General features: G+C 44.3%; 3 protein-coding genes and 1 long non-coding RNA gene across 4 annotated transcripts; 3 read left to right on the forward strand and 1 right to left on the reverse strand.

Annotated features, from left to right (window-relative positions):
* The first annotated feature begins 64,280 nt into the window (after nt 1–64,280).
* On the forward strand, nt 64,281–67,992 carry BTNL10 (butyrophilin like 10). Its single transcript, XM_015540225.2, has 4 exons — nt 64,281–64,488; nt 66,004–66,132; nt 66,418–66,771; nt 67,281–67,992. The coding sequence occupies exons 2-4, from the start codon at nt 66,039–66,041 to the stop codon at nt 67,637–67,639; spliced, it is 807 nt and encodes a 268-aa protein (XP_015395711.2). The 5' UTR covers nt 64,281–64,488; nt 66,004–66,038; the 3' UTR covers nt 67,640–67,992.
* Nucleotides 67,993–68,695: 703 nt separating this feature from the next.
* Nucleotides 68,696–106,939, forward strand: LOC102972889 (butyrophilin-like protein 10). The gene is made up of 10 exons (XM_042981173.1): nt 68,696–68,841; nt 69,554–69,577; nt 70,398–70,560; nt 93,952–94,145; nt 95,863–95,961; nt 96,260–96,613; nt 97,208–97,486; nt 98,578–98,757; nt 99,490–99,513; nt 105,656–106,939. Exons 5-10 carry the CDS (start codon nt 95,868–95,870, stop codon nt 106,252–106,254), a joined length of 1,530 nt encoding a protein of 509 aa, XP_042837107.1. The 5' UTR covers nt 68,696–68,841; nt 69,554–69,577; nt 70,398–70,560; nt 93,952–94,145; nt 95,863–95,867; the 3' UTR covers nt 106,255–106,939.
* Nucleotides 106,940–119,499: 12,560 nt separating this feature from the next.
* Nucleotides 119,500–121,686, forward strand: LOC102968799. Its single transcript, XR_446428.3, has 2 exons — nt 119,500–119,943; nt 121,002–121,686. It is a non-coding gene; the product is annotated as an uncharacterized LOC102968799 (long non-coding RNA).
* Nucleotides 121,687–125,164: 3,478 nt separating this feature from the next.
* On the reverse strand, nt 125,165–135,483 carry RNF187 (ring finger protein 187). Its single transcript, XM_042999234.1, has 8 exons — nt 135,307–135,483; nt 134,460–134,620; nt 128,879–129,057; nt 127,586–128,391; nt 126,699–126,905; nt 126,054–126,146; nt 125,631–125,852; nt 125,165–125,489 (listed from the first exon to the last, which is right to left on the reverse strand). The coding sequence occupies exons 1-8, from the start codon at nt 135,481–135,483 to the stop codon at nt 125,487–125,489; spliced, it is 1,848 nt and encodes a 615-aa protein (XP_042855168.1). The 3' UTR covers nt 125,165–125,486.
* Nucleotides 135,484–144,179: the final 8,696 nt, after the last annotated feature.

Below are 144,179 nucleotides of genomic sequence, written 5' to 3' on the forward strand. Positions count from 1 at the left end.
TGTCCTTCTTATTGCCCATCACCCACTTGGCCCACACCCTCACCCACCTCCCAATCCAGAAATTCTCAGGTTGTTCTCTGTCTTTAAAGGTCTCTTATGGATTGCATCCCTCTATTTCATCTTATATTCCCATCTCTTCTTATCTGTTCATCTGTTGTATTTCTTAAATTCTGCATATGAGTGAAATATATGATACTTGTTTCTCTCTGACTTATTTTGCTTCACATAATACACTCTAGTTCTATCCACATAGTTGTAAATGGCAAGATTTTATTTATTGTTTGATTGATCTCTGAGTAGTTTTCCATCTTCTTTACCTCATCTTCTTTATCAATTCATCAGTCAATGGACATTTGGCTCTTTCCATAATTTGGCTATTGTTGATAGTGCTGCTATAAACATTGGGGTGCATATGCCCCTGTGAATAAGCATTTCTTGTCCTTTGGATAAATACCCAGTAGTGCAATTGTTGGGTCATAGGGTAGTTCTATTTTAATTTTTTGAAGGACCTCCATATTGTTTTTCAGAGTGACTACACCTCTTTGCATTCCTCCCAACAGTGCAAACAGATTCTGCTTTCTCTGCTTCCTCTCAAACATCTGTTGTTGCCTGAGTTGTTAATTTTAGCCATTCTTACAGGTGTGAGGTGGTATCTCATTGTGGTTTTGATTTGTATTTCCTTCATGGTGAATGATGTTTGAACATCTTTTCACATCTCTGTTCACCATCTGGATGTCTTCTTTGGAAAAGTGTCTATTCATGTCTTCTGTCCATTTTTTTCACTGGGTTATTTATTTTTTGGCTGTTGAGTTTGGTAAGTTCTTTATAAATTTTGATACTAACCCTTTATCTGATATGTCATTTGGAAATATCTTCTCCCACTCTGTTGGGTGTCCTTTAGTTTTGTTGGTTGTTTCCATTGCTGTGCAGAAAATTTTATCTTGATGGGGTCCCACGAGTTCGTTTTTGCTTTTATTTCCATTGCCTTCAGAGACATGTCTAGTAAGAAGTTGCTGAGGCCGAGGTCAAAGAGTTTGTTGCCTGTGTTCTGCTCTTGAATTTTGATAGTATCCTGTCTCACATTAAATTTTTCACCCATTTTGAATTTATTTTTGTGTATGGTATAAGAAAGTGATCCAGTTTTATTTTGCTTGTTGCTCTCCAGTTTTCCTAGCACCACTTGCTTAAGAGACTGTCTGTTTTCCATTGGATATTCTTTCCTGTTTTGTTGAAGATTGCTTGGCCATACATTTGTGGGTCCATTTTTGGGTTCTTTATTCTGTTCCATTGAACTATGTGTCTGTTTTATGCCAGGACCATACTGCCTTGATGGTTGGAGCTTTGTAATACAGCTTGAAGTTTAATACAGCCTGAAGTCCAGAATTGTGATGGCTTCAGCTTTGGTTTTCTTTTTCAATATTGCTTTAGGTATTTGAGGACTTTTATGGTTCCATACAAATTTTAGAATCACTTGTTCTAACTCTGTGAGGAATGCTGGTGTTATTTTGAATAGGGACATTGAATATGTAGATTGCTTTGGATAGTACCAACATTTGAACAACATTTCTTCTTCTAATCCATGAGCATGGGATGTTTTTCCATTTCTTTGTGTCTTCTTCAATTTCTTTCACAAGCTTTCTACAGTTTTCAGTGTATAGATCTTTTATCACTTTGGTTAGGTTTATTCCTAGGTATTTTACGGTTTTCGGTGCCATTGTAAATGGAATCAATTCCCTAATTTCTCTTTCTGCTGCTTTGTTATTGGTGTATGGAAATGCAGCCAATTTCTGTACATTGATTTTACATCCTATGACTTTGCCAAATTCGTGTATCAGTTCTAGCAATTTTTTTTGGTGGAGTCTTTTGAGTTTTCCTCATAGAGAATCATGTCGTCTGCAAAGAATAAAAGTTTGATTCTTCCTTGCCGATTTGTATGCGTTTTTTCCTTTTTGTTGTATGATTGCTGAAGCTTGGATTTCCAGTATGATGTTGAACAACAGAGGTGAGAATGGACACCCTTGTCATGTTCCTGACCTTAGGGGGAAACCTCTCATTTTTCCTCCATTGAGGTTTATATTAGCTGTGGGCCTTTTGTATATGGCCTTTATGATGTTGAGGTATGTTCCTTCTATTCCCATTTTCTTGAGGGTTGGTATCAAGAAAGGATGCTTTGTTTTGTCAAATGATTTTCCTATATCTGTTGACAGGATCATGTGACTCTTAACATTTCTTCTATTAATGTGGTGTATCACACAGATTGATTTGTGGATATTGAAGCAGACTTGTTCCCAGAAATATATCCCACTTACTCATAGTAAATAATTCTTTTAATGTGCTGTTTGATTAGATATGCTACTATCTTGTTGAGAGATTTTGCTTCCATGTTCTTTAGGGTAATTGGTCTGTAATTATCCTTTTTATTGGGGTCTTTGTCTGGTTTTGGAATCAAGGTTATTCTGACTTCATAGAATGAGTTTGGAAGTTCCCTTTCATTTTTTGGAACAGCACCAAAGAATAGGTATCTACTCTTCTTTAAGTATTTGATAGAACTCCCCTGGTGAGCCATCAAACCCTGGACTCTCGTTGTTGGGAGATTTTGATTACTGATTCAATTACTTTTTTGATCATAGGTCTGTTCAAATTTTCTCTATCTTCCTGTTTCAGTTTTGGTAGTTTATATGTTTCTAGAAATGTATCCATTTCTTCCAGATCATCCAATTTTTTGGCGTATAATAGTTCATAATATTTTCTTATTATTGTTTGTATTTCTGTGGCATTGGTTGTGATATCTCCTCTTTCATTTGTGATTTTATTCCTTTGTTTTTTTCCTTTTTATTTTTGATAAATCTGGATAAGAGTTTAATGATTTTGTTAATTCTTTCAAAGAACCAGCTCCTAGTTTTGTTGATCTATTCTACTGGGTTTTTTTTTTTAATTTCAATATAATCGATTCCCCTCTAATCTCTTTATTTCGTTTATTCTGCTGGTTTGGGGCTTTATTTGGTATTCTTTTTCCAGCTCCTTTAAGTGTAAGGAGAGGTTGTGTATTTGAGACATTTCTTCTTTCTTCTTCTTCTTCCTCTTTCTATTATTAGTTTATTTATTTATATTCAGATTGAGAGAGTAGGAATGAGGGAGGGACAGAGAGGGAGTGAAAGGATCCCAAGCAAGCTCCACCCTATCAGCATGGAGCCTGATGCAGGCCTCAAACTCGTGAACTGTAAAATAATAACTTGAGTGGAAAACAAGAGTTGGATGCTTAACTGACTGAGCCACTCAGGCACCCCAAGATTACATCTTGTTTGTAGCATTTTTAATTTTGGCCTGACTAGATTTTAGTTATTTTCTCTCTGCAGAAAGGTATTCTCTTTGTCTTCTATGTTTTTTTTTCAACCCCAGCTGGTATTTTTATAATCATGGTTTTAAATTCTTGTTCAGACATCTTACTTATATCTGTGTTGATTAAATCCCTGACTGTCATTTATTCCTGTTCTTGCTTTTTGAGTTAATTCCCCCATTTTGTCATTTTGGAGGTAGAAAAAATTAATAAAATAAAATAGTTAATAAAATGAAACAAATCAAATAAAAGAAGGTAGATCCTAGGTATGTTTTGGTCTGCCTGTTGAGAGAAGCTTGATAGAAGCTAGCAAAAAAGAGAAAGGAAATATATAGTTAATTTTTTGTAATAAAAAAAAATAAAATTATGCAAAATAAAATAAAATAAAATAGAACAAAAATTTGCTATTTCTGTATGCAAGAAAGAAAAAGATAAGAAACAAAGAAGAAAGAAAACAAGAGTAAAGCAGAAACAAGAGTAAAGAAAACAAAGGAACAAGCAAATGGAATGAAACCTGAATGAAGCTAGATTCAGTCTCACTTTTGCAGCACCCTATGGTCTATAGAGTAAGTAAGTGGAAGGGACTTGTGCTGGTCTTCTTGGGGATGTGCTTGGAGGGTGCAGGTGGGTGGGGTTTGATGTAATGGCTCCATCTCCACTTGGTGGCACTCATTAGCTCACTGAGGTCATTCTGTGTGTCTGTGTGTGTGTGTGTGTGTGTGTGTGTGTGTGTGCTAGAGGTGAATATAGCTTCACTCTGCTCTCTAGTCTCTGGTGTGGGAATATCGTGCACTTGCAGACACACGATCAATCAGCCTTTCTTTGCTTCAGGCTTCTGTCTGCTCCCCACATTTACCTTGTCTGTGTTCAAGCTGTATACCTGCCAGGTGGCGCCTCCTTCCAGAGTTTTATCTCATATGGGGCTCTGTTTCAAAACTCACACTTCATAGACCCCTGAAGCTTGGAGTCACACTGATTCTCTGGGGAAGGGCCTCAGCAAACAATGGCTGGGTATCAACTTTTCCCAGAAAATGTTTGTGCACTTGCATGGTGGCAGAGGCTCAGAGATTATGGTAAATCACAACATACAACTGGCATCAGGTTTTGTTGCACTCTGGCAACTTGATTCCAATATCAGTAAACATAGCAACTCTCTGGGTTCTCCTGGGACTTGTGCCTGCAGGGAGGCTGTATGGCCACTACCAAATGCACTCCAAGCAGAGGAACCACTTCCCCCCTTGTGCCACACAGATCCCTCAGACTGCATATCCTGCTCCTGGGGATTCACTATAGTTCCTCACCAGAACACCGGTAGGCACTGTGCTCTGAAATTTCAGACTCTGTGCTCCAATGTATAGAAAAATGGTAATACTGAAACCCTCTCTTTTCTCCTTGTTAATGGCTTTGGGGAACATAATTCTTGTCCACTTCCCTGCGAGTTTGTTCATTCTTTCTCTCTCTCTTTCTCTCCAGCTACTTTCAGGGGGAGTGCATTTCTTATTTGATTCCGATGCACTCTCTCTCCCTTTCACTTTCTCCATTTTCTTTCCACAAAAATGGCTCCCTATCTTCTGTGGCACAGAAGTTTTTTCTCTCCCCCAATTCACCTCTCTGCATTGTGTAGCTGCCAAGTTCTCTTGCTCAAGTTATACAGAGTGTTGCATTAATCCTCAGACAAGTTTCCTAGGTGTTCAGAATGGTGCTGATCTGGCTGTGTTTCAGGAACAAGACAAGCTCAGGGTCCTCTTACTACTCTGCCATCTTAACTCCTTTCCTAGCTGTATGTCTTTCTTATGTTGCTTTTATGATGTTGAGGTATATTCCATCTATTTCTATTTTGTGAGGTTTCTTATCAGGAATTGTATTTTGTCAAATGCTTTTTCTGCATCTATTGAGAAGATCATATGTTTTCTTTCATTAACATGGTGGATCACACTGATTGATTTGCAGATATTGAGTCATTGCTGCAGCCCAATAATAAATCCCACTTGATCGTGGTGAAGAAATCTTTTAATGTACTGTTTATTTCAATTTGTCAGTATCTTGAAAATATTTGCATCGATGTTCATCAGGGATATTGTCCTGTAATTTCCTTTTTAATGATGTCTTTGATTGGTTTTGGAATCAAGGTAATGCTGGTCTTGAGGAATGAGTTTGGAAGTTTTCCTTTCCTTTCCTTTCCTTTCCTTTCCTTCTATTTTTTTTTTGAACAGCTTGAAAAGAATAGGTATTATCTCTTTTTTTTCTTAAAAATATTTATTTAAATTCAACTTGGTTAAAATAAAGAGTACTTATGGTTTTAAGGGTAGAGCCCAAAGTGCCCTCCTTAATGCCCATCACTCATTTTGCCCCTTCCTTAGCCACCTCCCTTTCAACAACCCTTAGTTTGCTGTCTGTATCTAAGAGTCTCTTATGGTTTGGGGTGCCTGGGTGGCTCAATTGGTTAGGTGACCAACTTCAGCTCAGGTCATGATCTCACAGTTCATGGGTTTGAGCCCCGCATTGGGCTCTGTACTAAACACGTGCTTGGAGCCTGGAGCCTGGAGCCTGCTGCAGATTCTGTGTCTTCTTCTCTGCCCCTCCCTCATTTGTGCTGTGTCTCACTCTGTCTCTCAAAAATAAATAAATGTAAAAAAAAAATTTTTAAAGAGTCTCTTATGGTTTGCCTTCCTCTGTTTTTATCTTATTTCTCCTTCCCTTCCCCTATGTTTATCTGTTCTGTTTTTTAAATTCCACATCTGAGTGAAATAATGAAATCATATGATACTTGTCTTTCTCTAACTTATTTTGCTTAACATAATACAGTCTTGTTCCATCCACATTGTTGCAAATGGCAAGATTTCATTCTTTTTGATTGCGTAGTAATATTCCATTGCATGCGTGCGTGCGTGTGTGTGAGCACGTGCACGTGTGTGTGTGTGTGTGTGTGCACACATACCACATCTTCTTTATCCATCTATCACTTGATGGAAATTTGGCCTCTTTCCATACTTTGGCTATTGTGTATGGTACTGCTATAAACATTGAGGTGCATGTGCCCCTTTGAACCAGCATATTTGTATCCTTTGGATAAATACCCAGTTGTGCAGTTGCTGGCTTGTAGTGTAGATCTATTTTTTAAATTTTTCGAAGAACTTCCATACTGTTTTCCAGACTGGCTGCACCAGTTTGCATTCCCTCCAACAGTGTAAAAGTGTTCCATTTTCTAGGCATGCTCATCAACATCTGTTTTTTCCTGAGTTGTTCGTTTCAGACATTCTGACAGGTGTGAGGTGTTATCTCATCATGGTTTTGATTTGTATTTCTCAGAGGATGAGTGATATAGAACATCTTTTCATGTGTCTGTTAGCCATCATCTTCTTTGGAAAAGTGTCTATTCACGTCTTCTGTCCATTTCTTTTTCACTGGGTTATTTGCTTTTTAGGTGTTGAGTTTGGTAAGTTCTTTATAGATTTTGGATACCAACCCTCTGATATATCATTTGCAAATATCTTCTTCCATTCTGTTTGGTGCCTTTTAATTTTGTCTATTGTTTCCTTTTTTGTGCAGAAGCTTTTTATCTTGATGAAGTACCAAGAGGTAGTTGTTACTTCTCTCCCATTTATTTGAGTGATACCAGTTATAAATAAAGTGATACCATTTATTTGAGTCCATCTCTTTTTTTCTTGTTAAGTCTGGGTAGGGTTTTTTCAGTCTCCTTATTTTTTTTTAAAAGAACCAGCTGCTGGTTTTGTTCATCTGTTCTACTGTTTTTTGTTTGTTTGTTTGTTTGTTTCTATACCATTTATTTCTTTTCCAGTCTTTATTATTTCCATTCTTCTGCTGGCTTTAGGCTTTATTTGCTGTTCCTTTTCTATCTCCTTTATGTATAAGGATGGATTGTGTGTTTGGGACCTTTATTGCTTATTGAGATAAGCCTTAATTGCAATGTAATTTCCTCTCAAGACTTTCTTTGCTGTATCCCAAAGATTTTAGGCTGTAATGTTGTTGTTTTTTTCATTTACTTCCATGTGTGTTTTAAAAATTCTTCTTTAGCTTACTGGTTATCCCATTCATCCTTTTATAGGGTGTTCTTTAACCTCCATGTTTTGAGGACTTTCCATATATTTTCTTGTGGTTGATTTTGAGTTTCATAGCATTGTGATATGAAAATATGCATGGTATCCATCTTCTATACTTCTTGAGGCCAGTTTGTAACCCAGTGTGTCATCTATTCTGGAGAATGGTCCATGTGCACTCAGGAATAACATGTATTCTGTTGCTGTAGGATGAAATGTTCTGAATATATCTGTTAAGGCCATCCAGCCTAGTATGTCATTCAAAGCTATTGTTTCCTTGTTGATTTTCTGGTTAGATGATCTGTCCATTGCTGTAAATGGGATGTTAAAGTTCCCTACTGTTATTGTATTTTTATGAATGAGTTTCTATATGTTCGTGATTAATTGATTTATATATTTGGGTGCTTTCAAGTTGGGGACATATATATTCACAATTGTTAGATCCTCATGATGGATACACCTCTTAATTATGATATAATGCCCTTCTTCATCTCTTGTTATAATTTTGTATTTGAAAATCTAGTTTGTCTCCAGGACGCCTAGGTGGCTCATTCAGTTAAGCACCTGACTGTTGATTTTGGCTCAGGTCATAATCTCACGGTTCACGAGATAAAGCTCTGCACTGACAGCATGAATCCTGCTTGGGATTCTCTCTCTACCTTTCTTTCTGCCTCTCCTCCAATATCTTTCTCTCTCAAAATAAATAAATCAACATAAAAAAAATAAAATCTAGTTTGTCTGATATAAGTATGGGTAGTCTGGCTTTCTTTCATCTTCCACTAGCATTATTGATAGTTCCCCATCTCCTTAATTTCAGTCTGCAGGTGTTTTTAGATCTTAAGTGAATCTCTTGTAGGCAGTGTATAGATAGATTTTGTTTCTTTATCCATATTTACACCCTATGTATTTTGATTGGAGCATTTAGTCCATTTACATTCAGAGTGATTCTTGAAAGATACAGACTTAGTGCCATTTTGTTGCCTGTAGAGTTGGTGTTTCTGGTGATGTTCTCTGGTCCTTTTTAGTCTTTGCTACTTTGGTCCTTTTTTTTCTCCACTCAGAGAGTCCCTCTTAAAATCTCCTGTAGAACTGGTTCAGTGGTCATGAACTCCTTTAGTTTTTGTTTGTCTGGGAAAGTCTTTATTTCTCCTTGTATTTTGAATGACAGTCTTGGTGGGTAAAGAAATCTTGGCTCCATATTTTCTCCATTCAGCATGTTGAATATTTCCTGCCACTACCTTCTAGCCTGCCAAGTTTCAGGGACAGTTTTGCTGCCAACCTTATGTGTCTACCCTCATGGATTATGAACCTTTTGTCCTGGTCTGCTTTCATAATTCTCTCTTTATTTTTGTATTTTGCAAGTTTCACTATGATATGTTGTGGTATTGGCTTGTTTTGTTGATTTTGAAGGAAATTCTCTTGGACTTGGATGCCTGTTTCAGAGTTAGAGTTTGGTGAAATAAACCTTCTGCCCCTTTTTTTCCCTGCTCTTCTTCTGGAATTCCTATGATACGGATAGTGTTTTGCTTGATTGAATTGCTGTGTTCCTTAAGTCTTCTTTTGTGATGTAATTGTTTTCTTTCCCTCCTTTTTTCAACTTTATTATTTTCCATTATTTTATCTTCTATATCACTTATTCTCTTCTCTGCTTCTTCAATCCTTGTTGTGAATATATCCAGTTTTGCATCTCATTTATAGCATTTTTTTACATTCCAGCCTGACTAGTTTTTAGATCTTTTATATCTACAGCAAGGGTTTCTCTGGTGTCTACTATGCCTTTTTTTTTTTTCAAACCCACTAGTAGTCTTATGACTGTTATTCTAAATTCTTGTTCAAAAATATTACTTATATTTGTTTTGAGCAAGTTCCTGTCTGATTTCTTCTCGACTTTTTTTTTTTTTTTTTGAGGCGAATTCCTCCATCTTCTCACTTTGGCGAAGTTTCTGTCTTTTGCATGTTTTGAAAGCTAGTAATTTTTTCTTCACATGAGAGAAATGCTATATTAAAAAGAGGTCATACACTGTCCAGGGCCTGACACTTCAAGAAGTGTTTTTGCTGTATGCCATGTGCATTATGCTTTTGAGTTTTGGTTGTTCTTTCCCACTGGTTAGTCCTCTGCACAGGTCTTCCTTGCTTGCAGTGGGAATGTTTGGACCTTTAACTAGGTGTGCTTTGATTTGTTTGTTAAAATAAGTCTGGAAAAAAAATAAAGAGAAAAAAGACTGATCCCCCAAAAAGAGAGAAATGGCACAAAAAAAAAAGAAATGAAACAAAAACGACAATCAAAAAAATAAGCCTGTTTCCAAATAAAAGATCTAAAAAAGAAAAAAAGTTAGAAAAAGAAAAGAAAAGGGGCACCTGGGTGGTTCAGTCGGTTAAACGTCCAACTTCGGCTCAGGTCATGATCTCACAGTTCTTGGGTTGGAGCCCCGCATTGGGCTCTGTGCTAACAGCTCAGAGCCTGGAGCCTGCTTTGGATTCTGTGTCTCCCTCTCTCTCTGTTCCTCCCCCGCTCATGCTTTCTCTCTCTTTCTCCTTCAAAAATAAATAAAAACATTAAAAAAAATTTTTTTTAAGAAAAATAAAAGAAAAAAAGTAACCTGATGCATAAAAAAAGAGAAAAGGGAATAAAAAAAAAAATGCCCTAACAAACAAACCAAAAACTATGAGCCTAATTCCAAAAGAAGAAAAGAAGAATAAATTTTTTAAAAAGTCAACCTGGTCCTATTTCCACCAGAACTGCTGGTGGTGCTTTGAAGCACTCTATTTTCAGTGCACTTGGTCTATGTGGGGTGCTGCCTGTGCTTGTCTTCTGGAAGAGGGGCCCATTTCATTCAGTCAGAGTCAGTCTTGCCATAGTAAACAAACAGTCCCAGGCACAAGAGGGTGGGGTTTTGTGTAAGGAGATTCTACTTCCACTGGGGGCCGCTGTATTGCTCTAAGTCTCACTGGTTTGGTATTCAGGGGAAAACTGTGCCACCCCAATCTCTGGTCCCCAGATATGGTATCCTCCACCCCAACTGTTCAGGAAGACTCACAGAACAGGGAGAGCAGTCAGCACGCCCTGGGCCACAGATCTCCTGCAGTTTTTCTTTGTTGCGTGTTTGGGATTCAAAACTCTAAATCTTAAAGGACTTGGCACTAAGTGGACCCACTGCCTCCTCTGGAGTAGAGACTCTCCATGCTGTGTCTGATGTCCTTTGTCCATGAAACACTGTTCCATACCTACATGGTGTGCAGAATCTATGGTGTAGTACCCCTAAGAGCAGCAACAAGGTTATATTCTTTCCATGCCCACCTCTGTCTCCTGTTGATAAAAGGCCTTTTTCTGGCTCCTGCAGGGTCTCTTGTCCTTGGAGAAGCAATATACCTTGTTCCCAAAGTACTCCAGGAAGGGGAATGTTCTTTCCCAGTGTGCCTCAGAGATCTCTAAACCATGATATGCATTCTGGGGCTAGCTCCCTCTTCCCCAGGAGTGCACGCCATAGCTATGCTCCAGAGAAAGCCACACACACTTCCAAAACCGCAGAGTTTGATTTCCACATGATATTTGCAATAAAACCTGTGGCAGTAAGTACTTCTTGCTCCCCAATCCATGGTCCAGAGTGGCTTTCCTTTTACGCAAACCTGATGCTGCACTCTGTCTCAAGCTCTCTCACTTTCTCTTCCTTTGGTCTCTCCTTGGAAAAAGTTTCCTCCCTCCATGGCTGTGTCATTTTTCTTTCTCCAATTTACATCTACACACCTTGAACCTGCCATGCTGTCTCTCTCCAGCTGTGGAGATCCTCCTGCCAGTCCAAAGATAAATTTCCTGAGTGTTCTAAGTGATCTGACCTCAATACAGCTGTATTTGAGGGATGAAGAAAGTCCAGGGTGCCCCTACTTTTTTGCCATCTTAGCTCCTCCCAACCATGTTAGTCTTTATTGTAAACATGGTGCATGTATATATGGCCATGATACTTAATAGTTTATAATAAAGAATGTATAGATTCATAATAAATAACAAATCAGCAAATTTTCAATAACATAAGGTGACATTAAAATCATGAAAATCAGCTGATTGAGTGTACAATAAAAAAACATAAATAAGGTTAAGTAACTTTATTCAAATATTGGTTAATCGAGAAAAATGCATATTTTTTACAAATTAAAAAAAAGCACATTATTTTCAAATATCATATATAAATATTTTAAATGGAAATGCTTTAGGCCTAAATAAAACATTGAATTAATGACAGAAGAAATCCAATAGGTCATATCTTCTGGGCACCGTGAAATGAATAGAAACTATCAATTTACAGTAGAAACTATCAATTTAAGTATAATTATAAAATACTTAGCCCCATGCAAATTTCAATTAAGACTCTTTGTTTATTTTAGATTAAACATAAAATATAAAGATAAAGAAGTGCTAATGAAGACATTCAAAGATTGAAGAAAAATACATGAATTCAAGTAAATAAATTTCTATTAGTTTAATCTTACAAAAACGCAGTAATTCTGACCACACATAGTTACTATTAACTTCACTGGAATATAATCATTTCAGAAATTTTTGCAAAGCATAGATTAATTTTCTACCATTAAGAAATTACATTCTAGATCTTATGATGATATAGTATATTCAGTGATGTTTTTCAAATGAAGAAGTTTAGGATTACTTATGAGACGTTGTAGTTCACAAACAATATATGTGAAACATTTACTTATGTGTACACTGTTGATATTTGTGTTGGGGGAAATATACAATCTAAAAAAAATTTTAATGTTATTAGCCAAAATCCTCAGGATATGAAAGAATATTTAAAATGGTCAATAAGAAAATATCAGAACACTCCAGGAACAAAATCAAATTCAATGAATGATCTTGAGAAGTAATGAAACTAAGAAGTAAATTCTCCATTCAGAGGCTAGCTGATTTAAAGGTTTTTAAGTCCACATAGTTTATCCAACAAACCACAGGGAAAATGCAATAAGCAAAGAAACTGTGACTGTAGACATCCAAAATGTGGTATCTTCCAAACCTGAGAACCAAATTAAAAATAATAAACAAAAGAAAAAAATCGTGAATAAAGATTCAGGAGAAATTACCTGTCATATAAACTTCAAATATTGGAAGTACATTTAATGTTTAAGTTAACATACGGGGAAAATAGGAAACCAAAATAAGGTGAAAAGAACAAGAAACTATAGCCTGACAAGCCATATTTGAAACAGTCAAATAGAAATTTAAAAATTGAGAATATTTAATATACAGTATATGGGTAAACATTATATTAGACTGAGCTGATGGGATCAATAGTGAACAGAAATATTGAGCAAAATTAATTTAGCAAAATACATTAAATTGAAGCAAATTAATAGAAAATACAAATATACTTATATATACATAGGCCTACAAGAATAAAAGTAAAGTATTAATTATCTCATTCACATATACAAAAGAGAAAGGTAATGTTAAAAGAATTGGCTAGTTAATATTTCTAAAATTGAAACCATATGTGAATCTTTGAATTCAAAGTTGAAATGTTAAAAAGTTACAAATAATTAGAAGAAATAACAATCTGCATAACACCTAAGACGAGGAAAACACTTAAAACTGGTGCAAGAGCTTGGTATAGAGCCTGAAAACAGAGATACAAATATGAATATTTCTGAAGGATTACTACTTAAGGTAGGATTGGATGCTTAGCTAAAATATCTTTAATGACAGGAAAAGAAGTGAAAAGGGTTGAGGTACAAACTTTCAGTTATAAAATAAACAAGTCACAGGAATGTAATGTACAGTGTAGGGAACATAGTCACTAACATTGTAATAATTCTGTATAGTGACAGGTGATATCTAGCCTTATTAAGGTGATTATTTTGTAATGTATAAAAATATTGAATCACTAGGTTGCATACCTGAAAGTAATGCAATATTGTGTGTCAATTATAAATCATTTAAAAATTTTAAAAATTAGAAAATAACAGGGTAAATTAAAATATTTAGGAAATTAAAAACACTGAGATATTTGATTCTCAGTAGTAGTTTCTTAAGAGTATACTTGAAGAAGAAAGAAATGTTTTCCTGTATGAAGGTAAAATAAAAATGAGAGAAAGAGGCTTCTTATGAGAATATCAAATCAATAGTGGACATTGAACAAAGGAATCACATAACCTTTGGCAATATCAACTTCAAAAAATATTTAGATAAAATACACGTGTAATTTCATATATTTTATTCCAATAAGGTTTAAAGATTTTGCAGTATTTAAACAATTTAACTGATGGTGGAAAAATCTTACAGAAAACTTTTCTAATAGAAACTTGTTAAAAATTGATCACACTTTTGTTGCAAATTTAGCAGAATATTGATTATCTTTTTATCAGAGCAGATTTGTACCAAAGGACTGACAGTTGCATTAGCATTGAGCACAAACCTCTGGACACTCAGCAGGACTGGGTCAGATGTCCATACCAGAGTTGAGGAAGATGAGATGACGTCCAACCATGTACTGACATGACCACAAAAAAGCTCACCAGCAGCAAGATGACCTTAGTGGCCCTTTTTTCTGGGGAGACTCTTGAGGCGAGGTTGGTGCTGTGAAATTGTTTGGACCGTTTTTTATGCCTAAACAAGAGAATCACCATGTATGCACTTGAACAAAGCATAATTCCTACAAAGAAGACATCCCTGGAAAATGTCAGGGTGAAAAATATTCCTCAAATGATAGAGTTCATGGAGGAAATTTAGCAGTATTTACTGACATTTAGTAGATTGGTCTGGATCCCATTGGAAGAAGCTTCAGTGTCAAAGATAATGCTTCTACTGAAAAATAAATTGAGGGACCATAGAAAGAAGCAAATATGCATAATGTAATTAGTAAGTTTATGTTTAAATCTGGCCTACCAGAAGTTGTTGGGGCTCATGGTGATGGTCTGAAACACACTCAGGAGGCAGGTGGTGCAGAGGGAAAGACCTCTAAGCACTCTGTTCATGTAAAAAAACGCCTTACATTTAAAGTTATTCCAAAAATTTAGTGAGCCAAACAAATCTGGAGAATACCCCGGTACAGGGAGGAGCAACAGAATGTGGATAAATGCTAAGTGACAGGTGATCTGGCCAGCAGGCGTCGACTTGTGGTCCAGAATAGTGTGAAGATGCAGAAGAAAAAGAGAAAGGTGTTGGCAAAGAGACCAATACCAGCTTGCAAACAAAACACATTTTTAAATAGTGACACAAATTAAAAATGATCTTTTTAATGGCATAGATAAAACATATTTTGTTTTCCTGAAAAAAAAGAACATAGACCCCTCAACATCAAAATTATTTCTTTAGTAGTCAAAATTATCAACACCATTATGACTTTTATTTTGCTAACTATTCTTCATTAACCCTGAGTATCTCATATAAATTTTTGGCAGCAGGTTCTGCATTATATTCTATATCAAATAATTTATGATAAATTTATAATAAAACACTGTTATCATAATTACAATTCTTCCTTAAATGGTATATATCATCTATACACCTCTTGCACCTGGGCCTCTTGGCTTTGGAATGCATAACTTTAATGGTTCTTTTTCTCTCATTTTATATTTAGCACCTGAAACATCCATAGGCATATTAAATTTCTCAGAACTATATTTATTAAACTATATTTAACAAAATTTTATGATAATGGGGGAAACATTACAAAATATGCAACTGAAAAAATACCTAGTTGAGTTATCCTGACATCTCATAATTTTGACATTTTTCTATTTTTTATCATTCTTATATGTTTATGGAGTCTTGGGATTGTAATGAACCAAACCTAATAATTCAAGATAAGTGTTTTATTTTAAACCAGCAGTTTAGCAAACCTAATCCCATATGAAAAATTTGCCATGAAAATAAATGGAATCCCAGTATATGAAGAATGAGACATTAACATCATTTGGAGGGGATGTTCTTGTGCCCACAAACCCCATTAATTTTACCATATAAAACTGTCTCTGGCTATAATACATCTTCTATTTTTGTCAATTGAACTAAGTGCAGTGCATAACCAGAAGCACAATGTTTAGGGACAAGGATATTTATTATAGTAAGTCATTTACTTTTCTGAATCCTTGGAGGAAGTATAAGCAAGAAAATTATCACTGCAAAAGTAGGATACAGGAAAAAACATTTGTGGGTCTTGATCACAGATCCTTTTCCATTAATTTTGGGAACACTAGAAATCCTGTGTGATAGTGTTTTCTTTTCTGATTACCACAGCAAAGAAGATGTCACCAAAATACATTTTTTTTTCTAAAGGTGTTAAAAGTCTTTTACTTTTATTACCTTTTGTACAACAGTAATCATAAGATGAGAGTCATACCAACTATGTTAAATTTTGAATTTGGAGGCATATTTGTAAATTGGAACTTGAGGGATTCTGTCTTCTGTTCTCCACTTATGCTGATTAGCATCAGTTGTTCCCTCCACTCTGACTTTGTCTTCCTTAAATGTATGAAATGCAGACTTTTAACATAAGTGACTTAATTTTTCTAGTGATCATAGCATAGATATTCTCTACTGTTAAATTTTCTTGAGGGATTGATGCCTTCATGCATCAAACAAACAATTATGATTATGTTTTCTTTTTTTTCCCCCTTTCTGTTTTCAACCTGTCCTAACTCCATTGGTTCTGTCTTCCAATTTAAGAGACACAGGGACTAGAAGGAACTATTCTTTTTTTTTTTAATGTATTTATTGTTTAATTTACATCCAAGTTAGTTAGAATAGGGTGCAACAATGATTTCAGGAGTAGATTCCTTAATGTCCCTTACCCATTTATACCATCCCCCCTCCCACAACTCCTCCAGCAACCCTCTGTTCTCTATACTTAAGAGCCTTTTATGTTTTGTCCCCCTCCCTGTTTTTATATTATTTTTGCTTCCCTTTCTTATGTTCATATGTTTTATATCTTAAATTCCTCATATGAGTGAAGTCATGATATTTGTTTTTGACTGACTAATTTCACTTAGCAGTTCCATCCATGTAGTTGCAAATGGCAAGATTTAATTCTTTTTGATTACCGAGTAATACTCCATTGTATATATATACCACATCTTCTTTATCCATTCATCTGTTGATGGATATTTGGGCTCTTTTCATAATTTGGCTATTGTCAATAGTGCTGCTATAAACATTGCGGTGCATGTGCCCCTTCAAAATAGCACACCTATATTAGAAGGAATTATTCTTAATGAAACCACATTGTAGCTTCTAAGTTATGACAACAAAATTGAACTATATTTGTCACATTTGTGAATGTATGTTTTAATTTGAAAATTACAAGTGAAACTTTCACAAAAAAAATAGGGATGCAAAATTTACTGAATTTTTTTCTACAATAAGAAAGTGGTATTGTGGGGGATAAGATTAGAAATCCCTCGGGTTTACACCAATGGGTTAACAAGGCATAAAGAAACACAGAGTCATAAAATGCTCACACCTGAGTTCGGGAAAAACAGATGATCACTCCAAGAATAGGGAGGTGCAAAGGCACCCCAAAATAGGGAGAGGGTGCTGAGCCCCCCAAAATAGGGAGAGGCAAAGGTCTGAAATAGAATCAGTGCAAAAAAGGTGCCCAGTACATAGGAATAACAAGAGTAGATATTCAGGGTGGAAGCACCCCAAATTTAGTACTATAGCAGAAAGCTGATTTCATAGGAGAATAGGGCCAGGTTAGGTAAATTGGTGAATTGGACTTTGGATTGCTGCACTGCAGGTGAAGCAGCCCAGAGCGGAGATGGTTAACAAAAGAAAATGTGCCTTGTCAACCCTGAGGTTATTCCCCCTGTCTCATCCCCTAGGCTGACAAAGATAAACAGGTAGGGCACCTCCTGTCTGCTGTTAACAACCATCTACTCATCTGCCAGGCGCCAGGATTTTGTTTTATATTGACCCAAACCCCAAACACTATATATCTTCAAAACCCCCTTTTCCCCCTCATGTCCTCAAGTTAATGTTCATAGTTTCTTTGTCTCTTTGTACACGCACACATGTCTCTTTGTACACGCACATCATGTTCTGATCTGAATAAATATGGGGCAAGGACCCTTATTTGGGGCTCTTGTCTTTTTCTGGAATTAACCATCTCTCATTTTAATACTGCATCTGCTCTTTTGCTAGACAAAAGAGAACTTTAGACTTAGAGTCTACAACATGGTATATTCTCAAATTTTTGCAAATTATTATTTTCGTATTGCTAAGCACTATTACCCAAATATGATAATATCTACTAAATTTTAGCTGATAAAATATAAAATACTGAAATTGAATTTATATTAAAGAAGTATTTGAAATCATGATGAGTATTACAAGCTTCCATTGTTGTAATGTAATCATTTTTTTTTAAGTATGTGAAAGTCAGAATTTATTGTAATTTTACTTTTTTGGCTTTAGAGAAAGACAAATTATATTTAAAATATATTTCTTAGCTCGTTTTCAAATGAGAATATTTTATACATTTGACATTGGCTCATAATACGATGACAATCTTAAATATTTTAAAATATTAGTTCATTGAATGTCTTCGCAGGTTTCTAATATGATTAGTCATGTTAAAAAAAATAATAAAACCAGGCCACTACCAAAATGTACAAATGAATTTTGAACAACAAACACCACTATCAAATTTTTGTAAGAATGTAATGAGAAAATATTGTGAAGCAGCTTTAGAAGATCAAAATATAATGTTGACTTTTAAAATGCCAATGGTTAAGATGAAATAATGTAGTCATTTATATGAAGATTTGATAAATGGTGAAGGTTATATTTTGTGACAGTTGTGTGATAATCAGAAAAGAAGTACTGTATTAACAATTACTGTAACAGAATCAAAAAGTGATTTTTATTATATCCTGCTAAAAAGTAATTAATTTTAATGTTGAAAAAGTCATATTTCATGATATCATAATTTTAAATGGATTTCAGATATTACAATATATTAAATTTCACCAAATTTATAACAAAGTAGTGCGAGTAAACCCTTCTGAATTAGTTTATAAACCTTGGGTTTTAAATGATGAAATTTCATTTAAATATATACAGTAAGTTAAAAATGAGAAAATTTCTTTAAAATTTTTTTAATGTTTATTTTCGAGAGGGAGAGAGAGACAGAATGTGAGCAGGGGAGGGGCAGAGAGAGGGAGACACAGAATCCAAAGCAGGCTCCAGGCTCTGAGCTATCAGCACAGAGCCCAATGTGGGGCTTGAACACATGAACCACAAGATCATGCCATGAGCCAAAGTTGGACGCTTAACCGATTGAGCTACCTAGGCACCCCAAAAATGAGAAAATTTCTAAACTGAATAATTATTATATGCAATTGCAATTCAAATACAATATCACAAAATGGCAAAAGTCCAGTCAAAAATCTATAAATGTATGGCCTTATAAGATTCATTAACTTGACTTTTTCATTTGGAATACCAACTGTATTTAATTACGATTATGGTTTCTAAGATTGAAGTTAAAGAGACTTCACCTAACCTTCCACTGAGAAAATCTTGCCTCTTTTCACCACCCACCCAGAGTCCTCAGTTCTCACTGTTAGCAAATAGACACTCACCCAGATGTGTCTTTAAAGTGAGTTGTACATGTAGGTGAGATCTGTAAGACATATTTATAAGAAATTAATGCTGTCATCTCATCTCCCTTCAGACCCATAATTGTCATGTCAACTGAAGAAGACAAACCCTGACTTTGTGATTGTTGCAGAAAGAAACCTCTGGAGGGAAATCTGAACTTTCCTCATTCCTGGAAAACAGCAGGCTTGGAGCAACTGAGTTTCAAACTTTTTCACGTAAGAGATCATTTTCCTAGGTTACCTGGGCCTGGAGTGTTTTTATGGTTTCATATATATATATATATCTCCAGGTCTCTCAATTACCCTGACTTCAAAATGAGTAGAATGCCATTTCAGATTTCCCAATATATCCCTGATGATTCAGTGATTCCTGGTAGCCTTCACACATATTCCTAAGTAGACTCTGGCTTTTGTGGCCACAATTGGACTATAATCACCTTTGTGGGAATTAGCAATGCCCCTTCTCTCGGTCCTACTTAGGTGAAGCACTAGGCACGGGGAGCAGAATGAAGACCAATTTTCACTTACTCTCCTACAAATTGTCCAAGTGTTTTTTTGGAAAGAAAGGGCATCTCCATTCAAGATAAGATAAAAGTTAGCATATGAACTGGGGCGCCTGGGTGGCTCAGTCGGTTGAGTGCCCAACTTCAGTTCAGGTCATGATCTCATGGTTTGTGAATTTGAGCCCTGAGTCGGGCTCTGTGCTGAGAGCTCAGAGGCTGGAGCCTGCTTTGGATTCTGTGTCTTCCTCTCTCTCTGTCCCTACCCTGATCTCTCTCTCTCTCTCTCTCAAAGATAAATAAACATTTAAAATAAATTTTTAAAAAAATTTAAAAAGTTAGGGTATGAACTGCTCTCTTCTAGACATCTTACTTTGATGTGAAATATTAAGTTCTATATTACTGTGTCCTGCACCACATTCCTCAGTCACCTTTGCTGTTTCACTAGAAATGTTGTGTTTCACACACTCTGAATTACATTATGCCTACCTCAGAAACTTCCAGTTTTTTGGTCCTGGAAAGACCCTTCAAACATATCTCCGTTATAACTAACTCTAATCTTAACACTAATTATGACTGCATATTTGTGATCCTTTTTCTTTAAAAAATGTTTTTTTAAGTAGGCTCCATGACCAATGCAGGGCTTGAACTCATGACCTGAGACCAAGAGTTGCACACTCTACTGGATGAATCATCCAGGTGCCTCTGTGATCCTTTTTCTTAGCCACAAACAATCTTATATTATAGTGATATGGAATTTAGCACGAGGAAGCAACTAAACCTGTTTGGGCTTGACATTGTGTGCTGTTACTGTCTTCTTCAATCCTCTAAAAAACAAAAACAAACAAGCAAAAAAAAAATCACAAGTTCTCCATTCAGCCTCAGGCAGGACCACTTGCTCCATAGACTTTTTCACATTTTTATTTATTTGTTTTCAAAAATTCTTGTATAAAACTTACAGTGCTGTAGTTTCAGGTGTACAACATACTGATTGAACAATTCTATACATTACTCAATGCTCAAGACAGTAATTGTGTTCTTCTTAATCCCCTTCACCTACTTCACCCATCCCCCCACCAACCTCCTCTTTGGCAATCACCAGTGTGTGCTCTATGCTTAAAAGTCTGTTTTTCTATTTGTCTCTTTTTTCCCCATGTTCATTCATTTTGTCACATATAAGTTAAATCCTATGGTATTTGTCTTTCTCTTACCGACTTATCTCACTTAGTATTATAATACCCTCTAGATACATCCATTTGTTGCAAATGGCAGGATTTCATCCTTTATTCCATTAGATAGATGATAGATAGATAGATAGATAGATAGATAGATAGATGATAGAGAGATAGATGATAGGTGGGTGATAGTTGATAGAGATATACATGATGGATAGATAGATAGATAGATAGATAGATACCACATCTTTATCCATTCACCTATGGATGGACTATTGCATTCCTTCCATATCTCAGCTAAGGTAAATAATGTGCAATAAACATAGTAGTGCATATATCTTTTTGAATTAGTGTTTTTGTTTTCTTTGGGTAAATACCCACTAGTAGAATTACTGAATGATATAGTAATTCTATTTTTAATTTTTTGAGGCACACCCATACTACTTTAACAGGGTCACACCACCCAAGACCAGTGCACAAGGGTTCCTTTATTTCCACATCCTTAACAACATTTACTGTTTCTTGTGAGTTTTTAAATTCATATTCACTTATTTTTAATTCACATGTAATTAACATGGTGTTATATTAGTTTCACATGTACAATAAATGATTCAACAATTCTGTATTTTTCTCAGTGATCATCATGATACATGTGCTTTTAATCTCCTTCACCTATTTCACTCATCACTCCACACATCTCTCCTTTGGGGACCACCAGTTTGTACTCTATAAGTCTGCTGTTTTGTTTGTCTTTTTTAAAATTCATTTTCCCTTTCTTAAATATTTTTTTAATTAATTTATGATCAAGTTAATTAACATAGAGTGTAGTTTTGGCTTCAGGAGTAGAACCCAATGATTCATTTCTTACATATGATACCCAGTATTCATCCCAACAAGTGCCCTCCTTAATGCCCATTACCCGTTTAACCCATCCCCCAACCCACCTACTCTGCAGCAATCCTCAGTTTATTCTCTCTCATTAAGAGTCTCTTATGGTTTGCTTCCCTCTCAGTTTTTATCTAATTTTTCCTTCCCTTCCCCTATGATCCTCTGCTGAGTTTCTCAAATTCCGCATATGAGGAAAATCATACACTTTCTCTGACTGACTTATTTTGCTTAGCATAATACCCTCCAGTTCCAAATACATTGTCATAAATGCAAAATTTCATTCTTTTTCACTTTCAAGTAGTATTCCATTGTGTGTGTATATATATATATATATATATATATATATATACCACATCTTCTTTATCCATTTGTCAGTTGATGGACATTTGGGCTGTTTCCATAATTTGATGGCTATTGTTGAAAGCCCTGCTACAAACATTGGGGTACATGTGCCCCTTCTAATGAGCATTTTTGTATCCTTTGGATGAGTTACTAGTAGTTCAAATGCTGGGTGTAGGGTAGTTGTATTTCTAATTTTTTGAGGAGCTTCCATATTGTTTTCCAGGGGGCTGCACCAGTTTGTATCCGTTTGTCCACATCCTCACCAATATCCGTTTCCTGAGTTGTTAATTTTAGCCATTCTGACAAGTGTGAAGTGGTATCTCATTGTAATTTTGATTTGTATTTCCCCCATGATGAGCGATGTTGAGAATCTTTTCAGGTGTCAGCCGTCTGGATGTCTTCTTTGGAAAAGTGTCTATTCATGTTTTCTGCCCATTTCTTCACTGGATTATTTGTCTTTTGGGTATTGAGTCTGGTAAGTTATTTATAGATTTTGGATACTAGCCTTTGTCCAATATGTCATTTGCAAATATTTTCTTTTATTCCATGTGGACCCTTCTAGTTTTGCTGATTGTCTCCTTCGCTGTGCAGAAAACTTTTATCTTGATGAGGTCCCAATAGTTCATTTTTGGTTTTATTTCCCTTGCATCTGGAAACATATCAACTATGAAGTTGCTGTTGTCTAGGTCAAAGAAGATGCTGCCTGTTTTCTCCTGTAGGATTTTGATGGTTTCCTTTCTCACATTTAGGTATTTTATCCATTTTGAATTTATCTTTGTGTATAATGTAAGAAAATGGTCTAGTTTCATTCTTCTACATGTCATTGTTCAGTTCTCCCAGAACCACTTGCTAAAGAAACTGTCTTTTTCCACTGGATTCTCTTTCCTGCTTGGTCAAAGATTAGTTGGCCATATATTTGTGGGTTCATTTCTGAGTTCTTTATTCTGTTCCATTGATCTATGTGTGTGTTTTTGTACCAATACCATCCTGTCTTGATGATTACAGCTTTGTAATACAGTTTAAAGAACAGAATTGTGATACTTCCAGCTTTTTTTTTCAACATTACTTTAGTTATTCTGGGTCTTTTGTGGCTCCATACAAATTTTAAAATTGTTCTGGCTCTGTGAAGAATGCTGGTGTTATTTTGATAGGGATTCTATTGAATATGTAGATTGCTTGGGTAGTATTGACATTTTAATAATGTTTGTTCTTTCAATCCATGAACATAAATGTTTTTCCATTTCTTTGTGTCTTCTTCAATTTCTTTCATAAGCTTTCTATGTTTTTTTAATGTTTATTTATTTTTGAAAGAGAGAGAGAAACAGAGAGTGAGCAGGAGAGGGGGCAGGGAGAGAAGGAGACACCAAGAGAGAGGGAGACACCAAATCTGAATCAGGCTCCAGGCTCTGAGCTGTCCACGCAGAGCCCGACACGGGCTCAAACTCACAAACTGTGAGATCATGACCTGAAATTGAAGTCGGACACTTAACTGACTGAGCCACCCAGGCACCCCATCTATGGTTTTGGGTGTACAGGATTTTACCTGTTGGTTAGGTTTATCTCTAAGTATTTTATTGGTTTTGGTGCAATTGTAAATGTGATCAATCCCTTGATTTCTCTTTCTGCTGCTTCATTTTTGGTGATTAGAAATGCAACCGATTTCTGTACATTAAGTTTATATCTTGTGAATTTGCTGAATTCATGTATCAGTTTTAATAGTTTTTTTGTGGAGTCTTTTGAGTTTTCCACGTAGATTATCATGTCATCTGTGAAGAGTGAAAGTTTGACTTCTTCTTTATCAATATGGATGCGTTTTATTTTGTTTTGTTGCCTGATTGCTGAGGCTACAGCAGTGTTGAGAGTGGATATCCCTGTCCTTAGATCTTAGGGGGAAAGCTCTCAGCTTTTCCCCTTTGAGGATGATATTACCTGTGGGCCTTTCATATATGTCTTTTATGATGTTAACTTATGTTCCTTCTATTCTGACTTGAGGGTTTTTCTGCATCTATTGACAGGTTCATATGTTTCTTATCCATTCTTCTATTAATGTGGTGTATCACATTGATTGATTTGCAAATATTGAACCAGCTCTGCAGACCAGGAATAAATCCCACTAATCACTGTGAATAATTCTTTTAATGTACTCTGAATTCGATTTGCTAGTATATTGTTGAAATTGTTTGCATCCACGTTCATCAAGGATATTGGCCTGTAAATCTCCTTTTGAGTGGGGTCTTTGTCTGGTTTTGGAATCAAGGTAATGCTGGCTTTATAGAATGAGTTTGGAAGCTTTCCTTCTATTACTATTTTTTGGAAGAGTTTGAGAAGAATAGATATTAACTCTTCTTTATTTTTTTTCAATATATGAAATTTATTGTCAAATTGGTTTCCATACAACACCCAGTGCTCATCCCAAAAGGTGCCCTCCTCAATAGCCATCAATCCTCCCTCCCACCCCCCATCAACCCTCAGTTTGTTCTCAGTTTTTAAGAGTCTCTTATGCTTTGGCTCTCTTCCACTCTAACCTCTTTTTTTTTTTCTTCCCCCTCCCCCATGGGTTTCTGTTAAGTTTCTCAGGATCCACATAAGAGTGAAAACATATGGTATCTGTCTTTCTCTGTATGGCTTATTTCACTTAGCATCACACTCTCCAGTTCCATCCACATTGCTACAAAGGGCCATATTTCATTCTTTCTCATTGTCACGTAGTACTCCATTGTGTATATAAACCACAATTTTTTTTATCCATTCATCAGTTGATGGACATTTAGGCTCTTTCCATAACTTGGCTATTGTTGAAAGTGCTGCTATAAACATTGGGATACAAGTGCCCCTATGCATCAGTACTCCTGTATCCCTTGGGTAAATTCCTAACACTGCTATTGTTGGGTCAAGGGGTAGGTCTATTTTTAATTTTTTGAGGAACCTCCACACTGTTTTCCAGAGTGGCTGCACCAGTTTGCATTCCCACCAACAGTGCAAGAGGGTTCCCGTTTCTCCACATCCTCGCCAGCATCTATAGTCTCCTGATTTGTTCACTTTGGCCACTCTGACTGGAGTTAGGTGATATCTGAGTGTGGTTTTGATTTGTATTTCCCTGATGAGGAGCGACATTGAGCATCTTTTCATGTGCCTGTTGGCCATCCGGATGTCTTCTTTAGAGAAGTGTCTATTCATGTTTTCTGCCAATTTCTTCACTGGGTTATTTGTTTTTCAAGTGTGGAGTTTGGTGAGTTCTTTATAGATTTTGGATACTAGCCCTTTGTGCGATATGTCATTTGCAAATATCTTTTCCCATTCCGTTGGTTGCCTTTTAGTTTTGTTGGTTGTTTCCCTTGCTGTGCACAAGCTTTTTATCTTCATAAGGCCCCAGTACTTCATTCTTGCTTTTAATTCCCTTGCCTTTGGGGATGTGTCAAGTAAGAAATTGCTACGGCTGAGGCCAGAGAGGTCTTTTCCTGCTTTCTCCTCTAGGGTTTTGATGGTTTCCTGTCTCACATTCAGGTCCTTCATCCATTTTGAGTTTATTTTTGTGAATGGTGTGAGAAAGTGGTCTAGTTTCAATCTTCTGCATGTTGCTGTCCAGTTCTCCCAACACCATTTGTTAAAGAGACTGTCTTTTTTCCATTGGATATTCTCTCCTGCTTTGTCAAAGATTAGTTGGCCATACTTGTGTGGGTCTAGTTCTGGGGTTTCTATTCTATTCCATTGGTCTATGTGTCTGTTTCTGTGCCAATACCATGCTGTCTTGATGATGACAGCTTTGTAGTAGAGGCTAAAGTCTGGGATTGTGATGCCTCCTGCTTTGGTCTTCTTCTTCAAAATTACTTTGGCTATTCGGGGCCTTTTGTGGTTCCATATGAATTTTAGGATTGCTTGTTCTAGTTTCAAGAAGAATGCTGGTGCAATTTTGATTGGGATTGCATTGAATGTGTAGATAGCTTTGGGTAGTATTGACATTTTGACAATATTTATTCTTCCAATGCATGAGCACGGAATGTTTTTCCATTTCTTTCTATCTTCTTCAATTTCCTTCATAAGCTTTCTATAGTTTTCAGCATACAGATCTTTTACATCTTTGGTTAAGCTTATTCCTAGGTATTTTATGCTTCTTGGTGCAATTGTGAATGGGATCGGTTTCTTTATTTGTCTTTCTGTTGCTTCATTATTAGTGTATAACAATGCAACTGATTTCTGTACATTGATTTTGTATCCTGCAACTTTGCTGAATTCATGTATCAGTTCTAGCAGACTTCTGGTGGAGTCTATCGGATTTTCCATGTATAATATCATGTCATCTGCAAAAAGTGAAAGCTTAACTTCATCTTTGCCAATTTTGATGCCTTTGATTTTCTTTTGTTGTCTGATTGCTGAAGCTAGCACTTCCAACACTATGTTAAACAAGAGCGGTGAGAGTGGACATCCCTGTCGTGTTCCTGATCTCAGGGAAAAATCTCTCAGTTTTTCACCATTGAGGATGATGTTAGCTGTGGGCTTTTCATAAATGGCTTTGATGATCTTTAAGTATGTTCCTTCTGTCCAGGCTTTCTTGATGGTTTTTATTAGGAAAGGGTGCTGAATTTTGTCAAAGGCCTTTTCTGCATCGATAGACAGGATCATATGGTTCTTATCTTTTCTTTTATTAATGTGATGTATCACATTGATTGATTTGCAAATGTTGAACCAGCCCTGCATCGCAGGAATGAATCCCACTTGATCATGGTGAATAATTCTTTTTATATACTGTTGAATTCGATTTGCTACTATCTTATGGAGAATTTTTGCATCCATATTCAATAGGGATATTTGCCTGTAGTTCTCTTTTTTTACTGGGTCTCTGTCTGGTTTAGGAATCAAAGTAATACTAGCTTCATAGAATAAGTCTGGAAGTTTTCCTTCCCTTTCTATTTTTTGGAATAGCTTGAGAAGGATAGGTATTATCTCTGCTTTAAACGTCTGGTAGAACTCCCCTGGGAAGCCATGTGGTCCTGGACTCTTATTTTTTGGGAGATTTTTGATGACTGATTCAATTTCTTTGCTGGTTATGGGTCTATTCAAGCTTTCTATTTCCTCCTGATTGAGTTTTGGAAGTGTGTGGATGTTTAGGAATTTGTCCCTTTCTTCCAGGTTGTCCAGTTTGTTGGCATATAATTTTTCATAGTATTCCCTGATAATTGCTTGTATTTCTGAGGGATTGGTTGTAATAATTCCATTTTCATTCATGATTTTATCTATTTGGGTCATCTTCTTTTCTTTTGAGAAGCCTGGCTAGAGGTATATCAATTTTGTTTATTTTTTCAAAAAAACCAACTCGGTTTCATTGATCTCTACAGTTTTTTTAGATTCTATATTGTTTACTTCTGCTCTGATCTTTATTATTTCTCTTCTTCTGCTGGATTTAGGCTGTCTTTGCTGTTCTGCTTCTATTTCCTTTAGGTGTGCTGTTAGATTTTGTATTTGGGATTTTTCTTGTTTCTTGAGATAGGCCTGGATTGCAATGTATTTTCCTCTCAGGACTTCCTTTGCTGCATCCCAAAGCGTTTGGATTGTTGTATTTTCATTTTCGTTTGTTTCCATATATTTTTTAATTTCTTCTCTAATAATCCTGGTTGACCCACTCATCCTTTAGTAGGGTGTTCTTTAACCTCCATGCTTTTGGAGGTTTTCCAGACTTTTTCCTGTGGTTGATTTCAAGCTTCATAGCATTGTGGTCTGAAAGTATGCATGGTATGATCTCAAATCTTGTATACTTATGAAGGGCTGTTTTGTGACCCAGTATGTGATCTATCTTGGAGAATGTTCCATGTGCACTCGAGAAGAAAGTATATTCTGTTGCTTTGGGATACAGAGTTCTAAATATATCTGTCAAGTCCATCTGATCCAATGTATCATTCAGGGCCCTTGTTTCTTTATTGACCGTGTGTCTAAATGATCTATCCATTTCTGTAAGTGGAGTGTTAAAGTCCCCTGCAATTACCACATTCTTATCAATAAGGTTGCTTATGTTTGTGAGTAATTGTTTTATATATTTGGGGGCTCCTGTATTTGGCGCATAGACATTTATAATTGTTAGCTCTTCCTGATGGATAGACCCTGTGATTATTCTATAATGCCCTTCTTCATCTCTTCTTACAGCCTTTAATTTAAAGTCTAGTTTGTCTGATATAAGTATGGCTACTCCAGCTTTCTTTTGACTTCCAGTGGCATGATAAATTGTTCTCCATCCCCTCACTCTCAATCTGAAGGTGTCCTCAGGTCTAAAATGAGTTTTTTGTAGACAGCAAATAGATGGGTCTTGTTTTTTTATCCATTCTGATACCCTATGTCTTTTGGTTGGAGCATTTGGTCCATTTACATTCAGTGTTATTATAGAAAGATATGGGTTTAGAGTCATTGTGATGTCTGTAGGTTTCATGCTTGTAGCGATGTCTCTGGTACTTTGTCTCACAGGATCCCCCTTAGGATCTCTTGTAGGGCTGGTTTAGTGGTGATGAATTCCTTCAGTTTTTGTTTGTTTGGGAAGACCTTTATCTCTCCTTCTATTCTAAATGACAGACTTGCTGGATAAAGGATTCTCAGCTGCATATTTTTTCTGTTCATCACATTGAAGATCTCCTGCCATTCCTTTCTGGCCTGCCAAGTTTCAGTAGAGAGATCGGTCACGAGTCTTATAGGTCTCCCTTTATATGTTAGAGCACGTTTATCTCTAGCTGCTTTCAGAATTTTCTCTTTATCCTTGTATTTTGCCAGTTTCACTATAATATGTCGTGCAGAAGATCGATTAAAGTTACATCTGAAGGGAGTTCTCTGTGCCTCTTGGATTTCAATGCTTTTTTCCTTCCCCAGATCAGGGAAGTTCTCAGCTATTATTTCTTCAAGTACACCTTCAGCACCTTTCCCTCTCTCTTCCTCCTCTGGGATACCAATTATGCGTATATTATTTCTCTTTAGTGCATCACTTAGTTTTCTAATTTTCCCCTCATACTCCTGGATTTTTTTATCTCTCTTTTTCTCAGCTTCTTCTTTTCCCATAATTTTATCTTCTAGTTCACCTATTCTCTCCTCTGCCTCTTCAATCCGAGCCATAGTTGTCTCCATTTTATTTTGCAGTTCATTGATAGTATTTTTTAGCTCCTCCTGGCTGTTCCTTAGTCCCTTGATCTCTGTAGCAAGAGATTCTCTGCTGTCCTTTATACTGTTTTCAAGCCAGCGATTAATTTTATGACTATTATTCTAAATTCACTTTCTGTTATATTGTTTAAATCATTTTTGATCAGTTCGTTAGCTGTTGTTATTTCCTGGACATTTTTCTGAGGGGAATTCTTCCGTTTCGTCATTTTGGATAGTCCCTGGAGTGGTGCGGGACTGCGGGGCACTTCCCCTGTGATGTCTTGAATAACTTGAGTTGCTGGGCAGGGCCGCAGTCAGACCTGATGTCTGCCCCCAGCCCACTGCTGGGGCCACAGTCAGACTGGGGTGTGCCTTCTCTTCCCCTCTCCTAGGGGCGGGATTCACTGTGGGGTGGCGTGGCCCGTCTGGGCTACTTGCACACTGCCAGGATTGTGGTGCTGGGGATCTGGCGTATTAGCTGGGGTGGATTGGCAAGGTGCACAGGGGTGGGAGGGGCAGGCTCAGCTCACTTTTCCTTCGGAGATCTGCTTCAGGAGGGGTCCTGAGGCACCGGGAGGGAGTCAGACCCGCCAGAGGGATGGATCCGCAGAAGCACAGCGTTGCGTGTTTGCGCCGTGCAAGCAAATTCCCTGGCAGGAACTGGTTCCCTTTGGGATTTTGGCTGGGAGATGGGCGAGGGAGATGGCGCTGGGGAGCACCTTTGTTCCCCGCCAAGCTGAGCTCTGTCGTCCAGGGCTCAACAACTCTTCCTCTCATTGTCCTCTAGCCCTCCCATTCTCCGAGCAGAGCTGTTAGCTTATAACCTTCCAGATGTCAAGTCCCGCTTGCTGTCGGAACGGAACATATTCCCTCCGGCCCCTCCATTTTTTCAAGCCAGACTCCGGGGCTCTGCTTGGCTGGCGGGCCGCCCCTCCACCCCGGCTCCCTCCCGCCAGTCCGTGTAGTGTGCACTGCCTCGCCGCCCTTCCTACCCTCTTCCGTGGGCCTCTCGTCTGCGCTTGGCTCCGGAGACTCCATTCTGCTAGTCTTCTGGTGGTTTTCTGGGTTATTTAGGCAGGTGTAGGTGGAATCTAAGTGATCAGCAGGACGCGTGGTGAGCCCAGCGTCCTCCTACGCTGCCATCTTCCCCTAATTCAAATTCATTTTTATCTTAACCAGCTTGACCACGCACTAAAATTTGTTCTCAAATATTCCTTTTCCACAACACTTCTACAATTATTTTTAATTCAGATTTTGTCCTACGTTTTCCCTCCTTAAATAATCAGCCTCACTTTCAGAAACTGCTTTTGCTTTTCTTTAACATAAAATGATTTCCTTTGATTTTCTTTAAAGCAAGCATCCTACTTTTCTGCAAAGAGAGATGTTTCCCTTATTCATTCTAGTAACTTCAACCGGATATAGAATTCTTAACCCTTAATTCCTAACAGAACTAAGTGGTAAGTAATTGTGAACTGTGAGCTGTACCACCATCTGTTCGAGGGGAAACTTTTTGAATATATTTCATAAGTCCTAGAAATGTGTTCTTCTTCGGTACAATCTTTCATTAAAGCACAAGACATGTTTACTAAGAGACCCAAATTTATCTTGAGTTTCTCTGTATCGACAAAGCCAAAAGTATGTAACCCTGTGTTCATTAATGAACGTTTCATTATTTCATCTTATTTGGAAATGGTCCAGATATGCAGTAGAGAATTTAACTTCACCCTTAAATTCACCCTAATTTAAGATTTCAGGTTACCAAAAAGATGTGGGGAAATTATGTGAAAACGGTTCCTAAAATTTTTGGTGTGATGTCAGCGTGAAGTTGACACAGAAGGCCTGGATGTGAGTGAGGTTGTGACCACTGCTGAGGGGTGAGATGGCCCTGGGTCAGTGTGGAGGTCCCAGGAAGCAGCTGGATGGAAATGCAGGTTCGCATGTTCCATCCCATCACAGGGAATGACCCACTCTGGAGATGGGGAACGTGCTTTCACCTGCTTCTGATGGGAGCCAAGAGCTGAGACATGCTGGCAAGGACCTAGTGGGTGGACAGGCCACAACAGTGAGTGAGGCTCAGTCACACCAGTCTCCTTCACTTACCTGCAGGGACTCTGGGGACTCCCATCACCTGGCCCTGTTCCTCCAGGTGCAGATGGACACTGATGTGAAGACCCCTGTGCAGGAGGAAGTGAGGTGTCAGGTGAGCCACCATCTGGGTCAGCATCACAGAAGCTGTCTCTTAATCCTGGAGAACACAAATTCCATGTGATCTCAGTGCAGTGTGTTCCCTTTATGAGACCCAGGGAGTTCTTGGAAACCAGAGCATGGGGTAATCACACCTCCTTGGCACTTTCTCAGAAGGTTTTTTTCATGGCCATAAAGTGACAATCCAACACATCAGGAGGTTTCACTGCTTCTGCCAAGATCATTTACATTAATGACTTGTTTGTTCTGGAAAAGTAAATGGAAGCCACGTGCAGAAAATCACTACCTTACAGAGACAACAGAGTGGGGAAGGAAACCAGGAACAAGGAATCCAGCTAATTCTGACTCATCAGCAGGCCACCTGCTCCTCCTGCCCAGTGCACCTGCATGATGACCCCAGGTGAAGTTTTTGCTCTTCAAGGTGTCAGGAGAAAGGTACTGGGTTTTCATTTAGCAGTTCATTCTGGGAACTCAGTCCAAGGATATCTGGTGCCTTGTACCAGCAGCACACAACTGTGAGGAAGAGACAAGGCCTCAAGCTAAGGATTCCAAATTCATGGTGCTCCTCCATGCTCCTTCTCCTCATGCATGCTTGGTTGTGGTGGGTTTAGGATTCTGAAAACCCAGATCTATTAGTGCCCAGAGGGAGCCATGGGTTCCCTGGAGCCCTGGTCATGGCCAGACCCCTTTCTTCCTGAGGACGGAGGCTCCATGCTGGGGGACAGATTGAGAGCTATCACCACACCCCATCTCCAAATCCTCTGTCCTGTGATTTCCTGTGACCCCATCCCTGACTGCACTGAGGGTGGGGAGTCGAGGTTCTGGTGCTGATGCTGACAGTGCTGGAAGTCCCACAGTGTCCAGTCTGGGTCTGTTAGTGGATGTGTAGGTGGAGGAGTTCTGGGGGCTGAGGGTCCAACCTGGCTCTCGGTGAGACTCTGATGTTGGCTCTCAGTACAGCTGAGATCCCTTTCTCTAAGTAGAGGATTCAGCAGGGACCAGAGGCTGCAGTCCGTTTCTTACTATGTGAGCATTGCTCATCCCAGGAAGATCTTCACCCACAGCTGGCACAGCCAGCTGACATCAGCCCCACTGAGACCTTAAGAGTCACAAGGTATCAAAGACTTTCCCTAAATGATCATGTGGTTGAAGAAACGTGGGAGCAGAGATGGTGACAGGCAGCAGAAATTTAACTTATAAGATAAAGGGCACTAGAGTAGTTAAAATAGCTACCTGTTCATTACCCAAGGTGAGAAGCCAGTTAACCTGCCATTACACCCACCTTTGTCCAAGCTCTTGTTATGCCCAGTAGCCTATGCTGAAGGAGGAAAGCCTGGGATGTGGGGAGATGCCAGCTCATGGACTCTCCTGTCCTGTTTGAATACAGAGACATCTCCAGCCTCATCCTGTGTCTGCAGTGTCCTCACAGCTGTCCTGGCTGGGAGAAGTGCTTCCCCAATGGCCTACAAGTCCACCTGAAAAACGAGCCAGAGACTGTATCCTGCAGAGTCACATGATTATGGAGGGTTCTGGGAAGAAGTTACTCCTGCATCCCCAAGGCCAGCTAGCCAGAGACTCAGGGAGCCCTGGGGACTTAGGGGTCTCAGGGACCTACCTGGCAGGAACTTTAGTCCCTGAACCACTAAGTGGCCTTAGTGAGCTGGCTATGCAGAGTAGTCCATACAGCAGGCTGCAGGGGCTCAGGATGCAGGAGCTGGAGATTGAATACTGAACCCAAAGAGGGACACGAGGGCACCAGTGGTCACCTCATTCCACCTGCTGTGCTGAGGAGCATGGACTGAGATGTGTCCATGGGCAGTGCACACTTGATGTCTATGTGAAGCACTCAGGGTCTGCAATGTGCCCAACATGTTTGGTCAAGAGTCCCTCAGAGTTGTGAATTTACTCCCCAATACCTATCATGGTCCTGTCCTGAAGCTCCATTTGCCCTGGTCTCATGTCCATATGGATTTTTTTCTTTTCTTTTTTTCTTTTTTTAAAAAATCTACATCCAAATTAGTTAACATATAGTGAAACAATGATTTTAGGAGTTGATTCCTTAGTGCCCCTTACCCATTTAGCCCATCCCCCCTCCCACAACCCCTCCAGTAACCCTCAGTTTGTCCTTCATATATGAGTCCCTTCTGTTTTGTCCCCCTCCCTGTTTTTTCTATTATTTTTGTTTCCCTTCCCATATGTTCCTCTGTTTTGTCTCTTAAAGTCCTCATGAGTGAAGTCATATGATTTTTGTCTTTCTCTGACTAATTTCACTTAGCATAATACCCTCCAGTTCCATCCACATAGTTGCAAATGGCAAAATTTCATTCTTTTTGATTGCCAAGTAATACTCCATTGTATATACACACCACATCTTCTTTATCGATTCATCCATCAATGGACATTTGGGCTCTTTCCATACTTTGGCTATTGTTGATAGTGCTACTATTAACATGGGGGTGCATGTGTCCCTTCGAAACAGCACACCTGTATCCCATGGATAAATGCCTAGTAGTGCAATTGCTGGGTCGTAGGGTAGTTCTGTTTTTAGTTTTTTGAGGAATCTCCATACTGTTTTCCAGAGTGGCTGCACCAGCTTGCATTCCCACCAACAATGCAAAAGAGATCTTCTTTCTCTGCATCCTCGCCAACATCTGTTGTGGCCTGAGTTGTTCATGTTAGCCATTCTGACAGGTGGAAGGTCGTATCTCATGGTGGTTTTGATTTGTATTTCCCTGATGATGAGTGATGTTGAGCATTTTTTCATGTGTCGGTTGGCCATCTGGATGTCTTCTTTGGAGAAGTGTCTAGTCATGTCTTTTGCCCATTTCTTCACTAGATTATTTGTTTTTTGGGTGTTGAGTTTGATAAGTTCTTTGTAGATTTTTGATACTAACCCTTTACCTGATATGTCATTTGCAAATATCTTCCACTCTGTCAGTTGCCTTTTAGTTTTCTTGATTGTTTCCTTCACCATGCAGAAGCTTTTTGTCTTGAGGTCCCAATCATTCATTTTTGCTTTTGTTTCCCTTGCCTCCGGAGACATGTTAAGTAAGAAGTTCATGTCGCCGAGGTCAAAGAGGTTTTTGCCTGTTTTCTTCTCTAGGAGTTTGATGGTTTCCTGTCTCACATCCTGTCTTTCATCCGTTTTGAATTTATTTTTATGTATGGTGTAAGAAAGTGGTCCTGTTTCATTCTTCTCCATGTTACAGTCCAGTTTTCCCAGCACCATTTCCTAAAGAGACAGTCTATTTCCCATTGGATGCTCTTTCCTGCTTTGTCAAAGATTAGTTGGCCATATATTTGTGGGTGCATTTCTGGGTTCTATATTCTATTCCATTGGTCTATGTGTCCATTTTTGTGCCCGTACCATACTGTCTTGATGATTACAGCTTTGTAATACAGCTTGAAGTCCAGAATTGTGAATGCTCCAGCTTTGGTTTTCTTTTTCAACATTACTTTGGCTATTCAGGGTCTTTTCTGGTTCCATACAAACCCTAGAATTATTTTTTCTAGCTCTGTGAAGAATGTTGGAGTTATTTTGATAGGGACTGCATTAAATGTGTAGAATGCTTTGGGTATCATAGACATTTTAACAATATTGATTCTTCTTTTTTTTTAATGTTTATTTATTTTTGAGACAGAGAGAGACAGAGCATGAATGGGGGAGGGGCAGAGAGAGAGGGAGACACAGAATCGGAAGCAGGCTCCAGGCTCTGAGCCATCAGCCCAGAGCCTGACATGGGGCTCAAACTCACGAACCGTGAGATCGCGACCTGAGCTGAAGTCGGAAGCTCAACCGACTGAGCCACCCAGGCGCCCCAACAGTATTGATTCTTCTAATCCATGAACATGGAATGGTTTTCCATTTCTTTGTGACTTCAATTTCTTTCATAAGTTTTCTATAGTTTTCAGCATGTGGATCTATTACCTCTTTGATTAGGATTATTCCTTGGTATCTTATGGTTTTTGATGCAATTGTAAATGGGATTGCTTCCTGATATCTCTTTCTCCTGCTTCATTATTAGTGTATAGAAATACAATTGATTTCTGTACATTGAGTTTATATCCTGTGACTGCTGAATTCATGTATTAGTTCTAGCAATTTTTTGGTACAGCATTTGGGTTTTCAATGTAGAATATCATGTCATCTGTGAAGAGGAATGTTGACTTCTTCTTTACTAATTTGGATGCCTTTTATTTCTTTTGGCTGTCTGATTGCTGAGGCTAAGACTTCCACACTATGTTAAACAACAGTGGTGAGTGGACATCCCTGTCGTATTCCTGATCTCATGGGGCACTCAGTTTTTCCCCATTGAGGATGATATTAGCTGTGGGCCTTTCATATATGGCTTTTATGATGTTAAGGTGTGTTCCTTCTATTCCAATTTTCCTAAGGGTTTTTATCAGGAAAAGATGCTGTATTTTGTCAAAAGGTTTTCTACATCTATTGACAGGATCATATAGTTCTTATCCTTTCTTCTATTAATGTGGTGTATCACATTGATTGACTTGTGAATATTGAACCATCCCTGCAGCCCAGGAATGAACCCCACTTGATCATGGCGAATAATTATTATTTTTTAGTTTTTTAATCTTTATTTTTTTAGAGAGAGAGATAGAGACAAATTGCGAGCAGGGGAGGAACAGAGAGAGAGGGAGACACAGAATACAAAGCAGGCTTCAGGCTCTGAGCTGTCAGCATAGAGCCCAGTGCTGGGCTTGAACTCATGAACCATGAGTTCATGATCTGAACCAAAGTCAGAGACTTAGCCAACTGAGCCACCCAGGCACCCCTGAATAATTCTTTTAATACACTGTTGAATTCCATCTGCTAGTATCTTGTTGAGAATTTTTGCATTGATGTTCATCAAAGATATTGGCTTGCAATTCTCCTTTTAAGTGGGGTCTATCTGGTTTTGGAATCAAGGCATTGCTGGCTTTAAGTTTGGAAGCTTTTCTTCCATTTCTATTTTTTGGAACAGTTTGAGAATAATAAGTATTAACTGTTCTTTAAAACTCTGGTAGATTGGCAATGAGAAAGAATGAAATCTGGCCATTTGCAGCAATGTGGATGGAAATAGAGGGTATTATGTTAGGTGAAATAAGTCAGGCAGAGAAAGACAGATACCATATGTTTTCACTCATATGTGGATCCTGAGAAACTTAACAGAAGACCATGGGAGAGGGGAAGCATAAAAAAAGAGTTACAGAGAGGGAGGGAGGCAAACCATAAGAGACTCTTAAATACTGAGAAGAAGCTGAGGGTTGATGGGGGGTGGGTGAGAGGGGAAAGTGGGTGATGGGCATTAAGGAGGGCACCTTTTGGGATAAGCACTGGGTGTTGTATGGAAACCAATCTGACAATAAATTATATTTAATATAAAAAATAAAATTAATTTTAAATACATTTTTAAAAAGTCTGGTAGAATTCCCCTGGGAAGCCATCTGGCCCATGACTCTTATTTATTGTGAGGTTTTAAACAGTTCAATTTCCTTGCTGGTTATGAGTCTGTTCAAATTTTCTATTTCTTCCTGTTTGAGTTTTGGGAGTGTGGAATTTGTCCATTTCTTCCAGGTTGTACATTTTGTTGGCGTATGCTTTTTCATAGTATTCTCTTATTATTGTTATATTTCTGTGATGTTGCCTGTAATCTCTCCTCTTTCATTCATGTTTTTATCTATTTGGGTCCTGTCTCTTTTTTTTGAGAAGTCTGGCTAGGTGTTAATTGAATTTTTTTTTTTATTCTTTCAGAAGACCAGCTCTTAGATTCATTGATTTGATCTAATTTTTTGGTTTTTTGGATTCTATATTCTTTATTTATCCTCCAATCTTTATTATTTACCTTCTTCTGCTGGTTTTTGGGCTTTATTTCCTGCTGCTTTCCTAGCTCCCTTAGTTGTAAGGTTAGGTTGTGTATTTGGGACCTTTCTTATTTCTTGAGATAGGCCTGAATTGCAATGTATTTTCCCTTTATGACTGCTTTTGCTGTATCCCAAAGGGTTTGAACCCTTGTGTTTTCACTTTCACTTGTTTCCATGTATTTTTTAATGTCTTCTTTAATTTCCTGGTTAACCCATTCATTCTTAAGTAGGATTTTTCTTTAACCTCAATGTATTTAGCATTATTCAATGTTTATCTTATGGTTTATTCCAATTTTCATAGCATTGTGATCTGAAAATGTGCATGGTATGATCTTGATGTTTTTTTTTTAATTTAATGTTTATTTATTTTTGACAGAGGGAGAGAGAGAGAGAGAGAGAGCGAGCACAAGTGGGAGAGGGGCAGAATGAGAAGGAGGCACAGAATCCAAAGCAGGCTCCAGACTCTGAGATGTCAGCACAGAGCCTGACACAGGGCTTGAACCCACCAACTGTGAGATCATGACCTGAGCCAAAGTTGGATGCTTAACTGACTGAGCGACGCAGGCACCCCAATCTTGATCTTTTTGTAACTGTTGAGGGCTATATTGTTACCCAGTATGTGATCTGTTTGGAGAATGTCCATGTACACTCGAGAAGAATATGTATTTTGCTGCATTAGGATGAAAAGTTCTGAATATATCTGTTAAGTCCATCTGTTCCAATGTGTCATTCAGAGCTGTGTTTTCCTTATTGATTATTTGCCTAGATTACCTGTCCATTGGTGTGAGTAGAATATTAAACTCCCTACAACTAAGGTATTATTATCTATACACTTGTTCATGTTTGTGATTAATAGAGTTATATATTTCTGTGCTTCAAGTTGAGGGCATAAACATTTATAATTGTTAGCTTTTCTGGATGGATAGATCCTTTAATTATGATATAATGCTTTTTCATCTCTTGTTACAGTCTTTAGTTTAAAATCTAGTTTGTCTGATGTAAGTATGGCTATTTCACCTTTCTTTTGACAACCAGTAGCATGATAAATGGTTCTCCATCACCTTTCAATCTGGAGGTGTCCTCAGATCAAAAATGAATCTCTTGTAGGCAGCATATCTATATGGATCTTGATTTTTTAACCATTCTAATACCTTATGTCTTTTGATTGGAGAATTTAGTCCATTTAAATTCAGTGTTATTATTAAAAGATACAGATTTAGTGTCATTGTGTTATCTGTAGGTTTCATGTTTGTGGTGATGTCTATAGTCTTTTGTAGTCTTTCCTGCTTTCCACTCACAGAGTCCCCCTTAAAATCTCTTGCAGGGCTGGTTTAGTGGTCATTAACTCCTTCAGTTTTTCTTTGTCTCAGAAAGCCATTATCTCTCCTTCTATTCTGAAAGACAGCCTTTCTGCATAAAGAATTCTTCCCTGTATAGTTTTCCTATCAGCACATTGAATATTTCCTGCCACTCCCCTCTGGCCAAACTAGTTTCAGTGGACAGGTCTGCTACTACCCTTATGTGTTTACCCTTGTAGATTAAGGCCTGTTTGTCCCTAGATGCTTTCAGAATTCTCTCTTTATCTTTGTATGTTTCCAGTTTCATTATGACATGTTGTGTTGTTGAACTGTTTTGGTTGATTTTGAAAGGAGTTCTCTGTGCCTCCTGGACTTGTTTCTTTCTACAGACTGGGGAAGTTCTCAGCTATAATTTGTTCGAGTAAACCTACTGCCCCTTTTTCCCTCTCTTCTTCTTCTGGCACTCCTATGATATGGATATTATTTTGTTTCATGGAATAATTTAGCTAACTCTTCCCTCATGACCTAGTAATTTCCTTTCACTCTTTTTATCAGCTTCATCATTTTACATAATTAAAAAAATTTTTAACATTTATTTTGAGAGACAGAAACAGGGCACAAGCGGGAGAGAGGCAGAGAGAGAGGGAGACACAGACGCCGAAGCAGTCTCCTAGACTCTGAACTGTCAGCAGAGAATCCGACACAGGACTCGAACTCAAGAACTATGAGATCATGACCTGAGCTGAGTTGGTCACCTAACCAACTGAGCAACACAGGTGCCCCATCATGTTACGTAATTTTATCTTCTATTTCACCTGTTGTCTCCTCTTTTTTTTCCATCCTTGCTGTCACTGTATCTACTTCATTTTGTCTCTCATTTACAAAATTTCTTAATTCACCATGACTATTTCTTAGCTCTTTGAAATCTGCAGCAATAGATACTCTCCCCTTACTCCTCCTCCTGCCCACCCCTCCTCCCCCCGTCCTCATCCCTCATTGTCTCCCCTCCCCTCCTCTTCTCCCCTCTCCCACTTCGCCTCCTCCCTTCTGATTCCTCCCCTCCACCTCCCCATACTCCTTCTCTTCCCTTCCCCTCCTTTACCTCTTCTTCCTACTCCCCCTCTTTTCCCCATCCTCCCCTTCCCCTCTTCCCTCACTTCCCCCTCTTACCTTCCCTGCCCTCATCTGCTTCTTCTCCCTCCTCCCTTCCCCTCCTCTCCTTTCCACTCCTCCTCCCCTCCCCCTCCCCCCCTCCTTGTCTTCCTCCCTCATTCTCCAGCTCCCCTCTACATCCTCCCCTCCCCTCCTCCACCTGCTCCCCAATACACTCTGTGGCTCCCGCGCGACTTGGCAGACTTAGAATTCTGCTTCCTTTACAGCCTAGTTGCTCTGCTGATCCTTCTCTGGCCTCCAGGGCATCTGGGCCTGGTGTGGGCTAGGACTCAGCGCTACTGAGTTGCAGGATAAACAGGACCCAGGGACAGTTCCAGCAAGCCCCCCAATATCTGGTGAAGGGTGAGCTCCTTTACCTTCTAGTTGCCATTTTAAACTGTGGCTTTGTTTCTGTGTCCTGCACAGGTGGATCTACACACAGCCCCTCCCTGCTGTCCCTCCCCATGCAGTTCCCAGAGCCAGGAGTGGGGTCCCCGCACTGCCAGAGTCTGTCTGTCCTGACGCTCAGTTCCTCCGGAGACATTGCTGTATGAGTAGGCGTGGATTCTGCGTGTCCCTGGAAGAGCTGAATTCAGGGTCCTTCTCATCTCCGTCCTAGACTGGGCCCTCCTGAGCCGCTTTCTTTCTCATCTCCTGACACTGTGTGGATTGCCTCTAATCTGCAGTTTTAATGGTTTATGGCACGTTGACCTTTCTGGCTTTATCCAGCGTCAGTTCCTTTTCCTAGCAGCCTGGGGCCTTCTCTGCTTTCCCTGCACCAGCAAGGCAGTATGTCAGTGCTCCCTGACCAGCTGACACTTTGCCCTCCTACAGCTTCCCACGTGTCAGATATGAAATCAGCAAGAACTGGAAAATAAAAACCAAGAAACAAAAATCATCTCAGCTGATAATCAAAGAAAGAGGATAAATACAGATAAATCCAGCTGCAAAGTTAATAGGAAACCTCATGTAGCCCATGGTCATGCAGCAGGTGTGAAAGGGCCAGAAACAACCCCCGTTTTAATAACTCCTGTTTCATACAAGTGAGGCCTCGTATCCCCTTTCCTGCAGTCCATTACCTGGGATGATCTACTACTCATCTACCCTTGCCTCGTGACCACAGGCCATGTTTAGTTAGTCACTGCTGTTCCCAGTCTTGCCTCAGACACAGCGTCTGCCCCCAAGTGGCCTTCACATCCCTGGACCCTCCTCAGAATCCTTCAGTGGGAATCTACACCTGACCAGGAAGATTCACCGCCCCCTTTTGCCAAGTGCACACCCACAACACTCAAGACACCCTCCCTCACTGTACAGGTTGGGGAAATCTGGCTTTGGTCCTGGCGGTCCTTCCTGCTTTGGCTTACACAGACCATCCTTAGAATGCCCCTGTGGGGTTTGTCTCATCTTGTTCACCCATACTGTATATGGATCTAAGTCTCGGGCATATTTTCAGAGATGATGTACATGTTTCCTACTCTACTATCTCATAAAAATCTCAGGTCTCTATCTAGTAATTATCTTGTAAATAAGCTGCTTGATACATTTTGTTTTGGGTTTCAAAACTGCTTGGTTGAAACATATATCATATGTGTGACACACACACACACACACACACACACACGTGTTCTGTGAAAGTGTCAACATAATGAGCATCCATCTCTCCCAAATTTTCCTTGTCTCCCTTTGTGATCTATCCCTCCGGTCCCTGCTGCTGATTTCCAGGGCCCACTGACCTGCTTTCTTGTCATGATAGATTAGGAAATACAACCTGCCCTATAACGACAGGAAACAGCCCATGGTTAGTGACTGACTAACCACACTAACTGATGAGGAAGTCAAGGTTCACACAGAGGCCATCTAGCACTCTGGAGAAAGTCACAGCAACGATACTTTTTTTGTCTATCCCTCATCTGTTTCCCAACTTTATTCATACATTTCTAAGATCCTGAAATCCCTCTAAGATTGGCTTCTGGCAAAAATAATACAGGTCTAAGTTTTGATCTTTTCTAAAATTTTAGGAGTTGTTTTTTTTTTTTTAATTTTAGGAGGTTTAAAGCTAAGTGTTGTGACATTTAAAATTTTCCCAACCTTCCTGTGAAACGTGGACAAATGCTACATACCCCATAACTCATTGGAATAAGGGAGTTCAGAGCAGAAGGTCGTGAAAAAAGAAAAAGCCGACACCAGGCATAGCGATAAGTAAGGAGAACATCGCTGCTGAGGAAGGAAGCTGGACTCCAGCCAACAGTCCAGGTGGAATCTGAGGGGCTGAAAGAGAATCCAGAGATGGGAGTGACAGATGTAGCTTTTTGAATCATTCATAAGCTGCATCAAAGAAAGTGGAGATTTCTTTTTGGAACCCTAATTTTCCTGTCAAATAAAATGGGGTGTTGTCAGTAATGTGCTGACGTTGCTATATTTTGATGAAGGTAGCAAGCACAGCTTCTTTATTTCCAGCACCGTGTAACTTGGAGACCATGGCAACGAAATACAGTTCAAAACGACAAAGGGTATAGGAAGTATATGTTGTGACTGCTGTGTTGGAGGACCCTCAAAACCAACGTACATAAATAGGCTCGGAATGGGAGAAGAATCCGGGGTCAATAAAAATGCTGTGAATGGGAACTTCCCGTCTGGACAAGATGGTGTAGACACACTTTCTCTGGTCTCTCCAGTAAGCACCAATATAAACCCTGGAAGTAACATGGGGATCACCCAAAGTAGAACTCTGGAAAGCAGTGAGAAGGAACAATGGAATGGCAGGGTGTCTTATTCTTCGCACCCATCCTACGAAGGGACTCATCTGGCGTTTCTCTCAATCAAGCAGCCCAAGACAGCCATGTAGCCTCATTCTTCTCTGGATTGACTGGAGAACCGCTGACACTGAAGGGGACCCCCAGCCCAGTTCAGTCTGGATGGGATAGACCTGGATCCTGGAAATGATGAGCACCACTGGAGCTGCCTTCTTCCCTGTGGGAACTCAGGTGTCCCTTCCTGTTGGGAGATGCTGAGGCACCAGACAGCACCTGGAGAAAGCACCAGCACACCCAGGAAGCATCTGCAGGAGGGACCACTAGAACCAGCAGCACCTGCAGGAAGGACCTACCAGAACCAGGCAGTATCTGCAGGGGACCTCCCATAGCAGCAGCCATTCCAGGGAGACACACACATACACACACACACACACGCACGCACGCACACGCACACACACACACACACACACACACACACATCATGTCATAATGTATTCTTCCTGCCTTCTGCCCTCCAGGGGATCCTGTCCAGGCTTTGTGCTCACAGATGTTGACAAAGGGGCTCTGGGAGTCGAGGGTTCAGGGCACTTAGAAGCACGTGGACCCAGGAAAGTTCTCCATGTAAGGGAAACTGCTCCTGTACCTCATGCACTTTCAGGGCTGCCCTTCCGGCTGCCTCTCCGTGCTCCTCACCTTGCTCTCCTCAGGATTAGGGCAGAAGCTCTGAGCACCTGCCAGAAGTAGCAGATCGCAGTACTCAGAGCAAACCAGCCAGGCACTGGAGAAAACAAAGCCTCTGGTCCAGGCAAGAGCAGCCCAGTAATATTCATTGTAGTCAAATGAGAACTCCTGGAAGCCTCTTCTGATTCGATAAGAAGGATTATGCATGCTAATTGGATAATCCTATTGGGCATCAACCAACCAGTGAGAAAATAGAACACTGAGTCAGCTCTACCTACAGGACTTTCCAAAGATGCCTGTGTTATAGCACCTGCATGCTTACAATTCATTTTAATGATTTTTAAAACCTTAAAAAAATAATGAATGAGGCCAATGCATAGACACACACACATGCAGAAAAAAACAGCATCCTTAGCCTTATGAGGAGCTTTGAACTTTAACATTATTATCTCAGGCTGTTCCATTTTATTGCATTTTTCTCCTTTTTCCCTATGCCATTGGAAATCCTTGGGGGCCCTCCCAACTCTCACCTCTATATCTGCGTTTCTTTACCAGACTGCCCCTAGGCACAAGTACATCCTCACCTGATGTTTGGACAAAACACTGAGATGCTGGGAGGCACTAGTCATAACTGTGGCCTCCACACTGTCCACAGGCTCAGGCACTAAAGGAAATTCTCCACCCGCTGATACAGAAGACCATGGGGGACGGGAAGGAAAAAAGAAAGATTAGAGAGGGAGGGGGCCAAAACATAAGACACACTTAAAAACTGAGAACAAACTGAGGGTTGATGGGGGGTGGGAGGGAGGGGAAGGTGGGTGATGGGTATTGAGGAGGGCACCTGTTGGGATGAGCACTGGGTGTTGTATGGAAACCAATTTGACAATAAATTTCATATTTAAAAAACAAAACAAAACAAAGCTGAACTTTTGAAGTGAAATAAAGGGTTAGATTCCCCCCCCCCCCCGAAAAAAAAAGTAATTTAGATTTATGCTGACATACTGATTTTGTTACTGGTAACAAAAGAAAATGTTAGTGTACAATGAACAGGAAAAAAATTGGGGAAGAAATTGTTTTCATACAGATGTTTAATAACTGATTATTGCTTGGATATCTTTCTACAGTTATTTTCTCCCTACTTCTAGCATTTCCACTTTCTAAATTTAATAAATAAAATAAATTTCATAAAAATCAAAATGAAAGTCAATTACCCACATAGTCACAATCCAGAAATAATTTTACAAGTAGTATCATAACATAGATTCTTTTCAGTTTTAATAAGAAATGCGTCTATAGGTAGAAATTAGAGTCCTCTTTATCTGTCATCCTAGGTCATCCTCATTATCTCCATGGGGGAAATTTGTAATAATTTCAAGGTGTCCTTCCAATCCCTATTATTTTTTAAGCTATAATTTAAAATTATAGATTTTATTATATGTATAGTTTTTATAAACCTTCTTGTTCTTCACTATTTCTGATATTCAGAGTAATTTCCTAGGAACACACATTAATTTAGTTGCATTTAACGTTGAGACAGTGCTTTATCAATGAACATATTTTGCAATTATCCTATTTCATTTTGTGACACTTGGACATTAATGCTATTTCTACTTTCCTGTCATCACACATCCTTCCTGGTGAAGGCAGTGGTGCAGAGCTTCATGTATTCTCCTGTAGAGTCTTTCTGAGGATATTCTCATAGGAAAAATTTCTGGTTCATTTGTTGTCTGTGGTCATTTTTTTTCTTATTTTCACCCATTTGCATATATATTTTCTACTGGTTTCAGCATCTTGCCTTTGTGCATTCTGAAAATATAGATGCGGTGAGTATATAATTGTACTATATAAACCTTTCATTCATGATGGTTCTGTTGAAAAACACTGGTGCCTCTACAACACAACAGTAGAAACATAACTTACCACAGTATGTAAATAACATGAGCATCACTCTCCCTGACGTATCGTGTCGCTTCTTTCAAAGTCTGTTGGGGATTGGTCACTGTGCATCTGTTATTAAATTCACACATAACTAGAAAAGCTTGTAGTTGTGTTGCCCCCTTTGATGCTTAGTGATGAGTCCACAAAATTTTTGCAAAATGGATTTTCCAAAGAGGAAATTGGTCAACAGAGATTCAAGTGCAGTGAAGACATGCAAAGAGAGTTTAGATTAAAATCCAATGTAAGTGGACTCATACAAACACAGTTGTTCATGGGAATGTGGACATAACCTATGTTCAGTTGTCTCCAGACATCCATCCAGAAGAACTCAGTGTAAATAGCACGTTCAAAATAATGAAGGAAAGCAGTTTTGACAAAAAGGTGGAGATATCCTAAAGTAATTGATGCGACCAAAAGTATTCACATTAAAGTAATTTTCAGAGATATGTCACAACATTTAAAATGCAAAGGATAAAAGGTTGGATGCTGATTCAAAACTAGGAGGAAAATGACAATTTTCCAAGGCATAGAAAAGATGCTCACTCCGTTTTATGTAACATGCCAAAAAGTAGAAAGGTGCAGGAGTTTTGACCTTCCCAAACTATGTTACAAAGAAAGGCTGCCTGTGACTGTGCGTATGGACATCTATGGAGTAGGGCAGTGGTTCTCTACTGGGGTAAATTTGTCTTCCCGGGACTTTTGTCAGTGTCTGGAAATGTATGGGATTGCCCCAGTTGGTGGCTTCTACTGTCAGTTTTCTTGAGTGTGGAGGGACCTGTGACTTGTTCTAGACAATTTAATATGACAAAGGCCATAGGAAGGCACCCCTGTGATTACAATTCATCATATAAGGAAGGACTTAGTACACTGGAGAGATAGACCCTTTGCTGGACTAGGAAACATGCCATGTCAGGAGACTTCAGGTGCCCTCTCAGATCTACAGTGGACCCATATGAAATTCAGTAAGAAGCTGGGGCTCTCAGTCATGCAGCCACAAGGAAATGAATTCTGCTAAGAAGCCAAGTGACAATGGAAGCAGAGTCGTCCTAGGTTGATCCTTCAGATGATAACACAATGAACTGTTACATAGCTGAGAAAAGAATACCGCCTGTAACCCCTGAGCTTCTCTGGAAGCTTGTAAATGGGGGTTTATTTCTGTTGCCTTAGGGCAAGGCTTGGGGAAAGAATTAGGGAATTACTTCAGGAGAGGATAGAGTTTAGGGAAAGAGAAATCTTTCCAAAAGAGAGGTCTTACAGCCGAGTGAATCTCTTCCAAATGGAATGTCAGAGGTTGGGGATTTCTGGCATGGGGTTTTGGGGAGAAGATCAGTGGAAGCATCAGTGTTCAGATCCTGATGGAACAGGGCCTCCCAGGTCCCCACTCCCCCTTCAGGAAGGATCCAGAAAGATCCCAAATTTGGCCTTATAGACACTAGATGCTGGACAGATGGTCCCGCATCTCTGGGTCAAGTGAGTGTGAGTTGGGGGCTGCTGAGGAGCTGTGTTCCCGGGTACCAGTGGCTCTTCTGACATAAAGGAAGGGTGAGGTGGCGGGGTACAAGGAATGGATGTGCTGTGGGCATGGCTGGAAACACTTCCCACTGGTGATATTCCTAGTTCTTGGAGATGTAAGTGCCCCCCTCATTCAGGGCTGGGGGAGGTGGTCTCAGAACCAATACTAGGAAACCCCAAATTTCTGTTTTCTCTGGGCTTTCATTGGCTATTGTTAAAAAATGTTTATTTAATTATTTTATTTGAGAGATCGAGAGAAAGCTTGAGCAGGGGAGGGGCCGAGAGAGGGAGACAGAGAATCCCAAGCAGGCTCTGCACCATCAGCATGAAGCCCGATGCAGGCTTCAACCCACCAACTGTGAGATCATGACCTGAACCAAAACCAGGAGTTGGATGCTTAACTGACTGAGCCACCCAGGCGCCCCGCCTTGACTCTTTTTGTGTGTGTTTCATTTACAATAATGGTGATGTTTGCCATCTTCAAAATACCTTCAAAATACCTGTAAAGAATAAGAGTACTTATTCACGCTCTGTTGGCCAGAGCATACAGTAGGAAACATGCTTGGTATTGTGACTTTTCATTAATACATCTAACTTCATGAAACCAGGGTCACCAGGATTATATGAGATGCATTTAGTCTATTCCTATTTTTTAATCTATTCTATTTGTGTAAAATGCTGCTTTTCATTTCCCAAGTATATTTCACTTCTCACTCATTGCTGTCATTACCTTAATAGGAGACGACATTGAAATTCATGTTCTAAGTCTTTACTGGGGTAGGCTTTCTGTCAGAACAGTGAGGGACAAAGGCAAAGATCTTGGCTCTCCTATTCATGAGAAAGATACAAACTTACATGTTTCACTGGTGGCCAGTTTGCGTTTAGTGACCACTGTGCCCTAATTCAACCCCAGTGCTTTGGAGGTCGGAGGTGACACTATAAGTCACAGTTTCCTGAAATCTCAGCGCCACATGACAGGGTTGGGTGTTAAAATTTTCATGCACATTCTGTTCTGATTTATGATAAGTTAAGTGAAAAAGTCACCTTCTTTCTACAACTTACTGTTCCCTTCTGTTTCTCCACTTACTTATGTCTTCTTCTTAGTCTTCTTCTTCTTATTAACCCAGGGATTCTAAATTATATGAAAAGTGGATATTGATCATCATCTGAGAACACCATTTTTATTATTCTTAAAAAGGTCTTATCTAAGTTTTTTTCTTGAAGGACCCTAACTCCTGATGTTGCTCTTTTCCCCCCTCCTTCAGTTCTTTCCTATAATGCCATGTCCAATGGAGCTAAAACCTGATTAGAAGCTGAATGCTCTCTGAGAGCTGAAAACGGTTTTCATCTGGGATTTTCATCAGTTTCCCTTAACATTGAACACACATTTCTTCCTCTCATGTTTATTTTTACACTCATTGGGTTGGGGATATCTGGCCACTAATTTGACATTTTTCCTACCAAACAGTGCATGGCCCTTTATCCATCATCAAATATGTTCACTTCTTGATCCTCTAGGGGGTTCACTTTGGACCCTCTAGGTAAATATGAGACTTAAAATGTTATTTCATGCAAAGTATGTGCTGGCTGGAGAACCCTAGAGTTTCAACCATTAAAAACTACCTGAATCTTACATGGTGTTCAAAAGTCTTTGTGTTTGAGGTCCAGTCCAAGTTGGCAATGTAGGAAGACTTTGAATTCACGTCCTGCATGGAGACACCAAATCTCCACCTACTTATAGAGCAATTCCTCCTGAAGAAGACCTGAGGGCTAACTGAACAGCTTCTTCACAACAAAACATACAGAGACAACACAGAGTATGAGAGAGAGACATGGTAATGAAGAGAACCCCCACCCCTGACACTGTGTACTGCAGTGAAGAGTGATAGCACATGAGCAGACTTGTTTGTCTTGGGGCACAGAAAAGAAACCCATGGTTTAAGGAGCCCTTAGAATGTAGAAGGGCAAGCCTTTGAGTCCTGCCAAACAGCAGGGACCTACTGGAACTCTCTCTGTGTGGAGCGGCTGGTGAGCACCATGGTTTACATTCTCCCTCCACCTTCATGGCATGGATGGAAGCAGGATCCAGGGGCTGTCAGTGGCCTGAGCCTCTAGCCCACACCAGTCCCAGCCATCCCACCAAGGTGGTGCCCGCATGGCACCAATGGAGACAATCCTGATCAGTGCTCAGTACATCTCCAACTGTCATGCCAAGGTGACACGTGCACAAAGCACCCAGAACACTCCAAGCCCACACCACTTAGGCTGCAGAAGGCTTGCTACAACATGTCAGGGGGAAGAGTGATCCAGATCCACTTGGGTCATGTCTGTGTCAGCTCCAGCCGCCCTGTCAGGGGACTGACTGAATGAAGCACCTCAGCAACCTCCAGCCCACACCCTGCTTCAGTTCCAACCACCATACCAGGAGCACCCTAGGACATTCTGGCCCATGCTGGCCTCAGCTCCAGTTGTCTCCAGCATTGAACACCTCAGGACAACCAGTCATGCCCAGTTCAGCTGCTGCTGCCCTTCTAGGGTCGCCTCTGCAAGGAGCAGCACAGGAAGCCTGCATCTGCCCCACCTTATCTTCAGCCAATCCTCAGAATGCCCCCTGTGCAGAGCACCTGGGACCACCCTGCCACCACCCTACATCAGGTGCAGACACCCCACTGTAACCACACCCTGAAGAAAATGTTCTAAGACACTTATACTGAGTAGATGTGCAAGGCTGCCCCTGGCAACCAAACAGCAGCAGAGGTAAATGGCACATAGCCTTTATTTCATGTTCTCCAGGAATAAACATCAAAGCATGTCAAAGCATGGGAGGAAAACACAAAGAGCTTCCAGACATAGACCACACATACATCTGTTGTATATATGAAACAGGTGGATGTGCAGTTTCAAGGTCTGCCAGGTGATTATAGTGGGTCTGTTCCCTCACTGGCTCCTGGAAGATCATGGGTCTCTCTTCTTATACTATCACCTTCAACAGCCTTGAGACCAGAACATTGCTGACCTTTCAGCAATTACCCCATTCACTTTCCCAGGGCTTACAATACACTCAGTAAAAATAACTCCAAATCTCAACCCTTTTGTTTTTCATTAGCAGGACCAGAAGTTGTCATGGAAGTGGTGAGCATCTGGGTATTGGTAAGAACACCTTGGGTGACTTGTTAGAGGAGCAAATAGACATCATCATTTTGAACAACTGCAACAAAAAAACACAGGATTATTAGCAGTATTATAATAGTGTTAAACCAGGAGTATAGTTTGAACCTGGAGAACCAGTTTTTTTTAGTTTTTCCAGTTAGAAATGTTATTGAGAATGTTAATGAGGCCTGTTGGCCTTCTTGCTGAGGCTCTTGTAATTGCTTTTGCAATCTATTTTTAAATTGTCAATGGGGACATTCAGGGGCGAGTCAAATGCCCGATTAGGATGTCTATACATTTGATTCCAGGACTCATTGTGTAAAGTGGAAGTGATGCAGTAAGTTGCGAAACCTGAGTCACATATAAATTGTGATAAGGTCCATAAGGCCTGTTGATGTTCTCCTAGCCTGGCAAACAATGACCTCTAATGCCTGAAGTCAGGAAAGAATTTGTTGATCAATTCTTGTTTTTTCTAAATCCAATGTTGTGTTTTGCATATATTGATTTATTTGGTGTGCAGTCTGTAAGGAGATAGTTAAGGAGGAAACTGCTGTAGCTGCTGTTGCTGCAAGAGCTGTAGTGGTTAAAATAGCCATCAACAAATGCCTAGAAACCTTTTGGTTTCTCATAATGCTATTGCATTCAGCAGCCTTGAGACCAGAACATTGTTGACAATGTAATGATTATAAAGATGCTCAGTGAACTGAATAGAACAGTGGGAGAACTCACGGAGAGCTTCATACAAGATATAAAAGATTTTAAAAAAACAACCAAACAGAATTGAAGAATACAATAACTGGAATAAAAAATACACTCCAGGGAATCAACAATAGATTAGTAGATGCAAAAAATGGGTCAACAATGTGGAAGAAACAGTAATGGAAAGTACACAAGATGAATAACAAAAATGAAAAAGAATTTTTAAAAAATGAGGATAGGCTAAGGGAACTCTTGGACAACATTAAGTGAACAAACATTTGTATTGTGCATCAACTGGAGAAGAGAGACAGAGAAATAAAGGGACAGAAAAATTATTTAAAGACATAATAGCTGTAAAATTCCCTAATCTATGTAAGGAAACATTCAGGTTCAGGAATCACAAAGAGTTCCAAACAAGATGAACTCAATGAGTTTCACACCAAAATATAATAATAATGTCTACAGTTAAGGAAAAAGAGATTATTAAAAGTAGCAGGAGAGAGGTAGCAGATTACATACAAGGGAAACCTCATAAGGCCATGAGCTGATTTTTACTAGGAACTTTGCAGACAAGAGAGAAATGGCATAATATATTCAGAGTTGAAAGGAAAAAAAACATATAATGAGGAATATTTTACTTGGAAAGGTTATCATTTAGAATTGAAGGAGAGAGGGACAGTTGGGTGGCTCAGTCAGTTTAGCATCTGACGTTGGCTCAGGTCATGATCTCAACAGTTCGTGAGTTGAGCCCGGCATTGAGCTCTGTGCTGACAGCTTAGATCCTGGAACCTGCTTCACATTCTGTGTCTCCCTCTCTCTCTGCCCCCCCCCAAAAACTAAATAAACATTAAAAGAATTAGAGGGGCGCCTGGGTGGCTCAGTTGGCTGGGTGTCCAACTTCAGCCCAGGTCATGATCTCGTGGTTATGAGTTTGAGCCCCACGTCAGGCTCTGTGCTGACAGCTCAGAGCCTGGAGCCTGCTTCGGATTCTGTGTCTCCCTCTCTCTCTGCCCCTCCCTAGCTCATGGTCACACTCTCTCTCTGTCAAAAATAAATAAACTTACAAAAACATTTTTTAAAAGTTAGAATTGAAGGAGAGAGAAAAATTTTCCCAGACAAACAAAAATAAAGGAGTTCATCACCACTAAGCCAGTCTTCCAAGAAAAGTTACACAGACTTCCTTTTTTTTAAAAAGATTTTATGTTAATTCCAATTATTTAACATAGAGTGTAATATTAGATTTGGGTGTACAATATATTGATTCAACACTTTCATACAATACCCTCATCACAAGTGCCCTCCTTAATCCCCATCACCTGTTTAACCCAACCCCACACTCACCTTTGGGAATCATCAGTTTGTTCTCTATAGTTAAGAGTCTGTTTCCTGGTTTACCTCTCTCTCTCTTTTTCTCCCTTTGCTTGTTTTTTTTCCTTAAATTACACATGGGAGTGAAAGCATATGGTATTTGTCTTTCTCTGACTTATTTCACTTAGCATACTACTCTCTAGCTTCATCCATGTCATTGCAAATGGCAAGATACCATTCTTTTTAATGGTTGAGTAATATTCCTCTGTGTGTGTGCGTGTGTGTGTGTGTGTGTGTGTGTGTGTGTGTGTGTATCACATGTTTATCCATTCATCAGTCAACGGACATTTGGGCTGTTTCCATAATTTGGTTATGGTAGATGATGCTGCTATTAACATCAGGATGCATGTATCCCTTTGAATTAGTATTTTTATATTATTTGGGTAAATAACTAGTAGTGCAATTTCTAGATTATACTTCCATTTTTATTTTTTTTAAGTTTTTATTCAAATTATAGTTAGTTAACATACAGTATAATGTTAGTTTCAGGTGTAGAATTTAGTGATTCAAAATGCACATACAACATCCAGTGCTCATCACAAGTGCCCTCCTTAGCCCCCATCACCTATTTAACCCATTCCCCCACCCACCAGCGTAGTTCTATTGTTTCCACAGTGTTTCCTTCATATTTTTTCCACAGTATAAAGGGACTTCTTTAAGTGGAAAATAAAACATCATAATTAGAAGAAAATGATGAATAAAAAGGTATAAAATGTGATAACATACACAAAATCTGGAGGGAGGTGTAAGAAAAAGTTCTTTTACAAAATGTTTGACTTAAGTGACCATCAACTTAATATAGACTGCTATATAGTGAAGATGCCCTATATAACCTCGTGGTAACCCAAACCCCAAACCTATAATAGAGACATAACAAAAAATAAAGAGAAAGAAAGTCAAACATAACACCACAGAAAGTCATCAATCACAAGGAAAAAAAGGAAAAGAAGAAAATAACAAAGAAGAACCACAAAAAAATTCCATACAACAATTAACAAAATGGCAATAAGCACCTAATTATCAGTAATTACAAATGGAAATAGTCTGAATGCTCCAATCAAAATACAGAAGGTAGTATAATGGATTAAAAAAAATGAGAACCATCTATATGCTGTTTTCAAGAGACTCACTTCATACCATAGATACATACTGGATGGAAGGATGAAATAAAAATATTGTCTGCAAGAGAGGGAAGTTAAGATGGTGGAATATTAGAGGGGCCCTATGCTTCCCTTGTCCCTTGAAAACAGAAAATTATCAAATACTTCTGAACACCCAAGACATCCATCTGAGGACTGAGAGAACAAGCTGCACAACTGGAGGGACAAAAGAGGCCACATCATGGAAAGTAGGAGCTGCACAGAGGTGAATTGGGGGAGGAAAGAATTTCAGGTGCTGCAGAGGGGAAGGAGCCCTGATCAGAACCATACAGAGAGAGAGAGAGAACACAGTGTGCAGGTGATTGCATAAGAAAAACTCTCTCCCAAAATCATCGACTGGGGAAATGAGAAGGACTGATTATCACAAGTTTTTACAAGTAGCAGAGTTCGAAGTCTTAAGTTTTAGAAGTCTACAACATCAACTGAAGTCGACTCTGCTAGGTGTAGCAGTGCTCCTGCAGAGAAGGAAAGCAGGCACATTTTCACTCTTCACAGATGACATGATATTTCACATTCAAAACCTGAAAGTCTTCACCAAGAAACTGCTAGAGCTGATACATGAATTCAGCAAAGTCAAAGGATATAAGTTCAATGTACAGAAATCGGTTGCATTTCAATACACCAATAATGACACAGAAAGAGAGATATCAAGGAATCAATCCCACTTACAATTTCACAAAAACCATCAGATACCTAGGAATAAATCTAACCAAAGAGGTAAAATATCCTAAAATTTCCTAAATATCCTAAAGTCCTAAAATATCTGAAACAATCCTAAAATTTTTATGGGACCATAAAATGGTCTTTTATGGTCTTTTAAAAGACCCTGCATAGCAAAGTAATGTTGAAAAAGAAAACCAAAGCTGCAAGTATCACAATTTCAGACTTTAAGCTGTATGACAAAGTTGTAATGATGAAGACAGTATGGTTACTGGCACAACAACAGACACATAGATCAATGGAATAGAAAAGAGAATTCAGAAATGGACCCACAAATATATAGCCAATTAATCTTTGACAAAGCAGGAAAAAGTATCCAATGGAAAAAAGACAGGTTTTTTTTCAGCAAATTGTGCTGACAGAACTGTACAGCAACATGCAGAAGAATGTACACTTATGCCATACACAAAAATAAATTCAAAATGGATGAAAGTCCTAAATGTGAGACAGAAAATAATCAAAATCCTAGAGGATAAACAGGTATCAACATCTTTGACCTACGCTTCAGCAACTTCTTACTTGGCATGTCTCTAGAGGCAAGGGAAACAAAAGCAAAAATAAACGATTGGGACCTCATCAAGATAAAAACTTCTTCACAGTGAAGGAAACAATTCAACAAAACTATTAGGCAACCAATGAAATGGGAGAAGATATTTACAAATCACATACCAGGTAAAGGGTTAATATCCAAAATCTATAAAGAACTTAACAATCTCAACACCCAAAAAAAAAACAATCAAGTGACGATATGGGCAAAGGACATGAATAGACACTTTTCCAAAGACATTCAGATGGCTAACATTACTCATCATTGGGGAGATACAAATCAAAACCACAATGAGATACCACCTCATACTAGTCAGAATGGTTAAAATGAACAACTCAGGAAACAACAGATATTGGTGAGGATGTGGAGAAAGGGAACCCTCTTGTACAGTTGATGGAAATGCAAACTGGTGCAGCCACTCTGGAAAACAATATGGAGGTTCATGAAAAAATTAAAAATAGAACAACCCTATGACCCAGCAAATGGCTCTACTAGGAACTTGTCCAAAAGACACAAAAATGCTGATTCAAAGGGGCACATGTACCCCCAATGTTTATAACAGCGCATCAACAACAGCCAAACTGTAGAAAGAGCCCGTATGCCCATCGACTGAATAGTGGATAAAGAGATGTGATATATATATACATATACATACATATATATAATATATATATATATATATATATATATATATATATATATATATGCATACACACACACACAGGAATACTACTTCACAATGAAAAAAATGAAATCTTGCCTTTTTTATCGTTTAATAGGTAGAATTTTTCTTCTTTTTATTTTTTTTTAATGAAATTTATTGTCAAATTGATTTCCATACAACACCCAGTGCTCATCCCAACAGGTGCCCTCCTCAATGCTCATCACCCACCCACCCGTCCCTCTTACCCCCACAAACCCTCAGTTTGTTCTCAGTTTGTAGGAGTCTCTTATGTTTTGGCTCCCTCCCTCTCTAACCATTTTTTCTTTCCTTCACCATTTCTTTCTATCTTCTTCAGTTTCCTTCCTAAGCTTTCTATAGTTTTCAGCATACAGATCTTTTACATCTTTGGTTAGGTTTATTCCTACGTATTTTATGCTTCCTGGTGCAATTGTGAATGGGATCAGTTTCTTGATTTGTCTTTCTCTTGCTTCATTATTAGTGTATAAGAATGCAACTGATTTCTGTACATTGATTTTGTATCCTTCGACTTTGCTGAATTCACATATCAGTTCTAGCAGACTTTTGGTGGAGTCTATCAGGTTTTCCATGTATAATATCATGTCATCTGCAAAAAGTGAAAGCTTAACTTCATCGTTGTCAATTTTCATGCATTTGATTTCCTTTTGTTGTCTGTTGATGCTAGAACTTCCAACACTATGTTAAACAACAGCGGTGAGAGTGAACATCCCTGTCGTGTTCCAGATCTCAGGGAGAAAGCTCTCAGTTTTTCCCCATGGAGGATGGTATTAGCTGTGGGCTTTTCATAAATGACTTTTATGATGTTTAAGTATGTTCCTTCTATCCTTACTTTCTTGAGGGTTTTTATTAAGAAAGGATGCTGAATTTTGTCAAATGCTTTTTCTGCATCGATTGACAGGATCATATGGTTCTCATCTTTTCTTTTATTAATGTGATGTATCACATTGATTGATTTGCAAATGTTGAACCAGCCCTGCAGCCCAGGAATGAATCCCACTTGATCATGGTGAATAATTCTTTTTATATACTGTTGAATTCGATTTGCTAGTATCTTATTGAGAATTTTTGCCTCCATATTCATCAGGGATATTGGCCTGTAGTTCTCTTTTTTGCTGGGTCTCTGTATGGTTTAGGAATCAAAGTAATGCTGGCTTTATAGAATGAGTCTGGATGTTTTCCCTCCCTTTCTATTTTTTGGAATAGCTTGAGAAGGATAGGTATTATCTCTGCTTTAAATGTCTGGTAGAATTCCTCTGGGAAGCCATCTGGTCCTGGACTCTTCTTTGTTGGGAGATTTTTGATAACTGATTCAATTTCTTCATTGGTTATGGGTCTGTTCAATTTTCTATTTCTTCCTGTTTGAGTTTTGAAAGTGTGAGGGTGTTTAGGAATTTGTCCATTTCTTCCAGGTTGTCAAGTTTGTTGCCATATAATTCTTCATAGTATTCCCTGATAATTGCTTGTATTTCTGAAGGATTGGTTGTAATAATTCCATTTTCATTCAATGCTTTTATCTATTTGGGTCCTCTCACTTTTCTTTTTGAGAAGCCTGGCTAGAGGTTTATCAATTTTGTTCACTTTTTTCAAAAAACAAACTCTTTGTTTCATTGATATGCTCTACAGTTTTTTTTAGATTCTATATTGTTTATTCCTGCTCTGATCTTTATTATTTCTCTTCTTCTGCTGGGCTTGGCGTGTTTTTGTTGTTCTGCTTCTATTTCCTTTAGGTGTGCTGTTAGATTTTGTATTTGGGATTTTTCTTCTTTCTTGAGATAGGCCTGCATTGCAATGTATTCTCCTCTCAGGACTGCCTTCGCTGCTTCCCAAAGCATTTGGATTGTTGTATTTTCATTTTCATTTGTTTCCATATATTTTTTTAAATTTCTTCTCTAATTGCCTGGTTGACCCATTAATTCTTTAGAGGGTGTTCTTTAACCTCCATGCTTTTGGAGGCTTTCCAGACTTTTTCCTGTGGTTGATTTCAAGTTTCATAGCATTGTTGTCTGAAAGTGTGCATGGTATGATCTCAACTCTTTTTTACTTATGAAGGGCTGTTTTGTGACCCAGTATGTGATCTCTCTTGAGGAATGTTCCATGTGTACTTGAGAAGAAAGTATATTCTGTTGCTTTGGGATGCAGAATTCTAAATATATCTGTCAAGGCCATCTGATCCAATGTATCATTCAGGGCCCTTGTTTCTTTATTGATCCTGTGTCTAGATGATCTATCCATTACTGTAAGTGGGGTATTAGAGTCCCCTGCAATTACCACATTCTTATCAATAAGGTTGCTTATGTTTGTGATTAATTGTTTTATATATTTGGGGGGTCCCGTATTTGGCACATAGACATTTATAATTGTTGGCTCTTCCTGATGGATAGATCATGTAATTATTATATAATGCCCTTCTTCATCTCTTCTTACAGCCTTTAATTTAAAGTCCAGTTTGTCTGATATAAGTATGGCACTCCAGCTTTCTTTTGGCTTCTAGTAGCATGATAGATAGTTCTCCATCCCCTCACTTTCAATCTGAAGGTGTCCTCAGGTGTAAAAGAGTCTCTTGTAGACAGCAAATAGATGGGTCTTGTTTTTTTTTGTTTGTTTGTGTTTTTGTTTTTTTATCCATTGTGATACCCTATGTCTTTTGGTTGGAGCATTTAGTCCATTTACATTCAGTGTTATTATTGAAAGATATGGGTTTAGAGTCATTGTGATGTCTGTAGGTTTCATGCTTGTAGTGGTGTCTGGTAGTTTGTAGTCCTTGCCACATTTCACTCACAGAATCCCCCTTAGGATCTCTTGCAGGGCTGGTTTAACGCTGATGAATTCCTTTAGTTTTTGCTTGTTTGGGAAAACCTTTATCTCTCCTTCTATTCTGAATGACAGACTTGCTGGATAAAAGATTCTCGGCTGCATATTTTTTCTGTTCATCACATTGAAGGTTTTCTGCCATTCCTTTCTGGCCTGCCAAGTTTCAGTGGATATGTCTGCCACTAGTCTTATGGGTCTTCCTTTGTAAGTTAGAGCCTGTTTATCCCTGGTTGCTTTCAAAATTCTCTCTTTATCCTTGTATTTTGCTAGTTTCAATACGATATGTCATGCAGAAGATCGATTCAAGTTACGTCTGAAGGGAGTTTCTGTGCCTCTTGGATTTCAATGCCTTTTCCTTCCCCAGATCAGGTAAGTTCTCAGGTATGATTTGTTCAAGTACACCTTCATCCCCTTTCTCTCTCTCTTCCTCCCCTGGAATTCCTATGATACGGATATTGTTCCATTTAATTGCATCACTTAGTTCTCTAATTCTCCCCTCATACTCCTGAATTTTTTTATTTCTTTTTCTCAGTTTCCTTTTTTTCCCATAATTTTATCTACTAATTCACCTATTCTCTCCTCTGCCTCTTCAATCCATACTGTGGTCTCCCCCATTTTATTTTGTGGCTCATTTATAGCATTTTTAGCTCCTCATGACTATTTCTTGGTCCCTTGATCTCTGTAGCAATAGATCCTTTGTTGTCCTCTATGCTTTTTTCAAGCCCAACATTAATTTTATGACTATTAGTGTAAATTCTTGTTCAGTTATATTGCTGAAATAGGTTTTGATCAATTCGTTAGCTTTGTTTTTCTCAATTGAGGATGATATTAGCCGTGGGTCTTTCATATATGGCCATATTATGTTGAGGTATGTTCCCTCTAGCCTTACTTTGTTGACTGTTTTTATCAAGAATAGATGCTGTGTTCTGTCAAATGCTTTTTCTGGATCTACTGAGAGGACTGTATGGCTTTTACTCTTTCTTTTATTAATGTCATGTTTCCCATGGAATGATTTCCAAATATTGAATCACCTTTGCAGCCCAGGGATAAATCCCACTCTATAGTGATGAATACTTCTTTTAATGTACTGTTGGATTCTATCTGCTAGTATCTTGTTGAGATGGTTTGCATCCAGGTTCATCAGGGATTTTAGTGGGGTCTTTGGTTTTGGAATCAAGGTAATCCTGGCCTCATAGAATGAATTTGGAACTTTTCCTTCCATTTCTACTTGTTTGGAACTGTTTGCGAATAGTATTAACTCTTCTCTAAATGTCTGGTGTAATTCCACTAGGAAGTCATCTGGCCCTCGATTTTTGTGTCCTGGGAGATTTTTTATTACTGATTCAATTTCTTTGAGAGTTATGCATGCATTGCTTTGAGATGAATATGGATGCAAAAATTCTCCATAAGATACTAGCAAATCGAATTCAACAGCATATAAAAAGAATTATTCACCATGATCAAGTGGGATTCATTCCTGGGCTGCAGGGCTGGTTCAACATTTGCAAATCAATCAATGTGATACATCACATTAATAAAACAAAAGAAAAGAACCATATGATCCTGTCAATCGATGCAGAAAAAGCATTTGACAAAATTCAGCATCCTTTCTTAATAAAAATCCTCAAGAAAGTTGGGATAGAAGGAACATACTTAAACATCATAAAAGTAATTTATGAAAAGCCCACAGCTAATATCATCCTCCATGGGGAAAAACTGAGAGCTTTCTCCCTGAGATCAGGAACATGACAAGGATATCCACTCTCACCGCTGTTGTTTAACACAGTGTTGGGAATTCTGGCATCAGCAATCAGACAACAAAAGGAAATCAAATGCATGAAAATTGGCAAAGATGAAGTCAAGGTTTCACTTTTTGCAGATGACATGATATTATACATGGAAAACCTGATAGACTCCACCAAAAGTCTTCTAGAACTGATACATGAATTCAGCAAAGTCACAGGATACAAAATCAATGTACAGAAATCAGTTGCATTCTCATACACTAACAAGGAAGCAACAGAAAGCCAAAAAAAAAAAAAAAACCGATCCTATTCACAATTGCAACAAGAATCATAAAATACGTAGGAATAAACCTAACCTAAGATGTAGAAGTTCTGTATGCTGAAAACTATAGAAAGTTTAGGAAGGAAATTGAAGAGGATATAAATAAATGGAAAAAAACATTCCATGCTCACGGATAGGAAGGATAAATATTGTTAAAATGTCAATACTACCCAAAGCTATCTACACATTCAATGCAATCCCAATCAAAATTGCACCAGCATTCTTCTCTAAAGTGGAACAAGCAATCCTAAAATTTGTATGGAACCACAAAAAGCCCGAATAGCCAAAGTAATTTTGAAGAAGAAGACCAAAGCAGGAGGCATCACATCCCAGACTTGAGCCTCTACTACTAAGCTGTAATCATCAAGACAGCATGGTATTGGCACAAAAACAGACACATAGACCAATGGAATAGAATAGAGACCCCAGAATTGGACCCACATAAGTATGGCCAACTAGTCTTTGACAAAGCAGGAAAGAATATCCAATGGAAAAAAGACAATCTCTTTAACAAATGGTGCTGGGAGAACTGGACAGCAACATGCAGAAGAATGAAACTAGACCGCTTTCTTACACTATTCACAAAAACAAACTCAAAATGGATAAAGGATCTGAATGTGAGACAGGAAACTATCAAAACCCTAGAGGAGAAAGCAGGAAAAAACCTCTCTGACCTCAGCCGCAGCACTTTCTTATTGACACATCCCCAAAGGCGAGGGAATTAAAAGCAAAAATGAATGATTGGGACCTCATGAAGATTAAAAGTTCTGCACTGCAAAGGAAACAATCAACAAAACTAAAAGGCAACCGAGGGAATGGCAAAAGACATTTGCAGAAGATATTTGCATATCGGACAAAGGGCTAGCATCCAAATCTATAAAGAACTCACCAAACTCCACACCCAAAAAACAATCCAGTGAAGAAATGGGTAGAACACACGAATAGACACTTGTCTAAAGAAGACATTCAGATGGCCAACAGGCTCATGAAAAGATGCTCAACGTTGCTCCTCATCAGGGAAATACAAATCAAAACCACACCGAGGTATCATCTCATGCCAGTCAGAGTGGTTAAAATGAACAAAATCAGGAGACTATACATCCTGACAAAGATGTGGAGAAATGGGAACCCTCCTGCATTTTTGGTGGGAATGCAAACTGGTCGAGCTGCTCTGGAAAACAGTGTGGGTGTTTGTCCAAAAATTAAAAACGGATCTACCCTATGACCCAGCAGTAGCACTGCTAGGAATTCACCCAAGGGATACAGAAGTGCTGACACATAGGGGCACTTGTACCCCAATGTTTATAGCAGCATTTTCAACAATAACCAAATTATGGAAAGAGCTTCAATGTCCATCAACTGATGAATGGATAAAGAAATTGTGGTTTATATACACAATGGAACACTACATGGCAATGAGAAAATGAAATATGGCCTTTTGTAGCAACGTGGATCGAACTGGAGAATATTATGCTAAATGAAAGCAGTCATACAGAGAAAAAGATACCATATATTTTCACTGTTATGTGGATCCTGAGAAACTTAACATAAGACCATGGGGGAGGGGAAGGAAAAAAAAATTAGATAGGAAGGGAGCCAAAACATAAGAGACTCTTAAAAACTGAGAACAAAATGAGGGTTGATGGAGGGTGGGAGTGAGGGGAGGGTGGGTGATGGATATTGAGGAGGGCACCTGTTGGGATGAGCACTGGGTGTTGTATGGAAACCAATATGACAATAAATTTCATATCAAAAAAAAAAGGAAAGAGAGGAGGTGAAGGGAGAAGAGAGAAGAAGCAGATGAGGACAGGGAAGGTAGGAGGGGGAAGTGAGGGAAGAGGGGGAGGGGAGAATAGGGAGAAAGAGGGGGAGTAGAATGAAGAGATGGAGGAAGGGAAGGGAGGAGAAGGAGTATGGAGAGTAGGAGGGGAGGGGAGGAATGAGAGGGGAGTAGACGTGAGGGAGGGGAGAAGAGGAGGAGGAGGGGAGGGTAGAGAATGAGGGAGGAGGACAGGGAGGGGAGTAGAGGTGGGGAGGTGGAGGAGTAAGGAGAGGAGGATTGGGAAATGAAGAGGAGGAGGGGGAGGGGAGGTCGGAGAGGTGAGCACCAGGAGGAGGAGGAAGGCGAGGGAAGGGGAGGGAAGCCAGACATTAACCGCCCCTCTCCACCCCCCCCCCACCCCACCCCAGCTCCATAGGAGGTAAGGGAGAGTTTCCTCCTTATACTCATGAGAGCCTTCCCAGGACCACAAAGGCCCACACAGAGGGTTGTGGGTAAGAACCACCACCAGGCACTGGATGACCCAAGCCCTTGCCTTCCCAGGGCCACAAAGACCCCACACAGAAGTGTGTGGGTAAGGACAACCACCAGGCACTGGATGACCCAAGCCCTTGCCTACCCAGGACCACAAAGGCCCCAGGCTGAGGGTTGTGGGAAAGAACTACCACCGGGCACTGCATGAACCAAGCACTTGCCTTCCCGGGGACACAAAGGACCCATGCAGAGGTATGTTGATAAGAACTACCACCAGGAACTGGATGACCCAAGCGCTTCATTGCATTGATACCGCAGTATTTCTCTGAGGACATCTCACCTTTCCTCCCTGCCCCAACCACATGGCACCTGCACCGCGCCCCCCCAACCCCCAGCTGCTTCTTTCCCTGGAGGAGTCCCCGAGGATCTTCCTGGTGGAGGCATTGTCCTCTCGTTCACTGAGGTCAGTGCAGGAGACGCAAGGACCTCTCGGAGATCACGTGACAAAGGACCTAATGTGCAGAAGGAACCCTCCCATTGTAGGACTGGAGGCCAGGGAGCCAGAGGAGGGGGTGGATCCTGCAAGGGGGTGGCCCAGGTGGTGCCTGCAGCCAAGCCATAAAGTCCCAGTGGACTTGGAGAGCTGAGCCAAATACCCGTGATGGGGTGGGGGGAGGGCACACACCAGCTTAAATGCTGGGAGGACCCAAAAAGACACTGTGAACACAGCCCAGGGCAGGAAGCAAGAGGCTGGCGTGTGGCAGGGACAGGTGGGCGCGGGGTGGTGGGGGGGACGGGGAGGGGCCCTTCAGCTCTCCTAGGGCCTCTGCCCTCTGTAGGACAGACACTGCAGGGAGCCAGGCTCAAGGCAGGTGCAGGTGCGCGTGGACCACGCAAGCTCACTGGGTCCTGGCGCATCCTTGGAGCAGAGTGCTGGACTGCACACGCATCCCTGCAGGGGGCGCCCGGGAGCCTGCAACTTGGAGATTTCCCTTCTACCTTATGTGTTTTCCATTTGTTTTTTTCTTTTTTTCCAGTTGCGGTGACATTCCCATAACACAAAGTCAACCACATTGAAGTGAACGATCCAGTGACATGCAGCACACTGACACAGGCTTATACGGCCACCACCTGGGTTTCGTGCCAGAACAAACCCTGAACTGCTTTGTGGTTATATTTCCCCCTCATCCCCACTGCCTGAAAACCATCAATCTGCTCTCTGTCTGTCTGCATGTACCTGTCCTGGACATGCCATGGCAATGGGACTCTACAGTCTGGGGCCCCCTGTGTCCTTCCTTCCACCTTGACTCAGGGAACCCGTCCCCATCTGGGGTTTATCACTGCCCCTGAGGGCCTTGGTGCCATCTCCAGGAGCTCTTCCCACTCAGGTAAAAGGCTGCGGACCATGTGCATGCTCACCAAGGACCACTTGTCCAGGTGCGCCCACCTTCAGGATCCATTCCATCACGGCTGCCAAACCCCTTAGGTGCTTCCTCTAATGTCACATCCCCAGTCCTCCATCCTGACTCAGAAGTATACCCAACCTGGGTTTTAGATGATGTCATTATCCGCTTAAAGCAATGCATGGGGAGATGAAAATTAGTGGCAGCATAACTCTTCGTATTTATATAGAACAGGGGAGCAACTTGATTACCAAATAGTTCGCTCTCCTTATAGGAACACAGAGGACGGTGTGGGTTGGCAGCATCAGCCCCTGTGTGAGCACGGATTTGGGAAGGGGACACAAAACTCAGTCCATAAAAATCTGCTGAATTCAACCAAATATCCCACCTCCAGGAGGGACACAAACTTTCCCTAACTGTTTTTTTCCCTCCAAAACTCTCCCAGAAAATGTGCAGACTTTTGGGTCAACAGGAGGGAAGAACAGGTAGAGTTCAGGCCAGTGTCTTAATCACACAAGGGGTAATGGGGCCAAGTGTTCTGAGCCCAGCCCAAGTCAGGTCCCCAATGAGGAAAGACTGTCATGGCCCCAGACATGGAGGAGGAGGTGGCCTGAATTCCTGCACAGGAGTCTGGGGTGGGGGGCGAATGCTAGAATTTGACCAACTTCAACCTGAACATGAGAAACTTTCCCAAAGGGACCAGGCCCAGCCTGTCCAGGACTGGAGGTGTTTGATAATGCAGAAACTTTATCTGAGTCTCCCAGCCTCTGCCCTTGGCCTGGATCCACGCACTCAAGAGCCAGGTCTCCACCTAGGGGCTCCTGGCACCAGCCCAGACAGCCATCCTCACCCCAGGGGTTCCTTGCTGGGTCTTTCTCTCTCCCCTTATCTCCTGCTACCAGGGCCTTGCTCCCCAACACTTAGTGTGTTCAGTTCTGTCAAACACACCCTTTAAGAAGCCCTTGGTTTGTTTATTTTTTTGTTGCACCTTCCAGAAAGGCACAGTTGATCATTTTTTCCAGAAAGTCCTAGGATTCTACAGAAGCTGGGGAGCTCAGCCGCTGTTCTCTCCTATCACGTCTGGAAGACTTGTTCTACACCTTTCCTGGAACTTGTGGAGAAGTCAAGCGATCCCCTCAAGGCCACAGAATCTCTCTGGGAAGCCCTCCAGCCCTACTACTTGGAAAGGTGAGTACTTTCTATTTTAAGGGCACTCATCCACATGTCTGTGTTCTCCACCCCTCCCCTATTCTTGAGTGACAGGGAGACCCCAGAGGCTTTCACCAAAGGAAGACAAGCATGGAAGAGAATGAGGGCAAGTGCCAACATACCTTCTCATGCCAGTCCTGCATGAGGAGGTGCTGGGCAGAATCGCCCAGACCAGCACATGTGGTTCAGAACACTTGTTCTCAAAGCTGAGTTCATAAATATAAATCTTTGGAGCATGCTGGCCTCAGGCCATGTCTGTCTAGGAGCCCTCTGGCTCGAGTGCTCCTTCCTCCAACTGCAAGTTTCCTTGGGCTGTAAGGGGGTCGACAGAGGTACTTCTGGCCTTGGAGTCACCCGACTAGGGGGTGGCTTTTCTCTCCCAGCGTGCTCATGTTCCATGACAGAGCACAGCCAGAGGTCGGGCAAGGCTCCTACACAAACAGGTGAGGAGACAGAGCCCGTTCACAGGAGGATGTGTCCATGGTGTTTTGCAGACACATGACCACAAGAGAAAGGCCATCCACAAGTAGATGGACACAAGAGCAGGTGGCCACTGTTGTGTCTCTGTCTCTAGGGTAAGCAACTTGTGCAGGAGTAAGAGGGGCCAAGATAGTGAAAAGGGACCTTTCTCTCCCCCAGCCATGTTTCCTTCACTTCTGTTAGCCTCCCAGTGTTGACTCATCCCCCACCAAGACAGAGAGAGAGAGAGAGAGAGAACAAGAAAGAGAGACAGAGAGAGATAGAGTAGTAGAGAGAAAGAGACAGAGACAGAGACAGACAGGGACAGAGAGAGAAACAGGGAGAGACAGGGAGAGAAGCTGAGAAACACAAAGACAGAAACCAAGACTAACAGAAGCAGACAGACAGACTGGAACAGAGAGAGACAGAGACAGAAACAGAGACAGAGACAGAGACAGAAACAGAAACAGAGAGAGACAGAGATAGAAACCAAGAGAGACAGTGACATACAGAGATAGAGACAGAGACAGGAACAGAGAGAGACAGAGACAGAGACAGAAACAGAAACAGAGAGAAACAAAGGGAGACAGAGACAGAGAGTGACAGAGACAGAAAAAAAAGGAAAGAGAGAGACAGACATAGTTGGAGAGAGACATAGAAACCAAGAGAGGCTGAGATACAGAGAGAGACAGATACAGAAACAGAGAGACAGAGACAGAGACAGGGAAAGACAGAGATGGACAAAGAGACACACAGACAGAGACAGACAGAGACAAAGACAGAAATAGAGACAGAGACAGAGAGAGATAGAAACAGAGAGACAGAGATAGAGACAGAGAGAGAGAGAGAGAGACAAAGATAGAAACAGAAGGAGAAAGACAGAGACAGAAACTGAGAGAGACAGAGACAGAAAGAGAGTCAGAGACAGAGACAGAGACAGAGACAGACAGGTACAGAGAGAAACAGAGAAATACAGAGAGACAGAGACAGAAACCAAGAGAGACAGAAATTAACTCAGTCCTGCCCTGTCTCCAGTGTCTGGGGCTCAGGCCTCTCTGTCTCCAGCAGCCATGGCAAACACACAAGGTCGAGACATCTTTCCACCCAGCTGCTCCATCATCTTCCTCCTCCTGCAGCTTCTGTCCTACAGCCTCTCTGCAAAGGGTAGGAGAGCTCCCCATGTCCCTTCCCCATGTTAGGAGGGAACCCCATGCATGGACAGGAACACAGTAGAGGGCTGAACTTGATCCAAGCAGTCCTTCCCTAAGGACCCTGGGCACCAGCATGGGGTGGTGGTGGGGAACCTGTGTGTGGGTGGGTGTCCCCTGGGCGTGGGCAGGGGGAGACACTGGGCACAGTTTGGGGGGGGACCTTGTGCCCGGTGGGGTGGATGGCCCGTGGTTTCCTCTAATCTGGCCTAACCCATGCTTTCTGCTATGACCTCATAAGGGAAAACCGATTTCTCTGTCTCTGGTCCCGGCCAACCGGTCCTGGCTATGGTGGGGAAAAGTGCGAAGCTGCAATGCCATCTGTCCCTCAATATCAGTGCGGAGGACATGGAGGTGAGGTGGTACAGGGAGGAGCTGTCCCCAGCCGTGCACCTGAGCAAGAAAGGCAGGGACATGCCTGAAGAGCAGATGTGGCAGTATAAGGGCAGGACGACCTTCTGGACGGCTGGCCTGGCCAAGGACCAAGCTGTGCTGACCATACACAACGTCACCGCATTCGATAACGGGACCTTCCACTGCAAGTTCAAAGACAGCACAGGGTCTGCAGACGCCACCCTGTGGCTGAGAGTGGCAGGTGAGGGTTGCTGCTGGGGCCCCTGACCTTCTCCTGGTCTGCCTGAGACCTTTTCCCCCAGCTGCAGATCGTCCCATTATGACCCAAGCCTGGGCGCTTCCCACAGCGGGCGCTAATGTGTTTGTGGCAGCCTGGGAGCATCCCACAGCATGCACTAATGTGTTTCACAAGGACAGGTACATTCAGGACACCTGGCTCCTTTTCAAAGTTACCCCCACTGTCCCGGAGAGAGGGGTAGCAGAGGTAGGGATGGGAGGACAGAGGCAGAAAGAGACACAGAGAGGAAAAGACACCGATTTTGCAATACAGGAAAGGTATTTGATCTTCCTGGGCCTTTTCTGTTTCGTTCTGTGGTTTCTCAGAAGAGGGTAGCATATATGGCATATAAATATTACACAGAGCAAGTAGTCTGAAAAATCCTGATACCTGCTGGAAATTTTCAGGATCTGTGCTTTTCTGTCAGATATGGTAATGGTTGCAGAGGCTGCAAAGCCTGTCTCTTCCCACAGGGCTGGGCTCTGAGCCCAGAATCCAAGTGCGAGCTGGCCGGGATGAAGGTATCAGGGCAGAGTGCACCTCGGAGGGCTGGTACCCAGAGCCCCGGGTGGAGTGGAGAGACTTCAGGGGACAGACCCTACCTTCCACGACCAACCTCACAGTGTTACCGACGGGCCTCTTTGCGGTGGTGTCCAATGTGACTGTCTGGGACAGGGGCGTGGGGAACATCTCTTGCTCTATCTCCAACCCCCTCCTCCAGGAGAGGATGGAGACCAAGAGCCACCTACCTGGTGAGTGTTCTGCTCCATTCGACCTCAAGATCTCTGAGCACCCCAGACAATCAGTAGTTAATATCCAATACTCCGCATAGTTCCTTGTGATGAGACCTTGTGAGATCTAGTCTGTCAGCTTCCAGCTATACAACACAGTAGTTAACTATAGTTTCCATGCTGTATGTCACCTCCCTGGGACTTATTTTATAACTGAAAGTTTGCACCTTTGACCCTCTTCACCCATTAGCTTCCCGATCTCTCACCTCTGGAAACCACCAATCTGTTCTCTCCGTCTATGACTAGGCTTTCTGGTTTTCTGGAGGTTTGGATGGTGTTTTGTTTCATTTTAGATTTAACTTATCCATGAGATCCTACACATTTTTCCCTGTCGAACCTCACTTAGCAAAGTGCCCTCAGGTGCATCCATATTGTAGAAAATGCCTGGATTTCCTTCTTGTTTATAGCTGAATAGCATCCCTTTGTACAAATATATATATATTTTTCTTTATCCTTTCATCCATAGGTAAACACTTGTGCTGTTTCCGTATCTTGACTATTGTAAATAACACTGCAATAAATGTAGGGGTGCATTATCTTTCTCAGTTAATATTTTTGTTTTCTTTGGCTTAATACCCAGAAGTGGATTGATGTGGTAGTTCTATTTTTATTTTGCGGGGGGGGATGTCCATCATCTTCTCCACAGTGGCTGCACGGATAGCTCCTTTCGTATTAGCAGTAAACAGTATTCCCTTGTCTGGATGAACCACAGCCTGTTTATGCATTCACATTCTGAAGGACACCTGGGGGCTTCCAAGTTTCACTCTGTATAAAATTTTCCTTCTAAACAACCTCAAGTTTCAGAAAATTTGCAGGAATGATACACAGAATGCAGACCCACTCAGTATTTAACCTTTTGCCATTTGTCTACCATCTCTCTCCTGTGTGTCTGTCCATGTCTGTCTGTGCAAAGGCACACACATGTTTTCAGGTCATGTTAGGTTAGTTCACAAGCACCTGCCCCCTGAGTCATTAACCCTGTGGCTTGTGTGCCCTAAGAACACAGGTGCTCTCTTACCCTGGTATTCTTGCCTCCCCAAACTCTCTTTTAGCTCAGGTGCCCAAAAGTTTCCCATCAATGGCATGGAGGGCAGTGGTGCCTGTGATCCTCATTGTGGTGGGGCTTGTAGCAGCTGTCTTGTGGCAGGAGCCACCTGTCTTTTCTGGAAACGTCAGAGGGACAGGAATAGGGTGCAGCTGGAAGAAGAGAGACTGAACAGAGAAGAGGAACAGCTGCCCCAAGGTAAGCAGGCCCCAGTGGGACAGACGTGCCCCTTCCAGCCAGAGCACTTGTGTAGAGCCCTGCATGAAGGCTCTCCTTCGTGCACCCTCAAGCACAGGAGGAATGGGAGAGACCTGCCCAGGCCCCAGCTCAGGGACTGCCCACCTACCATATGCCCAGTGAGATCCTCCATCACTAAGAGGTGCTTGGCTGCTCTTCACTGGGTGACTTGGGGAAGGCTGGCGGGTCTCTGCTGTGGAGACAGATGTGAGCTTGAACCTGGGAAAGTCTATCAGTCGAGGGTGATGACAACATCCTGAAAATGCTCAAGCAACAAATACAGCAGCAAGCCTGTCACCTGAGAGGATCTTGTTGTGAGCGCGGGGATCATCATCAGTATGGATCATTCCACTCGCCTGTCTGCTCTCCTCCCTGCCTCCTGTGTCCTTGCTCATAGCTGTCAGGCCCCGATCTGGGGAACAGGTCAGAGATGTGTCTTTATGACAGACATGGGAAGGCTGGGCCATCAGGCTACGCCCCACAAAACGTTTCCCTAGGAATACAGTGACCTGGATTGTTTTTTGGGCACTGAAGAAGGGATATTTGCTCTTCCTTTACAGGGTCCCTGCGAGAGCTCATTACATCCTGTTTTGACTTAGCTTCACAGAACATGAGCTTTCGCCCCATCTGGTCAGTGAACCCTACAGTTTCACATCTTTCTGTTTCATTTCAGGCTGGCCAGAGGACATCATCTATGGTGAGGACCATGCTGGGGGCTGGAAGGGTCTGCTCCCTGCATGTGTGTTTATGGGTGCATGTGTGAGTGCATGTATGTGTGGGTGTTACGTGTGCATGTTGTACATTTATGTGCTCATGTGTGTGTGCATGTTATGCACATATGTGCACGTGTTTTCATGTGTGTGTGTGCAGTGTGTACAAGTATGTGCATATGTGCATGTGTGTTCATGTGTGCCTTGTATGCACATGCACTTGTGTTTCTGTGTGTATGTGCATGTGCATATGGGTGCTGTGTTTGCATGTTGTACATATATGTGCATGTGTGTGTTTGTGTGTATGTGTGCACATACACTCATGTGTATGCACATGGGCTCATGTGTATGTGCACGTGTGTGCACACATGTGTGATCCATTCTATTGCAGAGTGCAGAAATGCTGTGCTAAATGCTGGTTCCATGGCTGTAAACACCAAGTTTAGCTGCCCTGAGAGACCTTAGCTCCTGTTTACTACCTGAGGGACAGACGGGCTGCAGAGCCTGGGCAGCAAGAGAGCCAGATCTTCTGAGGCACAGTCACTGTGGGGGACACTGTTAACACAGAGAGTGCAGAGCCAGGACACTGTCTCAGTGGGAAGTGTGGGGTGTGTGCACAGGGTCCTGGACAGAGAATGGTGACACACAGGGAGCCACCTCCGCTGCTCTGGGATGGCCTGTGTGCACAGGGTCCTGGACAGAGAATGGGGACGCACAGGGACTCCCAAGGAGGCATGGTTCCACCTCCATGCAGGAGCATAGGTGGGGACCCTAACCCCTAAATCTGATCCTCTCCTCTTCCCGCAGTGAGCCCATCCCTGGACCCCAACACTGCAAGCCCCAAGCTCGCTCTCTCTGAAGACAGGAAGACTGTGAGGCGGCTGTTCTTTGAACAAGAGCTGCCCAACGCCCCCAGCAGATTCGACCGGGACCCCTGTGTGCTGGGCCTGGAGCAGTTCTCAGCTGGGAGGTATTACTGGGAGGTCCAGGTGGGGCACAGGAAGACCTAGAACCTGGGCGTGTGTCTGGAGAGCTTGGATCGGAAGGGAAGGATCCCCAAGTCCCCCCAGCACGGACTCTGGGCCCTGGAGCTGTACAAGAAGGGGCTCTGGGCGCTTGGCTTCCCAAGAGTTCACCTGCACCCTTCAGAGCCCCTGCATCGTGTGGGCGTTTTCCTGGACTGTGATGCAGGCAGAATCTCCTTCTACAGCATGGGCAATGGATCCTTCGTCTACGCGTTCTCTGGACTGTCCTTCTCGGCACCCCTGAGGCCATTCCTCTGCCTCTGGACACACGACCCCAACCCCCTGACCATCTGTTCAGAACGGCAGCCCCCAGAGGCCTTGGGGCCTCCTCAGGGTGAGGGACAGGACAGGGTGGGAACCCTCCTCCAGCAAGACCCATGATCTCTCTGCTCCAGCCTGTCACCGATTTGGGGGAGATGTATCCATTCTAAGTCCCAGCTAGATCACATACAAGGCTAAACCTTTCTGAATAATCCCCTATTACCTTCATTTTCCTTCCCTGTAAAATACTGGCAGTATATTATGGGCTGAATCATGTCCCCTCCAGTTCACATGTTGAAGCTCCAACCCCCAGGGCCTCAGAATGGGGCTATATTTGGAGATGGGGTCTTTACAGAGGTGGTTCAGGTAAAAGGAAGTCACTAGGGTAGGCCCTGATCCCATCTGATCCCATGTGACTGGGGTCCTTAATAGAAGAGGGGATCAGGGCATGGACACACACAGGGGACAACCGTGTAAGGACATGGGGAGGAGATGGCATGTGCACGCCAGGGAGAGAGGCCTCAGGAGGAACCAGCCCTGCCACACCTGGATCTCATGCTTCCAGTTCCCAGGACTGGGAAAAAATAAATGCGTTGTTTAAACCTCCCAGTCTGTGGTATTTTTTACAGAGACCAAGCTGACTGTTACACCATATCATTACATGCTGTGGGGTGATTTTCTTAAATGAATTTGGGGCATATGTTTAATGTTGAACCTAGTGCCAGACATGAAGTAGTTGCTCTGTAAATACTAGCCTTGCTCATTCCCTCCTCTCCCACCTTCTTCCTGCCCACCCCCCCTCCTACCTACCCATTTCCCCTTCTTCTCCACTCTCTGACACTCACAAAGTCCTAGTCATCTGGTCTACCCTGGATGCCTCTGTCTTCCCACCCCATGGCAGGTCGGTGCAGACAGAACTACATTGAGGCGAAGCCAAAGATTCCAGGGCTCCCTAAGGTTGGTCAAGGTCAAATCAGGGCATGTGGGCAGAGAGAGTAGCCTAGACACAGTGTGGATGTGGAATCAAACAAGGCATGTACATGGAGGCAAGGTAATACTCGAACCACCACCAGAAGCCACTTCCATCCTGCCTGTGATATTTACAAATGACATACTGGATAAAGGGCTAGTGTCCAAAATCTATAAAGAACTCACCAAACTCCACACCTGTAAAACAAATAATCCAGTGAAGAAATGGGCAGAAAACATGAACAGACACTTCTCTAAAGGAGACTTCCAGATGGCCAACAGGCACATGAAAAGATGCTCAACGTCACTCTTCATCAGGGAAATACAAATCAAAATCACACTCAGATACCACCTCACGCCGGTCAGAGTGGCTAAAATGAACAAATCAGGAGACTATAGATGCTGGAGAGCATGTGGAGAAATGAGAACCCTCTTGCACTGTTGGTGGGAATGCAAACTGGTGCAGCCACTCTGGAAAACAGTGTGGAGGTTCCTCAAAAAATTTAAAATAGATCTACCCTAGGACCCAGCAATAGCACTACTAGGAATTTACCCAAGTGATACAGGAGTGCTGATGCATAGGGGCACTTGTACTCTGATGTTTATAGTAGCACTTTCAACAATAGCCAAATTATGGAAAGAGCCCACATGTCCTTATAATTGTTTTAAATTTTAGTTCAGACATCTTACTTATATCTGTATTTATTTAATCTCTCTGCATCATTTCTTCCTGTTCTTTCTTTTGAGGTGAATTCCTCTGTTTTCTCCAATTGTCAAGGTAATATAAAAAACAGGGATCCAGAACCTAGGATCATTTGGTCTGATAGATGAAAAAATAAATATAAAATAAAATAAAGTAAAATAATTTACACAATTGCTTTCTGTATCCATGGGAAATTTGCTTTTTTTTATATCCCATGGGGAAGAAAACATAAATGCAGCGGAATTCTATTTTCTCTAGAGCTGAAGCTTTGAGGCACTCTATGATCAGTAGACTTGAGCTGTGCGAGGGTTTTGTGTTGGTCCTCTGGTGAAGGGGCTGTGTGCTGATTCTCAGTCAGACTTGCCATAGTGCAGATGCACCTGCAGGGCCCAGGGTGGTGGGTCTTGGTGTAAGCTACTCCAGCCTCAACTTGGTGGGGCTGTTATTCTCACTGAAGTTGGTTATTACAGATGGGTGGGGTGAACATGGCATCACCCTGCTCTCTTGTCCCCAAGAGCAGGGAGTCTGTGCCCACCACTCTTCAGGAAGCCCTCACAGAAGAGCAAATAATCACCTATCTTGTATCTCTGACTTTAGCCAGATCCCTGCTTTCACCCTGCCTGCTTCTGATCTATCTACCTGTCTCAGCATAGCACTCCTGTGTTTTATCTCAGGCACATGGCTGGGTTTCAAACCTCCAAATTGTAGAGATCTCATGGTGTTCTGATCCTCTGGGGGAGATTCTCACTGCACTGTGGCCATTGCTGGCTTGTCCCACAAATTGGTTCATAACTACACAGTGGCTTGGAGTTTATGGTAAAGAGAGCAGAAATCTGACACCAAGGCTCACTGCCCTCAGCGAGCATCCCTGTTCTAGGTTAGTGAACGGGGAAGCCCAATGGCACCTGCTAGATCCTTTGTCACCTGACAGGCAGTGCCACCTCTGCCAAATGAACTCCAAGCAGGGAAACTGCTTCTTCCCATGTGACCCAGGGGATCCTCAGACCACACTGCCTGCTCCTGGTCCTGTCCTCCTTTTCTACCAGAGCATCATAAGCCCACCAGGCACGACCCTTCCAATGGTGTGGATCCCTGAAACCTAAGACTCTGCGCTCTGCTGTTTGTAAAAACTTGTGGTGTTCAGCCCCTCTCCTTTTCCCGGTGGGTTTGGGGAAGATGTTTTTTCTTGTGCAGTTCCCTTTCACTCTTTCTCTCTTTCTTTCTCTCTTGCTCCTTTCTCCACAATCAGGGCTCCCTTCCCATCACAGAGCCCTCAGTCATCTCTCCCCCAATAAACTATGCACACCTTCTACCTTCCACAATGTGGTGGCTTTTTTCACCTATAATTGTGTATTTTTGCTTTCTCAGTCCTCAGATTGATTTCTTGGGTGTTCAAATGATTTGATATTTGGGGTTTCAAAATGATTTATCTAGCTGTGTTCAAGTAATGAGGCAAGCTTAGAGTCTCCCAGCTCCTCTGCCACCTTAACTCTGATCTATAAGTTCTTTATATATTTCAGATACTAACCTTTATCAGATATATCATTTGCACGTATCTTCTCCCATTCTGTAGGTTACCTTTTAGTTCTGTTGATAGCTTCCTTCACTGTGCAGAAGCAGAAGCATTTTATCTTGATGAAGTACTAATAGTTCATTTTTGCTTTTGTTTCCCTTGTCTCGGGAAACATATCTAATCAGAAATTGCTATGGCCGGTGTCAAAGATGTTGCTGCTCGTGTTCTCCTCTAGGATTTTAATGATATCATGTCTCACATTTAGGTCTTATTTTTTTTTAACGTTTATTTATTTTTGAGAGACAGAGAGAGACAGAGAATGAGCAGGGGAGGAGCAGAGAGAGAGGGAGACACAGAATCTGAAGCAGGCTCCAGGCTCTAAGCTGTCAGCACAGAGCCCGACAAGGGGCTGGAACCCATGAACTGGAGGTCATGACCTGAGCCGAAGTCTCAGTTGCTTACACGACTGAGCCACCCAAGCGCCCCTCACATTTAGGTCTTTAATCCATTTTGAATTTATTTTTGTATATGGTGTAAGAAAGTGTCCAGTTTCATTCTTTTGCATGTAGCTGTCCATTTTTTCCCAACACCATTTATGAAGAAACAGTCATTTTCCCATTTGATATTCTGTCTTGCTTTATCAAAGATTAATTGTCCATATAGCTGTGGGTTTATTTCTGGGTTTTGTATTTTGTTCCATTGTTCTGTGTGTCTATTTTTGTGCCAGTACCATACTGTTTTGATCACTACAGCTTTGTAGTGTGACTCGAAGTCCAGAATTGTGATGCCTCCAACACTACATTTCTTTTTCAAGGTTGCTTGGGCCATTTGGGGTCCTTTGCTGTTCCAAGATTTTAGAAGTGTTTGTTCTACCCTGTGAAGAATGCTGGTGGTTTTGATAGGAACTGAATTAAATCTGTAGATTGTTTTGGGCTGTCTAGACATTGTAATAATATTTGTTATCCTCATTCATTATCACAGAATGCCTTTCCATATCTTTGTATCATCTTTTATGTCTTTCATCAGTGTTGTATACTTTTCAGAGTACAAGTCTTTCATCCCTTTCATTAGGTTTATTTCTAGACATCTTATTGTGTTTAGTGCAATTGTAAATGGGATTGATTCCTAGTTTCCCTTCTGTGGATTCATTATGGTATGTAGAAATGCAATAGATCTCTATGCTGATTTTGTATCATGGGACTTGGCTTTGAGGAAATGTTCTCTTTGTGCACATCCCTGTGCACTCTACTCTCTCTTATCTTTCTCCTAACCAGAGCTCCCTCCCTTCCACCGCATCTGTGATCTGTTTCTCCCCCAAACCATATCTCCACACTTCCTATCTTCCTTGATGTGGCCTCTAGCTGTGCAGTTTGATCTGTCAGTCCTCAGGTCAATTTCTTGGATATGCAGAATGATTTGATAGTTATCCAGCTGTGTTTGAGGGATGAGGCCAGCCCAGGGTCCTCCTGCTATGCCATCATCTGAGCTCACCTCCAGAAAGCAACTGATTTTTGTTTACTCACATAATAATAGACATATATAGGCAAAAAAAAAAAAACTAGGTAGTACATCCATACAATTGAATAGTGTTCCACAATGTAAAGAGATAAAGAGATAATACTTCATGTGTCATGTATGAACCTCAAAAATGTATTATATGAACTGAAATAATACAGATATCCTATATCATTTTCACCGAATAAAGTGATCCGTTAAAAAATCACTGTTTCAAAAAAGAAAGTAGACTGTTTAGGGATGAAAGTGAAAATATTCTAAGCTTATCATGTTGTTATGATTGTAATAGTCACTACAAATTTCAAAAGCATTGAATTGTGTATTTAACATCTGTGATTTGTACTTAAATTATATAGTAATATATCTATTAAAATAAATCTATATGTATATTTATGGCATTGAACTGATTATGTTATGCTTTTTTTAGATTTTAGTTTTTTGTGAAAAGAATACCTAACATGAAACCAACCCTTTTAACAGAATTTTAAGAGTACAGTGCATTATTGTTGAATATAAGTAATATGTTGAACAGAAGATTTCTTTCTTTTAATGCTTATTTATTTTTTAGAAGAAAGAGAGAGAAAGCATGAGCAGGGGAGGAGCAGAGAGAGAGGGAGACACAGAATCCAAAGCAGTCCCCAGGCTCCAAGCTTTCAGCACAGATCCTGACACGGGGCTTGAAATCACAAACTGTGAGATCATGACCTGAGCCAAAGTCAGATGCTTAACTAACTGATCCACCCAGAGGCCCCTGTACAGCAGCTTTCTAGAGCTTATTCATCTTGATTGACTGAAGTCTTGTGCTAATGTGCTTTTGGGGTCATATCTATGAAATAATTTCCATGACCAAAGTCAAGAAGATTTTCCCCTTTGTTTGGTTCTAAAGGATTTACAATTTCAGGTGTTTTGTGTCAGTTTTAGTTTACAGTTGATTGTGGTATCAGAATATAGTGCAATTTAATTCATTTACATGTTGATATTAAATTTCCAAAACAGTATTTGTTGAGGAGATTATCCTTTCCCCATTGTATACTCTTACCCCTCCTGTCAAAGATCAGTTGACTCTATATGTGTGCATTAATTTCAAGATTCTCTTTGGTCTGTTTTGTATGTCTAAATGCCAGTGCTACACTTTAGCCTTGTAATATATGTTGAAAAGAGGAAGTGTGATTCCTCCAACTTCGTTCGTTTTTGTTGAGGCTTATTTGCATATTCATTATATGTGATGGTTGCAAATAACTTTTAAGTGTATTTATTTATGTCTGTAAAAACAAAAGTCATGGGGTGGGGGAGCGCCTGGGTGGCTCAGTAGGTTCAACACCCAACTTTAGCTCAGGTCATGATCTCAAGTTCATGAGGTCAAGCTCCATGCTGGGCTCTGTGCTAACAGCTCCCAGCCTGGAGTCTGCTCCAGATTTTGTGTCTCCTTCTCTCTTTGCCTCTCCCCTGCTCATGCTCTCTCTCTCTCTCTCAAAAATAAACATTAAAAAGAGTCATTGGGATGTTGATAGGAATTGCACTGAATATGTAATTTACCCTGTTAGTATGGATATTTTGACAATATTAATGCTTCCAGTTTATAAACACAAGATATATTTCCAATTACTTGTGTCCCTTTCAATTTCTTCAATGTTTTATAAGTTTTAGTCTGTAGTTATTTTTCCTCCTTGACTAAGTTTATTCACTAGTATTTTATTCTTTTTGATGCTGTTGAAAATGGGATTGTTTTGTGGTCTGCTTTTCAGATATTTCATAAGATTTGAGGTGTTGATCTCGAATCCAGAAACTTTACTAAATTCATTTATTGGTTCTAATTGTGTGTGGTCACTTTGTGTGCATATATATAGAACTTTTTAAACTTCTTCAATTTCCTGGTTAACCCATTCATTTTTTAGTAGTATATTCTTAACATCTATGTATTTGAAGAGCTTTCCAATTATTTTTCTTGTGCTTGATTTCACGTTTCATAGTGTTGTGATCTGAAAATATCCATGGTATGATCTCTATCTGTTTGAACCTGTTGAGGGGTGATTTGTAACCCAAAATGTGATCTATTCTGGAGAATGTTCCAGGTGAACTCAAGGAGCATGAGTATTCTCCTGCTTTGGCATGAAGTGTTCTGAACATATCTGTTAAGTCCACCTGGTCCAATGTGTCATTCAGAGCCATGGTTTCCTTGATTTTCTGCTTAGATGATCTGTTCTTAGATGTTTGTTGTAAGTGGAGTGTTAAAGTTACCTACTATTATATTATTGTCAATGAGTGTCTGTTAGTAATTGATTCATATATTTGTGTTCTTCCACGTTGGGGACATAAATATTCACAGTTGTTAGATCTGGTTGTTGGATAGACCCCTTTATTATGATATAATGCCCTTCCTCATCTCTTGTTATAGTCAGTGTTTTAAAATCTACTTTGTCCACAGTTTATTTTTTATCCATTACACTGCCCTCTGTATTTTGATTGGAGCATTCAGACCATTTCTGGTTAAAGTAATTATGGATAAGTAGGTGCTTATTGCCATTTTGTTAATTGTTTTCTAGAATTTTTTGTGGTTCTTCTTTGTTCTTGTCTTCTCTTCCTTTTTTCCCCTTGTGATTGATGATTTTCGGTAGTGTTATGTTTCACTTTCTTTCTCTTTATTTTTTATAAATTTTTAACATTTATTTATTATTGAGAGACAGAGAGACACAGAGCATGAGCAGGGAAGGGCAGAGAGAGGGGGAGACAGAGAATCTAAAGTAGGCTCCAGGCTCTGAGTTGTCAGCACAGAGTCCGATGTGGAGCTCAAACTCACAAACCACGAGATCATGACCTGAGCTAAAGTGGGATAATTAACCGAATGAGCCACCCAGGCACCCCTCTTTATTCTTTAATGTCTCTATTTGGGTTTGGGGTTTGGAGTTACCATGAACTTCATATAGAGTACCTTCACTATATAGCAGTCTATATTAAATTGATGGTCACTTAAATCAAACACTTTCTAAAAGAACTTTTTTTTACACCTCCCTCCACGTTTTATGTGTGTTGTCATATTTTATAATTTTTGCTCATCATTTTCTCAAATTATGATGCTTTATTTTCCACTCAAAGAAGTCCCTTTATGCTGTGGAAATAGTATGGAAGTTCCTCTAAAAATTAAAAATAGAACTGGTGGGTGGGAATATAGATTAAATAGGTGATGGGGATTAAGGAGGGCACTTGTGATGAGCACTAGATGTCATATGAAAGTTTTGAATCACTAAATTCTACATCTGAAACTAACATACTGTATGGTAAAAAACTGGAATTTAAATAAAAAATTAAAAAATTAAATAAAAATAGAACTACCATACAATCCAGCAATTGCACTACTAGTTATTTACCCAGAGAAAACAAAAATACTAAATCAAAGGCATAAATGCACCTCAATGTTTATAGCAGCATTATCTACCATAGCCAAACTATGGGAACAGCCCAAGTGTCCATTGACTGATGAATCAATAAAAATATGATACACACAGAAACAGACACACACACACACACACACACACACACACACACAAGCACACACACGGTGGAATATTACCCAACCATAAAAAAGAATGGTATCTTGCTGTTTGTAATGACCTGGATGGACTAGAGAGTTTTATGCTAAGAGAAATAAGTCAGAAAAAGACAAACAACATACGATTTCACTTATATGTGTAAATGATGAAAAAAAAAACAAGCAAAGGGGGAAAAATAGAGAAAAAGATGTAAACCAGGAAACAGACTGTCAACTATAGAGAACAAACTGATGATTCCAAGAGGGGAGGTGGGTGACAGGATGGGTTAAATAGGTGATGGAGATTAAGGAGTGCACTTGTGACGAACACTGGGTACTGTATGCAAGTGTTGACTCAGTATATTGTACACCTGAAACTACTATTACACTGTGTATTAACTAACTGTAATTAACATAAAAACTTTTTTAAAAAAGGTATTCCATTTATCTTTTCTTGGAAGGCTGGTTTTGTGGTGATGAACTCCTTAAATTTGTGTTTGTCCCAGGAAATCTTCATCTCTCTTTCAATTCTGAATGATAACATTGCCAGGTAAAATATTCCACATTGTAGGGTTTTTTTTTTCCTTTCACCTCTGGGTATATTATGCCACTTCCTTCTGGTCTACAAAGTTCCTAGTAAAAATCAGTTGATGGTCTTATGAGGTCTCCTTTGTATGTAACTGGTTGCTTCTCTCTTCCTACTTTTAATAATCTCTTTTTAACTATTGACATTGTAATTATTACATTTTGGTGTGAAACTAACCTCTCCAGTTCATCTTGTTTGAAACTCTTTGTACTTCCTGAACCTGGATTAACTCTTTCCTTACCTAGATTATTTCAGCCATTATTTCTTCAAATAATTTTTCTGCTCCTTTCTCTCTCTCTTTTCCATCTGATATTCCATAATATAAATGTTTGTTCACTTAATGTTGTCCAAGAGTTCCCTTAACCTAATTCTTTTTTTTTTCTTTTTGCTGTTCATTTTGTGTGCTTTCCATTATTGTGTCTTCTAGGTTGCTGATCCATGTTTTTGCATCTATTGATCTACTGTTGATTTCCTGGCGTGTATTTTTTATTCCAATTATTGTATTCTTCAACTCTGATTGGCTGTTTTTTATCTTTTCTATCTCAGTTGACATCCTTTCTGAGTTATTGCACTGTTCTTGGCAGTCCAGTGAGTATCTTTATAATCATAACTTTTTTTGGAAGTATAACTGGGTATTTAACATTCAAAAGAAATGGTGTGTTGTATAAAAACAATTTTATCTTGGCAAGTGGGACTTTACTTTTGAAATTTTGTGGTGTAAGGTTAAACAAGCCTTTATCACCATTTCAACACTGTATTTCAAAACAAACCTAGAAGTGTTTTGTACTCATTTGGTCCTAAGATGACAGATTGATGGCCCCATTGAGGAGAAACGATGTGTATATTCTCATAGAATAAGGTGATGTCACCATTCAATGGAATGTCTCAAACCCCTTGCTCTGTTCCCTGGGTGCACATGTGTATGTATGGACATGTGTGGGGAATGTACATTCCATCTGGTTAAATATCTACATATTCGAACAATGGCAAAGAACTGTATAATCATAACTTTAAACTATTTTCAGGCATATTGCTTATCCGCATCGTATTTACTTCTTTCTCTGAGAATTGTTTTGTTCTTTTGTTTGGAGCACATCCGTCTGTCTCCCAACTTTGCTTGACTTTCTCTTTTGTTCTGTGAATTAGGTGCATCATGTACCATCCTAAAATGGAAAGAATTGTCTTCTGTCCTCTGTGTAAATTGGGTACTTGGTGACTTTAGCTGGCTGGCTGTAGCAGTGTGTAACATGGGTTGGGATTACTGGAAGTCTGTGGTGGGCCTGCCCTGGTAGGATGGCTGGAGCTGAAGTGGACGTGTGTTAGGGCATCCCTAATACTCTTCATACAGAGGGTACTCTGACAAGACAGCTAAAATTGAAGTGGGTATGTGTGAGGGTGATCTTGGGGCAATCACTTCAGAGGGCACCCTGGCAGGATAGCTGAAGTTAAAGTGTTCACAAAGCAGGGTCTCACATCTTTCTGTGCAGACGGAACCCTGGTGGGGCGGCTGGACCTGAGACAGGGCAAGGGTATTCCCAGGTGCTCTGCACAGGGGATACTCTGGGGCTTGGCTGAAGCTGAGGAGGGGCAGGGACAGGCTTCCTGGGTTTCTGTGTGAATGGGAGGTGCTGGTAAAACAGCAGCAGATGAACTAGGTGCAAGCCAGGGTGCTCTAAGGCTCTCTATGCAGAGGGTAACCTGGTAGGACAGCTGAAGGTGAAGTGGGTGTAAGCTGGGTAGTCCTGCAGTGCTCAATGCTGGAGACAACTGGAGCTGAGGCCAGCATGGGCCAGAATGTCCTAGGGTGCTCCTAGTATGGTGGTTGGAACTGAAGCAGGGTGTGGGCTGGAGGTTGCTGAGGTGCTTCATTCAGTCAGTCCCCTGACAGGGCGGCTGGAGCTGACACAGACATGACCCAAGTGGATCTGGATCACTCTTCCCCCTGACATGTTGTAGCAAGCCTTCTGCAGCCTAAGTGGTGTGGGCTTGGAGTGTTCTGGGTGCTTTGTGCACGTGTCACCTTGGCATGACAGTTGGAGATGTACTGAGCACTGATCAGGATTGTCTCCATTGGTGCCATGCGGGCACCACCTTGGTGGGATGGCTGGGACTGGTGTGGGCTAGAGGCTCAGGCCACTGACAGCCCCTGGATCCTGCTTCCATCCATGCCATGAAGGTGGAGGGAGAATGTAAACCATGGTGCTCACCAGCCACTCCACACAGAGAGAGTTCCAGTAGGTCCCTGCTGTTTGGCAGGACTCAAAGGCTTGCCCTTCTACATTCTAAGGGCTCCTTAAACCATGGGTTTCTTTTCTGTGCCCCAAGACAAACAAGTCTGCTCATGTGCTATCACTCTTCACTGCAGTACACAGTGTCAGGGGTGGGGGTTCTCTTCATTACCATGTCTCTCTCTCATACTCTGTGTTGTCTCTGTATGTTTTGTTGTGAAGAAGCTGTTCAGTTAGCCCTCAGGTCTTCTTCAGGAGGAATTGCTCTATAAGTAGGTGGAGATTTGGTGTCTCCATGCAGGACGTGAATTCAAAGTCTTCCTACATTGCCAACTTGGACTGGACCTCAAACACAAAGACTTTTGAACACCATGTAAGATTCAGGTAGTTTTTAATGGTTGAAACTCTAGGGTTCTCCAGCCAGCACATACTTTGCATGAAATAACATTTTAAGTCTCATATTTACCTAGAGGGTCCAAAGTGAACCCCCTAGAGGATCAAGAAGTGAACATATTTGATGATGGATAAAGGGCCATGCACTGTTTGGTAGGAAAAATGTCAAATTAGTGGCCAGATATCCCCAACCCAATGAGTGTAAAAATAAACATGAGAGGAAGAAATGTGTGTTCAATGTTAAGGGAAACTGATGAAAATCCCAGATGAAAACCGTTTTCAGCTCTCAGAGAGCATTCAGCTTCTAATCAGGTTTTAGCTCCATTGGACATGGCATTATAGGAAAGAACTGAAGGAGGGGGGAAAAGAGCAACATCAGGAGTTAGGGTCCTTCAAGAAAAAAACTTAGATAAGACCTTTTTAAGAATAATAAAAATGGTGTTCTCAGATGATGATCAATATCCACTTTTCATATAATTTAGAATCCCTGGGTTAATAAGAAGAAGAAGACTAAGAAGAAGACATAAGTAAGTGGAGAAACAGAAGGGAACAGTAAGTTGTAGAAAGAAGGTGACTTTTTCACTTAACTTATCATAAATCAGAACAGAATGTGCATGAAAATTTTAACACCCAACCCTGTCATGTGGCGCTGAGATTTCAGGAAACTGTGACTTATAGTGTCACCTCCGACCTCCAAAGCACTGGGGTTGAATTAGGGCACAGTGGTCACTAAACGCAAACTGGCCACCAGTGAAACATGTAAGTTTGTATCTTTCTCATGAATAGGAGAGCCAAGATCTTTGCCTTTGTCCCTCACTGTTCTGACAGAAAGCCTACCCCAGTAAAGACTTAGAACATGAATTTCAATGTCGTCTCCTATTAAGGTAATGACAGCAATGAGTGAGAAGTGAAATATACTTGGGAAATGAAAAGCAGCATTTTACACAAATAGAATAGATTAAAAAATAGGAATAGACTAAATGCATCTCATATAATCCTGGTGACCCTGGTTTCATGAAGTTAGATGTATTAATGAAAAGTCACAATACCAAGCATGTTTCCTACTGTATGCTCTGGCCAACAGAGCGTGAATAAGTACTCTTATTCTTTACAGGTATTTTGAAGGTATTTTGAAGATGGCAAACATCACCATTATTGTAAATGAAACACACACAAAAAGAGTCAAGGCGGGGCGCCTGGGTGGCTCAGTCAGTTAAGCATCCAACTCCTGGTTTTGGTTCAGGTCATGATCTCACAGTTGGTGGGTTGAAGCCTGCATCGGGCTTCATGCTGATGGTGCAGAGCCTGCTTGGGATTCTCTGTCTCCCTCTCTCGGCCCCTCCCCTGCTCAAGCTTTCTCTCGATCTCTCAAATAAAATAATTAAATAAACATTTTTTAACAATAGCCAATGAAAGCCCAGAGAAAACAGAAATTTGGGGTTTCCTAGTATTGGTTCTGAGACCACCTCCCCCAGCCCTGAATGAGGGGGGCACTTACATCTCCAAGAACTAGGAATATCACCAGTGGGAAGTGTTTCCAGCCATGCCCACAGCACATCCATTCCTTGTACCCCGCCACCTCACCCTTCCTTTATGTCAGAAGAGCCACTGGTACCCGGGAACACAGCTCCTCAGCAGCCCCCAACTCACACTCACTTGACCCAGAGATGCGGGACCATCTGTCCAGCATCTAGTGTCTATAAGGCCAAATTTGGGATCTTTCTGGATCCTTCCTGAAGGGGGAGTGGGGACCTGGGAGGCCCTGTTCCATCAGGATCTGAACACTGATGCTTCCACTGATCTTCTCCCCAAAACCCCATGCCAGAAATCCCCAACCTCTGACATTCCATTTGGAAGAGATTCACTCGGCTGTAAGACCTCTCTTTTGGAAAGATTTCTCTTTCCCTAAACTCTATCCTCTCCTGAAGTAATTCCCTAATTCTTTCCCCAAGCCTTGCCCTAAGGCAACAGAAATAAACCCCCATTTACAAGCTTCCAGAGAAGCTCAGGGGTTACAGGCGGTATTCTTTTCTCAGCTATGTAACAGTTCATTGTGTTATCATCTGAAGGATCAACCTAGGACGACTCTGCTTCCATTGTCACTTGGCTTCTTAGCAGAATTCATTTCCTTGTGGCTGCATGACTGAGAGCCCCAGCTTCTTACTGAATTTCATATGGGTCCACTGTAGATCTGAGAGGGCACCTGAAGTCTCCTGACATGGCATGTTTCCTAGTCCAGCAAAGGGTCTATCTCTCCAGTGTACTAAGTCCTTCCTTATATGATGAATTGTAATCACAGGGGTGCCTTCCTATGGCCTTTGTCATATTAAATTGTCTAGAACAAGTCACAGGTCCCTCCACACTCAAGAAAACTGACAGTAGAAGCCACCAACTGGGGCAATCCCATACATTTCCAGACACTGACAAAAGTCCCGGGAAGACAAATTTACCCCAGTAGAGAACCACTGCCCTACTCCATAGATGTCCATACGCACAGTCACAGGCAGCCTTTCTTTGTAACATAGTTTGGGAAGGTCAAAACTCCTGCACCTTTCTACTTTTTGGCATGTTACATAAAACGGAGTGAGCATCTTTTCTATGCCTTGGAAAATTGTCATTTTCCTCCTAGTTTTGAATCAGCATCCAACCTTTTATCCTTTGCATTTTAAATGTTGTGACATATCTCTGAAAATTACTTTAATGTGAATACTTTTGGTCGCATCAATTACTTTAGGATATCTCCACCTTTTTGTCAAAACTGCTTTCCTTCATTATTTTGAACGTGCTATTTACACTGAGTTCTTCTGGATGGATGTCTGGAGACAACTGAACATAGGTTATGTCCACATTCCCATGAACAACTGTGTTTGTATGAGTCCACTTACATTGGATTTTAATCTAAACTCTCTTTGCATGTCTTCACTGCACTTGAATCTCTGTTGACCAATTTCCTCTTTGGAAAATCCATTTTGCAAAAATTTTGTGGACTCATCACTAAGCATCAAAGGGGGCAACACAACTACAAGCTTTTCTAGTTATGTGTGAATTTAATAACAGATGCACAGTGACCAATCCCCAACAGACTTTGAAAGAAGCGACACGATACGTCAGGGAGAGTGATGCTCATGTTATTTACATACTGTGGTAAGTTATGTTTCTACTGTTGTGTTGTAGAGGCACCAGTGTTTTTCAACAGAACCATCATGAATGAAAGGTTTATATAGTACAATTATATACTCACCGCATCTATATTTTCAGAATGCACAAAGGCAAGATGCTGAAACCAGTAGAAAATATATATGCAAATGGGTGAAAATAAGAAAAAAAATGACCACAGACAACAAATGAACCAGAAATTTTTCCTATGAGAATATCCTCAGAAAGACTCTACAGGAGAATACATGAAGCTCTGCACCACTGCCTTCACCAGGAAGGATGTGTGATGACAGGAAAGTAGAAATAGCATTAATGTCCAAGTGTCACAAAATGAAATAGGATAATTGCAAAATATGTTCATTGATAAAGCACTGTCTCAACGTTAAATGCAACTAAATTAATGTGTGTTCCTAGGAAATTACTCTGAATATCAGAAATAGTGAAGAACAAGAAGGTTTATAAAAACTATACATATAATAAAATCTATAATTTTAAATTATAGCTTAAAAAATAATAGGGATTGGAAGGACACCTTGAAATTATTACAAATTTCCCCCATGGAGATAATGAGGATGACCTAGGATGACAGATAAAGAGGACTCTAATTTCTACCTATAGACGCATTTCTTATTAAAACTGAAAAGAATCTATGTTATGATACTACTTGTAAAATTATTTCTGGATTGTGACTATGTGGGTAATTGACTTTCATTTTGATTTTTATGAAATTTATTTTATTTATTAAATTTAGAAAGTGGAAATGCTAGAAGTAGGGAGAAAATAACTGTAGAAAGATATCCAAGCAATAATCAGTTATTAAACATCTGTATGAAAACAATTTCTTCCCCAATTTTTTTCCTGTTCATTGTACACTAACATTTTCTTTTGTTACCAGTAACAAAATCAGTATGTCAGCATAAATCTAAATTACTTTTTTTTTCGGGGGGGGGGGGAATCTAACCCTTTATTTCACTTCAAAAGTTCAGCTTTGTTTTGTTTTGTTTTTTAAATATGAAATTTATTGTCAAATTGGTTTCCATACAACACCCAGTGCTCATCCCAACAGGTGCCCTCCTCAATACCCATCACCCACCTTCCCCTCCCTCCCACCCCCCATCAACCCTCAGTTTGTTCTCAGTTTTTAAGTGTGTCTTATGTTTTGGCCCCCTCCCTCTCTAATCTTTCTTTTTTCCTTCCCGTCCCCCATGGTCTTCTGTATCAGCGGGTGGAGAATTTCCTTTAGTGCCTGAGCCTGTGGACAGTGTGGAGGCCACAGTTATGACTAGTGCCTCCCAGCATCTCAGTGTTTTGTCCAAACATCAGGTGAGGATGTACTTGTGCCTAGGGGCAGTCTGGTAAAGAAACGCAGATATAGAGGTGAGAGTTGGGAGGGCCCCCAAGGATTTCCAATGGCATAGGGAAAAAGGAGAAAAATGCAATAAAATGGAACAGCCTGAGATAATAATGTTAAAGTTCAAAGCTCCTCATAAGGCTAAGGATGCTGTTTTTTTCTGCATGTGTGTGTGTCTATGCATTGGCCTCATTCATTATTTTTTTAAGGTTTTAAAAATCATTAAAATGAATTGTAAGCATGCAGGTGCTATAACACAGGCATCTTTGGAAAGTCCTGTAGGTAGAGCTGACTCAGTGTTCTATTTTCTCACTGGTTGGTTGATGCCCAATAGGATTATCCAATTAGCATGCATAATCCTTCTTATCGAATCAGAAGAGGCTTCCAGGAGTTCTCATTTGACTACAATGAATATTACTGGGCTGCTCTTGCCTGGACCAGAGGCTTTGTTTTCTCCAGTGCCTGGCTGGTTTGCTCTGAGTACTGCGATCTGCTACTTCTGGCAGGTGCTCAGAGCTTCTGCCCTAATCCTGAGGAGAGCAAGGTGAGGAGCACGGAGAGGCAGCCGGAAGGGCAGCCCTGAAAGTGCATGAGGTACAGGAGCAGTTTCCCTTACATGGAGAACTTTCCTGGGTCCACGTGCTTCTAAGTGCCCTGAACCCTCGACTCCCAGAGCCCCTTTGTCAACATCTGTGAGCACAAAGCCTGGACAGGATCCCCTGGAGGGCAGAAGGCAGGAAGAATACATTATGACATGATGTGTGTGTGTGTGTGTGTGTGTGTGTGTGCGTGTGCGTGCGTGCGTGTGTGTGTGTGTGTATGTGTGTGTCTCCCTGGAATGGCTGCTGCTATGGGAGGTCCCCTGCAGATACTGCCTGGTTCTGGTAGGTCCTTCCTGCAGGTGCTGCTGGTTCTAGTGGTCCCTCCTGCAGATGCTTCCTGGGTGTGCTGGTGCTTTCTCCAGGTGCTGTCTGGTGCCTCAGCATCTCCCAACAGGAAGGGACACCTGAGTTCCCACAGGGAAGAAGGCAGCTCCAGTGGTGCTCATCATTTCCAGGATCCAGGTCTATCCCATCCAGACTGAACTGGGCTGGGGGTCCCCTTCAGTGTCAGCGGTTCTCCAGTCAATCCAGAGAAGAATGAGGCTACATGGCTGTCTTGGGCTGCTTGATTGAGAGAAACGCCAGATGAGTCCCTTCGTAGGATGGGTGCGAAGAATAAGACACCCTGCCATTCCATTGTTCCTTCTCACTGCTTTCCAGAGTTCTACTTTGGGTGATCCCCATGTTACTTCCAGGGTTTATATTGGTGCTTACTGGAGAGACCAGAGAAAGTGTGTCTACACCATCTTGTCCAGACGGGAAGTTCCCATTCACAGCATTTTTATTGACCCCGGATTCTTCTCCCATTCCGAGCCTATTTATGTACGTTGGTTTTGAGGGTCCTCCAACACAGCAGTCACAACATATACTTCCTATACCCTTTGTCGTTTTGAACTGTATTTCGTTGCCATGGTCTCCAAGTTACACGGTGCTGGAAATAAAGAAGCTGTGCTTGCTACCTTCATCAAAATATAGCAACGTCAGCACATTACTGACAACACCCCATTTTATTTGACAGGAAAATTAGGGTTCCAAAAAGAAATCTCCACTTTCTTTGATGCAGCTTATGAATGATTCAAAAAGCTACATCTGTCACTCCCATCTCTGGATTCTCTTTCAGCCCCTCAGATTCCACCTGGACTGTTGGCTGGAGTCCAGCTTCCTTCCTCAGCAGCGATGTTCTCCTTACTTATCGCTATGCCTGGTGTCGGCTTTTTCTTTTTTCACGACCTTCTGCTCTGAACTCCCTTATTCCAATGAGTTATGGGGTATGTAGCATTTGTCCACGTTTCACAGGAAGGTTGGGAAAATTTTAAATGTCACAACACTTAGCTTTAAACCTCCTAAAATTAAAAAAAAAAAAACAACTCCTAAAATTTTAGAAAAGATCAAAACTTAGACCTGTATTATTTTTGCCAGAAGCCAATCTTAGAGGGATTTCAGGATCTTAGAAATGTATGAATAAAGTTGGGAAACAGATGAGGGATAGACAAAAAAAGTATCGTTGCTGTGACTTTCTCCAGAGTGCTAGATGGCCTCTGTGTGAACCTTGACTTCCTCATCAGTTAGTGTGGTTAGTCAGTCACTAACCATGGGCTGTTTCCTGTCGTTATAGGGCAGGTTGTATTTCCTAATCTATCATGACAAGAAAGCAGGTCAGTGGGCCCTGGAAATCAGCAGCAGGGACCGGAGGGATAGATCACAAAGGGAGACAAGGAAAATTTGGGAGAGATGGATGCTCATTATGTTGACACTTTCACAGAACACGTGTGTGTGTGTGTGTGTGTGTGTGTGTCACACATATGATATATGTTTCAACCAAGCAGTTTTGAAACCCAAAACAAAATGTATCAAGCAGCTTATTTACAAGATAATTACTAGATAGAGACCTGAGATTTTTATGAGATAGTAGAGTAGGAAACATGTACATCATCTCTGAAAATATGCCCGAGACTTAGATCCATATACAGTATGGGTGAACAAGATGAGACAAACCCCACAGGGGCATTCTAAGGATGGTCTGTGTAAGCCAAAGCAGGAAGGACCGCCAGGACCAAAGCCAGATTTCCCCAACCTGTACAGTGAGGGAGGGTGTCTTGAGTGTTGTGGGTGTGCACTTGGCAAAAGGGGGCGGTGAATCTTCCTGGTCAGGTGTAGATTCCCACTGAAGGATTCTGAGGAGGGTCCAGGGATGTGAAGGCCACTTGGGGGCAGACGCTGTGTCTGAGGCAAGACTGGGAACAGCAGTGACTAACTAAACATGGCCTGTGGTCACGAGGCAAGGGTAGATGAGTAGTAGATCATCCCAGGTAATGGACTGCAGGAAAGGGGATACGAGGCCTCACTTGTATGAAACAGGAGTTATTAAAACGGGGGTTGTTTCTGGCCCTTTCACACCTGCTGCATGACCATGGGCTACATGAGGTTTCCTATTAACTTTGCAGCTGGATTTATCTGTATTTATCCTCTTTCTTTGATTATCAGCTGAGATGATTTTTGTTTCTTGGTTTTTATTTTCCAGTTCTTGCTGATTTCATATCTGACACGTGGGAAGCTGTAGGAGGGCAAAGTGTCAGCTGGTCAGGGAGCACTGACATACTGCCTTGCTGGTGCAGGGAAAGCAGAGAAGGCCCCAGGCTGCTAGGAAAAGGAACTGACGCTGGATAAAGCCAGAAAGGTCAACGTGCCATAAACCATTAAAACTGCAGATTAGAGGCAATCCACACAGTGTCAGGAGATGAGAAAGAAAGCGGCTCAGGAGGGCCCAGTCTAGGACGGAGATGAGAAGGACCCTGAACTCAGCTCTTCCAGGGACACGCAGAATCCACGCCTACTCATACAGCAATGTCTCCGGAGGAACTGAGCGTCAGGACAGACAGACTCTGGCAGTGCGGGGACCCCACTCCTGGCTCTGGGAACTGCATGGGGAGGGACAGCAGGGAGGGGCTGTGTGTAGATCCACCTGTGCAGGACACAGAAACAAAGCCACAGTTTAAAATGGCAACTAGAAGGTAAAGGAGCTCACCCTTCACCAGATATTGGGGGGCTTGCTGGAACTGTCCCTGGGTCCTGTTTATCCTGCAACTCAGTAGCGCTGAGTCCTAGCCCACACCAGGCCCAGATGCCCTGGAGGCCAGAGAAGGATCAGCAGAGCAACTAGGCTGTAAAGGAAGCAGAATTCTAAGTCTGCCAAGTCGCGCGGGAGCCACAGAGTGTATTGGGGAGCAGGTGGAGGAGGGGAGGGGAGGATGTAGAGGGGAGCTGGAGAATGAGGGAGGAAGACAAGGAGGGGGGGAGGGGGAGGGGAGGAGGAGTGGAAAGGAGAGGAGGGGAAGGGAGGAGGGAGAAGAAGCAGATGAGGGCAGGGAAGGTAAGAGGGGGAAGTGAGGGAAGAGGGGAAGGGGAGGATGGGGAGAAAGAGGGGGAGTAGGAAGAAGAGGTAGAGGAGGGGAAGGGAAGAGAGAGAGTATGGGGAGGAGGAAGGGAGGAATCAGAGGGGAGGAGGAGAAGTGGGAGAGGGGAGAAGAGGAGGAGAGATGAGGAGAGACAATGAGGGATGAGGATGAGGGGAGGAGGGGTGGGCAGGAGGAGTAATAAGGGGAGGAGGATTGGGATATGAAGAGGAGGAGGGGGAGGGGAGGAAGGAGAGGTGAGCACCAGCAGGAGGCGGAGGAAAGGGGGGAGAATGAGGGAGGAGGAGAGGGAGGGGAGGAGAGGAAGTGGGGAAAAGGGGAAGGGGAGGAGGGGAGGAGGAGGCGGGGGAGGAGGGGAGGGGAGTAGTGAGAGGGGAAGAGAAGTGGGAAACGGGATTGAGGGGAAGGAGAAGGTGAGGAGTGGGAGGAGACCATGGAAGGGAAGAGGGTAGGGAGGAGAGATGAGCATGGGGAGGGCAGGGTAGGAGGGGAGAGGACGAAGTCGGGGGGAGGAAGAGGGGTAGGGAGACTGATGGGGAGGGGAGAAGGGGGAGGAGCCAGAACATAAACTCCCCTGGAGGAGGGAAAAGAGTTTCCTCCCTATTTCACTAGAGCCTTCCCAGGGCCACAAAGGCCCCATTCAGAGGTTTGGGGGTATGAAATACCATCAGACACTGGATGACCCAAGCCCTTCCCTTCCCAGGGCCACAAAGGCCCACACAGAGGTTTGTGGGTAAGAACTACCACCAGGCACTGGATCACCCAATCCCTTGCCTTCCCAGGACCACAAAGGCCCACACAGAGGTTTGTGGGTAAGCACTACCACCTGGCACTGGATGACCCAAGCCCTTGCCTTCCCAGAACCACAAAGGCCCACACAGAGGTTTGTGGGTAAGAACTACCACCAGGCACTGGGTGAGCTAAGCGCTTGCTTTCCCGGGGACACAAAGGCTCCATGCAGAGGTATGTGTATAAGAACAACCACCAGGAATTGGATGACCCAAGCGCGTCATTGCATTGACACGACGGTGTTTCTCTGGGGACATCTCACCTTTCCTACCTGCCCCAATCATATGGCACCTGTGCCATCCGCCTAAGGGACGCGCCCCCCCCCCCCAGCTGCTCCTTCCCCTGGAGGAGCCCCTGAGGATCTTTTGGTGGAGGCACTGCCCCCTTGTTCACTGAGGCCAGTGCACGACACCGAGGGCCTCTCAGAGATCACGTGACAGGGGACCTAATGTGCAGAAGGAGCCCTCCCATTGCAGGACTGGAGGCCAGGGAGCCAAAGGAGGGGGTAGGTCCTGCAAGGGGGTGGCCAAGGCGGTGCCTGCGGCCAAGCCATAAAGTCCCAGTGGACTTGGAGAGCTGAGCCGAGTACCCGTGATGGGGTTGGGGGAGGGCACACACCAGCTTAAATGCTGGGAGGACCCAAAAAGACTCTGTGAACACAGCCCAGGGCAGGAAGCAAGAGGCTGGCGTGTGGCAGGGCAGATGGGCGCGGGGTGGGGGGTGGGGGGCGGGGAGGGTCCTTTCAGCTCTCCTAGGGCTTCTGCGCTCTGTAGGACAGACACTGCAGGGAGCCAGGCTCAAGGCAGGTGCAGGTGCGCGTGGACCACGCAAGCTCACTGGGTCCTGGCGCATCCCTGGAGCAGAGTGCTGGACTGCACACGCATCTCTGCAGGGGGCGCCTGGGAGCCTGCAACTTGGAGATTTCCCTTCTACCTTATGTGTTTTCCATTTGTTTTTTTTCTTTTTTTCCAGTTGCGTTGACATTCCCATAACACAAAGTCAACCACATTGAAGTGAACGATCCAGTGACATTCAGCACACTGACACAGGCTTGTACGGCCACCACCTGGATCTCGTGCCAGAACAAACCCCGAACTGCTTTGTGGTTATATTTCCCCCCTCATCCCCACTGCCTGACAACCATCAATCTGCTCTCTGTCTGTCTGCATGTACCTGTCCTGGACATGCCATGGCAATGGGACTCTACAGTCTGGGGCCCCCTGTGTCCTTCCTTCCACCTTGACTCAGGGAGCCCGTCCCCATCTGGGGTTTATCCCTGCCCCTGAGAGCCTTGGTTGCTCTCTCCAGGAGCTCTTCCCACTCAGGTAAAAGGCTGCGGACCATGTGCATGCTCACCAAGGACCACTTGTCCAGGTGCGCCCACCTTCAGGATCCATTCCATCACGGCTGCCAAACCCCTTAGGTGCTTCCTCTAATGTCACATCCCCAGTCCTCCATCCTGACTCAGAAGTAAACCCAACCTGGGTTTTAGATGATGTCATTATCCGCTTAAAGCAATGCACGGGGAGATGAAAATTAGTGGCAGCATAACTCTTCATATTTATATAGAACAGGGGAGCAACTTGATTACCAAATAGTTCGCTCTCCTTATAGGAACACAGAGGACGGTGTGGGTTGGCAGCATCAGTCCCTGTGTGAGCACGGATTTGGGAAGGGGACTCAAATCTTCAGTCCATAACATTCTGCTGAATTCAACCAAATATCCCACCTCCAGGAGGGACGCAAACTTTCCCTGTTTTTTTCCCTCCAAAACTCTCCCAGAAAATGTGCAGACTTTTGGGTCAACAGGAGGGAAGAACAGGTAGGGTTCAGGCCAGTGTCTTACTCACACAAGGGGTAATGGGGCCGAGTGTTCTGAGCCCAGCCCAAGTCAGGTCCCCAATGAGGAAAGACTGTCATGGCCCCAGACATGGAGGAGGAGGTGGCCTGAATTCCTGCACAGGAGTCTGGGGTGGGGGGCGAATGCTAGAATTTGACCAACTTCAACCTGAACATGAGAAACTTTCCCAAAGGGACCAGGCCCAGCCTGTCCAGGACTGGAGGTGTTTTGATAATGCAGAAACTTTATCTGAGTCCACCAGCCTCTGCCCTTGGCCTGGATCCACGCACTCAAGAGCCAGGTCTCCACCTAGGATCCTGGCCCAGCCCAGACAGCCATCTTCACCCCAGGGGTTCCTTGCTGGGTCTTTCTCTCTCCCCTTATCTCCTGCTACCAGGGCCTTGCTCCCCAACACTCAGTGTGTTCAGTTCTGTCAAACACACCCTTTAAGAAGCCCTTGGTTTATTTATTTTTTCTATTGCACCTTCCAGAAAGGCACAGTTGATCATTTTTCCAGAAAGTCCTAGGATTCTACAGAAGCTGGGGAGCTCAGCCGCTGTTCTCTCCTATCACGTCTGGAAGACTTGTTCTACACCTTCCTGGAACTTGTGGAGAAGTCAAGCGATCCCCTCAAGGCCACAGAATCTCCCTGGGAAGCCCTCCAGCCCTACTACTATTTGGAAAGGTGAGTACTTTCTATTTTAAGGGCACTCATCCACATATCTGTGTTCTCCACCCCTCCCCTATTCTTGAGTGACAGGGAGACCCCAGAGGCTTTCACCAAAGGAAGACAAGCATGGAAGAGAATGAGGGCAAGTGCCAACATACCTTCTCATGCCAGTCCTGCATGAGAAGGTGCTGGGCAGAATTGCCTAGTCCAGCACATGTGGTTCAGAACATTTGTTCTCAAAGCTGAGTTCATAAATAATAAATATTCAGAGCATGCTGGCCTCAGGCCATGTCTATCTAGGAGCCCTCTGGTTCGAGTGCTCCCTCCTCCAACTGCAAGTTTCCTTGGGCTGTAAGGGGGTTGACTCTGGCCTTGGAGTCGCCTGACCAGGGGGTGGCTTTTCTCTCCCAGCGTGCTCATGTTCCATGACAGAGCACAGCCAGAGGTCGGGCAAGGCTCCTACACAAACAGGTGAGGAGACAGAGCCCGTTCACAGGAGGATGTGTCCATGGTGTTTTGCAGACACATGACCACAAGAGAAAGGTGATCCACAAGTAGGTGGACACAAGAGCAGGTGGCCACTGTTGTGTCTCTGTCTCTAGGGTAAGCAACTTGTGCAGGAGTAAGAGGGGCCAAGATAGTGAAAAGGGACGTTTCTCTCCCCTAGCCATGTTTCCTTCACTTCCGTTAGCCTCCCAGTGTTGACTCATCCCCCACCAAGACAGAGAGAGAGAGAGAGGGAACAAGAAAGAGAGACAGAGAGAGATAGAGTAGGAGAGGGAAAGAGACAGAGACAGACAGGGACGAAGAAAGAAAGAGACAGAAACTGAGAGAGAGACAGACAGAGGCAGAGACAGAGATATAAACAGAGACAGACAGACAGAAACTGAGAAAGAGACAGAAACTGAGACAGAGACAGATGGAGGCAGAGAGAGACAGAGAGATACAGAAACAGGCAGAGAGAGACAGAGAGATACAGAGACAGACAGAGAGAGACAGAGACAGACAGCAAGAGAGAGACATAAAAACTGATAGACAGGTACAGAGAGAAAGAGACAGAGAGAGACAGAGAGAGAAACAGAGAGAGACATACATAGACAGAGAGAGAGAAAGAAACAGAGAGACACACAGAGACAGAGAGAGATGGGACACAAATAGAGACAGAGATAGAAACCTAGAGAGATAGAGACAGACAGAGACAGGAACAGAGACACACAGAGACAAAAACAGAGAGAGACACACACAGAAACAGAGAGAGATGAGACACAAACAGAGTGAGACAGATAGAAGCCAAGAGAGACAGAGACAGAGAGGGATAGAGAAAGACAGAGACAGGAACAGAGACAGACAGAGAGAGACAGAGACAGAAACAAAAAGACACAGAGAGAGACAGAGACAGAGAGATACACATAGAGACATAGATAGCCAGGTACAGAAACAGAGAGACAGAGAGAAAAAGATAGAGACAGAGACAGAGACAGAAACAGAGAGAGACAGGACAGACACAGAGAGAGACAAAGACAGAAAGAGACATAAACAGAGAGACACAGAGGCAACATACAGAGACAGAGAAACAGGCAGAGAAACTGAGACAGAGACAGGCAGAGATAGAGAGAGACAGAGACAGAGAGACAGAAAGAGAGGGAGACAGAGACAGAAACCGAGAGAGACAGAAATTAACTCAGTCCTGCCCTGTCTCCAATATCTGGGGCTCAGGCCTCTCTGTCTCCAGCAGCCATGGCAAACACACAAGGTCGAGACATCTTTCCACCCAGCTGCTCCATCATCTTCCTCCTCCTGCAGCTTCTGTCCTGCAGCCTCTCTGCAAACGGTAGGAGAACTCTCCCTGCCCTCCCATGAGCCATGTTAGGAGGGAGCCTGTGCATGGACAGGAACACAGTAGGGGGCTAAACTGGATCCAAGCAGTCCTTCCCTGGGGACCCTGGACAAGGGCATGGGGTGTTGTTGAAGAACCTGCGTGTGGGTGGGAGTCCCCTGGGCGTGGGCAGGGGGAGACACTGGGCACAGTTTGGGGGGGGCGGGGCGGGGACCCTGTGCCCGGTGGGGGGGATGGCCCATGGTCTCCTCTCACCTGGCCTAACCCATGCTTTCTGCTATGACCTCATAAGGGAAAGCCGATTTCTCTGTCTCTGGTCCCGGCCAACCGGTCCTGGCTATGGTGGGGGAAAGTGTGAAGCTGCGATGCCATCTGTCCCTCAATATCAGTGTGAAGGACATGGAGGTGAGGTGGTACAGGGAGGAGCTGTCCCCAGCTGTGCACCTGCGCAAGAAAGGCAAAGATGTGCCTGAAGAGCAGATGTGGCAGTACAAGGGCAGGACGACCTTCCTGATGTCTGGGCTGGCCCAAGACCAAGCTGTTCTGACCATACACAATGTCATGGTGTTCGATAACGGGACCTTCCACTGCAAGTTCAAAGATGGCATGGCGTCTGCGGAGACCACCCTGTGGCTAAGGGTGGCAGGTAAGGGTCGCCACTAGGGCCTCTGGTCTCCCCTAGCACTTATCCTCCAGCTGCAGATCGTCTGATCATGGCCCAAGCCTGAGCGCATCCCACGGCATGCACTAACGCATATGTGGTGGCCTGGGCCTGTCCCACAGCTTGCGCTAACATGTTTGGGCCTGGCCTGAGTGCGTCCCACAGCGTGCTCTAATGTGTTTGTGTCGGTCTACACGTGTCCCACAAAATGCAATAATGCACTAGAACAGGCAGGTTCTGGACGCCTGGCTCATTTTCTAAGTCGGCTTCTGTTACCCACACTGACCCCAGAAAGAAAGGAATGCAGGTATGGAGAGAAGGAAAGAGGCAGAAAGAGATACAGAGAGAAACAGGAAAAGACACCAATTTTGCAATACAGGAAAGGTATTTGATCTTCCTGGGCCTTTTCTGTTTCGTTCTGTGGTTTCTCAGAAAAGGGTAGCATATATGGCATATAAATATTACACAGAGCAAGTAGTCTGAAAAACCCTGATACCTGCTGGAAATTTTCAGGATCTGTGCTTTTCTGTCAGAAATGGTAATGGTTGCAGAGGCTGCAAAGCCTGTCTCTTCCCACAGGGCTGGGCTCTGAGCCCAGAATCCAAGTGCGAGCTGGCCAGGATGAAGGTATCAGGGCAGAGTGCACCTCGGAGGGCTGGTACCCAGAGCCCCGGGTGGAGTGGAGAGACTTCAGGGGACAGACCCTACCTTCCACGACCAACCTCACAGTGTTACCGACGGGCCTCTTTGCGGTGGTGTCCAATGTGACTGTCTGGGACAGGGGCGTGGGGAACATCTCTTGCTCTATCTCCAACCCCCTCCTCCAGGAGAGGATGGAGACCAAGAGCCACCTACCTGGTGAGTGTTCTGCTCCATTCGACCTCAAGATCTCTGAGCACCCCAGACAATCAGTAGTTAATATCCAATACTCCGCATAGTTCCTTGTGATGAGACCTTGTGAGATCTAGTCTGTCAGCTTCCAGCTATACAACACAGTAGTTAACTATAGTTTCCATGCTGTATGTCACCTCCCTGGGACTTATTTTATAACTGAAAGTTTGCACCTTTGACCCTCTTCACCCATTAGCTTCCCGATCTCTCACCTCTGGAAACCACCAATCTGTTCTCTCCGTCTATGACTAGGCTTTCTGGTTTTCTGGAGGTTTGGATGGTGTTTTGTTTCATTTTAGATTTAACTTATCCATGAGATCCTACACATTTTTCCCTGTCGAACCTCACTTAGCAAAGTGCCCTCAGGTGCATCCATATTGTAGAAAATGCCTGGATTTCCTTCTTGTTTATAGCTGAATAGCATCCCTTTGTATAAATATATATATATTTTTCTTTATCCTTTCATCCATAGGTAGACACTTGTGCTGTTTCCGTATCTTGACTATTGTAAATAACACTGCAATAAATGTAGGGGTGCATTATCTTTCTCAGTTAATATTTTTGTTTTCTTTGGCTTAATACCCAGAAGTGGATTGATGTGGTAGTTCTATTTTTATTTTGCGGGGGGGGATGTCCATCATCTTCTCCACAGTGGCTGCACGGATAGCTCCTTTCGTATTAGCAGTAAACAGTATTCCCTTGTCTGGATGAACCACAGCCTGTTTATGCATTCACATTCTGAAGGACACCTGGGGGCTTCCAAGTTTCACTCTGTATAAAATTTTCCTTCTAAACAACCTCAAGTTTCAGAAAATTTACAGGAATGATACACAGAATGCAGACCCACTCAGTATTTAACCTTTTGCCATTTGTCTACCATCTCTCTCCTGTGTGTCTGTCCATGTCTGTCTGTGCAAAGGCACACACATGTTTTCAGGTCATGTCAGGTTTGTTCACAAGCACCTGCCCCCTGAGTCATTAACCCTGTGGCATGTGTGTCCTAAGAACACAGGCGCTCTCTTACCTTGGCATTCTCGCTTCTCCAGACCCTCTTTTAGCTCAGTTGTCCAGAAGTTTCCCGTCAATGGCGTGGAGGACAGTGCTGCCTGTGATCCTCATTGTAGTGGGACTTGTAGCAACTGGAGCCACATGTCTTTTCTGGAAACGTCAGAGGGACAGGGATAGGGTACAGCTGGAAGAAGAGAAACTGTACAGAGAAGAGGAGCAGCTGTCCCAAGGTAAGCAGGCCCCAGTGGGACAGACGTGCCCCTTCCAGCCAGGGCACTCGTGCGGAGCCCAGCATGAAGTCCCTCCTTTGTGTACAGGAGGAATGGGAGAGACCTGCCCAAGCACAGGAGGAATGGGAGAGACCTGCCCAGGCCCCAGCTCAGGGACTGCCCACCTTCATATGCCCAGTGAGATCCTCCATCACTAAGAGGTGCTTGGCTGCTCTTCACTGGGTGACTTGGGGAAGGCTGGCGGGTCTCTGCTGTGGAGACAGATGTGAGCTTGAACCTGGGAAAGTCTATCAGTCGAGGGTGATGACAACATCCTGAAAATGCTCAAGCAACAAATACAGCAGCAAGCCTGTCACCTGAGAGGATCTTGTTGTGAGCGCGGGGATCATCATCAGTATGGATCATTCCACTCGCCTGTCTGCTCTCCTCCCTGCCTCCTGTGTCCTTGCTCATAGCTGTCAGGCCCCAATCTGGGGAACAGGTCAGAGATGTGTCTTTATGACAGACATGGGAAGGCTGGGCCATCAGGCTCGCCCCACAAAACCTTTCCCTAGGAATACAGTGACCTGGATTGTTTTTTGGGCACTGAAGAAGGGATATTTGCTCTTCCTTTACAGGGTCCCTGCGAGAGATCATTACATCCTGTTTTGACTTAGCTTCACAGAACATAAGCTTTCGCCCCATCTGGTCAGTGCAAACCCTACAGTTTCACATCTTTCTGTTTCATTTCAGGCTGGCCAGAGGACGTCATCTATGGTGAGGACTATGTAGGGGCTGGAAGCGTCTGCTCCCTGAATGTTTGTTTATGTGTGCATACGTGTGTGTGCAGTGTGCATGTATGTGTGTATGTGTGAGTGCTGTGTGTGCATGGTATACATTTATGTGTTCACCTGTGTGCCTGTGTGCCATATGCACATTTGTTAGTGTGTGCACATGCACATGTGTGGTGCTTTGTGCACATAAGTGCACATGTGTTCTCGTGTGTGCAGTGTGTGCATGTTTATTTATGTGTGCATGTGTATGCACATGCACTTGTGTCTGTTCATATGTGTGCACGTGTGTGCACACATGTGTTTGTATGTGCACGTGCACTTGTGGACACATATTGCACACATGTGTGCACATGTACTTGTGTGTGCATGCATTGCACACATGTACTTGTGTGTGCACCCACGTGCACATGTGTATTTGTGTGTGCACATGTACTCATGTGTGTGTGTGTGCATGTGCATGTATGCATGTGTTCTCCTTTCTATTCCAGGGTGCAGAAATGCTGTGCTAAATGCTGGTTCTATGGCTGTAAACACCAAGTTTTGCTGCCCTGAGAGACCTTTGCTCCTGTTTACTGCCTGAGGGACAGACAGGCTGCAGAGCCCGGGCAGCGAGAGAGCTAGCTCTTCCAAGGAACAGCTACTGTGGGGACACTGTTAGCACAGAGAGTGCAGAGCCAGTGCCTTTCTGCCCCAGGGCACCATATAGGTGGGAAGCATGGGGGGAGAGTCTGGCTGTGGAGAGGGACCCCCAAGGACAGGAGGGGCAGTACTGCGAGCCACGAGCTGGGCAGATGAAAGCAGGTAGGGGATCTGGGACACCTGTCCCACCACAGCCACATGGTGAGGGCCCAGGAAGAGACAGAGAGAAGCCAGTCTCCATTCATTCATTCAGTTACAACCATGACCAGATATCTTCTGTGCAAGCAACTGGCCTCCATTAGTGAATGTACAGCTTCCTCCTGTCCTCATGGAGCATAGAGTCTATGTGGGGATGTGAGCCACTAGTCAGCATTTGTTTTTTTAATTATTAAAACTGGAATAACTATGATAGGAAAGAGTCAGAATACTAGGAGGATGGCCAAGAGCATGTTCAAGTGGGATGTCCAGACCCCTGGGAATGGTGGGGTGCCAACATCTAAATGAAGGAGTGGGTGATGGCAAGACCACAGCCATACGAGGAGGGGTGAACTCGCCCCTGTGGCAGGGAGAGTGGGGTCTGTGGTGTGTGACAGCTGGGCATGTGGAAGAGGTACCAACAGGGCAGGAAGGCTTGTGTGTGCCCCTGCAGAGCCTGGGAGGCTGAGGTAGAGGCCTGGACTTTACATGAAGCACCATGCAATATGAGTGAGAACCTGTAAGCAGGGGAGCAGCACTGATGGAGGAGAGGATACAGCTCTGAGATGGGTCCTGGGGCCACAAGCAGCAGAGTCCAGAAGGGGCAAGGCAGAGGGAGCAGCCCAAGGTGACCCCCAGCTGCATAAGTCTCTGGTCCTTCTGGCTCCATCTAACAGAAGGTTTGGGGCAGATTTGGGCCAAATAAGTGAAAATCACCATGGACGTCCTAAGACTGAGCTGTTCTCAGACATCCTGCTAAGGACGTCAGATGAATCATTGGATATGCGAGTCTGGAACTCTCAGGAGAAATCAGGACTGGAGACAGGAATTGGGGTCCATGGCAAATATCTGGTATAACTGAACGCGTGAGTGCTACATTTTTTGCTACACCTAAAATTATTCTTTAAAAATTTCTCTTTGGAAAAGAATTAAGATTTTTTAAAAAGGGAAGATACAGGGAAACAAGAAAGATCCAAGATCTAGCATTGGAGAACCCTGGTATTTGAAGGTTAGAGCAGTGGTTGTGGGAGGGCCAAGGGAGACTTCACTGTGGAAATGTGCAAGTGCAGTGTGTTGAAGGAGCATTAACTTTCATGCACCTGAGAAGTAGAGTCAGGTGAACCCGGGAAAATGGCCCAGAAAAACTGGCAAGCATGGTACAAAGAGAGGCGTCTCCTGTGGAGAGAACTGGGAGGGAGGTCTCAAATTTATTGCCTGTGTAGTTGAGCTAAGACTTGGTGAGTGGGGAATGGGAAGGTTCTGTTTGTGTTTGCTGTGGTTTTACTTTGAGGTCCGTGGCAGGAGGGCATGCCTGTTGCCTAAAAGGAACCATGTGGCGTGAAGATGCCTGAAGCCTGAAGGGAGGAAGAAAATCAGTGAGAGAATGACGATGCAGAGAAGATAGTCAGCAGCTGTGGATGGGATGGAGCACAGGTCTACACTGTGGCCTGTGGTGTGCAAGGGTCCAGCGCATACATGATGGACAGCACAGGAGAAGATTCACAGCCAGGTGTGGGTGGTGTGCAAGAGGAATCAGTGTACACAGGATACAGACTGAGATCCAGGGACAGGTGTGGGTGGTGTTCAAGAGAAGCCAGTGCACCAGGACACAGGATGAGCTCCAGGGACAGGTGTCAGTGTGTGCAAGAGGAGTCAGTGCACAAGGACACAGGATGAACCCCAGAGACAGGTGTGGGTGGTGTGCAAGAGGAATCAGTGGACAAGGACACAGGATGAGCTCTAGGAACAGGTATGGGTGTGTACAAGAGGAGTTAGCACACAAGGACACAGGCAGTGCTCCAGGGACAGGTGTGGGTGGTGTGCAAGAAGAGTCAGCACACAAGGACACAGGATGAGCTCCAGGGACAGGTGTGGGTGGTGTACAAGAGGAATCAGTGGACAAGGACACAGGGTGAGCTCTAGGGACAGGTGTGAGTGTGTACAAGAGGAGTTAACACACAAGGACACAGGCAGTGCTCCAGGGACAGGTGTGGGTGGTGTACAAGAGGAATCAGTGGACAAGGACACAGGGTGAGCTCCAGGGACAGGTGTGGGTGGTGTGCAAGAGGAATCAGTGTACACAGGATACAGACTGAGATCCAGGGACAGGTGTGGGTGGTGTTCAAGAGAAGCCAGTGCACCAGGACACAGGATGAGCTCCAGGGACAGGTGTCAGTGTGTGCAAGAGGAGTCAGTGCACAAGGACACAGGATGAACCCCAGAGACAGGTGTGGGTGGTGTGCAAGAGGAATCAGTGGACAAGGACACAGGATGAGCTCTAGGAACAGGTATGGGTGTGTACAAGAGGAGTTAGCACACAAGGACACAGGCAGTGCTCCAGGGACAGGTGTGGGTGGTGTGCAAGAAGAGTCAGCACACAAGGACACAGGATGAGCTCCAGGGACAGGTGTGGGTGGTGTACAAGAGGAATCAGTGGACAAGGACACAGGGTGAGCTCTAGGGACAGGTGTGAGTGTGTACAAGAGGAGTTAACACACAAGGACACAGGCAGTGCTCCAGGGACAGGTGTGGGTGGTGTACAAGAGGAATCAGTGGACAAGGACACAGGGTGAGCTCCAGGGACAGGTGTGGGTGGTGTGCAAGAGGAATCAGTGTACACAGGATACAGACTGAGATCCAGGGACAGGTGTGGGTGGTGTTCAAGAGAAGCCAGTGCACCAGGACACAGGATGAGCTCCAGGGACAGGTGTCAGTGTGTGCAAGAGGAGTCAGTGCACAAGGACACAGGATGAACCCCAGAGACAGGTGTGGGTGGTGTGCAAGAGGAATCAGTGGACAAGGACACAGGATGAGCTCTAGGAACAGGTATGGGTGTGTACAAGAGGAGTTAGCACACAAGGACACAGGCAGTGCTCCAGGGACAGGTGTGGGTGGTGTGCAAGAAGAGTCAGCACACAAGGACACAGGATGAGCTCCAGGGACAGGTGTGGGTGGTGTACAAGAGGAATCAGTGGACAAGGACACAGGGTGAGCTCTAGGGACAGGTGTGAGTGTGTACAAGAGGAGTTAACACACAAGGACACAGGCAGTGCTCCAGGGACAGGTGTGGGTGGTGTACAAGAGGAATCAGCGGACAAGGACACAGGGTGAGCTCCAGGGACAGGTGTGGGTGGTGTGCAAGAGGAATCAGTGTACACAGGATACAGACTGAGATCCAGGGACAGGTGTGGGTGGTGTTCAAGAGAAGCCAGTGCACCAGGACACAGGATGAGCTCCAGGGACAGGTGTCAGTGTGTGCAAGAGGAGTCAGTGCACAAGGACACAGGATGAACCCCAGAGACAGGTGTGGGTGGTGTGCAAGAGGAATCAGTGGACAAGGACACAGGATGAGCTCTAGGAACAGGTATGGGTGTGTACAAGAGGAGTTAGCACACAAGGACACAGGCAGTGCTCCAGGGACAGGTGTGGGTGGTGTGCAAGAAGAGTCAGCACACAAGGACACAGGATGAGCTCCAGGGACAGGTGTGGGTGGTGTACAAGAGGAATCAGTGGACAAGGACACAGGGTGAGCTCTAGGGACAGGTGTGAGTGTGTACAAGAGGAGTTAACACACAAGGACACAGGCAGTGCTCCAGGGACAGGTGTGGGTGTGTACAAGAGGAGTCAGCACACAAGGACACAGGATGAGCTCCAGGGACAGGTGTGGGTGTGTACAAGAGGAGTCAGCACACAAGGACACAGGATGAGCTCCAGTGACAGGTGTGGGTGGTGTGCAAGAGGACTCAGTGCACAAGGGCACAGGTGGTTCTCCACAGTCAGGTGTGCAAGAAGTCACTATAGAATATTTTTGTATCAATGTCAATTGTACGGTTTTGATCCTATTACTGTGGGTTATATGAGATGTTATCATGGGCATATTGTGTATGGTATTTTGCAACCTCTTTGTAAGTCTCAAACTGTTTTTTGACATGAATATTTTTTAATGATGAGGGAATTTGGAATAGAAGGAGCCGGGCCCATTGTTCAGCTAGTGAGTCCATGTTTGGCCATCATAGATATGAATATGGGTGGGCTCAATCTGCATGGCCCAGACTCTACAGGGAAAGGGTTTGCATGGAGCAGAGGGTGCAGACTTCAGGAAGCAGCAATGAGAAATCGGGGAGAACATTTGGTCTTTGCTGGAAAGCGAAAGGGAGCAGGGTTCCTTCCAGAAGGAAGTAGAGACTGGGGAGAAAGTTGTGGTTCTGTTAGGAGGAGAGTGTGTGTTCTGTCCAGCTGACAGGGATGGATGGTCAGGAAACATGAGTGTCTGGGGCATTGTATGCAGACCCCAGCAACCAGCAGCATGCCTACTGAATGGGCAAGGGTGGACAGCAGCCAGGAGGTTTCTGTTGTCGTGAAGGTGTCTGCACAGGCAGCTGGGGCTCCCAGCTGATCCCCACCCTCCCTGCCTCTCAGGTGTAGACAGACCCTCTCCCAGGTGACATGATGAGGGCCTGAGGGCTCTGAGAAGGACAGTGGGACAGGAGAGAAGGGATCTGTTTTGGAAGGTGTTCATCTCAGTTTGTGAGGCTGCTAAGGTGTCTCTCAGGGTTTTCCAGATGGGATCTCCCCTTCAGTGGTTGACCCCAGAGCTGTCCAATGGCATCAATGCACCTGTGACCTCATCTCATGTCACCCTGTCTCTTCACGTGTCCTCCTATGTCTTTCTCTCTATCTCTGTCTCCCTGTGTCTTTCTCTGTGTCTGTCTTCCTCTGTCTCTCTCTGTGTCCATACCTTTCTCAGTCTCCCTCTATCTCTCTTCCTGTGTCTCCCTATGTGTATCTCTCCTTGTTCTCCTTGTCTCTCTGTCTCTCTCTCTTTCCTTGCCTCTCTGTCTCTGTCTCTCTATCCCTCTCTCTATGTCTACCTGTGTCTGTCTGTCCCTGTCTCTCTCACATGCACGCCCACATAGCCCCCCCACACACAAGTGCATATGCACACACACACATGCACATCCACATCCATCCTGACACACGGGGCCCTGGGAGCAATGCCTATCTCACAGTGTGCCCCCCTGTCCCCTCATAGGAATCCCCCCTGGTTCTCCCTGGCTCCCCCTGGAGCCGTCTTTGCTGCCCTGGGATGGCCTGTTTGCACAGGATCCTGGACAGAGAAAGGGGACTCACAGGGAGCCGCCTCCACTGCTCTGGGATGGCCTGTGTGCACAGGGTCCTGGACAGAGAACGGGGACGCACAGGGATTCCCAGGGAGGCATGGTTCCACCTCCATGCAGGAGCACAGGTTGGGGACCCCAACCCCTAAACCTGATCCTCTCCTCTTCCCGCAGTGAGCCCATCCCTGGACCCTGACACTGCAAGCCCCAAGCTCGCTCTCTCTGAGGACAGGAAGACTGTGAGGCGGCTGTTCTTTGAACAAGAGCTGCCCAACGCCCCCAGCAGATTCGACCGGGACCCCTGTGTGCTGGGCCTGGAGCAGTTCTCAGCTGGGAGGTATTACTGGGAGGTCCAGGTGGGGCACAGGAAGGCCTGGAACCTGGGCGTGTGTCTGGAGAGCTTGGATCGGAAGGGAAGGATCCCCAAGTCCCCCCAGCACGGACTCTGGGCGCTGGAGCTGTACAAGAAGGGGTTCTGGGCACTTGCCTTCCCAAGAGTTCGCCTGCACCCTTCGGAGCCCCTGCATCGTGTGGGCGTTTTCCTGGACTGTGATGCAGGCAGAATCTCCTTCTACAGCGTGAGCAATGGATCCCTCATCTACGCGTTCTCTGGACTGTCCTTCTCGGCACCCCTGAGGCCATTCTTCTGCCTCTGGACACACGACCCCAGCCCCCTGACCATCTGCTCAGAACGGCAGCCCCCAGAGGCCTTGGGGCCTCCTCAGGGTGAGGGACAGGACAGGGTGGGAACCCTCCTCCAGCAAGACCCATGATCTGCTCCAGCCTGTCACTGATTTGGGGGAGATGTATCCATTCTAAGTCCCAGCTAGATTACATACAAGGGTGCACCTTTCTAGATGATCCTGTGTTATCTCCACTTTCCTTCCCTGTAAAATACTGACAAAACATTATGGGCTGAATCATGTCCCCTCCAGTTCACATGTTGAAGCTCCAATCCCCAGGGCCTCAGAACGGGGCTGGATTTGGAGATGGGGGCTTTACAGAGGTGGTTCAGGTAAAATGAAGTCACTAAGGTAGGGCCTGATCCCATCTGATCCCATGTGACTGGGGTCCTTAACTGAAGAGGGGATCAGGGCATAGACACACACAGGGGACAACCGTGTAAGGACACGGGGAAGAGATGGTGTGTGGACGCCAGGGAGAGAGGCCTCAGGAGGAACCAGCCCTGCCCACACCTGGATCTCATGCTTCCAGTTCCCAGGACTGGGAAAAAATAAATGCGTTGTTTAAACCTCCCAGTCTGTGGTATTTGTTACAGAGACCAAGCTGACTATTACACCATATCATTACATGCTGTGGGGTGATTTTCTGAAATGAATTTGGGGCACATGTTTAATGTTGAGCCTAGTGCCAGACATGAAGTAGTTGCTCCATAAATGCTAGCCTTCCTCATCCCCTCCTCTCCCACCTTCTTCCTGTTCACACCCCTCTCCTACCTACCCACTTCCCCTTCTCCTCCACTCTCTGACACTCACAAAGTCCTACTCATCTGGTCTACCTTGGATGCCTCTGTCTTCCCACCTCACCATGGCAGGTCGGTGCAGACAGAGCTACATTGAGGCCAAGCCAAAGACTCCAGGGCTCCCTGAGGTTGGTCAGGGTTGAATCAGGGCATGTGGGCAGAGAGAGTATACTAGACACAAGTGTGGATGTGGAATCAAACAAGGCATGAGGATGGAGGGAAGATGAGATTAAAACCACTGCCAGAAGCTGCTTCCACCCTACTTATGGGTATGATGATGGAGGGAAGCTGGAAGGAGCCCAGGAGCTCCTGGGGAGAGCGCTCAGGGTTCCCCAGTGAGGCTGGTCCCCTGAGTGCTAGGAGAGGCCAATGGGGGCATGAACAGGATTGGGATGGTCCATCATGTGCCTCCCCTGGCTGCAGCTGCCAGATCTGATGTAGAGTGAAGACTTGCCCCCCAGACATGGAAGGGGTCTTTCTCCCAAGGAGGGTCCCTGGGCTGTGACCCCATGTGATCTTGAGGGTAACTCAACTCACTCTGTGCACATTCTGTTGGTTAGTGTGTGTGCTCACACCCAGACATGAAAGAGAGATTCTACCTTAAGCAAGTTGTGTGCATTTGCACATACATGGGAATGTCTCATTTCATCCCAATGCCCCCCACCCCAGAGGGCTGTGTTGCTGCTCCCTAGAGATGGGGACCCAGGATGTGCACAGTAAGGGCCCCATGGTGGCCATGATGCACCTGCATCCACTGCTGTACTGGGAATGCCCTCCGATTTATCCCAAGCCTACCCGTGGTCCCATGATGCCCTTCTGCCATGGGGCACAGGCCTCCCAGTGCCCACCTGCAGGGCTCATGGGGGCAGAAGGGTGCCCTACAGAGGGGTCACAAAGTGGAGAGGCAGCTGTGGGGGTCCACGTGGGCCTCCAGCTCCTCCTGGGTTCAAAGGGCATCAGGCAGTCACAGGTCAACATCACAATGTAGGGACAGCATGGGTCATGGTGAAGGATGCACTTGTGTTGGAAAAGAAGAAGGAAGGAAGAAAACTTGGGGAAACTTGGAGCAGATGTCTGCCGAGCAGATATCCAGGCAGACACTTGCAGCTCCTGAGAAACTGCAGTGAGTTCAGTTGTAGCCCCCAGAGGATTTGCCCACCCAGGACCTCAGAATGTGGCCTCATGTGAAAATGGGGTCTTTGCAAAGGTGATAAGGTGGGGGGTGGATCTTGAGGTGAGAGCATCCTGGATCAGGGAGGATCTTTATGAGACAAGGGAGGGGGTTTGAGACAGCCATGTGGTGATGGAGGCCACAAACCCACAATGCCTGGGAGCTCGGCAGCTGGGAGAGGCAGAAGGGACCCTCCTGAGCCTTCAGAGGGAGCACAGCCCTGTGACATCTTGACTTCAGACTCCTGGCCTCCACAGCCCTGAGAAAACACATCTCTGTCATTGTAAACCACTGGTTTAAGGTAGTCTCAGGGCAGCCAGAGAGGCTAATACTTATATCTTTGAGCCCAAATTATGCAGGAGGAATGGGACCTGTCCACAGCAGGGACTGTCCTTTGAGCACAGGACACACAGAGTGGAACCCAGGTTCCTGCTAGCCTGAGAAGGTTTTTTGAAGCTGTTCCCTTTCCAAATAAAGTCATTGTGGTGGTTTCTCCTATGTCCACTAGATGGGGCCCTGGAGTGAGCATGATTCTGGGTGTGTCCATGAGGTGGTTCTGCATGACATTCACAGCGAATCTGCAGACTGAGGGAAGAAGATGGCACTCCCTAATGTGGGTGGGCCTGATCCAATCAGGCTGATCACCCAAAGAGGGCGTTCTGAAGAGGACATCAGCTTCCTTCCTCCCCTTGGATATGAACAGACACACGACAGATCCACTCTTCTGGGTCTCCAGCCAGCAGACACCCTGTAAACCTTGGGATTTTCCAGCTTCCATAATCATGTGCACCATTCTTTAAAAATGTATAAGGAATTTTGGGAGCGCCTGGGTGGCTCAGTCTGTTAGCACATCCAACTTTTGATCTCAGGGATGTGAGTTAAAGCTTTGTGTTGGGCTCTCCACGGGGAATGGAGCCTGCTTTTAAAAAAACATGCTTAAGGAATTTTTATAAATATTTATAAAATGTTTCATCTATCTAAATAAGAAGTGCTATAAAATGTGTATATTTCTACACATGTATAAATATAAATATTTATGTTAAAATTTATTAAAATGTTTAGATTTATAAATATAAATATGGAATATTCATGAAGTATTTTAAAATAGTTTGTATCTATATAAATAAATAAGATATGTTATACAATGTGTATATTTCTATACATATATATAAATAAATATTTACATTATTTATTAAATGTTAATTTTATAAATATAAATATGGAATATATATACAGTATTTATAAAAGTTTTATATCTATGTAAGTATAAGTAAATAAGAAATGCTACAAGATATGCCTATTTCTGTAGATATATAAATGCAAAACAATTACTGAAATGCTTATATTTATATATATGAATAAAATGGGCTATTTATAAATATTTTGTAGCTATATAAATATAAGTAAATAAGAAATGGTATAAAATGTGTATATTTCTATAAACATATAAATACAAATAATAATAAATAATAAATAAAAAGTCGAGGCCAAGTCGAGAAGGGGGTTCAAAGAAGCCTGACCAGAGTCTGGTCCAGGAGAGAGCATTTGTCAGAGGGAGGAAGGCCCAGTGCTCCATGCAGCCAGCCCCTGCCCAGCCCAGTGGGCTCCTCATGGAAGGTCATATCCACTTCCATAACCCAGTGGGCTCCTCCTGGAAGGTCGTGTCCATTCTCCAACCCAGTGGGCTCCTCCTGGAAGGTCATGTCCACTTCCCAACCCAGTGGGCTCCTCTTGTAAGGTCGGGTCCACCTCCCCAGCACAGTGGGTTCCTCCTGGAAGGTCGGGTCCACCTCCATGTGGGATAGAGAAGGCCCTGCATGTGGAAGGGTTGGATGTGAGCTCTGCATACACATGCAGTTAGAGCCAAGATGTGTACCCTGCCTCCTTGTCCCACACTGCTTCCTGGGAAGACACACCTTCCCATGCCACATTTTACCTGTCAACAGGAAGCAAGGTGAGACAGTCAGTTCCTTGGGCCACGTTTATTCTCCTACTTATGGAAAGAGTGTTTTTAGGCTTGACACAGATTTGCATCATAAGGTCAAAGCCAGGCCCAGAGCCTGGAAATGTTTGTTTCAAGGATGACCCCAGAAATGCAGCAAGGAAGGTTAACACTGGGAGAGGAGGAAGACTGTTTTCCCTGTAAATTTGACTAACCAGAGACACAACAGGAGAAAAACAAACAGAAACTGATTAGCATGTGCATGATGCATACACGTGGGGGACTTGCAGGACTGCTTGGAACTTGGGTCTAAAAACTCACTTAAGACAGGAAAGTGGGAGTAGGTAGGGAGCTTATGGAAAAGCAAATGTTTTTTTGGAAAGATGAATGAGCCCTCAGGAAATAGACCAGAGATGTGCCCGTTTGGGACCAAGTTCATCTGGGATTGAGGCTGGCTTCTCTCCTCCAAGAAGAGATTAGGATTGTTCTTGGGGCGTATTTAGGACCCCTGAAGTTTCCTTTTTTCAGGCGGCCCTGCCTTAGGCTGATGTAGGATTTCAGGATCTCAAAGGCCTTAAATTGAAAATAATTATGCCGCAGTCCCATTTTTTGGGGTGGCATGCCCCATCTCATCTCCAAGAAGCATACAAATCTTATTCCAGCTGTGATATGACTCAAAACCACACCTCCAGTCATAGAGAAAATTAGCAATTTTGTCCTGAAAGAGTGAATGTAACAGTGTCTATAAGATATACAGAGGCTTTTACTAACTGAAAGAAATCTGAAGAGGACTTTTGCTTTTACTAAAAAGGTGAAAAGCAAAGATAGCATTCAGCATTTGATTGCAGCAATCTGTCCAGAGGCAGCGCACAGCAGACCAGTGAGAGTGGCGCCACCCAGCTCCTTCCCCGGGAACCACACTTAGCATCTCAGTATCCAGCCGCCAGAAATTTGAACTATCTATGAGCATCTGTGCTTTATCTTGATTTATATTGTGCATCTGTTAGCAAGGGGTCAACATAGTGGAGAAGTAGGGGGATCCATACTTCCCACGTCTGTCAAACAAAGAAGTTCAGAAGCCAAAGGACTTTGAAAACCAGAGCCTGGGAGGAAAAAAGACAGAATCTACTAGGAAGAAAATGGGAAAGCTGGAAAAAAGATACGACTACTCCAAGAAACAAATCAAAACACACCTGGTGGAGGGTCCAAAATATCACTATGAGTAGGGTAATAAAATAATCAAAGTCACAACAATAGACAGCATGTAACAATCTCCAAAAAAACACCTCCTGAAGGGCCAGGACCTGGGCAGTGTATGACCCTCCTTTAATATAGAAGTGCTTGCAGGTGCAGAGCAGACAAAAAGCTTTTAAAATGTATAAGGGACAGAAAACGAGACAAAATGATGAAATGGAAGAATGTTCCTCAAAAGAAATTCCAGGAAGTAGCGACAGCTAATATATTGATCAAAACCTTTTAAGCAATATAACCAAACAAGAATTCAGAGTAATAGTTATAAAATTAATTGCTTGGCTTGAAAAAAGCATAGAGGACAGCAGAGAATCAATTGCTACAGAGATCAAGGGACTAAAAAATAGTCATGATAAATTAAAAAATGCTATAAATGAGGTGCAAAATAAAACAGAGGTAGCCACAGCATGGATTGAAGAGGCAGAGGAGAGAATAGGTGAATTAGAATATAAAATTATGGAAAAAGAGGAAGCTGAGAAAAAGAGAGATAAAAAAATCCAGGATTATGAGGGGAGAGTTAGAGAACTAAGTGATGCAATCAAGCAGAACAATATCCCTATCATAGGAATTCCAGAAGAAGAGAGAGAGAAAGGGGCTGAAGGTATACTTGAACGAATCATAGCTGAGTACTTCCCAGATCTGGGGAAGGAAACAGGCATTGAAATCCAAGAGGCATAGAGAACTCCCTTCAGATGTAACTTGAATCAATCCTCTGCATGATATATCATAGGGAAACTGGAAAAATACAAGGATAAAGAGAAAATTCTGAAAGCAGCTAGGGATAAATGGGCCTTAACATACAAAGGTAGACACATAAGGGTGGTAGCAGACCTATCTACTGAAAGGAGGCCAGAAAGGAATGGCAGGAAATCTTCAATGTGATGAACAGGAAAAATATGCAGCCAACAATCCTTTACCCAGCAAGTCTGTCGTTCAGAATAGAAGGGAGAAGTGTCTATTCATGTTTTCTGCCCATTTCTGCCCATATTTTATGATTCTTGGAGCAATTGTGAACAGGATCAGTTTCTTTGTTTGTCTTTCTGTTGCTTCATTATTGGTGTATAAACATGCAGCTGATTTCTGTACATTCATTTTGTATCCTGCGACTTTGCTGAATTCATGTATCAGTTCTAGCAGACTTTTGGTGGAGTCTGCTGGGTTTTCCATGTACAGTATCATGTCATCTGCAAAAAGTGAAACCTTGACTTCATCTTTGCCAATTCTGATGCCTTTGATTTCCTTTTGTTGTCTGATTGCTGATGCTAGAACTTCCAACACTATGTTAAACAACAGCAGTGAGAGTGGATATCCCTGTCATGTTCCTGATCTCAGGGAGAAACCTCTCAGTTTCTCCCCATTGAGGATGATATTAGCTGTGGGCTTTCCATAAATGGCTTTTATGATGTTTAAGTATGTTCCTTCTATCCCAACTTTCTTGAGGGCTTTTATTAAGAAACGATGCTGAATTTTGTCAAATGCTTTTTCTGCATTGATTGACAGGATCATATGGTTCTATTCATTTGTTTTATTAATGTGATGTATCACATTGATTGATTTGCAAATGTTGAACCAGCCCTGCAGCCCAGGAATGAATCCAACTTAATCATGATGAATAATTCTTTTTACATACTGTTAAACTCGATTTGCTAGTATCTTGTTGAGAATTTTTGCATCCATATTCATCAGGGATATTGGCCTGTAGTTCTGGTTTTTTGCTGCATCTCTGTCTGGTTTGGGAATCAAAGTAATGCTGGCTTCATAGAATGAGTCTGGAAGTTTTCCTTCCCTTTCTATTTTTTGGAACAGCTTGAGAAGGATAGGTATTGTCTCTGCTTTAAATGTCTGGTAGAATTCCCCCATGGAAGCCCTCTAGTCCCAGACTCTTATTTGTTGGGAGATTTTTGATAACTGATTCAATTTCTTTGCTGATTATGGGTCTGTTCAAATTTTCTATTTTTTCCTGTTTGAGTTTTGGAAGTGTGTGGGTGCTTAGGAATTTGTCCATTTCTTCCAGGTTGTCGAGTTTGTTGCCATATAATTCTTCATAGTATTCCCTGATAATTGCTTGTATATCTGAGGGATTGGTTGTAATAATATCATTTTCATTTGTGATTTTATCTATTTGGGTCATCTCCTTTTCTTTTTGAGAAGCCTGGCTAGAGGTTTATCAATTTTGTTTATTTTTTCAAAAAACCAACTCTTGGTTTCATTGATCTCCTCTACAGTTTTTTTTTAGATGCTATATTGTTTATTTTTGCTCTGATCTTTATTATTTCTCTACTCCTACTGGGTTTGGTGTGTCTTTGCTGCTTTGCTTCTATTTCCTTTAGGTGTCTGTTAGATTTTGTATTTGGGATTTTTCTTCTTTCTTGAGATAGGCCTGGATTGCAATGTATTCTCCTCTCAGGACTGCCTTCGCTGCTTCCCAAAGCATTTGGATTGTTGTATTTCATTTTCATTTGTTTCCATATATTTTTTTTAAATTTCTTCTCTAATTGCCTGGTTGACCCATTAATTCTTTAGAGGGTGTTCTTTAACCTCCATGCTTTTGGAGGCTTTCCAGACTTTTTCCTGTGGTTGATTTCAAGTTTCATAGCATTGTTGTCTGAAAGTGTGCATGGTATGATCTCAACTCTTTTTTACTTATGAAGGGCTGTTTTGTGACCCAGTATGTGATCTCTCTTGAGGAATGTTCCATGTGTACTTGAGAAGAAAGTATATTCTGTTGCTTTGGGATGCAGAATTCTAAATATATCTGTCAAGGCCATCTGATCCAATGTATCATTCAGGGCCCTTGTTTCTTTATTGATCCTGTGTCTAGATGATCTATCCATTACTGTAAGTGGGGTATTAGAGTCCCCTGCAATTACCACATTCTTATCAATAAGGTTGCTTATGTTTGTGATTAATTGTTTTATATATTTGGGGGGTCCCGTATTTGGCACATAGACATTTATAATTGTTGGCTCTTCCTGATGGATAGATCATGTAATTATTATATAATGCCCTTCTTCATCTCTTCTTACAGCCTTTAATTTAAAGTCCAGTTTGTCTGATATAAGTATGGCACTCCAGCTTTCTTTTGGCTTCTAGTAGCATGATAGATAGTTCTCCATCCCCTCACTTTCAATCTGAAGGTGTCCTCAGATGTAAAAGAGTCTCTTGTAGACAGCAAATAGATGGGTCTTGTTTTTTTTTGTTTGTTTGTGTTTTTGTTTTTTTATCCATTGTGATACCCTATGTCTTTTGGTTGGAGCATTTAGTCCATTTACATTCAGTGTTATTATTGAAAGATATGGGTTTAGAGTCATTGTGATGTCTGTAGGTTTCATGCTTGTAGTGGTGTCTGGTAGTTTGTAGTCCTTGCCACATTTCACTCACAGAATCCCCCTTAGGATCTCTTGCAGGGCTGGTTTAACGCTGATGAATTCCTTTAGTTTTTGCTTGTTTGGGAAAACCTTTATCTCTCCTTCTATTCTGAATGACAGACTTGCTGGATAAAAGATTCTCGGCTGCATATTTTTTCTGTTCATCACATTGAAGGTTTTCTGCCATTCCTTTCTGGCCTGCCAAGTTTCAGTGGATATGTCTGCCACTAGTCTTATGGGTCTTCCTTTGTAAGTTAGAGCCTGTTTATCCCTGGTTGCTTTCAAAATTCTCTCTTTATCCTTGTATTTTGCTAGTTTCAATACGATATGTCATGCAGAAGATCGATTCAAGTTACGTCTGAAGGGAGTTTCTGTGCCTCTTGGATTTCAATGCCTTTTCCTTCCCCAGATCAGGTAAGTTCTCAGGTATGATTTGTTCAAGTACACCTTCATCCCCTTTCTCTCTCTCTTCCTCCCCTGGAATTCCTATGATACGGATATTGTTCCATTTAATTGCATCACTTAGTTCTCTAATTCTCCCCTCATACTCCTGAATTTTTTTATTTCTTTTTCTCAGTTTCCTTTTTTTCCCATAATTTTATCTACTAATTCACCTATTCTCTCCTCTGCCTCTTCAATCCATACTGTGGTCTCCCCCATTTTATTTTGTGGCTCATTTATAGCATTTTTAGCTCCTCATGACTATTTCTTGGTCCCTTGATCTCTGTAGCAATAGATCCTTTGTTGTCCTCTATGCTTTTTTCAAGCCCAACATTAATTTTATGACTATTAGTGTAAATTCTTGTTCAGTTATATTGCTGAAATAGGTTTTGATCAATTCGTTAGCTTTGTTTTTCTCAATTGAGGATGATATTAGCCGTGGGTCTTTCATATATGGCCATATTATGTTGAGGTATGTTCCCTCTAGCCTTACTTTGTTGACTGTTTTTATCAAGAATAGATGCTGTGTTCTGTCAAATGCTTTTTCTGGATCTACTGAGAGGACTGTATGGCTTTTACTCTTTCTTTTATTAATGTCATGTTTCCCATGGAATGATTTCCAAATATTGAATCACCTTTGCAGCCCAGGGATAAATCCCACTCTATAGTGATGAATACTTCTTTTAATGTACTGTTGGATTCTATCTGCTAGTATCTTGTTGAGATGGTTTGCATCCAGGTTCATCAGGGATTTTAGTGGGGTCTTTGGTTTTGGAATCAAGGTAATCCTGGCCTCATAGAATGAATTTGGAACTTTTCCTTCCATTTCTACTTGTTTGGAACTGTTTGCGAATAGTATTAACTCTTCTCTAAATGTCTGGTGTAATTCCACTAGGAAGTCATCTGGCCCTCGATTTTTGTGTCCTGGGAGATTTTTTATTACTGATTCAATTTCTTTGAGAGTTATGCATGCATTGCTTTGAGATGAATATGGATGCAAAAATTCTCCATAAGATACTAGCAAATCGAATTCAACAGCATATAAAAAGAATTATTCACCATGATCAAGTGGGATTCATTCCTGGGCTGCAGGGCTGGTTCAACATTTGCAAATCAATCAATGTGATACATCACATTAATAAAACAAAAGAAAAGAACCATATGATCCTGTCAATCGATGCAGAAAAAGCATTTGACAAAATTCAGCATCCTTTCTTAATAAAAATCCTCAAGAAAGTCGGGATAGAAGGAACATACTTAAACATCATAAAAGTAATTTATGAAAAGCCCACAGCTAATATCATCCTCCATGGGGAAAAACTGAGAGCTTTCTCCCTGAGATCAGGAACATGACAAGGATATCCACTCTCACCGCTGTTGTTTAACACAGTGTTGGGAATTCTGGCATCAGCAATCAGACAACAAAAGGAAATCAAATGCATGAAAATTGGCAAAGATGAAGTCAAGGTTTCACTTTTTGCAGATGACATGATATTATACATGGAAAACCTGATCGACTCCACCAAAAGTCTGCTAGAAGTCTGCTAGGAGCCACATAAGAGTTCAGAAGTGAAGTGATGAACTTTGTTATGTGAATTTCACCCCAATTAAAACACACACATACACACACATGCACACGCACACACACACACACACACACACACACACACACACACACACTATGGCAATCCCTTACTCCAGAGTTCAACTTGGGAACATTTACAGGATGGCCAATTGGCCATAAGTCCTTCCATCCATGTAGATGCCTCCAGGCTTCAAGTTCAGACACATCCAGGTTTTCCACATGCTGTGACTGGGTGTCTGTGTTCCCCATGTGGCACTTTTCTGCATTTTGCACTAGCAGGACCTCTCACGTTCAGCAATGTTCTGGACTGTGTCTGCTGCCCTGAGCCTTTCCAACCAACCCCTCCTCTTGGGATCCCTGCCCACCAAGTAGAGGGACTGGAGATGCTCCAATGGTCCCACCACCTCTGCCTGTCTACAGAGCATTCCTCCCCAGACTCACTAGGGCGTGAGCCTGTAAGAAGCCACCATCCTCTGGGATTCTGTGCACATATGTGGCAGGGGCTTCTGATATCCTACATCCAGACCACGTACCTTCCCAGAGATTCTGGTCTCTGTCAAAATCTCCCATGGGTACTCAACTCCATTTCTGGTAGACAAGAGTCTGTGGTCCCATGACCCTAGAGTGTAAGGTGGTTGGAGGATCCAGTGGGATCACTGATGATAAGAAATCCACAGTGCTGCCCAGAACTCAGTGATACACTCCCCAGGGACAAGCAGGTTCAGTTGCTACATGTCGCCCACCAGGCTCTGCTGCTTTGACGGGTCATATAACATCTCTAAGCTCCAATAGCCTCTTCTGAAATGCTTGGAAGTGTCACTCCATGGTGCCACTGGAAAGCATAACTATTTGCAACTGTTCTGGGAGCAGTGAACTACAATTCACAGGGAAGGCAGTATCATTACACTGTCAGGAGGAACATAAGCAGATTGCCAAACCAGGACCAGTGGCAGCCAGGTGAAAAAACAAAACAAAACAAAACAAACAACACACAGATAAAAAATTAAGCAACTTTCACAAGGAAAAAAAAAAAGTCAGTCAAAACCAATCTGCTCAGGGCAGTCTGCTGCCTGCAGGTGAAACACACACAGGTCAGCACAAACTTTTCAGAAAGCTTGGGGTCCAGGTAACTGCCTGGAGGGTGCAGAAGGGGTAAGAGCAGCCAGGACATAAGAAGCCCAGGAGGCCAGAGGGAGGAGGCAGTGTAACAAGGCCCCAGAACTATTTGGGTTTGTTTTTTTTTTTTCAAACCTGCTTTTCTTGCAGGTTGCCAGGTTGACCTGTTGACCTAGGTTTCTTTGCTAACTCAGCTAACAGGCACCTCTAGACTTCTCCACTTTTGTCCTGGTTCAGAACGGGCCAATACGGACCCACGTGACTGGGAGATACTGGAAGAGCTCAGACCCTGTCTGGGGTGGGGGGGCGGGGGGAACAGAAGTCAGCAGTACAGAGGAAGGCACCTGCAGTTTCTGCTTCCTGCTAAAATCAGTTGTGGCCTTTGGGGACTGAAAACCATCCTGCAGGGGCGCCTGAGTGGCCTCCTCAGTTGGACCTCCGACTTGGGCTCAGGTCATGATCTCGAGGTTGGTGGCTTCCAGCCCCGCATTGGTCTCTGTGATGACAGCTCAGAGCCTGGAGCCTGCTTCAGACTCTGTGTCTCCCTCTCTCTCTGCCCTTCCCCCACTGATTTTGTCTCTCTCTCTCTCTCTCTCTCTGTCTCAAAAATAAACATTAAAAAAGTTAGTAAAAAAAAAAAATTAAATTAAAAATTAAAAAAAAAACCAAAACCACTACCTTGGAAGTTCACACATTTTACGTCCTTACCTTTCTCTGCCTCCCCCCATCCAGGGCCGGCTGGGCCAGACTCGGGGAGGCTAGATTAAGGCTCACCTCTGGAGTCCTCTGCGCCAGACTGTTTCAGGCCATGGGCACTTGGAAGAACCTAAGTAGGGTCTTAGTTGCGGAGGAGCCGAGAGTACAACACTAGGTGGGAAAAAGGGGGTGAGCGGCAGGGGAGGGGTGGGGGAAGAGGGAAGTTTTCCTCAACCCTCTTAGGAGTCCCTGGCCGCGTCTGAAAATGAAACCGACAGAGGCAGTGTCACAGGAGAAAAGCCTACGACCTCATTCAATAGAAGCTTTAAGGGAGACACACAACCTTCCTAGGAGACAGACCGGTGTATTGAAGGCTAGGCTCAAGAAGAGTGCGCAGCCCTGGAGGAACAGGATTAAGAGCCTGGGGTTAGCTTTGCACCCAGGTGAGGAGCTCAGCAAGGCCTGCCTTGGGGTTCCCCGTATTCGGAGATAAGGCGTTAAGGGCCTGGGCCATTACCAGCCTGTGTGCCAACCTTGGCTGTAGGACTTCAGCCGCACAAAGACAAGGAAGGACAAGGACAGACGAGACGGGAAGAGACAGCAGTAGGTCTTCTGGCTGTGTTCGGTGTTGTAGCAGCACGGCCTGGACGATGGTCGCGCAGCCCAGCAGCTTGTGCAGCTGGGGGTCGTAGCGGGTGGCCAGTTGCAGGCTGACTGGATGATGCGCGCCCTCTTGCCTGCGTGCACCTTGCAGCCCTGCAAGTCTTGGTTACATGCCTCCCAGTCAGTCGCCGGCCAGAGAGCTTTATATTCCGGGAGCGCAGCCACTGGATGCTGTATTCATCAATGGAGTGTGGGGACTTGCGGCCCTGGATCCTCACTGGCTGCTGTGCGACGCCGTGTCCTGCGCTTTGTCCAATCAGACGAGATCTGGAAAGTCGCTTCATTTGCATACAGCCCGGGAGTGCGGTCCTAGCTGAGCTCCCGGCTGGGCTCGCGCGCTTTGAAGGCGCGTGCTTTGGAGACGCCTGCGGCTCTCCCGCCTCCCGGTCGCCCCTGCGGGCTTGTCTGGCATAGGAATGGGCCTTTTGGCTCGGGCACACTCCTCAGGCCCCCGTTCAGGCTCCGGTTTCCTCCGAAGTTGCTGACCCCGGCTGGCAGGCGGGGTGCGCGGTGACCGCGCAAGCCCGCGGCAAGAGGAGGCCTGCAGCGAGCACAGAAACAAGGAGCACTAGAGCGGCTGAGCTGGACTTCCCAGAGTGTCGCCTACATCCTGGTCGCCATGGCACCGGCCAGGCGCTGCGCCCCAGCTGTGCGTTCCCCTCCACCGGGGCAGGAGGGCCCGCTCGGTCACAGGAGGCGAAGAGGTGGCGCTTCGGAGCCTCGCAGTCAGAATAAAATTCCTCAAGGTAAGGAAAGAAAGGAGGCTGCGCGCAAGAGCGACCGGGAGAGGTTGCCTGTGCAAAAGGAGACCCCATCCTTGGTCACCGAACGAGTTCAGTGGTGGTTTTGCTGTGGTATTGAGACCGTTTACAAGATGATTGTTCTGCCCAGAAGGAGACATGAGTTTGTATCCATGGCCCACGTGTTGCGTTTTCTGTTGCTTTTTATGTAAATTTGCTCACTCGTTCGCGCAAAACCGACCTGAAGAAACAAGACTGTGGAGATGGTTGTCGTGTCCTTTGAAAGTTTCATTCTGACTGGTTGACCTACTTGACTGTTGTGCTGATGATGTTTTAACTGACATTTTTTCCTTTCTGAGTGGTTTCATACTTACTTGGCTCACTAGCACATCGCTTCGCGGAGGAAGGTTTAATAAAACCTCAGAGTCCAAAAGATTATCTTCAAAAGGGGGGTGGGGGTGGGGGTGGATTTCAGTGTATTTGTCTCATTTAAATTAGGTCTTCAAGGACGCCCGGGTGGCTCAGTCCTCTTCAGCTCAGGTCACCAACTCACAGTTCATGGGTGTGAGCCCCACATCAGGCTCTGCTATTACTGCACAGCCCAATGCAAACCTCTGCACCTCCCCCACTCACACCCTCGCTCTCAAAATAAATTTTTAAAAAATATTTAATAAATCATGACTCCAGAGTAAGATTCCTGTTAGGAAATGAATGAAACACCTCAACTTTGATAAGCCATCTGACTGAGGGGACTCCCGAGCGCCTGGCAGCTACTTTACTGCTTTTTTATTTCAACATATTTGAGAGCATGCTCCAGAGCGGGGGAGGGGCAGAGAGAGAAGCAGAGAGAATCCCAAGCAGGCTCAGTACTGTCCTGGAGGAGCCAGAGGCAGGGCTCGAGCTCACAAACCTCAAGATGGTGACCTGAGCTGAAATCAGGAGTCGGATGCTTAACCGACTAAGCCACTCAGGCATCCCTTTACTGCTTTCTTCTGCCCAAACAAATGTCACTTTCTGATGAGTTCCAGCTGTTACCCAGTTTGTGGTCTTTTGTGCCCTTCCAGGAACTAGCCTTCCCTGAGAAGATTCTGGGCACGCACTGTGCCAGGTCTTTGGATGCTCTGGGGACAGCGGCTCTGGAAGCCCAGGGAGACCCAGGGCAGGGGGCTTCTGGAAGCAGCTGCCGCTGGGGACCCCTGCCTGGCTTGGAGTCTTCAAGACAGGAAAGAAGGAAAAAGAAGACATTCCAAAGAGGATGGGCAGAGGAAGATCCCCAGAAATCTGCATGGTGCGTGGGGGGCCAGAGACCCGTGGAGTCTGTAGGTCTGGACCAGTATACATGCACATTAGAGTCGATGTTCTCTGTTCATTTATTGCAGCCCCCAACACCTTCCAGGATGCGCACCGCTGTCATATTCCAAAAGCTTCTCAGGATTTTCCCCCCCAAACACGCACAGGCACCCACACACTTGATGAGGAGCCAGTTACAGAAATCCGAGTGACTTACGCCACCCTGGAACTGACTTCCTTCCCAGGCATGAAGTCCTGTGCTAGGTAGGGACCCCCAGTCCCTGCTGGGTCACCTTGGTGCCTTTTCTTCTGCTTTGCTGTCACTTCCTTTATCTTCATTGCCCTCCCCAAAGGCACCTACTCAGACAGGTACCATTCACCAGTTTTTGGAGTGTCCTGCAACCTTGAATTGTTCGGCGTGCACACATTTTAAGTTTCAGTAAAAAGTTCGTCCTGTTGTTTTGTGTTTTTTTTTTTAGTTTAATTTTTTTAATATCTTATATTTGAGAGACTGAGTGCAAGCAGGGGAAGGGCAGAGAGACAGAGGCAGAATCTGAAGTAGGTTCCAGGCTCCAAGCTGTCAGCACAGAGCCCAATGCTGTGCTCGAACTCCTGAGCAGTGAGACCATGACCTGAGCCATTGTTGGAATGGACTGAGCCACCCAAGTGCCCCAAATAGTGCCATCTTATACTTCTTTATTTTTGTGACTCAGCATGGTGCCCTTAGACAGTCCAAGTTCCCCTGTGTCTAGTTCCTGTGTCCCCAGGGCTGCGGCCTACTCCGTGGCCTCCATCCCCCATTTGACTTCCCACCTCCCCCTTGTGGGGCACTGGAGTCTGCCCTGCCCACCCCCTCCCCCATGACAACAGAGACTTGAATGCTGGCATGTGCATCACCCTGTGGGCCTGGGGAGGACATCTTTGCAATAGGACATTTGTAAGCAGGGTTGCTGGGTCCAGGGTCACTACACCCTAAATGCCAGGACATCTGGCAGCTTGAACTCCAGAACGCAGCAGGAGAGCAGGGGCTTGGGGTAAGGGTGCGGGGGAAGGGGGGTTGCTGTCCACTGCCCCATCTCCATCCGGACATTGTTGACTTCCAGGCACTACTAACTTTGAGCATTTCTCCCTGGGCTTCTGAGCCTTCTGGCTCCTCTTCTGCACCAGCCTGGGCTGTGGGTCTTGAACCCCATTACTCTGGGCTCTTCCTGATCTGCAGGAGTTTCCTGCATGGTCTTAGTATGACCCACATCAGTTGTGACACGCCAGCCTGTGTTAACTCTGGCCGCGGGCCGCCTGGCTGAGCAGAACAGGCATTTTGTACAAGCCTTTGTATCTTACCTGAGGGGAGAGTTCCAAGCACTGGGTGGCCCCACTGACAGGCAAGGATTGACAGTATTCTCTTGCTGTGACCCCACCCCACCGCAGGACCCCCACCGCCCACGGTGAGAGGGTGGGTGTCAGTGCCCAGGTCTACAGAGCTCTGCCCCTTGGGAGGAGCTGCACCTGCATCCAGGACACCATCGGCAGACCAGCCTCTCCCCGGACATCTCTGCTGGTCTTAGGCAAGCACATCCAGTCGGGGCACCCTGTGTGCACATCTCTGCAGGACCAGCTCCACCACACAACCCCCACACTGTAACGGGGACCCAGGTCATGCCCAACCTCTCAACACTACAAACAAGGTTCCGTGACTGTCCGAGGTGCACCAGGGCCAGAAGATGCTGTCATCCAAGGCACGCTGGAGTGCGGTGACACAGGGTACAGGGTAGCACCCGGCCCGGGGTGTAGTTGGCTGGGAGGCAATCTCTGAACCTAACCCCCAGGGCACCCTGCTAGGAATGTCTGTGTGCCCAGGGGCCCTGGGCCACTCCAGGTGGCCTGACCACGTGACACAGGGCAGGGTCTCTGGTCTGCGGCTGGACTTCATGGCACCTGTGTTGGGCACTTTTACTGGACTCTGCTGCTCCCCACTTCTCCCTTCAGCTGACCTTTACCTGTCTCCTCACCCTGTGATAAACGGTCACTGTGAGCACCACAGCCTTCAATGAGCTCTGGGAGCTTTTCTGGCAAATCGCCAAGTCTGGGGGGCTGGGGGCGGGTCCCAGGCATGGGCCCCCCCCCCCCCACTGACCTCCCAGCCAGCCTGCCTCTCCTGTTTATGGAGCTTACTCTCTCAGGCGGCTGTTCAAAGCAGCGGTGCTGGCTCACACCCCCTCAGGGTGTCCTGACCCACATCATCCGGGTTCCTTGTTTCCAGCCCTAACAGAGAACTGGGGCGCCACCTCCCCGGCCCTTCCCAGAGCCTGTCTGACCAATGGTGTGGGCACCTCCTGCCATGCTGCTGTCCTGCACCTGGTCAATCAGCCCCTCCGCTGGTCAATCCAGCACTCCACAGAGTGCAAAGGACCCCCCAGTGTGTCTCTCTGCCTGCCAGACTCAACATCCCTGAAACTGGAAACAAGCAGGTCCGCCTGGGATAGATAAGGCGGATCGGAGGGAAAGGCATTTGGGCCCTGTACAAAGGAACCAGTTTCCTCAAAGTGCCCCGGTCTTCTAGCAGACAAACCTCCACTTCGGGGCCTCCGTGTAGAGCGCTGCCTGCTCTCCTCGGGCTCCTGCCTCTGCACGGACCTGGATCACACGGAGGGGCACACACGAGGACCGCTGAGAGCCCACACGAGACCTTGCTTTGCTTGTCCTCACACGTAGGAGCTTGTGAAGATATTGTACAGTTTCTGTAAGATGTCATTTGAGCACAGACTCGAAGGCAGGGGACTGGCCGGCCGCACAAATCTGGAGGAGCAACACTATTCCACAGGGGAATAGGGGCGCAAGAGTGGGGGGTGCCAGCAGGGAGCAGGCAGTTGGGGTGAGTCACGAGGCCCTGGAGGCCAGCGGGGCACTTCGAGAAACTACCAAGTGGGCAGTGGGCCTGGCTGCAACTGCAGGCCATCCACACTAGAATGTTCCTGGCTTGCTGGACACAGGCTCCCTACAGTGCCCTCCCTATGTCCACACCACATCTAGAGCGGGACACTTCTAGCACCGTCCCTGGGTCTGAGGAGTCAGGATTATTGTTACTTGGCCATGGTCTCACGGTTTGTCCAGCACATCTCCACAGAGAAGGAAGGCAGGCAGCTGGCCTGGGTCACTCAGCGGAGGCAGAGAGCCCATCAGAGAGAAGTCCCATCTGCGGGAGCCCTCTTCCTGCAGCAGTGTGGATACAGCACGTCCCTGGAGACCCTCTGGGCGGGGGAGGAGGCAGATGGGAGGAGGGATGCCAGGCAAACCGGCTGGAGCAAGCCCTCTCTACTGGGCTCCATGAACACCAGCCACAACCAAACTCTCAGAAACAGAGGGGCAATAGTGCTGAGGCCTCATCTGGGAATGTGTGACTGCACCTACAGGCCTTAAGTCTGCACCATCTGGGAAGACTCCCAGCCTCAGCCATCCTTAATGGCCCCGTGTCAACATTCTAGGACCCCACATCCCCATCTCTGTGCTGCGTCACTACTGCCTGCCCTAATGTACATGATGATGCTACCACTAAGTCACAACTCTGCCACATTCGTCTGTTGGAGAAAACCTGAAGCAAAGGGAGCCAGAGGCAGAGCGAGAGGGAACATGGCATCCACGTGCAGGCCTGGGGGTGACCTGCACCCGCACTGGTCCTCTGCCCCAGGACACATGCTGTAGGGAGCTCTAGCCACAAACAGTTGACCTGCCTGCCTGCCCTCCCCTCCAGGTGCCGTGAGCCTTCTCTTCCCTGCACCCTAACTGGATGCCCCACACATGTGCAGGGGTCTGGTCTGCATGTCCAACAGAGCGGCCCCATCGTGGGTGGAATTTAAATGGGGTGAGTGCCAGGCCTGCACAATCTGGGCTGCCTGGCAACCGCTGTGGGCCACGGAGACCCCAGGCAAATGAGACTCAGTGACAGCGACAAGAACTTTATGAAGAGTCGTGATACATTGGGGTCAACAGTACCCACCAGTAGCTACAGGTCTCTACGGTAAAACGGTTACAGCCTGGGGACCACGAATACCCACAGGGAAAGGGAACAGGGACACTGTTAGGGGCAGTCTTGGCCCACCCAAGGTGGCCACCCGTGGTATGCATCCTGTGTGTGCACCTCGGTGCAGACCCTCATGGGTGAAGGTCATTGCGGGTCCAGGAGGAGGTGATGGAGGAGCTGCTGGGCGACAGGCCAGGGTGGATGGAGCTGTTACCGTCTGGAGCCAGCAGAGGGCAGGACATCACTGCAGGAGGGTGTGGAGGGAGAGGAAGCTGCTGTGAAAACACCCAGGCCAGAGGCGCCCCAGCCACCTGCTGATGCCTGCCCCCAACCCCACAGGGCCTTGGCACCCTCCTCTGGGGCCCGGACACAATGGGGGGCCCACCTGAAGCAGCATGCTGAGCCCCAGGTTGCGGTGCCTCCTCTCCAGCTCCGAGACAGCCTGCAGCAGTGACCCAAAGCGCTCGGCCGGGTCTGTGTCCTCGTCCTCTGTGGACCCCTCCTCTTTATCCGCCTCCTGCAGGAAACGCTCCTCCTCCTCGGCAAAGAAGGCCCGAAGCTTCTTGTAGTCGGTCAGGGCCTTCTTCCTGCGGTCCATCACGTGTCCCTGCAGGGCAGGCAGGTGGACGGCAGGGAGGGACACCTGTGTCCCAGGGCTAACCCTGGGGCCTCCCGCCTCACCTCTGCCCACCTGGGGAGAAGGGCTGGCTGCACAGCCAGCATCACTCCGCTGCATCCCTGCCAAATAGGGTCAGGGCTCACACCCACACCCTCTCCCTGGGTAGACCCCAGGCTGGAGGACACTTGCCTTCCAAACGGCAGCAGCAGACTCAGCCTGACCATGCAGGTCCCGGGCGTCATTCAGGTCTTTCCGCATGATCTCCACAGAACCCTTGTTCTCCTGGAAAGACACATGGTTACTGATGGGTGCAGTCAGAGGTCCAGGGTCCCCCTCACCTGGTCCGGGGGCAGACTCAGCAAAAACGGACTGCAGGGACCAGAGGGGGTCTCAACAACCTCTCTAAGCTCTCCCCAGAAAGAACTCCAATAGGAAAGGGTCTGCCAAGAATATAACCAGGTAACCAGACATAAGGCCACCCCTTGGGGGGTGCAGGGGGCCCAGTGTTACCGTCACCGATGGGAGGGATGGAGCACGGCTTTTCAAGAGTGCGCTGACCTAGACCTAGGGTTCCCCAGCAGAAGCAGAGCCCAGCTCCTGTCCACCTGCTAGCGGCAGTGCAGCCCCTAGCCACCACCCACCAGTGCCACCGCCCGGGGCTCACACGAACCCCAGGACCCACCCCTGATAATTTGCTGCCATGCTCTCTCCTCCCTCCTCTCAGGTGGGCACGGACCACCCTGTCTCAGCACCAAGAAAGGATCCATCTTTACTCTCGGAAATAGCACTGCCCCCAGCTCTTCAGGGGGAGGGGAGGTGGTCCCCTGGGCCCACCTGCACCCAGACTCTCCAATGGCAGGTTTCTCTCCAGGGTCGGGTGCCCCACGCAATGGTCCACGGCACAGCCAAGGTTTCAGAACCAAGTGGGTGGGGGTCATGGAGCGCCAGTATGAAAATGGTCCAGGTAAAGGCGGGGGGCGGGCCGCACTGGACCACAGCAGGTGACAGCCCAGGCCGACTGCCTGGTCCACTAGACAGAACCTGGGGGGGAGCAGGGGACACTGCCACAGGGTGACGTCACGCCTGGAGGAGGGGAATGAGGTGCGGTAGGTGAAATACGGGGGTGGGGTCAGCAGATGGACACTGTCTTCAGTACGGTGCAGGGAGGGGCGGAACTGTCTGAATCCTAGCTCGGAGAGGAGTGTCGGAGGTGGGGAAAAAAGAATACGGTCCAGGGGTGGGGCGGGCACAGCCGCCTTACAGGGCTGGGGGATAAGGGGAGAAGGCACCGTCCAGGAGAGAAAGAAGGGGGAAAGGGCACCGTCCGGCAAATGAGGGGTAACCGAGCACACTTCAGAATAAGGAATCCGGATTGGAAACAGGACAGGGTATCGTCAGAGGGTTGGGGACCGGGGATGACTGGAGGACTGGGCCCCGCTCGGAGGATGGAGACTGCACTGTCCAAGGCCAGAAAGCACGGATGGGGAACAGGACACCAAGCAAGGGGCCGGGGGGGGGGGGGGGGGGGGGGGGGGGGGGGGAGGGGATCCGACACCGGCCGAGGTGTGGGGGCGGGGAGCCGGGGTTCAGGCTGGGAAACAGAACACCTGCTGAGGGTGTAGGACAGACGGCTGGGGAGGGGAAGTCAGAGCAGCCCGGGGAGGGGGGGTGGGGGACGCAGGCCGGGGACAGGACGCGCACAGGTCGCCGCCCGCGCGCACCTTGCCGCGCAGCGCCTTCCTCCAGCGCGGCTCCCACTCTGGCGGCTCGGGCCCCGCGGCCATGCGGCAGGCGGCGCACAGCGGGCCCCCGTCGGCGCGGCACAGCAGCTGCAGCGCCGCTTCGGAGGCCGGGCCGTCTCGCGCGGGCGCAGCGGCCGCCTCCTCGAGCGCCAGCAGCCGGCGGCTGAGCGGCGGGCGGCCGGGCTCCACGGCGCGCTGCCAGCAGTCGTCGGCGCACTCGGGGCACGGGAAGGGCCCGTCCTCCTCGGCCCAGAAGCGCACCACGCACGCCCGGCAGAAGCGGTGGCCGCAGTCGGCGCGCACCGGCTCTCGCGGCGCGCGCTGGCACAGGGCGCAGGCGGCCTCGGCGGGCAGCGCCAGGGCGGCGGCGGCGGAGGCCCTCGGGAAGGGCGCGGGCGGAGGGACGGTGACCAGGAAGTGCGGGCGAGGCCGGCCCGAGACGCGGCGGAGACCGGGGACGGGGATGGAGAACACGGCCGGAGAGCCTAGGACGTGGACCAGGATGGCGACTGGGACGCGCGGGGCGGGGACAGCGGGGCGCCCCACGCAGGGTCCTGGCAGCGGTGCCCTCCACGCAGGGTCCTGGCAGAGGTGTGCTTCACTCCTTGGGATCCTGGCAGCCGTGCTCCCGTTACAAAGTCCTGGCAGGGGTGCGCGCTCCTCCTCCTTCGGAGTCCCGGCAGCAACACTCTCCCCGGGAAGGTCCAGGCAGCGGTGCGCGCGGCCCCTCCCGGGTCCTGGCAGCGATGTACTCCACCCCCTCTCAGGTCCTGGCAGCGGTGCGCCTCACTCTCCCGTCCGTCGGCCGGCCCACGTCCTCGCACCCTGAAGTCTTACAAGGATGGTCATTTCCCCTTAAATTACTCGTAAACAAGAGGGAGAGGTGTCATATTAGTATATGAAAACTAATTTCTAAATTTTTTTTGTAAGCTGCCAGGACCTGGGCGGCGAGCACCCCGCCCCAGCGCTGTTGGGGCGGGGCTGGAAAACGGCCTCGGTGGGGCCCTCTCCTCCTGCAACTGCTGGGCACGCGCGGTCCTGCGTGGGCCTTTTCCTCGTGCAACTGCCACGCGCGGACCCTGCCGCATGCAACCGCCCTGCACGCGCCTTGTCGGGTGGGTCCTTTCCCTGTGCAGCCGCTGGGCATGCACCGTCCCGCTTGGGCCCTTTCCTCGTGCAACCGCCACGCGCTGACCTACCCCCAAGCAACCGCTCTACACGCATCGCCCCGCGTGTGCCCTTTCCTCGTGCAACCGCCACGCGCGGACCTACCGCCATGCAATCCCTCTGCACGCCCGGCCCCGCGTGGGCCCTTTCCCCGTGAAAGATCTGGGCACACGCCGCCCCGTGTGGGCCCTTTCCCTGTGCAGCCGTGCAGCCGCTGGGCATGCACCGCTCCATGTGAACCCTCCCGCAGAGCCTGTGGTCCATTCTGCTGGGCATCCCGTGGCCTGGAGGAATCCAGAGCCAGGAGTTTTCACAGATTCAGACCAAAGAGATCCCAGATGACCCAGAGCTACAGGCCCCAGGACATTTGTTAGAATTTCTTTAGGACTGGGGGGGGGGGGGGGGGGGGTCGGGAATTGAGAGGAGGAGCAATCTGTTTTGTTGTATTAAAAACAACCAAGCGTGCAGTTTAAAAAAAAAAAAAAAGTTACTGTAATTTACCACTACATAATTTTTGTTCTTTTAATTTATCTAAATTTTAGTTAATATACAGTGCAATTTTGGTTTCAGGAGTAGAATTTAGTGATTCACCACTTACATACAACATCCCTGCTTACCCCAAGTGCCCTCCTTAATACCCATCATCCATTTAACCCATCTCCCACCCACCTCCCTCCACCAACCCTCAGTTTGTTCTCTGTATTTAAGAATCTCTTGTGGGTTATTTTTCAACAAACCCCTTTCCCATATGTTCATCTGTTGTTTTTTTTCTTAAATTCCACATATGAGTGAAATAATGACATTTGTTTTTCTCTGTCGTGTTCCATTCAGCATAATATATTCTACCTCCATTCATGTTGTTGCTAATGGCTAGGTTTCATTCTTTTTTGTGGCTGAGTAATATCCCATTGTATGCATAAGTATGTATGTGTCTGTTTATGTATACAACATACCACACTTTCTTCAACCATTCATCTCTGGTTGGACACTTGAGCTATTTCCATAATTTTACTATTGCTGACAATGCTGCTTTAAACATGGGGGAGCATGTACCCTCTGAATCTGTACTTTGTATCCTTTGGATAAATTCCTAGTGTAATTGCTGGGTAGAAGGGTAGTTCTATTTTTAAACTCTTTGAGGAACCTCCATACTGTTCTCCAGAGTGGCTGCACCAGTTTGCATTCCCACCAACAATGCAAGAGGGTTCCCCTTTCTCCAAATCCTCACCAACACCTGTTGTTTCTTGTATTGTTAATTTTAACATTACTTTTAAATGTTAAAAAATTAGTCTGTTATTCCATATGAGTGCAAAGTCTTCCGAATTACATTGGTTTCCATTTTTGTATGTTTGTAAAAACATGTCACAGACTTGAGAATACGGTAAATGGGCAGTGGGAAGTAAATGCCTGTTAGTTCTGTGGAGTAATCATCAAAAGAGGACTTCAAGCCTAGCATACCTGATTTGTTGGGTAAATTAAGAACTTAATGTAGAGAAAAGAGAGAGAAGGAAGGAAGGAAGGAAGGAAGGAAGGAAGGAAGGAAGGAAGGAAGGAAGGAAGGAAGGAAGAGAAAAAAGAACGGAAGGAAGAGCGAGACAAAGAAAGAAATTCAGCAAACTCCACGATGAAGTGGAACAATAATCAAGAACAATAAAGGTAAGTAGCCAAGCCAGGAAGTTTTCAGCCACAAATAATACAGGGTTCATAAAATTTAGTACAGAAAAATACAGTGGAGAAATACTGCCCTACCCCCTGGGATTTGTCAGTTCACACAGTCAGCATTGCTGAGTAGATGTGGTGGGGGGGGGGGGGAATACACCACTCTGACCAGTTATTAAGAAATAGGAACAGGTACACCTGGAAGGCTAGGTCGGTTAAACGTCTGACTCTTGATTTCAACTCAGGTCATGATCTCACAGGTCATGAGTTCCAGCCCCTGAGTCAGGCTCTGCACTGACAACATTGACCTGCTTGGGATTCTCTCTCTCCTTTTCTCTCTGCTCAAGCTCTCTCTCAAAATTAAATAAATAAATAAATAAATAAATAAAATTTTTTTTAAAAAGGAAATGGAACATAAGACTTTTTTCACTACTAAGTTAGCAGACCCCCCCAAAACCCTGATTTTGCAAATATTGCTTCTGTGAGACAGTGTAGTAATATGTAGTAAGCACCTTCAAATTTTTCTTAACATTGGAATTCCTTTTTTAAAAAATACGTTCTATTAAAATAGCCCAAAATGGAAATAAAGCCTTTCCTGATTTGGTTTGCTTTGGAGAAATGTTTGTCCATCCCTACTTGAGGAAAAAAACAAAAACCTCCAAGTTCCAATAACAGAATGAGCGAATTGTAGTAGCTATCCATTTGAAAATGTGTGCATGAGAGACTTGGGGTAATGAGAAATCACAAACATTGTTTCATAACCCCCTAGATCTGCTCCAAATTCCAATGCAGGCTTTTCCCCAACATCAAGTAATTCTCTGTGACATCAGCTGGGCGCTGTACAATTTTAACTCAGTTCTACCCACGGACAGGGGCAGGCCCCACAGGTGAAGGGCTCAGTCCTACAAGACTGCTCCCAAATCCAGATGCCAGTTCCAAGTGCAGGTGTCACTGGTGCTTCCGAAGGAATGGCTATAGATCAGAGGTTCCAATCACACTGTCCCATCGTCCCTCTCCTGTAAGTGCTGTGCCCCATAGACATTAATAAACTTTTTCTTTCCTTACTCTGTTTTTCTCTTGTCAGTCTAATTCTGGGGGCCCCAGCCAATGAACCAAAGAAGGGTAAAGGAAAAAGGTTTTTCCTCCCCTACACTTTTCATTACAGGAAATAGTTACTCCACGTCTGCCTTGTGTATTTGATCTGTTTTATAGCATTTGGGGTCACCCTATGTTAAGTTCTGTTCTCATAAACCAGGCTGTCCAGAGGGACGGTAACCATGTGGTCAGCTATACACCTGGGGAAATGATTGAAGACACCAGGTGTTTAAGAAGAGATGATTGGGGGGGAAGGAGTCCTGGGGGGCCTCAGGGGGTTGAGCACCCCACTCTTGATTTCCACTCAGGTCATAATCCCAGAGTCATGAAACTAAGCCCTGCATCAGGCATAGGGTCTGCTTAGGATTCTCTCTCTCTCTCTCTCTCTCTCTCTCTCTCTCTGCCCCTCCCCACCCTCTCTGTCTAAAAGCAAGTATTTTAAAAAATGTTTTAAAAATAGGGGCATCTGGGTGGCTCAGTTAAGGGTCCAACTTCAGCTCAGGTCATGATCTTACTGCTCATGAGTTCGAGCCCCATGTCAGGCTCTGTGCTGAGAGCTCAGAGCCTGGAGTCTGCTTCAGAGTCTATGTCTCCCTCTCTCTCTGCCCCTCCCCTGCTCACACTCTTGTCTCTTTCTCTCAAAAATAAATAAACATTAAAATTGAAAAAAAAAAAAAGCAGACTCCGGCCCGCGCCTGGCTGGATCAGTCGTTAGAGTGTGCAACTCTTGATCTCAGGGTCGTGAATTCAAGACACACGTTCACTATAGAGTTTGCTTTTTTTTTTTTTAAGTGACATGAGTGTTTTGGGTTTTTTTTTTTTATTTTTTTATTTATTTTTTTTAACGTTTATTTATTTTTGAGACAGAGAAAGACAGAGCATGAACGGGGGAGGGTCAGAGAGAGGGAGACACATAATCCGAAACAGGCTCCAGGCTCTGAGCTGTCAGCACAGAGCCCGATGCGGGGCTCAAACCCACAGACCGCGAGATCATGACCTGAGCCGAAGTTGGCGACCTAACCGACTGAGCCACCCAGGCGCCCCTAGAGTTTGCTTTAAAAGAAAGTCTGGAGCGCCTGGGTGACTCAGTCAGTTGAAGATTGAACTTCTTTGGCTCAGATCACTTGGTCAGTGGGTTCGAGTCCTGCGTTGGGCTCTGTGCTGACAGTTAAGAGCCTGGAGCCTGCTAAGGATTCTGTGTCTCACTCTCTCTCTGCTCCTCCCCTGCTCATGCTCTCGCTCCCTTTCTCTCAAAATAAAATAAGGAGCGCCTGGGTGGCTCCATCGGTTGAGCATCTGACTTCAGCTCAGGTCATGATCTCAAGGTTAGTGAGTTCGAGCCCCACGTGGGGCTCTGTGCTGACAGCTCGGAGCCGGAATCCTACTTCGGATTCTGTGTCTTCCTCTCTCTGTCCCTCCCTCGCTCGCACTCTGTCTCTCTCTCTCTCTCTCAAAAATAAACATTAAAAAAAATTTAATAAGATAAATAAAATGAAAATTTAAAAAATCCTGACTGTGCAAATGTCACATTTGGCAGGCGCAAAAGCAATAGGAGGTGGTTAACTGTCATTGCCCCTCATGCTACAGCTGGCGGGGTGGGCCTGGTGGGAGCAGGGAACAGTACCTCCCAGCTGTTAGGAAAAGGACGAAAACCACCAACTTCTCCCAGAAGCAGAGTAGAAGTTTCCAAATGCCCCCTGAGCCCCTCAGACCGCGCAGGCGCCCTCCCCGGAACTACTGCCCCAAAGTAACCCACGGCCTCATTAGACTATATTTGCATAGTGGTTTCCCGGTGTTGGCTGGGAAAGATCCAAAATGGCGCACCGGAAAGAGGCCCTGCGGGGACTGGGAGGACGGAGGCGGGACCAGAGGAGCCGGAGAATGTGGAAATACTAAGGCGAAGGCGGGACCTTTCGGGGCGCGCTCTTCCCTGAGTTCCCGCTCCACCCTTCTCTGCGTTCACTGCCAGGAAACGCGTGCGTCCATAAGAGTCTGGGTCTGAGCTCCGAGGGCGAGGACAGGGCGTCCAGCTGGCGTGTTATCGGGGCCGGGCGGATCCGCAAGGACGGCGTGAGGGAGGGGCCTCGCCGCCCCCTTGATCTCTGTGCAGCTGGGACGCTGACCACCCCCCTTCCCCCCACCCCCCCACCCCCATCTTGCATCTCCTGTGCTTTCTGAGGTGGGAAACAGAGGCAAAAGGAAAAACAAAAAAACAAAAAAAACTAAATCTCCTTACAACTTTCAGCCCCCTGAGGAGTCCCTAACTAGGGCGAGTGTAACATTCCTCAAGGAAGACCTAGTCCTCTTCATGCTTTGTTGGGGGGACAAGTGGTTATCTGACCGGATCGCAGTCATGCCTGACCGGAGTCTCCATCAGTTTGTAACTGCCTCAATCATTTACAAGGAAAAAAAGCAATCTAATCACTAGCCAAACTTCCAGAAACCTATAGATTCAGTTTTCCGGGTCCCTGATGTCTTCCTCTCGCTGTAGGGGAGAAAATCTGATAGGCTCAGTCACTCCTCACAACCCCCCCGTGCTGCCTCTGCCCACTGGTGCTGTCGCCGCCCTCTAATAAAACCACATTTTGGCACTGATGACGTCTCAAGAATTCTTTCTTGGCGGTTGGCTCTGAACCTCAGCAATTTCTACATTATTTCCCAAAGCCCTGTGCACAGAGACCCCACCATTTTCAAATCCTCTTGCTCTGCTCTCATCACTTGTGTTTTCTACATTTTGCCTGAGGCGTGGGAGGGAGGATCTTTGACCAAATCTTTGGTCTGGGGAGGATGGAGGGAGGCAGGGCGAAAGAAATGACCCAACACTGGTTTGCCAAACTAGATGGTGTCTCAGTACAGGGAAGACGGTTCCCCCATCTCCTGAGGAAAGACACATCGACTAGGGTGGACAGGGGTCCCTCTTGGGGAGGCTCACCAGACCAAGAGGTCCACGGATGGAGGATGCTCCCCTGACCCAGGAACCGTAGCTGGGGCTTCCAGAGAGATGTCTCTGGGCCCCAGGCTATCCAGATGACTCTTAGGGTTCAGCGGGGACACCTGTAGCCCCAAAGGATCGTTACTGTCTTTGTCTTTCCTCTAGGTGGACAGGAGATCACAACTCTTTGCCTACTGGAAGGCATGAAACAATGGATCTAAACCCACAAATTAACATGGCTAAGGTACACTACAGGCTGCCAGAAAAATCCTTTCTAGAAAGGCTCAGGGATGCTCTAACTACCCGTACCCATTTGGGCCCGAATCCGAGGCTGGCCAACTGATTCCTCGCCCGGTCAACCCCTGACACCAGAAGACAACTTGAGAGGCTCCCCTGCCCAAATGCAGGTGGCCTCTTCCATGTTTTATCAGTGGGATTTAGAGGAGGAAGACCAGGATAGAGAAAGAGAAGGGGAAAGGAAGGGCAGGACACCAGCACACTGCCGGCTGCCCTGTGACCTGGCCACTTTAGCCTCCATGGTCTCGGTCCCCTGGAACAATGGCCGCTACTGGAAACTGCTACACTTTAGGGAAACCCAGACACTGGGGACACACATGTGTCCCCAGAGGGAGAAGCTATCCACTCCCTACCCCCTTTGCAAAGCAATGGGACACTGGAGGAGGGACTTCCCCCCAGGACTGCCCCTTCTCCATGGATGGCCCTGCAACAAGGAGACCCTATGCCCCTTCCAGCTCCTGAGCAGGAGATTACTAGGTGACCCTGGAAGTGGCAGGTAAGACTTCAATTCCTGTTGGATGCGGAGGCCAATTAATTACTGGGTCCTAACCTCCTCAGGGCCTGTCTCTTCTCGCTGGGGTCTGTGTTGCTCAGCTGTCAGGACTCTGGGAGTATCTTCTCTGTCCATCCCCTGGGTCTGTGTTGCCCAGTTGTCAAGACTCTGAGAGTATCTCCTCTGTCCAGGAGCGCTCTGATTGCATGGACAGCACTGATTTTCCTGTAGCATTGCTGCTCTTGGTATGATACCTCTGTGTCCTTATCTGCTTTTTTTTTTTTTTTAATTTTGTTAGAGTTTATTTCTTTTCAGAAGGAGAGAGCACTCAAGCAGGGGAGGGGCAGAGAGAGAGAGAGAGAGAGGGGGAATCCCAAGCAAGCTCCAGACTGTCAGCTCAGAGCCCGACACAGGGCTTGAACTCACAAACTATGAGATCGTGAACTGGGCCAAAACCAAGAGTCAGAGACTTAACTGACTGAGTCACCCAGGCACCCCATCCTTCCCTATTTATTTTCCCAGATGCCCCTAAGGCATCTCAAGTGCCTAAAATAAGTAGGTAAATTCTCAATTTCCACATGGGTGAAACCTCCTCCTTTGCAGTGAAACCCCAACAACCCTCAAGGAGACAAGTAATAGTGAGGGAGCATAGGACAAGCTGACAGGTTACAAACTCCACTCCCCACCCTCCACCCCCTGGTGGAATGTGTGATATTCCTCAGACACTCCTGGCTGCCCAAGAACAAAGGAAAGGGGTTTTAAAAATGAAATTCCCTTACTGCCTACAGCCCATTGAAAAGTCCTTGACATAGGCAAAGTGACCTCCCTCTAGGAACTCAGCTGCCTGTATGAGGACACTTTGCTGGGGGCAAAAGGGAATCTTGGCTTAACATTATCCTGACCCCCAGGACCCTGTAAGTCTACTTCCTTTATCGCAAGTCCCCCAAGATAGATGCTGGCAATCATACTCCAAGCTTATGGCCCCCGATATATATCTCAAGGCTCTCATTACTGAGGTTTTATTAAACAGTAATAAATGGTGTTTCCCTAACAACAGCCAGCCCCTCTCAAGGTCCTGGAAACCTTGCTTCCAAAATTCCTTAGAGACTTACTCTATCCCTGACTGCCTCCCAACCTGAGGGTGTATAATCAGTTACCCCGTCATGACCCCAGTACAGCTCTTCCTGCCCACGGGTCCTGTCCTTGTGCTTTAATAAAATCACCTTTTTGCACCAAAGATGTCTTCGAGAATCCTTTCTTGGCCATTGGCTCTGGACCCCACAAACCCCCATCACCCCAAAACTTCATCACCGTGGTCTTCCCAAATCACAGGGCCCTAGACCTACTAACTGCAGACCAAGGAGGTACCTATCTATATGTAAAGGAACAGTGTTGTTTTTCCATGTTAACCAGTCAGGCAAAAGTCCAGGAAAACCCCCAAAATGTCCTCCGTCCTCCACCAGGCAGACAAAACTGAAGAACGGGGCCATTCCCTCAAAGAAGGGAAACCCTTGTTGCTCTCTGTCCTGGGGCCTCAGCTCATCCTTCCAAGTGTCCTGGGCCTAGCCCTTGGCCCACACCTTCTTAGCCTCCTCTTTCACTTGCTCCCTTCCTGATTCGTTGGACAGTCCCTTGGAGTAACGCTGGACACACATTCCACACTAGAGAGACCAATCCTGACAGAAAGCAAGGAACTTTGACTCAGGAGCATCACCCCTTCACAGCAGAAAATAGTCACACAAAAGGCCTCCGCTGCCCCCGTCAAGCCCCTCAGATTTCAGGCCAAAAGTCCTCGAGTGGGGAGTGATGGAGGAGGCAACTACCCAGGTGTGAGCAGGGAACCTGACTTACCAGCTGTTGGAGACCATCAACCACCCCACTGCAAGCAGAGCAGAAGTTGGGGACAGCCAGGGAAAGTTCCAGACAGTATGCATGCAGTCTCCCCAGTATCTACTGCCCCCAAGTGACCCACAACTTCATTGTAATACATCTACATTGCAGCTTCACCCCCACAGGTGTTACATGTCACGTACCCTTCAGGTTGCAGGAGACAGTGACCCCTTCCCCAGTGCCTCACCCTATACAACTCTCCCATCTGGCTGTCCCGGAATCACATCCTTTTATAATAAGCTGATAATCAAGCAAGTACAATGTTTTCTCTGGGTTTGTAAGAGATTCTGAAAATCACACCCATCAGGCTGATACGTCCCCCAAACTGGTAGACTTCCTAAACTAAAGACTCTTCCTTATGTATTTCCCTTTGGATTTTTCCACTTACTGTCTTCACTTTGGGGTCAAAAAGTGGGGGTAGGGATGAGGATAGGAATATTGATGATTAAACAAATTGCAAGTACTGAGAAAAAGAAAACTGTAGATAGGAAACATGGAAACATAAACTGCAGTTACAGTGTGATCTGTGGGAATCATTTTTCAGGATTTCTTCTATTTCAGAACAGGACACTTGAAAAGTCATCTTTCAGCCTGTTTTCAATCGTGATGTGTGTATTAAAGCTGTATTCAGTCTAAAATACAGCTAAGCTCAATCACTCTTGCAGGTAGTATTTATTTCTTTTTATTACAATGTAAATATTTCTGGAGCATCTGTGTGGCTCAGTCGGTCACAGTTTCGCATCCGACTTCAGCTCAGGTCATGATCTCACGGTTCGTGGGATTGAGCCCCGCATCAGGCTCTGTGCTGACAGCTTAGCCTCCTTGGGATTCTCTCTCTCCCTCTCTCTCTCTGCCCCTCCCTTGCTCATGCTCTCGCTGTTGCTCAAAATAAATAAATAAACATTAAAATAAAAACAAAGGGGTGCCTGGGTGGTTCGGTCGGTTAAGTGATTAAGCGTCTGACTTCAGCTCAGGTCATGATCTTGCAGATTGTGGGTTTGAGCCCTTGAGTCGGGCTCTGTGCTGACAGCACAGAACCTGGAGCCTGCTTTGGATCCTGTGTCTCCCTCTCTCTCTCTGCCCCTCCCCTGCTCTCACTCTCTCTGTCTCAAAAATAAACATAAAAAATCAATTTGTCAATAAATTATATTTTAAAAATTTTAAAAAATTAAGTTTTAGGAGAAAAAAAGAAAATCTATAATTCTATATTGCCAGAATTTCAATTAGACTACAATAAAAGCATGTTTGCTAAATAAATAAATAAATAGATAGATAAATAAATAGATAAATAAATGCTTTTAATACCACATACAAGTCCGTTTTTAACCCAAATGTCACCAGGTTATATCCTATTTAGTGTCCATATATATCAAATTTATACCTGATTTTGGTTAGTGACTTGAAACCATAGCACACTAGGAATGCAGAACACGACAGTTTAGAATGTAATGAGCCCTTTCACATGACTAAACAGATGATAAAGGTTTCTCATGCTCTCAAATGACAAGTGAGTTCCCTGCTTGTGCTAACAATGATTATGTTGATCTAGAGTTCCTTGCACTAGAAAGTAATGTCCTTCTTTCACGTTTTTGATCCATTTTACTTTACATTCTACCTTGCTAGAACTTAAGATGTAAACATGGTAGAAAAAATGAGAGATACTGGAAATATCTAGACGTGATATATATGGGAGCTACTGCACGCTAAAATGTGTGGGACCAGATAAGCTCTACTTAAAAGGAAATGTGTTTCGGGGCTCCTGGGTGGCTCAATCGGTTGAACGTCTGACTCCGGCTCAGGTCATGATCTCACAGTTCGTGTGTTCAAGCCCTGCACCGGGCTCTGTGATGGAAGCTTGGAACCTGGAGCCTGCTTCGGACTCTGCATCTCCCTCTCTCTCTGTCCCTCTCCCGCTCTCTCTTTTCTCTCTCTTTCTCTCAAAAATAAATAAACATTTTAAAAAAAGGGAAATTGTGTTTCTTTAAACTCCTATATTGGGGGGCACCTGGGTGGCTCAGTCAAGTGACCAACTCTTGATTTCGGCTCAGGTCATGATCTCTTGGTTCATGAGTTCAAACCCCATGCTGGGCTCTGTGCTGACAGTATGGAGCCTGCTTGGGATTCTGTCTCCCTCTCTTTCTGCTCCTCCCCCACACTTGCTCTCTCTTTCAAAATAAATGAATAAACTTAAAAAAATTAGCTCATATATTTTGGGGTGGGGGGGAGGCTGATTGCATCCAACAAAAAGATAACTGGAAATGTTGAGGTCCTACCCCTGGAGCCTGTTAATGTGACCTTATTTGGAAGGAAGGTCTTTATGGATGCAATCAGGTTAAGATGAGGTCATACTTGACCCATGTGGCCCTAAGCCAATGGCTGGTGTCCTTATGAAAAACGGGGAAATTGGGCCACACACCCATGCAGAAAGCCACATGAAGATGGGGACAGATTGGGGTGATGCGTCTACAAGCCAAGGACGGCCAGGGAGCACTAGCGACCAGAAGAAGCTACATGGAGGCACAGAATGCTCAGAGGGAACCTCGGATTTGGAGCCCCCAGAACCATGACACAATAAAGGTCTGTTATTACTTCAGGGTGCCCACTTTGTGGTAATTTGCTGTGGACACTGAATACACCGTTCAACTCAGTATGCTGAAGGAAAAACAGAGTAAACCAAAGTAAACACGAAGTAAAAAAGTAGATATAAAAGCAGAAATTATTAAGCCAAAAAATAAGAAATAAACTACAAAGCAAACTCTTTAAATCTATGATTATATTCATCTAATGCAGGGTGAAAGGTTGTATAAGTTCTCCATTTATTGTGATTTTTTTTTAACAAGGAAAAATCAGCACTTAGATACAGAAGGAAACAGCATTGTAAAGGTCTTGTACTAAAGTGTTCATAAGTCAAGTTATAACCCAAAAATTTTAATTAGAGATTTATGAACACTTACGTGTTATTTGAAAGCCTCCTTGAAGTATTCAACAAACTCTACAACACAGAAAGCCAAACTTTGCAGAAGGACGCAGAGAGATCACACAGATGGACGGACACATATCAGGTGAGCTGAAGTGAGAATTGAAGCAATCACCGGTCTTAGAAAGTTCACAGCCAATACCATGATGTTAACAGACAAAAACGTAGGACAGTACATTTGTCACCCAGAGGCACAGAAGGACTTCTTCAACAAAACTAAAAAAGTACAGAATTTAAGGCAAAATCAGTGAAATGGAAATTATAGCAGAGTTAAGAACAACTATTTTCTTAGTGATACTGTATTTCATATTCGAAAGTTGCTAAGAGGATAGATCTTAAAAATCTTGTGACCATGTGGGGTGGTGGACATTAACCAGACTTACTGCGGTAATCATTTCACGATATATACAAATATCGAACAAAGATACTGTATACCTGAAACTAATGTAATGCTATACGTTGAATGGACCCCAATGAGAAAAAACAATAAAGGTCTAAATGTTGTTTGGCAACAACGTGAGACCAGTTTGCACCTTTACTAGACCAACAAGAATAGAAGAGCTGTCAGATGTTAAGATGAGCAAGGCTGTATGGAGAAGGAGGGAGGGTGGCCTGGGATGGCACTTCCTCTGGGGGGTCTCTCCCGTAATCTCACATGACTGCAACCTCACCAGATGAGTAAAGAAGGTCATTTCCTGGCAGGTGCAGGAACCTCAGGATATCTTTGAGACCTCATGAAGAGGAATTTGCCCAATTCTACAGGTATTGCAGCCTGTCTGATGGCAAGTATTTGGCTTGGCTTCCGGCCTGGAGAGGCTATTAAAAGTTCAACCCGGAGATTCCTTATAAAAGTTTCCAGCAAAGCAAACTTTAAAAGATCCTCATGACCAATCCCTATTCTTGCTGAGCTTATATAAATAATTAGGCCAGATTTGTTAAGACTGGATTTGTTCTACAAATGCATTGGTCTCAATTTTGCTATCTCTGGAAAGGGTGAGTTTTAGAACAACTAAATTTCAAGAATGCACAGTTATGGATGTTAAATGCTAGTTATGATTGTCTTTAAATGTTTGTTGTTTGCCTAAACTAGACAACTTGAGGTAAACTTCAGAAAATTGTTACAGTATTTCATATATAGGCAATCTTCTGTGTTTGTTATACTATGTGGATAATAATAAGACCCCATGGGCATATGATTATTTAAGCACCTGAACAGGATGGATCTCTAAATATGCAAACCATATCTTCCCTAAACCTGGTCTGACAGTTACCAGAAACCCACCCCTTTCAAAGACTTGGAGGTGGACTTTACAGATATACAACCAAATAGAGGATTCAGTTTCAGGTATCACCCCATGGGTCCATCACTCCAGAGTTAAGGCCAACTCAGATGAACCCTCAACCTGGCGAAGTGATCCAGATCCAGTCAACCCGCTTAAACTGACCCTCAAAAAGACACTGGCTCCTGAGATCTCCAGCCCTGCTCCAGCCACGCCCCGGAAGCTGGCTGGCCTGCGCATGACAGAAGCTTGAGGAATCAACATGTGGACCAAGCCCAGGGGTTTGGATGCAACTCTGCCAGCCCTTGCCCCTTACTGGTGCCATAGCCCTGATCTTAATTCTTACTGTTGGGCTGATAGAGAATGCACCAACAAGCTGGACATGGGACAAAAGATGCATGCTGGGTCTCACATACCTCCTCTGAATGGGAGAATTATTAAGTATTGCCTATATATTATGATAACCTCTCTCACCTTCACAACTGCCTCTTACCCACTTTGCCCCCAGGATTGTTATATGACAGTAAGGGAGTCAAGGGCATTCAGCGCCTTCACCTCCCTCCACAAAGTTTGCTACAAGGGGAAAACATCCACTCTGTCAGTCACCCGGTGCCTCAATGATAAGTATTGGACCATAGAGATAACCCAAAATGTCGGGAACCCATGTCACAACAACGGCCTCCAGAGAGGGAAGAGAGCTTGCTACACTTACCTTCCTCAATGGGGGATCTCGGATGGGAGAGAGGTGCACAACAGGTCCCTTCAAACAGTTATGAAGGATACCCAGGATAGGGTAATACAAGCCATAAAGGCAACCACTCCCCGGGCAGCCTACCAAGGTTTGAACCTTTCAGCCCTCAATCAGATGCTTACCAATTCCTCACTCCAACGTTGGACTAACACCACTCTACCAGTCCTCCACAAAATAAATAATCACGCCCAAACCTGCTGGATGTGCTTCCCCTCAGCCGGAGAGCTTACTTAGCCACTCCTATCCCTTCGACCTGGGAAGTTCCTGAAAATCTCAAAACCAACACCTCTGTCTTAATTGGACCCCTGGCCACTGGGGTCTGGCTCACAAATGCCGAGAATCTACTCTGTACAGTCCCTGAAGGTATGAACAGTACCTCTCTATGAGGAAGAAATACAACCTTAAAGAGGAATGCAACCCTGTGTTTAACCCCTGGAGTGTTCTATCTGTGTTCTAATTCGTCCTACCGATGCTTAGAGGCCAGCTGGACTCAGATATGTTATTCCGTCTTCCTAACCCCAGATATATCCATATACACTTAAGATCAGCTCCTAACAGCCTTTAGCCTCAAGTCCCGGGCTAAATGGGCAGTCCTGCTACCCATTCTGATAGGAGCGGGAATTTCGACAGGAATAGGAACTAGAATAGGAGGCACAGGTTCATCCATAGGACTATACCATAGACCATCTCAAGAGCTAAATGAACGGGTGGAACGGGTGGCAGATTCTCTGGTAACCTTACAAAGCCAAATAAACTCTTGGCGGCAGTGACCCTCCAAAATAGGCAAGCCCCCGACCTCCTCACTCCAGAAGAAGGAGGGACCTGTATCTCTCTGGGGAAGGAATGTTGCTATTTCCTAAACCAGTCAGGAATAGTTACAACTAAGGTTAAGGAACTCAAGGAACGAATTCAATTTAGACAACAGGAAAGTATCAATGGAAAGGATGGGATCTCACAGATTGGGCATCCTGGCTTCCTGCCCTGGCGGAACCCCTCGTCTCCATAATTTTACTTATATCCATCGGCCCTTGTATACTGAATGCCATGGTACATTTTATTGAAAACACTGTTCCTCGCCAAACTACTGCACATATCTTAGCCTTCTGAGAGTACCAACCTGTAAAACTGAAAGGTGATGCTTACTAAAAGTATTTTTAAAAGGCATCAAAGGGGGGAATGTTGGAGAAGTGGATAAAGTACACCAAAGATGGCTGATTGAGCTAAAGCAAACTCTGGTCTCTAGCTTAGAGACCCCTCCTCCGGGTTCTTCTTCCTTTGTTTGCTGCATGTGCAAACCACCAACCACCCCCACACAAATATGGAGGCTGATAACTATAAATTACCCTTCCCGCTCACATTCAGGGCTCAGATCTTTGGAGAAATGGTCTCCTCTGACCCACCGGTGTTAAATAAGTCTCCGATCCACCAAGATCTCCGAGTGCCGCTTGGTTTTTCCGCCAGCGTACCAGCCTGGTTCCTTAACAGACCCAGCCCTGGGAACCCACCGAAGTAGCCCCCTGAGGAAGAAAGGAGACTTGACTCCTGTAAGGAAGGGCAGAAAGTCCTAGAAGCACATGGCCTCCTAGTTTCTGCATCCTGAAGCCCTGACATCTGAGGCCTTGGGGCCCCAGCAAGAACTGCCGAGGCCATGGCTACCAGTTCCTTGCCCACAAGGTCTTGCCCACAAGACCTTTAGTGCAGACCCAGGGCTGCAGGTCCTGCAGACCCAGGGCTTCCCCATGCAGTCATGTGCAGCCACGTGCCCCTTCCTCTGGGTAACTGAGTGTCACAGCACTCTCTAGCTCTCTTTTTTATGTTTATTTGTTTTTGAGACAGAAGGAGACAGAGAATACCAAGCAGGCTCCACGCTGTCAGCACAGAGCCTGATGTGGGACTCGATGCCACGAATCTTGAGACCATGACCTGAGACGAAATGAAGAGCAGGTGGCTTAACCGACTGAGTCTCCCAGGCGCCCCCAAAAGCTGTCTCTCTGATGGTGGTCACCTCAGCATACCTGAATAATAATAGTAA

The sequence above is a fragment of the Panthera tigris genome, chromosome A1 (assembly GCF_018350195.1).
Source record: "Panthera tigris isolate Pti1 chromosome A1, P.tigris_Pti1_mat1.1, whole genome shotgun sequence".
In the NCBI taxonomy this organism is placed as follows: domain Eukaryota; kingdom Metazoa; phylum Chordata; class Mammalia; order Carnivora; family Felidae; genus Panthera; species Panthera tigris.

Coding starts and splice junctions, on each gene's coding strand:
- BTNL10 (XM_015540225.2), top strand. CDS start 66,039: ATGGCAAACACACAAGGTCGAGACATCTTTCCACCCAGCTGCTCCATC. Junction 66,133..66,417: donor CTACAGCCTCTCTGCAAAGG/GTAGGAGAGCTC, acceptor TGACCTCATAAG/GGAAAACCGATTTCTCTGTC. Junction 66,772..67,280: donor CCTGTGGCTGAGAGTGGCAG/GTGAGGGTTGCT, acceptor CTCTTCCCACAG/GGCTGGGCTCTGAGCCCAGA.
- LOC102972889 (XM_042981173.1), top strand. CDS start 95,868: ATGGCAAACACACAAGGTCGAGACATCTTTCCACCCAGCTGCTCCATC. Junction 96,614..97,207: donor CCTGTGGCTAAGGGTGGCAG/GTAAGGGTCGCC, acceptor CTCTTCCCACAG/GGCTGGGCTCTGAGCCCAGA. Junction 98,758..99,489: donor AGAGGAGCAGCTGTCCCAAG/GTAAGCAGGCCC, acceptor GTTTCATTTCAG/GCTGGCCAGAGGACGTCATC.
- RNF187 (XM_042999234.1), bottom strand. CDS start 135,483: ATGCTACAGGAAAATCAGTGCTGTCCATGCAATCAGAGCGCTCCTGGA. Junction 129,058..134,459: donor TCCGTGGACCTCTTGGTCTG/GTGAGCCTCCCC, acceptor GGATTCCTCCAG/GCCACGGGATGCCCAGCAGA. Junction 126,906..127,585: donor GGAAGGCGCTGCGCGGCAAG/GTGCGCGCGGGC, acceptor GCTCCCCCCCAG/GTTCTGTCTAGTGGACCAGG.